At 41.6% G+C, this 144,179-nt stretch overlaps 2 protein-coding genes across 3 annotated transcripts; one reads left to right on the top strand and one right to left on the bottom strand.

Annotated features, from left to right (window-relative positions):
* Positions 1-26,582: 26,582 nt before the first annotated feature.
* On the bottom strand, positions 26,583-30,643 carry LOC148039406 (pentatricopeptide repeat-containing protein At2g03380, mitochondrial-like). Its single transcript, XM_087690395.1, has 2 exons — positions 30,423-30,643; positions 26,583-30,324 (listed from the first exon to the last, which is right to left on the bottom strand). Exons 1-2 carry the CDS (start codon positions 30,519-30,521, stop codon positions 27,913-27,915), a joined length of 2,511 nt encoding a protein of 836 aa, XP_087546521.1. The 5' UTR covers positions 30,522-30,643; the 3' UTR covers positions 26,583-27,912.
* A 43,106-nt stretch (positions 30,644-73,749) lies between these two features.
* On the top strand, positions 73,750-127,145 carry LOC148039405 (uncharacterized). Of its 2 annotated transcripts, none has more exons than XM_087690385.1 (4): positions 73,750-74,282; positions 125,347-125,565; positions 126,209-126,234; positions 126,389-126,512. In XM_087690385.1, the coding sequence occupies exons 1-4, from the start codon at positions 73,800-73,802 to the stop codon at positions 126,396-126,398; spliced, it is 738 nt and encodes a 245-aa protein (XP_087546511.1). In that variant the 5' UTR covers positions 73,750-73,799; the 3' UTR covers positions 126,399-126,512. The 2 variants fall into 2 exon arrangements, with proteins under 2 accessions (XP_087546511.1, XP_087546508.1); XM_087690382.1 differs by having other exon boundaries at positions 73,751-74,282; positions 126,307-127,145.
* The last annotated feature ends 17,034 nt before the right edge of the window (positions 127,146-144,179 follow it).

The raw sequence follows: 144,179 nt of genomic DNA, 5'->3' as shown, positions 1-144,179 counted from the left end.
ATCATTGATGTCTTTGCGAAGCTTGACCAAAGCACATTCCTCTCTTATGCTTATAATGGTCAATAGAGATGAGGCCTCATCTACCACCTTAATGTCTATAACCTGGTTGGCTTGAAAGCTTGCAGCCTCCTGGTCCATTGGCACAAGCACTCCATTGACAATACTATCAAAAGTCTGGGTTGCGATCATGTACTTTGCTACAACTATATCAAGGACAATGCGACAGTGTACATGTCCCACCTGTCTCATGAACCATTGGCTCCGCAATATCTTTTCCAGTAATTTGTTGTCCATTCGAGTGCAAACTAGCATCATCTTGGTAATGTTAACATCAAACTCCAGGAACAATTCCACAAAAATGTTCACATGCATAGATAGCATGATCTTCACTAATTTCGTTGGAATGGTAGCATGTAATGATTATTGTACATCTCTGTATATCTTGCTTCATGTGGACTCTACTCCAAAGCAATCAGGCACTGGCCATGCCAATCTGTTCTTGTTTGCATCTAAAGGGAGTGCTTGGAGGTAACCTTTAATGTGAGACCGGTCTTGAAGTTGGTAAAAATGATCATAAAAGAAGAGGCCTTCATTTGCAAGGCTCCCCTCAGTCCTTCCCTCATACTGTAACTATCCAATATGTCCATGAAGCACATGGATGACTCCTACAGTGCACTAAATGGGCTGCCACTCCTCATAGGATGAAGGATAAATGTATGAAGCAATGACACACAATATGCTCACATAGAATACAATTAATGTTTGAAGCAATGACAATAACGATACATAAAAACCAAGGGGGTAAGCCAAACCTACACTTTGGCCTGTGAGGTGGAAGCCTTGTCTCATATCCACGTGCCATTACAATCTGATGGTGCATGCAGACGTGTTGCATGAGCACCTCCTTCACAGTTGTTTTGCCATGTGGAGTTTTAAAGTCTACCACACGTCCCTTCCATGCACATTTATAGACACTTCCCTCATGCTTGTGCTTTCCTCATCGTGGCTGCATGAGCACACAATATCCCTTAGAGATGAGAACTTCTGTCCATGTATTCCCATGAAGGGTAATGGGAACCAAGATAGAGAAGATAGAAGTTGAAGGTCTGCAAGGCAAGGGAGTAGCATTATTTGCGACCACTATAGAACATCAAGAACTTAGATGATGAGGGTGGGAAGCCATTAGATATTGACAACAAAGAAAGATTGCAGAGAGCTCTAGAAGGAGGAGAAGGTCTCAGTAGCTAGGAGAAGGTGGGGAGTTTTTGAAAAACCTCCCTCCCAAAACCTCCCTCCAAAATCTTTCCAGATCTTCTTCTTGTTTATAGATAGTGACATTTAGAGGGTATTCTCCTTAAACAAAAAAGGTTTTTGGTATTTTTTGCTCTTTTGTGAGTAATTTTTAAGAAAATCCAATGTAATGTTGGCCTTGATCCTATTGGATTTGCTATTCCTTCTCTCTCCTCTTATTTGCCCTCCTTTTGACCACTAAAATTCTCTAATGCCATGAAACAATAACAATAGTGATGGAAACTGAGGAAGAAAATCTCCTTTCAAGAGAAACAATGGTAATTTTCATAATTCAATGGAGCAAGGTGGACAACAAAGGCCTAGAGGACCAATATTTTTCTATCGATGTCAACAAGAAGGTCATATAGCTACCTACTATCCAAACACCTGTAAAAATCAAGACTATACCCCTCTTTGTAGGAGGTGTAGTGGCAAAGGGCATTATGAAGAGAACCATCCTAAGTGAGAGGATAACAAAACTAAAGACAAAAGTAAACAAATCTCTGATTAACCTTCAACATCTGCTGCAAATTTAGTTGAATTAGATATGAAAAAGTAAGAGAGTAATGTTAAGTCAAAATTTTTGCATCGTAGGGTGACCTTTAAGGTCGACCCCATGATTGGTGTCGTTACTAGAGTGCAAAAGCAGCAACAAAATGAGAAAATTGAGACTAATGCTTCTAAAGTAATTGCAAAGGTATCCAAAAATAAAACAACTAAATAAGTAAAAATTGTAGATCTATTTGTGGATCCAGAAGCACTAAACACAATATTAGTGAGTTTGGGAATCTCCCAATTCCCATTTTTTGAATACTAAAAAGGTGGCACTCAGATAACATGACCATAAGTTTCTCAAAATCATATGATGTGACCTTTTGAATACTAAAAAGTGGCACTTAGATAACATGACCATACGTTTCTCAAAACCATATCATTGGAAAGCACGTGAAAAATGGAATCTATTGAGCTATAGAGCGCTCAATTTGGAGTTATAATGTTCAAGTTATGATGAATCCAAAGATTTGACCACGTGTCCCAAACTTATGAAAAATTCCCATATTCCCCAATATGGTGTTACCAGTATTATGGACACTACCATCAATGGACATTTGTTGAATGAAGTACAATTGGATGGTGGTTCAGTAACAGACTAAATGATGCAGGAATTAGGGTTAAAGAATCTAGAACCTACTCATATAGTTTTACGTGCGGCTGATCAAAGAAAAGTGACTCCTTTGGGGTCACTTTTCGCAATGTGAAATCTATAATTACTAGACTAGAATTTCATGTGAATTACCTAGTGGTTCGCTCATTGTCAAATATCTCTTTATATTCTGTGTTGCTAGGTTGACCTTGGTTATACTAAGCAAGAAGCACTCAAGATTGGTATAAAGCTTCAATTGTGATTGGTCCTCAAAATCATAGGGTCAATATATAAGTTATTACAAAAGGGTTTTTAAGGGAGTCAGGAGATGAAGTAGTTAGTGAGATGGATGAAAAATCCAATAGTGAATTCTATGATTCAGAAGTAGAGAGGACCAATAATGAAAGGCCTTATGCTTGGTTATTTAAAGCACAATGACCAACAAGAGCGGAAAAAGTAGGGGTGAATATTGTGCATCAGCATAACAAAGTAGAACAAGTGGGTATTGGTGAATATGATGTTAATTTCTCATCAGATAATGACTCTAATAGCAATATTACTCACTGATTATCCACCTCAAAAGACATAGACTGTTTAATGGTTTTAGCAAAGAAGGATAAAAATCCTGAGGATGTAATCCATGAATTCAATGATTTGAATGATTCATTTTTCAAAGCATGTCCTAGATTTTGTAAAGATGAGGAAGAAGGTGACCTTGGGGATGCATTTTTTGCATATAACAAATCGGAAATCTTTTCCACTAATGACTTGGAAGAGGAGGAGAACGAGGCAAGAACATCAAACTTAGACAAAATTTCAATAAGCTCCTCAATAATTATGGAGGAAGTCGATCCTATTGAGAATGATCATGACGAACATGAGGAGAGTTTAGTTACAACATTTCCTTATGAGGTAGATAATTTGTCTTTTGGGTTCAAACAACTTTTAGTTGTAGCTAAAATATCTTACTGTTGCTAGCTAGAAAAGAAAGAAAAAAAGAGAAGAAACAAGGATAGTTGCAAACCTTTACATCAGTTGATATTACATGATGATAGAGATGACCCATCTTTGGCTTTAAATAGATGTGCACAAACTTTTAATGAATGTCATGGTAATTATGATAGGATAATCAGACAATTAAATGAGGCTTTGGAAATAGAACGTGAGGTAGCAGTGATTGATAGTTGTGAATGAAGTAATGAAGAAAATTGCGGAGTTACAAAAAGAAAAGTCAGAATTTCAATTTAGGGAGAGGCGCTATCTAGAAGAAATTTCACTTCTAGAGATGTATTTAGAAGAGCAAGAATCTAAATTAAATAATTATGTGCAATGAATGGAGCAAATATTGCTGCTTAGTTGAATGTGAGCAAACGAATGAATTTTATAAAAGAAGTAAATCTCTGTCTACTACTAGAATTGGATTGCAAGAGAAAAATTCTACTACTCCTCCTTGGCTATATCATTCCCTTAATCAACCCTATGAGCAATAGGCAAAAGCTGTATCATTATTCTAAAGGGAAGCTAGGGGGATATCATATAAGACAATTGAAATCAAGCAAAGCTTGCCTGCAAAGTATATGTGAGGTAGTATTACCTCATCCCAAAGAAAAAGTAATGGATTTTACTGTTTATGGGGATGGAGTTGAAGAGGGTGAAGCCTATTTTGTATGGCTTGAGAAAAAGACAAGAAAGTTATACTGGTAAGCTATTATCGGATATATTAGATGTCTATACAATCAAAATGACTGAGGGTATTCATGATAATCTAGATATTGTACCTTATAGGGCTTTACCCCTGGTACACTCTGTGAATGGTGGGAAGAAGAACCAAAACCTAGTACTAAGCATAGTCTGGTTGAAAAGGTATCAATAGAAATATCAAAAGATGTGCCTATGGTCAAGCCTCAAAAAATAGCCTCTTTGTTTATTAAAGAGCCTAAAGTGGAATCAGTTAAAATAGAAATGGCAGAAGGAAAATACTTAAACTTAGCGGCCCAATTGGAATCCCAAGATCGAGAGAGGTTTGAAGAAGTATTACGAGCATATGTTGGGGCATTTTCTTGGTCTTATACTAACCTTAAAGGTATTAAAGTTAAACTTTGTCAGCATTATATTGATCTAGAACCAGGCACAAAACCCGTATACCAACATCAACGAAGAACAAATCATGTGTATGCAAAACTAGTTAAAGCTAAGATTACTAAGCTTCTTGATGCGGGCTTTATATATCATGTGGCATCTAGTGAATGGGTTTCTCCTATTGTGGTAGTACCAAAGAAGAATAGTAAGAAAATCCACATCTCTATTTATTATAGGAAGCTTAATAGTAAGATGTAGAAATATCATTTCCCTTTGTCATTTACAGATCAAGTACTGGATAAGGTTGCATGCATGAGCTATATTCTTTTATGGATGGGTTTAGTGGCTACAATCAAGTGTTAATCCATCCTGAAGATCAATCTAAAAATACTTTCACTATGGAATGGGGTACATTTGCTTTAAGGTAATGCATTTTGTCTTGTGCAATGCACTTGCAACATTCCAAAGGGTTATGATTGCAACTTACCAGGACTTTCTTCAATAGTGCATGGAAGTTTTTCTAGATGACTTTTGTGTCTATGGGACAACAAAAGAAATGCATGATCAATTAGCATAAGTGTTTGAACATAGTGATGAGCTAGATATATTGTTAAATCTCAAAAAATGTGTTGGAGTTCCAAAAGGAACATTATTGGGGCATACAGTTTCTAAGGAAGGGATTTCTATGGATTCATCTAAAATTGCCAAGATTTTTGCACTTCCACTACCAACAAATCTTAAACAATTGCATGGATTTTTACGACATCTAAATTACTATCAACGGCTTATTTCGGATTTTGCTAAGGTGGCATCACCTTTAACAAATTTGCTACGAAAGGATACTCCTTTCAATTGGGATGATGTCTGCCAAAAAACATTTGAATTGAAAGACCAGTATTGGCACCCTAGATTGGATGAAGGAATTCCATATCCATGCAGATGCATATATGTATGTTGTGGGAATTATTTTATGTCAAGCAGATGATAATAAGATGGATCATGTGATTTATTACACAAGTTGTAACCAAGGTGATACGGAAAGAAATTATACTACCATTGAGAAAGAATGCTTATCAATGGTTTTTGCGGTGGAGAAATTTTGTCATTATTTATTAGGAAATAAATCTATTATTTATGTTAATCATGAAGTGTTAAAGTACTTGCTTAATAAATTTGAACTTTCAGGATGCATAATTCGTTGGATGTTATTATTTCAAGAGTTTGATTTTCAAATAGTTACTCATCTTGGTAGAACTCATGTTCTAGTAGATCATCTTTCTCGATTATTAACATCAGATGATGAGGAAGGTGTGGAGGATGATTTGTTGGATGCATCACTTTTTACTATGGAGATACAAGTTCCATGGTATACTGATACAGTGCAAAATACATGTTAACCCCAAGCCAAGAAGGCGCAAGAATAAATGGAAAAGCGGGAAGAAGATGGAAGAGGAGCAAAGACACGCAGTCGGCCTCTAAAGATAAGTCGGGGGCCAAAAGCATAATTTTAAATAAAAGACGTCTCAAAAACTCCAAAAACTCTTGTAAAAGAGCGCAAGGCTCCCTCCTATGCCACTTGTAAAAGAATAGATGGGTATAGGCGTAGGGCATAGAAGAAGGAATTAGAAAAAGGGACCTTGCTACAATGGCCGGTCATGTAAAAAGGGATGGCCGCCCACGGGGTTTTAGGGTTTGTATATATAAAGTTCAAAAAGTGAATGGAAGCTCATTCTTTGGTGTGTGGCTAACAAGAGCTCTTCTCTTCTTCTCCTCTTCTTGCTTGTGTGTGCTCTTGAGAGAGGGAGTGTGACAGTGTGAGGGAGTGAGTGTGTGAGAGTGAGAGATCAAGAGGGTGAAGCTCTTCACCATCTCCTCTTCTCTTCTTCTCTTCTCTTCTCTTCTCTTGCGCGCGAGGCTATGGTGGATGGAGCTTGGAGATGGAGGAGGCTTGAGGATGCTTGAGCTAGCATCTAGGATCGTGGAGCTATCGGTGTGTGCAAGAGAGAAGGCAACTCATATCGGCATCAAGGTAAGCTCACTATACTCATGGGATCGATGGCGTGTCGACTATGTGAGAGGTAGCCATTAATGCTCGCTTCGAACGCTTGAAGCAATAAGCGGTCTGTGGGTCTTGGCGGTTGAGCAAAATCTCCCACATTTTGGGTTTCGTTGCCGGGACAATGGATTCAAGCTTGAGCACTTGCGCGCCCCATATCGAGCATTGAAGTAAGGGATTCATCCCCGAAACGGAGCTTGAGATAGGTAGGAAGGTTGGGTGTTTTGATCTTCGAAACAAGTATTTTGGGTTTGTTTGTTTGTTTGATGATTGGAAAATAGGGAGAAATCAATTCAGGCTGTTGCTTTCGATTCTCATTGCATTTAGTGTAAGATAGGATTAGGAAATCGAACCGGGAAAGGGTAGGGTTCACTGTTGCAAAACAAGGCAAAACAAGGCATAAATCATGCAAAAATGGCAAAAAGCTTGCTTGGGATGCTTAATGTTGGCAACTGAGTGATTGGGAGCATTAAAGCCTTGCTCGGGAGGGGGTTTAAGAGCCAAGAGGCCAAGGGAGAGCTCATTTGCAACCATTGTAGTGAGAGAGAGAGAGAGCCCCCGCAAAGATTCGATTCGATCTTGTCATCGGAGAGCCTACCGCTCACCCCAGGTATACCAATCACTTCCCTTAGTGCCTTAGCCGGGATCTGGAAGTTTGTGCTTGGAATGATTGCCTGACTCAGGAGATTCGATCAAAATTGTTGTCGCGCAGAATTCGTCGCGCCGCGTTCGGCCCATCCGAACGGCCTTTGTTAGGCCAAGTCCTAGACTCAGCCCTCGGACCCGACCATTCGGACCTCGACCCGAAAACCCTAATCGGCCCTCGGCCCCCCTCGGCCCTTCTGAGTGACGGCACTCGACCCTTTGACCAACCTGCCACTTGGCCCGAAGTCCACTCGGCCCTCTACCCAACATTTGACTCGGCCCGTCCGAGTCACACCACTCGAACCTCGACCCACGAAAAACTTTTTGTACTCGGACCAGTGCGATTCAGCCCGTTCGAGTCACCCACTCGGCCCCTACAATTCAGACCATTTAGACCGAGTGTGTATTTGCCTCAATTTCTCAAAAATTTGACCTGACTGAGCTAGAGCTTAGCAGCGCAAACTGTCGTAAGCCCTCCTGACGTTCAAAACCTAATTCTGGCACACGGAGTAGACAAAATCATAAGGCGCAGCCGCTTAATAGTTTGAGTGGGTTGTCGTGATACTTAGGAACCCAAAGACCTAGAGGCAACCTGCTAAGCCATAAAACCCTGATTGAACCCAAAAACAGCAAGGAAACGTAACCGAAAAGCCCTAAATCCCGTGTAGACAGCCAGAGAATTGATCGACAAAGCCTATCAGGCCCGAAATGAAGCGAGGGTGCGTAAGACGCTTAGAGGCTATTTGCCGCACTCACCTTGAATTTCCGCACTTGAAGTGCACTTAAGGAAAACTGAAAGCCTGATTGAACACAAGTGCACCAGAAAGAACACATGCACTGAGTGGAGATAAATTGAGGACTGTATTTAATAAGTCAAGGAACTCACTCAGATAAGCCACTCAAAGAACCCACGAATAGGAGAGAACCCACAGACAGAGGCAAACCATCAACACGCAAAGTAGGACCAAGCAAGCGGCACAAATGAAGGGGATTTGACAAACCCACTCAACCTGATCAATAGCTTGGTGAAGCACGAGAACTCAACTATGGCAAAGGAAAGCTCAAACTGCAGGTCCAACGAGGAACTCGACTTAGGCGTCTTCCCAGAGGCTATTCAGCAACTAGTCAGCAGCTACGATGCACACGCCCGGTATGAGCACCGCGGTCGGACAGCAGATGCTATCATCGCAGACTTAGAAGAAGAGAGGAAGCTAGCCCACAAGGTGTTGCAAAGCATAGCCATGTACAATAGAGACCAGTAGGACAGGAGTCAAAGGCAAAGCGTGAGGTATAGCGAGTACTGAACTTAGCCGGCAGAAACCGAACGGATCACGAGAGAGCCCTAGAAGGAGACTTAACGCTGAGCGAGCTTCTTATGAAGCAATTGTGAGACAACACCGCAGCAGAGCAAAGCGCTGCAGCATTGGTGACCTCACTGCTGGCAAGGTTGGGAGCAACCCAAGGCTCTAAGAGCCAGTCTAAAATCCCAAATATCGCAAAGCAGCTCAACAAGTACCAAACCCACGATGACCCATACAGCTTTGTAGAGCAGTTTGAGCAAGTCTGCGAAGCCAACGGCCTCAGCGACCTAACTCGGCGCTCTCAAGAGTTCGGGCTCTGCTTAGGTGACAAGGGCAGGACTTGGTATACAAGCTTAGATGCCGCAAAGCAGGCAAACTTCAACAGCCTCAAGAATCTCTTCATTAAGAGATTTTCCGAGCCTAGATACTCAGACAATCTGCTAGTATGACTGATGAATGTCAAGCAGAAAGAGAAGGAGGACATTCACGATTACGTAACCCACGTAAGGAGCCTCTTCAAGAGAATCCCTACAGGTGAACGACCAACTGAAAGAGCAGTTTCAACTGTGTTCATCAACGGAATTCGAAATGAGGAACTGTATAAGGCTTTGGCAGCCAACTCGAGCTTGCAGCGAGACATGCTAGCTAGGGTTTTTGAGGAAGCTATCACAGTTGATGATCAACTAAAAGAGAGGAGCTCCAGGAGCTCCAACTCAGAAGAAGCCATCTCGCAAAGTTTAGAAAGAGCATTAGCCTCTGGTGAGCGACCAACCCCATCATCCCAAGATAAGAGGAAGGCCACCGAGACGAGACTTGGCTAATGTCAAGATGGAGATAGTCAAGCTGCAAGACCTATGGAGACGACCAATGTGGCCATACGTCCAATGTGTGTACTATGGCGGAAACCATTTGCCAGCCGAGTGTCAAGACCCTCGGTCAAGACCCTGCACTAACTGCGGTAAGTTTGGTCACGACTTTGTGCATTGCAGATTGCTCAGGAAACTTCTGTACTCCCAACCATACAGTCAGCCTTACCTAGTGAATAGATCGTAGCCACTTTTCGGAAGGGGAGTCCCATTGGCCCTTCTTGCACCTAACGACATTAAGCCGACTGCCCCTAGGGTGGACATAAACCCTACGGGTATACCTAGACCGCCTGGCCCCTATGTGACCCATCCACCGAGTGACGCTCCAGTCCACTACGTGGAAGAGTTAAATGAGGAAGAGACTTACTTATGCCCTTATGTCTCTCATGACGATGAGGGCAACGCAATCCTTATGGACTATCAACCAGGGCCAGTGACGGCATTGGGGAGAGGATGAGGTAGAGGCCTAGGAGGGCAGACGCAGGATCCAATCATCTATTGGACTTGTGGTCACCCGGGTCATGTCTCATCACGTTGCCCCGAGAGGGAGCAGCAGAATAGAGACAAAGCTAACCTAAGGTGCGTTGAGTGCAGAATCACCCATCTCTTCGTCGATTGCCCAAAGCGAAAACCTTCTGCAAGTTCAACCAACGTACCCTCTGTTCCAATGGGGCTGTTTGGTGTCAAGAACCTTGATGGGGAGGCCACACCCATCCCGTTGTGGGTCATGACCCGTGCCCAGACAAAGTAGGCCGGCATATCACTACCGAGGCCCAACAACCTCGATGCAGCCTTGATAGGGAAGAAGAGCCACAGGCAAAGGAAGAAGAGGTTGGAGGCTAAGATCGCACTAAAAACTAAGAGTGATACAACTCTGCCTGTTGGAAAGAAAGTCATGGACGCAGAGATAGAAACTTCATCCCCCAAGATGGCCGAAAAGAGAAGTGCCAAGGTGGGGGAGTACCCGCATCCGAAGCACCAACTCGAGGCCATAGAGAAAGTGAAGGACTGGGTAAAAGACGCCCAAGAGCACTTAAGGGGTGCTGAGCCCATCCTAGAAGACGAGATCGATGATCTCACCAGCATGAACATGGCGGTCTCACCCCTTCGACCAAAGTCAGGAGATGCAACCGCACCGCAGACAGTACCCCTTAAGTCAAGCCTTGATGTTGCAGGCCAACAAATCAATCATGGTCGTTGGCCAGGACAATCCGGTGTAGGAGAGGGATGAGCAACCGACAGCCTCCTTACCACGCTAGTGACCACCCCTGTGACATTAAGCCTAGGAGACCTGCTTAAGCACCATCCCACCCTATGGCAAGACCTCAAGTAGTGGGTCAAGGGGTCATGAGAATAAGCTGCGGATCTACATGATCAGGATGCATAAACACAAATACCGAGTCTAATGCTACACTCTGTGCCAAAATCCTTACACATTAATGCTTTCTAGGAAGGCACCGAGATGCATGCAATGTTACCAGTTCTAGCCTTAGGCGACACAACGAGAAAGGGGATCGTAGACACAGGAGCCGGGGTTAGTGTGCTGAGCCACGTAGTACTACAGACTTGGGAAAACCCACCTGTTGAGACCGCTCGGTTTAATGTCACATTAGAAAATGGCATGAGAGTGAAGCCATTTGGGGTACTTAAAAACTGGCCAGTGAAAATCGCAGGTGTCCAGTTCTCTGTCAACTTTATAGTCATGCAGGGGGTGGACTACGATGCATGACGTGCTCTTAGAGGAACACAGTGGGATTGCTGGTGGACACTTTAGTGGCCCGCAAGGTGTTGCAGTCTCAACTATGGTGGCCAACGTTGTTCCGTGATGCCGCACAACTTGTTAAGCATTGTGAAGTATGCCAGCGGACAAAGGTCCCGATTCGCAAGGATCAAATGGAGTTAACTGCAATCATTACACGACAACCCTTCGAAAAATGGAAAATCGACTTCATAGGACCCATCAGCCCCGTTGCACAATATTTTCAAGCCAAATACATCATTGTGGCCATAGACTACCTAATGAAGTGGGTAGAGGCAAGGGCAACACAAAAGAACGATGCTCGAACGACAGCCAAGTTCTTGTGGGAGCAGGTAATCTCACGATTCGGATGCCCCATCGAACTAGTCAGTGACCAAGGGGCACACTTCATCAATGAAGCGATAGCTCATCTCCTATTTACCTTCCTAATTATCTATCGAAAATCCTCCCCATACTACCCTCAAGCAAATGGCCAAGCAAACGGCCAGGCTGAATCCACAAATAAGATTCTTGTCAATGTCCTAACCAAGGTAGTCTCGGCCTCATGCAGCGACTAGGATAACAAGCTGATGGCAACCTTGTGGGCTTACCGCACAGCTTACAAAATGGCTGTCAAACAAGCCCCCTTTAGGTTGACCTACAAAACCGAAGCAATTCTCCCCGTAGAATTCTTCGTGTCTAGCCTGCGAATTGCTCTTCAGGAGCAATGGGAAGGAAAGGAGGCATAGATGCAACGCCTAGTAGAGCTCGAACGCCTCTCGGAGACCCACCTTCTAGCCACTCGTGCACTCATATGTGAGAAGGCATGACGCAAGAGCTGGTTTGATAAGCATGTCAAGCAACATGACTTTGAACAAGGCGCCTTAGTGCTCCTATACTCAGTTAAGGGGCACAAGCAAAAAATGAAGTTTCGAGGTCTTGGACCTTTCAGAGTCCGTGCGATTAGCCGAACACGCAACGTCGAGCTCGAGACTCTAGCCGGTGAGGGAATAGGCTTCTTAAATGGTAGTCGAGTCAAGAAATACTATCCCCCCATACATCCTTTGCATGAGCCACCGATGTTGGAACCCTCTGTCAAGGTACGAGTAGCCACCATCACCGAAATCGATGATGAGGATGAGGAAACTATGGAGCCTGCATACTTGTACATCATGGTCACTGCCAAGCAAACATGCATCTTCAATGCCTTAATTGACGAGGGAGAGGACTTCAATGTCTTGACTCACGATCATTGGACCCAACTTGGCAAACCACCACTACAACCCACTAACGCCAAATTAAACCCATATGGGGGCCGCTCCTACGCACTTCTCGACAAGTGCAGGGCCACCGTTTCTATTGAGTCTGAAATTGTACCAATGATCTTCTACATGCTGCCAGACGCCAAGGATGCAGGTACGGAGACGCTGCTAGGGCAAACCTTCAAGAAGCAAACTCGTTGCAACGTTGATTATGAGTTGCAACGCATTCACCTTGCCATAGGCAACATCTGCATTGATACAGCTTTCAGAAAGGGGGGCTACGCGATAGCACAGTCCTCACGGCCACCGGTAGAATTGTTAGCAGCTAAATCTAAGGAGAAGGGTAGTGCTCAGCCACCACCCCCACCACCTCTCAAGACCCGCTGGTCGTGGTAGCAAAAGCTAAGGCTCAATAGCCTAGTTTTCAATGGAGGCCTAAATAGCCGCAACCACCGCCTAGGAGTCGTTACACACAACCTCATAGCACCCAAAGCCCTAAAACTAGGACACCAAGGCGCAGTTACAAAAATCGGCACATGATAGCAAAGGTGGGTCCCTAATGCCCTCCTGCATGCGCAAGGCTACTATGAGGGGAATGCCAAGATATGGATCCTTAAAGCTCACACGTCCAAGAACACCACTTGTACGCTACCCCCAAGCCTGATCACCCCTAGCCCCATAAAACCTCAAAACCATAAACCACAGTGCTCCCCAGGCCCACATCCATCAAGCTCATCCACACACATGCCCGAGAGAGTCGAACAAGCCTATCGGCCCGAACGACAGACATCGCCTCATGAGCCATCACCCACTATTGCCCATCCAACTACAATGATTTACTCTAAAGGCAGCAGTCCATCACAAGTAGCTGCCGCTTCCCCAGCCCTAAGCCAAGAAGCCCAACTGCAACCTAAGGAACACCCGCAACCACAATTATCCACTGTCAAAGGCTCTAGTGCTATCGAACCCTAACCACCAGCACGTCTTAAACCCTCCTACGAGCGAAAATCATTTTTGACATTGGCCTCAGATCTAGCCGAAGATATAGGGGATGACGTGGTTGATTGCATTAGACGGCTCGATGCCACCTTCAGAGAGCTAGCTCTAAGCTACGACCGCTTGGACTTAGGCTTGTTGCCCGAGCCTTTCGCAACCGAAGTTCGTACAATGCCTTGTTCTTGGAAGACGTTTGAACTTGCCTTCGCAAAGGCAGCAAACTCCGCTGCTGTATTGCTCAACAGCGAGATCTCTAAAGAGCAAGCCCTCAAACAGCGCCTCATCACGTCATATAATCAGCGAACCACTTCTACCATCACTGACCAAGAAATTGCAGAATTATCCAAACTTGCTGAGACTGAATCCCCATTCTTGCAGCATTGGTACACTCTTAGGTTGCAATGGGAAGTAGAGGGATGCCGAGTCATGACAAACGTTGAGCAGTGCCACCGCATAATCAAAACAGCGGAGTACGACCCCACTTATATTGCGCCAATCTTGTATAGAGTGTTAACCACTCTTCGCGACCGCCCCCTAGAAGAGCACATCAAGGGACACCCTTACCTCAATCGCCTACTGACTGAGGAGGAGCTACATACTGCTAGCTGTAGTGCCTCCAGTGACTTCCTAACAGATGTTCTCACTTACATTACACACGCCCCTTTGATCTCGACCGTGCAGCTCACTTAGAGTACAACCCTGATTTCTACACTTGGTTCCTACACCGGTAACTCCTAGGCCCATTACAGAATGTCCTCAACCTCCAAAACCTTCAATCCTAGGAAGGATTCTTCTCAAGCTGGGAGGGGAAGGGGAGTGAGGTGAATCAAGTGAGGAGAATCAATTAAAACCAATGAAAACCAAGCAAAATGCATAAGCACGTAAACAAGAGCAAGGTAGAAAAATGTCAAAAGAACTTTGAAATAAAGGGCAAAAAGTTAAAGCCGGAAGGGAAGACTCCACATTGGATAGGATTTTCATGCTTTCATTCAATAAACACATAGAGTCTTTCTTTTTAGACTATGACTTTTCTTACAAATTGTTAATGTGGAAGCACTAATGGAAACTTGGGATTATGACAGGAACAAAAGATGTTGCAGCAAGACCGTGCCCACCGACTTCCGTTCACGGAAGAGGAAAGAGCGCAGTACATCATCACTCTTGAGAGCCGCGCCTACAACCAGCTTAAGTTTCGAACCATTCACAACATAGAGGGTGTGGTGGCCAAGGAGGAAGCGGCCAGGAGAGTCATTGAATAATGCAACTTCACCAAGTGCCTCAAAAAATTTACGCAAGAACCTGACCACACAAAGTGTGTGGAGTTTCTCAGGTCTTACAACCCTAACAATGAGTGCGGCAACGTCATGGTAGGAAGGGGAGAAAACGCTTAATCCCTGCCTTGGTGGAGAAGGCGTTGGGACTAAAGCCAAAGATAGATAAGAAGCAGAAGAGGGATGTGTACGCCATGCTGAAAATGAGAAAGGAGGACGTGCTAACAAACGACGGCATCAGCATCCACGACATCCCTGATGCGAAAGCCAGATTCCAAGCAAAACTAGTACACGCACTCTTCTCCAGTCAGCGCTACAATGCCTTAATGCATCGAATCAGCGTGCCTGTGCTGGAGAACGTAGCGGTTCACACCCTGCATGAAGTTGACTGGAACGGTTATGTGTGCAAAACTATCGACCAAGTAGCTAAAGCACTAGATTTAGGGAGCACACCCGCAGGAGGAGAGTCCCCAGCTTCCAAAGCCACGGAAAGAAAGAAGGCCTCTTTTATTGCCTATGGAAGCATTTTGACTGTACTCATCCAGGAGGCAGTGAAAGAGACTAGATGCAGAAGAAGGGGAAGGAGAAACGCCCGATAGGTCACCCCCTCACCAAGACTAAGAGAGGTCCAGTGACAGGACCGAGACTGATAAGGAAGGGCAGGGGCAAGAAGAACAATCGGGCAAAAAGCAGGCCAAGGAACCCAAGAAGAAGACAGCACAGAAGAAAAAGAAGCCAGATGAAGGCCGCAAGAAGGAGAAAGAGGATTTGGAAAAGGAAAAAAGACAATCCCTCAAGGAGGCCGAGGAGAGGGAGAAGAAGAAGAAACAAGAAGAAGAAAAAACAAAAGAAGAAGTCAAGAGGGCTAAAAAGGTGTCAAAACACGAGGCCAAGAAGAGAAAAAGAGAAGAGGATGAAGAAAAAGAGAAACTGGAGGAAGAGTACAGGAAAGCTAAAGAAGAAAGACAAAGAAGAGCTACAGAGGAAGAAAAGGAACTAAGAAGGAAGGAAGAGGAGGACTTGGCCAAAGCCACACGACGGTCCATTGAGCAGTAGTGCAAGGCTGATGATCCAGGAGCCTGGAGCCCACTGAGGGAAGAAGGGCCTAGCTCTAGCACGCAGGTACCAGAAGTCACGCCGGCCGCCGTTCCTGAAGGCAAAGGAAAGGCCCTCCTCCATCCTATCCCCACTCTCATGGTGCCCTCCACCGAACCAACCACCCTCACCCCTAGCATCCCCACCAGCATGGAGGTTCCCAACTTTGTGGCCTGGATGCAATATTTTATCAATAAAGAAATAGCCCAGGGAAAGAGCATGAAAACCACGGCCACAGGGCAAAAGAGACCAACCGTAGATGCTGAGTCGAGACAGGACCAGAAGCGTCCGAGAGTGGAAGCCTTAACCACCTCAACCCACACAACAATGACGCCACCAGCCAATTACGACGAGTACATCGGTGAGTGCTCTCCCAATTGGAGAGGGCGAAGGAGGAAAAGAGGGTGGCCGTGGCTAAGTTGGTGACAGAAAAGGAGTCAGTAGCCACTTTCTAGCTTGAAAAAACCCGTACAATAGCCATGCAACAATGACAGATCTTTGACCTCAAGTAGGAATTAAAAGCCAAGGAAGACATGGAAGAAAGCTACAAGCAACGGCTCGAGGATGAGAATCAAAAACTGGTGCAGATGCAGTAGGAATATAAGCTCCTCCTGATGCAACATGGGGAATTGGAGGCAAAAACCGCCAACATCGAGCAAATGATGGAGGAATTAAATGCCAAAGAGGAGAAAAGAAAGCAAGAGAGGGACCAGCAGCAAAAGGAGATCGAGTATATGACCCGATCAACTACACTAGGGAACGAAAGAGCATGAGAATATGAGCAAAGAACTCAAAGCCAAGGAGCAGAAGATCGTAACCCTGGCACAGAAGCAAGGGAGAGTATGGAAGGAATGAACAAAAGAGCAGAGGAATGGGCAGCGTAGAACGAGAAACAGGTGAAGACACTAGCACGGTGCCTCGCTTTGGTGGAGAAAGAAAAAATCCTTGCAGAAAGTAAAGCAGATGCCGCCTAGACAACCTTCAGTGCCCAGCAACAAGCCTTCCTCAGCACATTACTAGACACGACCTACCCAGAGGGAAAGGAGTCATTGGAGATGGTGCAAAAAAAACTGGTCGCACGCAGAGCCCTGCATGCGGGCCTACAGATGCCACCCCAACCTGCGGAGGTTAGGCTGAACTTAGAAGAGCAACGGAAGTACCTACTACTGGCCGGCCTAACCCCCCAGGAATTGGACACACTGGGCTTTGAAGAAGGAGCGCAACTAGAAGACGGGCCGGGGGAGTGTTGAGATTCAGAGACAGAGACAAGAGTGAAGAGCTGAGTGCTCTCTCCTTCTTCCATTATCTAATAGACCACACACATAACATAAGTGTACACAATAGTACTAAGGTCCGTAGGACCATTCACACTAGGTCTAAGACCACCGACTTATTTAATGTTCCATTGCTGATACAGCTGGACACAGCTAATATCGGTCATACAAACTAACAAGAGAATAATGGGAGCTTGATATTCTAACACTCCCCCTCGAGCTCAAATCATCTGATGAACTCCAAGTAGCTGTCTAAAACTACTAAACTTATCTTTACCCAAAGACTTGGTAAAGATATCTGCAACCTATTCATTAGTCTTCACATGCATAAGATCTACTCTTCTTGCAAGAACCATCTCTCTGATAAAATGGTAGTGTACCTCTATGTGCTTTGTCCTAGCATGGTATATTGGATTCGTTGCCAGGAGTACACTACTGAGATTGTCGCATAATAAGGTCACTGGAGCATCCACCTGAATATCCAAATCAGTCATAAGCTTGAGCAACCATGAAATCTCGCATGCTGCCAATGCAGCACCCCTGTACTCTGCCTCAGTACTAGACAATGCAGCCGTTGGTTGCTTCTTGCTGCTCCAGCTGATCATGCCACTTCCAAAGCCAAAAGCATAACCACTCATAGATCTGCGATCATATGAGCATCCTACCCAATCCACATCTATGTATCCAACCAGTTTCAAGGGCATATCTCTCATATAGAACAGCCCATAATCTACAGTGGACTTAACATATCTCATAATCTACCTAACAGCATCCAAATGTGCCTTCCTGGGCTTCTGCATAAACTGACTTATAAGCCCAACTGCATAACTCAAATCTGGCCTAATGATGGTCAAGTAGATCAAACTCCTGCCTGTACATAGTCACATCCTGAATTTTAGCTCCAATGCTAATGTCCAACTTGACATTCTGATCAAGGGGTGTATCCAATGGTTTGCATTCAGCCATGCCATACTTTTTCAACATTTCCATGGCATAATGTTTCTGCATCAGCCATAAACCATTTTCAGCCTTGATTACCTCAATACCCAAAAAGTACTTCAATTCACCAAGATTTTTCATGTCAAATTCAGATTTCAGAATCTTCGTTACATGCTGTATGCCCAAGTCATCATCACCAGTGATTATCAAATCATCAACATATATGACCAGCACTACCAAGCCACTATCAGTCTTCTTTGTAAATAGGCTGTGATCAACCCTACCAACAATAAATTCCAACCTCTGCAAGTAGTTACTGATCCTAGCATGCCAAGCTCTCGGAGCCTGCTTCAGCTCGTACAGTGCCTTTTTCAACTTGCATACATAATGCTGAAAATCAGGGTGAACATACCCTTCTGGCTGAACCATATAGACATCCTCTGCTAAGTCACCATTAAGAAAGGCATTCTTCATGTCCATCTGCTGTAATTTCCAGCCTCTAGCAGCAACCAAAGCAATCACAGTGCGTATGGTTTCCATCTTGGCAACAGGGCTGAATGTTTCCTCATAATCAAGTCCATACTGTTGGGCATACCCCTTAGCAACCAACCTGGCTTTGTACCTTTCCACACTGCCATCCGACTTGCATTTGATTTTGTAGACCCATTTCTAGCCAATGGTCTTTTTTCCTTCAGGCATTGGCACAAGATCCCATGTCTTATTTTCAGCCAAGGCATTCATTTCTTCATCCATGGCTACACACCAGTTCTCATCTTCCACTGCTTCAGCATATGTACCTGGTTCTTTGATCTCCATTACTTTTGTCATGTAAGCATAATGCTTTGCAGTGTAGCCACTATATGTCAACCTATCAACAGGTTATCTGACCCTCTATGAGCATCTAGGCTATGGTGCATTGCTCGATTCCCCTCTCTCATGAGGCGGAATGTACTTGCTCTGCCTTGTGCCAGGCGTATAGACAGTCGGAATACCAAGTTCACTGTCTAAAGTGTCAGCAGACTCATATCCAGAAGTCATTCTACCAGGTGTCATCATACCAAATGCATCCTCAGTAACTTTCTCTTTTCCTTTGCTGTCCAAGACATCATATCTCCCCCTCACTGGCATACTGGTGTCAGTGGACGGTGAGCTCCTCAATCTCCCTGTCCATGGGGATACTATCTGACTACTGGGTCCTGTCATAGCAGTGCTCTGCTGCAAATCAACTGTAGATACATGAGTGGAAGGCATATTCGATGGCACTGTAGCCAGTGATACATACCAAGAACCCATCTCATCAAAAATAACATCCCTGCTCACCAAGGTCTCCCTGGTAGAGGGATCATAGCATTTGTATGCCTTCTTCTCCTACGAATAGCCAATAAAAACACACTTATGTGCTTTTGGATCCAGCTTCTTCCTTTTTTTATCTGGAATATGCACATAAGCAAGACAGCCAAAGACTTTCATGTGACTTACATCTGGCTTATAGCCATACAGCCTCTCAAACGGTGTCATCTCATGAATACCTGCAATGGGAGTCCGATTCAAGATATACATGGTTGTCATAATTGCCTCAGCCCAATAATAGAGCGGTATCTTCTTCTCATTCATCATGGCATGAGCAGCTTCCATCAAGACCCTGTTCTTTCTTTCAGCTATCCCATTCTGTTGAGGAGTGTAGGTGCAGGTAAGCTGCCTGCATATGCCATTTTCAGCCAAAAAGTTGTCAAACTCATTTGACACATACTCCCCACCGCTATCTGATCTCAAGCAAGAGATATAACATTCAGATTCCTTTTCAACCTGCTTTTTAAACCGATGAAAAATAGCAAACACCTCATCCTTTGTCTTCAGAATGTAAACCCAAGTATAGCGATTGTAATCATCAATGAATGTCACATAATACTTCGAGCCTCCCATGGATGCATTATGGGCTAGCCCCCAAACATCAGAGTACACTAACTGCAACGGACGTGTACTCTACCTTACATGCCTGACAAATGGCAACCTTGACTGCTTACTAAACTGGCAAGCATCGCATACATGACCAATATCTGAGTATTCGAACTTGGGTAAACCTGTAACGAGCTTTTTTTTCTGCATAATTTGTAGCCTTCGCAAATTCACATGCCCCACTCTCTTGTGCCAAATTTCCAAATCTTTGATAGTGCCAAAACCATGGGCAAACATAGTTGAATTCAGCTCTGGCAAGGTAGCATCAAGAGTAAAAATTCTGCCATTCTTGTGACCGCGAGCTATCAACTTGCATCCATTGCCAAACTCTTCAGTAAAGCAGCCATGCTTATTGAATCTAACCTGCAAATTCTGCTCCGTCATTTGACCGACAGATAGTAAGTTCTTCGTAATCGAAGGAACATGCAATACATCATGCAAATTTTTCTTTCTGCCATCATGAACCACAAGAGGCACTTTACATTTATGTTCAATGCTATGCTGCGTGTCATCACCTATACAGACATAGCCATGTTTTTCAGCCACCATATCAGTGAACCAATCACCACGAGGAGTCATGTGGTTTGATGCCCCTGAATCAATATACCAAACTACATCATCAGTGGATTTTTCAGTAACTCTGTCTTTTACATACTGCATGGCAAAAAATCTATCTCCTGAAGTATCATCTATCTGACTAGACGTAGCAAAATTTCCATGTTGTTTGCCTTTCTGATTGCCCTGCTTCTTCCAGTAGTCCTTGGCAATATGCCCATACTTCCCGCAGTAATGACAATCCTTATCCTTGTTCGGATTATCAAATGGACGCTGCTGTTTCCAGGAGCCTCTGCCTCTAGGGCTAGATCTCCCCCTGCCTCTAAAGTTTCCACCACCTCTTGCATTCGATACCTGCTAGTTGTTATTGCCATAGGATGCATTCTGTTGGCCTCCTCTGTCAGAACAATAGCCTCTACCACGGTTTCCACGGCTGTGCTGATTGGAATAGAAAACTGCATCCTTGTTTTTAGAACTGCTAGATTCTGTAGCCAAGCCAAGCTTAACCTCTTCATGGATAACCAATGCAGCCAGCTCATTAAAATCAAGCATTTCAGCCCGCATAGACACAGAAGTGTCAAAAGACTTATACTCAGGCCCCAAGCCATTCAAAGTCACAGCAACCATATCTTCATCTTCAACCTATGAACCAACAGATGCCAGCTGATCCGCAATGGTCTTAACCTCCATGACATAATCCTGTATAGATCTGCTCTTTCTCTCCATGTTGCTGAACTTCTACTTCAACTATATCTTCCTGGCACTTGTGGTTGTGCCATAGTACTTGACCAAAATGTCCCATGAATTCTTAGGAGAGCTGCAGTTTATTATCTGCATTACCATGGCATCTAAGATACATAATGAGAGCCAGTGCAAGACTCTACGCGCTCTTTCTGTCCAAGCTCAATGTAATCGTCTCTGATCAGCCGTAGGTCGATCTGGGAGCTCAAGTTCAGCTTCTACTCTAGTCACCAACTCCCAGTAGCCTTTCTCTATTAAGAAGTTCTCCATGCGGAACTTCCATATGACATAATTGTTACTATCAAGCTTTTCCCCCATTATCTGGGTTATGTTGTCAGTCCTCTCTGCATTAGCCATTTTGTACCAGGCACTATTTAGTCACTACCTGACTTCCCACAAGCCAACAAGTATGACTGACCAAGTTCAATCCTCAACTGTTTATGACAATTTTCTACAATTAATTGCAGTAAAAAACCAGGTTATTTTGGCCCAATGACAGCTCAAAACAGTCCACAAACCAGTGATCTAACTCATAAGTATAACAGCCAATACATATGCTATGGAGTTGCTTCAGCTTAAACTCCTGCAACCTCACTGCCAGGGTAAATACATACAGTCTGAAAACTGTAAACTGTGAGTAACCAGCAGCAATTTCAAGGCCAAAATCAATGTGTATACATGTCATACATGTTCCAAACCCCCCAAAATATCTGCTGGTACATGTGGCAGTCCAGTCATAAGCATACGGGTACAAAACAGTGCATATCCAGCAAGTACAAGTGACATAAATCTACTCACAGATTGTATACAACCAATAAACTGTCAAACCAAGATGTATTTCAGCCCAAGAGAACCTCAAACCACTTCATACATATGCCACTGTGTGTACAGGTCAATACATGACCAAACAAGCATCCGCAGACACTCTATCTGTAAGAGGCAATGTCATATAATGCATTCACTGTTTATGACCAGTCAATACCCTGTGAATACATTTGTTTCTAGATTCATACTTCAGTTTTTAAGAGCTTTCAATGCTCTTATCAATGCTTATAGCATTCAACAGTCATATCCCGTACCATACAACTCCCTGTAGGTAACAAAAGGCATGTACTTCTTCAAGGCACTGACTATATGATGATGACAATTTTATGACAGTTTTCAGCCTGTCATTGACTTCCCAAAACTGAGCATTTCAGTCAATAACTTCGGTCCACAACCATGTCAATCAATGCATATGGTTCCCAGAGCATGTATATGCTTCAACAAGTTCTCTTGAGCATGCCAAGAAGCTCAAAGCTCTTGAGTAGAACCAAGTGTATGCTATATACACCCTAATTACAGCAGGTCTTCACTGTTTTCAAATCTATAGTCAACTGTCACAGCTCATAGATGAGCTCTACATCAAGGGTTAGCATTCCAAGACAATAAACCATCTTCCAATGATGATTTAGCAAGAATTTAAGTGCTCCATTCCCTTCCAATGTGCTTATCCAGCCAGCATATGCAGATCAGCAACCTGGCGCAGTTTGCGTGGATAGATCTGGGCTTCTCCTTCTTCACGCTGATGATCACTTCGATGTACATCCCCTCAATGATGATCAACCAAGCCTTTACAAGGCTCCAAACAAGTCACAGGTCCTCCTTCAAGCAATGACAAGTCACAATGATAATGCCTACCTTGTAGCATAGGAAAATGACAATTAGTCCTTTGTTCTCTTCAACCCTGTCAGTTCAATCTTCAAGTCTTCTTCCCGTATGCACTCCACAGAGCCCAGTCATGGGTGCTCTGATACCATGTTGAGATTCAAAGACAGAGACAAGAGTGAAGAGCTGAGTGCTCTCTCCTTCTTCCATTATCTAATAGACCACACACATAACATAAGTGTATACAATAGTACTAAGGTCCGTAGGACCATTCACACTGGGTCTAAGACCACCGACTTATTTAATGTCCCACACTTGCTAATACAGCTGAACACCGCTAATGTTAGTCATACAAACTGACAGGAGAATAATGGGAGCTTGATATTCTAACAGGGAGGAGGCTGACCTTGAGTTCGTTATGGGGAGAATCAAAGAAGAGGTAATCCCACAACCCCCCTCACCGCATGTCTACGAACAGCAACAGACTGATCCCTCCATGGAAAGACAAGTGGCACTAAGGGAGAGACGAAGAAAATTAGTTGAGGAAACCAAGAAGCAGTTAAGGGGCAAACCGGTCGTGCAGCCGTCCGCACCCCTTCCACCGTGCCCCAATGACCTCCCGGCTGGATTCCGCGTGGAGTTGGTGATTTGGGAACGGCAAGAAAAAGAAAAGGACCCATTCACTTTCAACTTCTTCATGCCTAATAGCCTGCGGAGGGTCCTACTGATCAAGGTGATGGAGGAGGTGATCGCAACAACTGGCGGCCGACTGGGACAAAAATGGCTGGAAGAAAGGGAGAGGACCCCCACTCTATGGGGAAGGGAAGAAGCTGAGTTTTGGCAAGACAAGGTGTTCGAAATACCACATACTGTACAGGGCTACAACTGCCAACCCCTATGGAGGAGGCGAGTGTGTGATATTAGCATGCTCGCCTGGATGGCCTTTTGTAACACCCTGCCCTATGAGAGGAACAACCCCACATTCATGGCTTATCCTCGTAGGGTAGGTGTGGATTTTGTTGCCACCCTCCATGGGCGTCATGATACAACTCCAATGCCACCTCCTTCGAACATGCCCTCCTTTTTTACTCGGGAAGCCTAAATGATTCCATGATGTGTTTTCTTGCGGACTTCTCTTCATGCCCCGATCCAGCCTTTATAACTACCTGTAATTATCTTAGGCTACTTAAGTTGCTGCTCAACCAGGACCTGACCCCACAAGAGCGTGGCTTGTCTTCCCTCTTTTTTGACCCTAACGCTATTGACAGCTATGCCATGGCACGTTTAATGATGAGAGCTAGCCTTCTCCCCTCCTTTTGCCTAGCTCTCCTAGAGGATATGAACAACAGCCAGTTCACTAGGTGCAACCATCCCTTCCTCTCCAACACCTCCCTCAACGTCCGCAGCATGAACCTCAAAGGGTACATGCAAAGCCATCAATTTTTGAGCAAATCCATCCGACCCCCTTCTCCGCCTAAATCAAACGAGGAAGATTAGGTACAGGCTGTCGTTCTACTAGTGTAATACTATTTAAAAAAAAGAATAATAATAATAAGAAAAAAAAGCATCCAAGGAAGAGCAAGCGGAACATTACACATGGAATGGACAAACAACTCACTCACTGCAGCACTTAGCACCACATAGAGCACGATCACTGCACCTAGGGGTCCTCAAGTTAGGCGTGCCTAGTGGCTTCAGTCGGCCGGCTCCGCTCCTAACCTCCTAGCCCCTTTTTACTTCCCCATTTCATACTTAGGGCCCATCAAGGGCAGGACATACCTAGGGAGGTCACAGTCGCCTATGGTTAGACCGGTCATCCTAAGCTATTTGCATTGCACCTCTTGCACGAATGAGACCCCCAAGAGTGGGATATCACCTCGGCTGGCCGCGGTTAGACCCAACTCCCCATTCCACCAGCACGACAACAAGGCACTACCCAATAAGGTAGACACTCCCCTTAGGAAGAGCACCGCACCCTTTCTTTCCAAGCATCACAAAGGAGACCACCCACCACCGACTTCGGAGGCCCCGTCAACCACTTGTTATCCGTTCGACTTCTCCAACAAACTTTACTACCAAGCTTCTACGAGCACCAGAGTCTACACATGGCTCTGCCCTTACACGACTACTGCACCAACTGCCCCTTAAACCCCAACAGTCGCCAAGAGTGCCATGGGACTGGCACCCATCTCGAAGGGGGGTAATATTAACCCCAAGCCAAGAAGGCGGAAGAATGAATGGAAAAGCGGGAAGAAGATGGAAGAAGAGCAAAGACACGCAGCCTCTAAACATAAACCGGGGCCAAAAGCATAATTTTAAATAAAAGATGCCTCAAGAACTCCAAAAACTCTTGTAAAAGAGCGCCAGGCTCCCTCCTGTGCCACTTGTAAAAGAATACACAAGTATAGGCTTAGGGCATGAAGCAAGAAGAAGGAATTAGAAAAAGGGAACTTGCCACAATGGCCGGTCATGTAAAAAGGGATGGGCACCCACGGGGTTTTAGGAGTTGTATATATAAAGTTCAAAAAGTGAATGGAAGCTCATTCTTTGGTGTGTGGCTAACAAGAGCTCTTCTCTTCTTCTCCTCTTCTTGCTTGTGTGTACTCTTGAGAGAGGAAGTGTGAGAGTGTGAGGAAGTGAGTGTGTGAGAGTGAGGGATCAAGAGGGTGAAGCTCTTCACCATCTTCTCTTCTCTTGCGCGCGCGGCTATGGTGAATGGAGCTTGGAGATAGAGGAGGCTTGAGGAGGCTTGAGCTAGCATCTAGGATCGTGGAGCTACCGGTGTGTGCAAGAGAGAAGGAAACTCATATCGGCATCAAGGTAAGCTCATTACACTCATGGGATCGATGACGTGTCATCTATGTGAGAGGTAGCCATTAGAGCTTGCTTGGAACACTTGAAGCAATAAGCGGTCCGTGGATCTTGGCAGTTGAGCGAAAGCTCCCACAATACACCATTCAACTTAGTTTATGAAACTAATGTTATATTTCCTATTGAGCAAGAATTGCCTAGTTTGCGAGTAGCTCTATTGTTACAGTTAGGGGAAGCCAAATCGTTGAAGCAAAGGCTTTTAGAATCATTGAAGTTAGATGAGGAATTATTGTTAGCTTTACAAAGCTTAGAAGCCATGCAGAAACGCCGAAAAGCTTGGCATGATCAAAATATCAAAATATGAGAGTTTAAGAAAAATGATTTAGTTTTACTTTATGACAATCATTAGTATAAATTTTCGAGGAAGCTTAAAATTTGCTAGTTAGAACCTTTTAAGGTTGTTAAAGTTTACAAGATATTAATGTTGAAAATGAGATATTTAAGGTCAATGGCCTCCACCTTAAACATTTTTTGACTTAGGCTAGTTAGGTACAGTTAGGTTAGTGGTTAGAATAAACCCTGACTAATCTACATTTGGGTTTCTTTTCTTTTGGGGGGTTTTTAATGGTATGAAGGTATGGCTTTTCTATGGATGGATGCTCTTTACCCTCGTCTTAATGCTGATAGTTCTGATCCAATTCATGCAAGGCCTTATAGTATTCTGTATTTTTAGATGCATGACAAGTTTTTATATATACCGAGGGGAGAGGCCTATTGCAGTTCTTCTTTTATGATCATTTTTTGTTTGCAATACCATCCACCCTTTGGTTGTTGATAGTGTCAGCACACGGCATCTTTATATGCATGTGTAGCTCCTGTGTTGGCAATGTCGCACTTACTTTCGACGTAAATGGCTAAACTAGACCTAAAATACAGAGATGTATAGGTCTAATGGTTATGAGTTCTAAATGTTTACTATTGTGTCTAATATCATTCTTTTCACGGATATCTGTTTGCATAATCAAACATATGTGCAGAGCACAATGAATGCTAAGGGCAGCTCTGCCAGTCTCAGCCATCATCGGTATCAAAGGGAGATCAACAGCTTGGACAGCCCTCATGCAAGAAGTCATAACAATCCACGCCACTAATGAAAGAGAAATGGATATTCTAGTTGGGTGAAGGCATCGAGGGTCATGATGCCATCATGTATCCAACATTGGGTTTAGGTTTTCTGGATTAAATAAATACTTCAGCATTGTGTTGTTAAGCATGATATGGGCAAGTAATCAAGAGAGATTACTGTTATGAACATTACCAATCTGGAGAATATCATGGAGTCTATATGAGGTTAGTGGGTCTGCATCACTCCGCCAATTGGAAACATGCCCTACTTCATGAGGAAGGCAATCTCAATGAGTCTTACAAATTATGGTCAACTGTTAGAGCTTTAATGTGTTGATCCATTTGGAAACATAGGAACGAGCTGCTTTTTGGTAAGTATAACAAAAGCCTGCTGGTATAGCTGGTTTCCTTGTGACCAAGGTCGTCATTCAGGCTTGTGGATTGTGTAATGCGTTTACAAGAAAGAATAGTTTGCTTAGAATTTATCTGTTCCGTCACCAGAATCTTCTTGTTCAGCTTCACCAGCAAGAGCTTCTATACTTGACTAGCTCGCTGAGGTCTGTTCAAACTTATGTGCAAGGGTGCAGTCAAGCTTCATCAGTTACATCATCAAAAGAAGTTACTCCAGCAGGTTTTCTCCTGTCTAATCATGGACAAACTGCTGCATTGATGATGAGGTTGCATCTAAAAGTACCATGGCCATTTTAACAATAAATGACATGTGCCACCGAAGAGATTGATTTGACCGAACCAAGATAAGTACCAATTGGCAGACTCAGGAATCCCGTTGAAATAAAGGAATTCCTGCACAACCAATTTGAAAGCAGTTTAAAGCATTGCAAAATGGTTGTCACCATGTCCTTCATGACATGTATGGGTGTATCTTGAGGTATATTGATGAAGACAGATGCCAAGGTGAACTTCTCACTATGCCTGCATAGCATATTTTTCTTTACATCAGCTCACATAGCATGTGACACACCCAATGCAAAAGTGGGAAACACTCTTCGGGCTGTTTGGCAGATATCTTTCTGCTTTGTTTGCATACAATTGCTCTAGGGATAGCTCTAATCCCCCAAAGCATACGAATGTACATCTCCACCCGCATCAATCCAACAACATCATAGTGTCTTCCATGCTCCATTTTTTGTTCTCAAAGCCTCAACTTTGTCCACTTCTTCCTGCATGCCAGCAGCTGCATATATATTACACATGCAAACATATGCTGCAGAAGACTTTTCATCCGACTGCAATGCCTGCTCAAAGGCCCATCTCCCAAGCTCCACATTTACCCATTTTCGACAACCACCCAACAGAGCCAACCACAAATTAGTATCTGGTACCTTCTGGATCACGTTTATTGCCTTGTCAAAGTGACCTGCACGGCTGAAAAGATCAACAACACCAGCGTAATGTTCTCGACTTGGGATGATGCAATATACAGTGCTCATAATATCAAAGTACATTTGCCCCTCCTCCACGAGACCTGCATGACTGCAAGCAGTGAGCAAAGCACTGAAGGTGACACCATCTGGCTCTAAACTGTCTCCTTTCATTTTGCTGAATAAGTTGAAAACTCTTTTAGGCTTACCAACTCGAGCATATCCAGCCATTAATGTATTCCAAGAAACTGCATCTCGTACTGGAAGCCCATCAAACACTTCTTGTGCTTTGACAAGCGCACCACACTTGGCATACATGTCCACTAATGCAGTGTGAAGGACAATATTGTGACTTTCCAATAAGCCCAACCTGCGCACCTCGGCATATATCGCTTCACCCTTCTCAGTTGCTCCTATGTCACCACAAGCTTTCAAAACACATAAGAAAGTTACATCGTCAGGGGAGGGGCCCTCATCTTGCAGCCGTTTATAGCAGTTTAGAGCTTTCTCAGAGAGACCATATTGAGCATATCCATCAATTAGTGAGTTCCAGGCAACTATATCCCGTACAAGGAGCCCATCAAACACTTTCTGTGCTTCTGCAAGTGCACTGCACTTGGCATACATGTTCACCAATGCATTGCCAAGCACATGGTGACGATTTTCCAGTAACCCCAGCCTATGGACCTCAGCATGCAACTCTTTGCCCTTCTCTGTTGCTCCTATACTGCCACAAGCTGTCAAACTGGAAACAAAGGTAACTGTATCTGGGGAGAAGCCCTCATCTTGCATCCGTTCAAAGCAGTTCAGAGCTTCCTCATTGAGCCCATGCTGGACATATCCAGCAATCAGCGCATTCCAAGACACCACAGTCCGTGATGGAAGCCCACAAAGCACTTCCTCTGCTTTGGCGAGAGCACCGCACTTGGCATACATGTCCACCAAAGCAGTGCCAAGCACAATATCATGATTGTCCAATAACCCCAGCCTGCGGACCTCAGCATGTATCTCTTCACCCTTCTCAATGGCTCCTATGCTGCCACAGGCTTTCAAAATGCATATGAAGGTGATATTGTTTGGAGAGAAACCCTCATTTCGCATCCGTCGAAGGCACTGCAAAGCTTCTTTACCAAGACCACGCTGGGCATATCCCGTAATTAGAGCATTCCAAGAGGCTGCATTCCGTACTGGGAGCCCATCAAGCACTTCTTGTGCTTTGGCAAGTGCTCCACACTTGGCATACATGTCCACCAGAGCAGTGCCAAGTATAGTATCATAATTTTCCAATAAACGTAGCCTGTTGACCTCAGCATGTATCTCTTTGCCCTTCTCGGTTGCTCTTATGCTACTGCAAGCTTTCAAGATGCATATGAATGTGACTGTGTTTGGGGAGAAGCCCTCATCTCGCATCCGATCAAGGCAGTTCAAAGCATCTTGACCAAGCCCATGTTGGGCATATCCAGAAATTAGAGCATTCCAGCAGACTTGATCACGCACTGAGAGCCCATCAAAAACTTCTTGTGCTTTGGTAAGCACGCCACACTTGGCATACATGTCCACTAATGCAGTGCCAAGTATCATATCATGAGTTTCCAATAAACCCAGCCTGCGAACCTCAGCATGTATCTCTTCACCCTTCTTGGTTGCTCCTATGCTGCCACAAGCTTTCAAAACACACAGAAAGGTGACTCTGTCGGGAACGAAGCCTTCATCTCGCATCCGTCCAAAGCAATACAGAGCTTTGTCACCAAACCCATGCTCGGAATATCCAGCAATGATTGCATTCCAGGCAACTGCATCCCGCACCGGAAGCCCATCGAACACTTCTTGTGCTGTTGCAAGTGTGCCGCACTTGGCATACATTCGGACCAGGGCAGCGCCAAGCGTTTTAAGCAACCCTGTTTTGAGAATGTCAGCATGTATCATGGTGCCTTGATGCAGGTCCTTTTGTCTGCTGCAAGCCTTCATCAACTCTATCCACTCTTGTTGTGTCTTCTGTGCGAGGGCACAGAGCTCTCCGCTGGCATTTACGTCTCGGACCCAGGGGGGATTGTTCCAGTCATCCATCCACAGGAGCTGCCTGGTCTGTGTGTGCCTAAAGTCAGGGAACTTGGGGCCTCTCTGTGATGCAAGGTTCGAGATGCCCACCATCTGATGAATGAACAGGAGCAAAATTGCAACGCATTCAGTGGCTTACATTGATTTGAAATTGGGAGGGATCTCTGCTTCAACTGAATGAAGGGTGTTACCTTGCTGTCCGGATTGCCCCAGAATTGAGAGGGTTCTGTGACGTACTCCTTCCATGAGAAGTCGAGGTCCGTGCATGCCATTCCAGTATTGTTGATCATGTGCGGGTGGTGGAAGAGCTCTTCGAGGACAAATGGACTGCATTAAGCAAACTCAGATAGCTAAAGTAATCGGATGCATAGATGTGCATATATCCACCTTGAGATTATTTATGTATGCCGTGTCTTATGAACTGATGTATACCAGGTGATGTAATCACAGGTATAAGACTGCAGATTTTTATTAAAAAATAAAGCTTAATGAAGATGAAAGAATTATCTAGCCTTAGACGGACAGAAATTGTCAGAATTTACAATTAGATCGAAAATTTGCATAAGAATACACTACCGCTTTGCTCTAGGACCCATGCAAACGCAAGTCATTAGGGTGATCGTAAGGCGATGGTGTTTAACCTACCCCCTACCTATACATATATTTAAATGTGTAGACATATGGTTGTTGGATAAATCAAGGTGCTACATGCTTTTACTCAATTAGACAAATAATTGTGAAAACATGGGTATGTTTGTGTGCATATGTGGTTATGCATCTCCTAGTATATGCTTGTTATATTAATTTTCCATATGGGGGGATGTGATGCACCTGCACTCATTACGCACTCAACACGGCACAGAAAGGCAACACGATATGTGAGATCAAGCTATACTCTTGTATTATTCAATCAAAGAAGCGGTACAACATAGGCACATCCCAGGACTACACCCTCGTGATGTCGCACATAAGAGGGTTCACCACTAGGTATAGGGAATCACACGTAGAGTGGAAACAAGGCAGGGCTTTAAGTCACTACTACTCTCTATATAGGTGTTTCCGGTGATAATGGCATAGTATAGCTACAAAGCCCTTACACTCACCCTTGCTTACTGGATTGATGTCCTCAACAATCTAAGGGTAGCGCTTATTTGACTCATCCGCGATCGTAACACAACTTTTTCTATCAAGATATTCAGTGTCTACCGGTCTATATGACCATGGGGTCTTGACACAATCTATACTATCAGACTAGTCAGTGTCTGCCGCACTAGGACTTGGGGGTCTTAACACAGCCGTTTCTAGCAAGCTGGTCAGTGTCTTCCCATCTAGACTTGTTGAGGGCTCCGTTGGATTTATTGGTGTTGGGATTACCATGCCAATTTACCCTCGACTCAATTACATTTGAGGAGTGGAGGCGTTCTGGGCCTATGATTGAGAACCGCTTGTTTGTTGGAGAAGTTCAAGGGGCATTGGAAGGAGTAGTGGGGTTCTACTTGAGCCAAAGGGTGAAGGCGTCTTTGCCGCACTCACGAGCCTCTGCTTTTGAAATCCAAGTGGATTCCTTGAGTGGACGTCCGCGCCACTTGGTGAGATACTCGAGGTATCCTCTTTGTTCCCAGCATCAGAGGAATGCTTCTACTTCAAAGTGACCGTTGGAATGGAGCATTGGTACGCGCCGTCCCCATTGGTTGTCGGGATAGAACCTATGTGGAAGACGAGCATGAAAAGCATTATGGACACATACACTGTCTAGTAGGTCGAGTTTGTAGGTGACTTCATTCAGCACTTAAGTGATTTAGTAGGGTCCACAGTAGCAGTGGTTGAACTTGGGAGTCATGTTCTTGAGAAGTGGCATATTCTTAGAGCTGACTAGGACCATGTCTCCTTGGGTGAATAGTACGGCCTTCCTCTTTTTGTTGGCTTGCTCAGTCATGGTGATTTTTCTTTGTTCTAGGCTCTGCTTAGCCGCCGCATTTTGATCTCTCCATTTCTTCAGGAATTCCTCTGCATCTTGATCTTCCGCTTTGGCCGCTCCTAATGCTAAGGCCATTGGGATAATGACTTCTTTTCTTGTGGCCAATTCAAAGAGTGTGTAACCCATGGCCGAGTGGATGGAGCTGTTGTAGTGGAATTCCAAGACATCAAGGTACAAGGCCCAATCTGTTTGATCCACTCAGGCATAGCTTCTGAGGTAATCTTCAATGCCTTAGTTGACTCGTTTTGCTTGTCCATCTGTTTCAGAGTGGAAGGATGAGGAGAATCTCAACTGGGTTTCCAGGGTTTTGAAGAGTTCCTTCCACATGTCGCTCATGAATCTTCCATCTCTATCTAATACTATAGCCAAGGGTAAGCCGTGGAGTTTGAATACATGTGTGAAGAAGAGACGGGCTACCTCCTTAGTATTCAGTGGTGATTTGGCCGGGATGAAGTGGGCTTGCTTGGAGAAATAGTCCACCAATACAAAGATGATTGTGTACCCATGGGATTCGGGAAGTTCCACAATGAAATCCATATTGATGACATCCCATGGGCGGTTTGGTACGGGCAATGGCTGAAGTAATCCTGTTGGCTTTGAGCATGGTGCTTTTACCAGTTGGCAAGTGGGGCAGGTTTTGATGTAGTCAATGACTTCCTCCTTCATGTTGGGCCAAAAGAATTGCTTCATAAGGGCCTCCAATGTTTTGCTTTGTCCTTTGTGTCCTCCAAGTTTGCCATCATGTATTTCATGGAGGATGAGTTTCTTCAGCTCCAAATTATTGGGGATATACAATCTCTTGCCTACAAATAGGATACTCTCCTCGAGGATGTACATTCCATTCGGGGTTTTGTCAGCTTCCACATCTTGGATAATTTTGTGCATCTCATGGTCCTGTTCCAAGGCCTCCTTTACTAACTCCATAAAGTTGCTGTTGACCACACTGATGGCTTTCAAGTCAACTTTACGGCTCAAGGCATGTGCTATCTTGTTGGTGGAGCCGAGGTTGTGTTTAATCCCCAAGTCGAATTTTGCTAGGAAGTCTAGCCAACGAGCTTGCTTTATTGATAGCTTGGGTTGTGATTGGAAGTATTTGAGGGAGATATTGTCTGTGAAGACTACTGTGTGCTTGTCTTGAATATAGTGCATCCATTTTCTGAGGCATTGGATGACTGCAAGTATCTCTTTTTTATGTGTACTCCACCTTGTTTCAGCATCTGTAAATTTCTTGGACTCATAAGCTATGGAGTGACCTTCTTGCACCAGCACACCTCTGATGCCATAATCGGATGCATTTGTGGAGATCTCGAAGGGTTTGGTGAAATTCGGTACCTTCAAGACATGAGTTTGACTCGTGCATTTCTTCATCTTCTCAAAAGCTTCCTGTTGCGCACTCCCCCATGTAAAAGAGTTATCTTCTTTGGTGAGGTGGGAGAGGGGGGCAATGATGAGACTGTAATCCTTGATGAACCTTTGGCAAAATACTGTGAAGCCGAGGAACTCCCGCACTTCTCTTACAATTTTCAGTACATGCCATCTTTGGACAGCTTCCACTTGTTTAGGATCCACTTTGATACCAGCTGCTCCTACAATGAAGCCTAAAAATTCCAACTCTTTTACTGCAAACTCACATTTTTCAGGTTTGGCATATAACTGATGTTGCCGCAGTTTCTCAAAGACCAAGCATATGTGTTGCTTGTGTTCCTCTAAGGTTTTGCTATAGACTAGTAGATCATCAATATAGATAACGACAAAGACATCTATCTCAGGTCTAAAGACTCCGTCCATGAGGCCGCAAAATGTTCCTGGCCCATTACTTAGGCCGAATCCGAAGACTAACCACTCAAAGCTACCATAGCGGGTGTGAAAGGTTGTTTTAGGGATATCTTCTTCTGTTGTGCAAATCTGATGGTAATCTGATCTATGCGTCTAAAGCACTTAGCTCCATGTAATCTAGCTAAGAGGTCCTCCACTAGGGGCATCAGGTATTTGTTTTTTATGGTGATTTTGTTAAGGGCCCTATAATCTACACAGAGTCTAAGTCCCCCATCCTTCTTCTTGACAAATAACACTAGGGCACCAAAGGGGGATTTACTGGGGTGGATGAAACCTTGTTCCTCTAATTCATACAGTTGCTTCTTCAATTCCATGAGCTCGGTGTGGTTCATGCGGTAGGGTGCTCGGGCCGGTGGGGCAGATCCTAGAATCAATTCAATCTTATGATCCACATCTCATATGGGTGGTAGGCCCTTGGGTGGCTCCACTGGCATTACATCTTTGAATTCTTCAAGTATCTCTGCCACTTCTATGTTGTTGCTCTAATGATTGGGCTTCTTGCTATCTTCTTGCCCAATGAGTCAGATCATACACAAGTAGACCATATGTCCTTGTTTGACTGATTTCTCTACCTGCTTGGCACTGCACGTCATGATGTGTGGCCTGATAATGGTCCCTTGGACCGATGTTGCTTGGGTTGGACCTCTTGGTTGATTTGCACTTGGCTTCATTGTTTGGCATGAGACTCCCGGCTTATTCTCCTTCATTTGCAATTTGAGTGGGGTCCTGCCAGGTAATTGCATTCTTTCTCAAGGTACTCTGACGCCTTCTCCTTGCATATCTAGCATCATCTCATTTATTCCTTTCCCAAACATTGCAATGACATATTTATCATAGAATTCCAAGCCTAGGATCACTTCGAAATCATCCATGGGGATTACTAAGAAGTTGAGTTTTGCTTTCTATTTTCTAGCTTCTACTTGCATTGCAAAGACTTGTTTCACTTCTTTGGCCTCTCCTTGTGTGAATGTTATTGTTAATCCTTCTGAAGCCTTAGATAATTTCAATCCATGTTTGGATGCGCACTCTGGGGTAATGAATTTGTGTGTGGCCCCTATATCCACCATGATGGCTTGATTTCCTTCGCTCACTCTACCTTTGATGTATAGCTAGTGGATTTCTGCTACTTGGGCTGTCATGCATTGGGGTCAAGTGATGACTATCACCACCCTTGGGTGGTCCATGCTTTCATCACTTTCGCTTGGGTTTTGTTGGATACGCGGTGGTTGTGGTTCTTCTCCTCCATATGCGCTAGTTGTGTTTACCCTCGACCCACTTAATGAGGTTGTATCTTTCATGGGACATCTGTTTTGGTAGTGTGGACCCCCGCATCTAAAGCATTTGATCTCGATGGATGGGCCTGGGGGTCTCCACCATGTTGTATTTGATCCTGCGGGTCCATATGATGCACTAGGAGTTGACCTGTAATGGTTGTTTCCCCATCTTCAGGTGGCTCCTCTTGGTACCAATGCGGATTGCGACGCAGCTGTTGTGGTATTGGGGGTTTGGCTCCACGTGTCCATGAATGGCCCTCCAGGGGCATTAGGCCTCGGGGTCCATGAATTGTTGTTGAGGTTGGTGTTGAATCTATTTTGGTTCCCCTGGGCCATTCTCCTGCCTTCCAGGTCCAGTAGTCTTTCAGCCATTCTCATGGCTTCTACTAAGCTTGTTGGCTCATGTCTCTCCACATCCCTTCTAGCCCATTCTTGCATCCCAAACAAAAATCCATGTAATTTGGTGTCAATATCCATGTTTGGTAGTTGTAGCATAATCTGCCTATATTTGCTGACGTATTCCTTCATCTTCCGTTGTGTTTATTTGAGGTTCCTCCATTCGTCTCTCACTTTGAATTTCTCCATCTTTGGAATGAAGTAGTCTTTGAGTTCTTCCTGGAGTTCTTCCCATGAAAAGATGGTGTGGCCCTGCTCTTGCTCCAGCAGGTACCAACTGGCAGTGTCCTCCTCCAAGTAAATGGCTGCCACTTCCGCCTTCCTATCTTCAGTTATTCGGGCATACTTCAAGTATATGTCCACCTCTGCAATCCACTTCTTCAGGACTAGCCCATCTCTCTCTCCTTTGTCCTTGGCAGGTTGGGGCATCTTGAATTTTCCATAGTCATCTTCTGAACTATCATTATCTTCCTCTTCCCTTCGGTTGTGCGTCTTATCCTTCTTCTTGTCCTTCTTCTTGTTTCCTACTTCTACTACCTTCTCCTTTTCTTTCCTCGTATCTTGTGCCCTCCTAAACATCTCCTCTCTACCCATCCTATCCATCTCCTCTTACATTTTGTGTCTTTTCTCCTCTTCTTGTTGCTGTAACACCTAATCTCTATAGCCCTGCTCCACCTCTAGTTTCCTCTTTCTTTCCTCTTCCTCTTCCTTCATCCGCATGTTCCTCCAAATTGACTCCGACATGCCTGACATGCCCTCCAACTGCCTTTCTAATGTGGCTACCTTCTCTTCTTGGGCTACTCTCCATTCTTGCCCTCTACTCTTCTTCCTCTCCTCCATTGTTGGGAGGGTGATATTCTCCCTCTCGTCCTCCATGTGGTCGGTAGTGTTTTCGGTGCGGGGAATCCACGTTGTGGTTGGTGGTGTTGTCGGCGCGGGGAAGCCGTGCCTCGCCTTTGGTGGTGGTGTTCATTCCGCAGGGAAGTTGCGTCACATCTTCAGATGGTGGGTGGTGTCGGGGTCAGGATGTCACGCCAGGGTCGACGCAAGAGGGGCATCGTGACGAGGGTCGACTCGATGCGGGTCGCTGCAACGGGGGTCGATGAGATGCAGGGCGTCACGACGCGTGGTGACGCGACACAGGACGTCACGATGTGGGTCGTTACGACTTCGTTCTCTTCGAGGCACTGGATTTTCTCTACTGCTTCTGTGAGCACTCCTCCACTCCTTCACTCCGAGCAAGAGTTGCTCTAATGCCAAGTGTGTTTCGCCTACACTCGTTACGCACTCAACACAGCACAGAAAGGTAACACGATATGTGAGATCAAGGTACACTCTTGTCTTATTCAATCAAAGAAGTGGTATAACATAGGCACATCCCATGACTACACCCTCGTGACGCCGCACATAAAAGGGTTCACCACTAGGTATAGGAAATCACACGTAGAGTGGAAACAAGGCAGGGCTTTGAGTCACTACTACTCCCTATATAGGTGTTTCTGATTATAACGGCATGGTATAGCTACAAAGCCCTTACAGGGGGGGAGTGGTGGGGTTGGTTGTAGACACACTAGCTGTGTTGTATGTAGGTGTTTTTTTTTTAATATACCAAGCCCACATATGCACAAACATGCACATACACACAAAAAAATGTTTGATGAACCAACATGTGTTATTCGTCAATTGTGCACACAGTATGATGCTTAGTAACTGTCTCCATTGCATATTTGCACTCATGTAATCATCTACCAAAAAGGCTTGAATTAAGCAGTGAAGTATGATATTCCTTTAAGGAATGACAAACCTCTCAATGGGATATCTCCCCCACAAACCATAAAGGTCTTGCTATTTAAATTGTGCTCAATGTCAAACCAAACAAAATGCACCTATAAATACCAAATTACACACATAAGCCACTTCTCCTAGACAACACCTGGAAACTCAAAACATTATCTTAATGTTTATAGGCAACTCTCAAACTTTAACCTCATCTCTTACAAAACACAACGGGCCCCTCCAACACCTTGTCTTTGTTCATGCTATGTTCCTTCCCTCATCACTTCCAAAACACAACCCCTTACACCCCCTCTACACTTTGTTCTTATCTTCCTAAATTCCTTCAATCTCAAGCAATTCTCTCTCTCTCTCTCTCTCTCTCTCTCTCTCTCTCTCTCTCTCTCTCTCTCTCTCTCTCTCTCTCTCTCTCTCTCTCTCTCTCTCTCTCTCTCTCTCTCTCTCTCTCTCTCTCTCTCTCTCTCTCTCTCTCTCTCTCTCTCTCTCTCTCTCTCTCTCTCTCTCTCTCTCTCTTCTACTTTCAATCTCTCACAAAATCCGTCCCAAATCCACTTATCTATCTTGCTAGATTTTATTGTAAGCACACATTATAACAAATGGTATTCATTATGAATCACAATCCATTCCAAATCCACTCATTAAGTGGAGTTCTATTGTGAGTATACATTAAGAGAATGGGGTTTATCATTAGCCTTGTTTTTAATTATGAAGGGTGCAATCATGTCGAATTGCCTAGAAATCATCGCGCCAGTAATCAACATAACAATTAATTATCACATTGACCCCACTATGTGCTCAACTGAACATCTATCATCGTGAAGCTCCATAAGATAGAAGTGAATTCCCATCTTAGAGTGATCAAATATTCTCCTAAAATCCATCTTTATAGTTCTCCCAAAATCCATCTTTATAGTGAAGTTATCTTCAAACTTCTTATTCTCTAGCAAGATGGTGAACTTCAACAAAGACAAAAGTTCTATACTCTCATTACCTAGGATCAATTTGGAGCTAGTGATCAAGTATTACATTAGCAAACTCTCGATCCTAAGATAACATATAGTATCATATCTACACACACACACACACACATGCACTTGTCTAGACTTTCGAAGCTATTGTTCCAGTCAAGACAAAAGATTTGTTCCTCTTTATATAAAATTAGGTTTCAGGCTACATTGTATGGATAAATACTTGTTTTTGACTTTTTTCACAATGATATGTTCCTTCCCTCATCACTTCCAAAACACAACCCCTTACACCCCCTCTACACTTTGTTCTTATCTTCCTAAATTCCTTCAATATCAAGCAATTCTCTCTCTCTCTCTCTCTCTCTCTCTCTCTCTCTCTCTCTCTCTCTCTCCCTCCCTCCCTCCCTCCCTCCCTCCCTCCCTCCCTCCCTCCCTCCCTCCCTCCCTCTCTCTCTCTCTCTCTCTCTCTCTCTCTCTCTCTCTCTCTCTCTCTCTCTCTCTCTCTCTCTCTCTCTCTCTCTCTCTCTCTCTCTCTCTCTCTCTCTCTCTCTCTCTCTCTCTCTCTCTCTCTCTCTCTCTCTCTCTCTCTCTTCTACTTTCAATCTCTCACAAAATCCGTCCCAAATCCACTTATCTATCTTGCTAGATTTTATTGTAAGCACACATTATAACAAATGGTATTCATTATGAATCACAATCCATTCCAAATCCACTCATTAAGTGGAGTTCTATTGTGAGTATACATTAAGAGAATGGGGTTTATCATTAGCCTTGTTTTTAATTATGAAGGGTGCAATCATGTCGAATTGCCTAGAAATCATCGCGCCAGTAATCAACATAACAATTAATTATCACATTGACCCCACTATGTGCTCAACTGAACATCTATCATCGTGAAGCTCCATAAGATAGAAGTGAATTCCCATCTTAGAGTGATCAAATATTCTCCTAAAATCCATCTTTATAGTTCTCCCAAAATCCATCTTTATAGTGAAGTTATCTTCAAACTTCTTATTCTCTAGCAAGATGGTGAACTTCAACAAAGACAAAAGTTCTATACTCTCATTACCTAGGATCAATTTGGAGCTAGTGATCAAGTATTACATTAGCAAACTCTCGATCCTAAGATAACATATAGTATCATATCTACACACACACACACACACATGCACTTGTCTAGACTTTCGAAGCTATTGTTCCAGTCAAGACAAAAGATTTGTTCCTCTTTATATAAAATTAGGTTTCAGGCTACATTGTATGGATAAATACTTGTTTTTGACTTTTTTCACAATGATATGTTCCTTCCCTCATCACTTCCAAAACACAACCCCTTACACCCCCTCTACACTTTGTTCTTATCTTCCTAAATTCCTTCAATATCAAGCAATTCTCTCTCTCTCTCTCTCTCTCTCTCTCTCTCTCTCTCTCTCTCTCTCCCTCCCTCCCTCCCTCCCTCCCTCCCTCCCTCCCTCCCTCCCTCTCTCTCTCTCTCTCTCTCTCTCTCTCTCTCTCTCTCTCTCTCTCTCTCTCTCTCTCTCTCTCTCTCTCTCTCTCTCTCTCTCTCTCTCTCTCTCTCTCTCTCTCTCTCTCTCTCTCTCTCTCTCTCTCTCTCTCTCTCTCTCTCTCTCTTCTACTTTCAATCTCTCACAAAATCCGTCCCAAATCCACTTATCTATCTTGCTAGATTTTATTGTAAGCACACATTATAACAAATGGTATTCATTATGAATCACAATCCATTCCAAATCCACTCATTAAGTGGAGTTCTATTGTGAGTATACATTAACAGAATGGGGTTTATCATTAGCCTTGTTTTTAATTATGAAGGGTGCAATCATGTCGAATTGCCTAGAAATCATCACGCCAGTAATCAACATAACAATTAATTATCACATTGACCCCACTATGTGCTCAACTGAACATCTATCATCGTGAAGCTCCATAAGATAGAAGTGAATTCCCATCTTAGAGTGATCAAATATTCTCCTAAAATCCATCTTTATAGTTCTCCCAAAATCCATCTTTATAGTGAAGTTATCTTCAAACTTCTTATTCTCTAGCAAGATGGTGAACTTCAACAAAGACAAAAGTTCTATACTCTCATTACCTAGGATCAATTTGGAGCTAGTGATCAAGTATTACATTAGCAAACTCTCGATCCTAAGATAACATATAGTATCATATCTACACACACACACACACATGCACTTGTCTAGACTTTCGAAGCTATTGTTCCAGTCAAGACAAAAGATTTGTTCCTCTTTATATAAAATTAGGTTTCAGGCTACATTGTATGGATAAATACTTGTTTTTTACTTTTTTCACAATGAGTTTGTAAGTATGTTTTACACATCATAGGATTTTCTCTAGATATTTAAGTACACACATACACATATAGCATTATATGAAAAATAACTTTTCTCGTTACTATTTTACTCTAACTATCATTTCCATATGACTTATAGAGAAATATCAACACTCTATAATGATTCTGTAGAATTACACATTTTTTTATTTCTTTTGCATGAGAGATTTTGCAAAAGGAAGGATTTAAGCCCTAGTCTTCCATGTATCATGAGGCATGAGGACAAAGATCTAAATGGCGAGCCTAGAGTTTCTCAACAATCATTAGAATTCATTAAAAATATCATCTATTAATGATGAATTGAGTCAAAATTGATTGCAAATGAATAAGGGCCAGGCATCACACAACTAAGTGCAAAGCATCCTCTTGCCTAAAAAAATGTTGATGATGAATTGAGTTAGATTGATTACAAATGAATAGGGGCTAGGCACCCCAACACCAAGTCCAAAGTGTCCTCTCGCCTATAGAAACCTTCATGTAAAATAGGCCCATGGTTGTAGCCTCATACCATGGTTCAAGTACAAATTACAAAATTAGCCCCTCAGAGCACAATCATGGCCACCCTTTTAGGTCATTAGTTATTGCCACAATACCACAAATGTAATAACCTATTGTTGTTAATATGGCCCCTTCCTTGGAAGTCACCTCTAGCACAAAAATGTTGCCCCCTTAGCCTTTGTATAGTCGCTCCTACCTAGGGTAACCATTAATAATTAGGCGGCTTGTTGATTTGTGCTCCATGCTTGTGCTAACCTTGGCATGCCAAATGATCATCTCAGGCTACGTGCTGTAGATGTTTTGAGAATGGATGGTCCTCCTTTTTCAATGGTAGGCCTTATTATGTGTTGTATATAATGATCTTCCCCTCATTAAAATAAGCACATTAGATGGAGTCCTCCTAAAATGCATGCACCTACGTTAATGGTCAAACAAGAGTGCTTTAATGGTAAAATATGATCTCCCCCTCAAAGTAAGCACATCAGATGGAGTCCTCCTAAAATGCATGCATCTACTTTAATGGTCAAACAAGAGTGCTTTAATGGTCAAATATGTGTTGAGTAGCTATCGTAATTTTTGCCAACCAGTAAGATGATGAGGTTGTAGAGGCGCCATCAAACTTCCCTTCTTGAATCTACTTTTCCAAGCACACACATGCACACACATAGAGCAACTCCTCTTGCCACCTATTAACCTTGAAGGTCCTATGCTAGGGGGACTAGGGGGGGGAGAGAGAGAGAGAGAGAGAGAGAGAGAGAGAGAGAGAGAGAGAGAGAGAGAGAGAGAGAGAGAGAGAGAGAGAGAGAAGCTCTTGCTATCACTCATTGGTCTTGAAGGTGCCAAGTGCTATATATACATACAATCCACACACACACACATACACACATATATAGATAGGCACATGCACACACGTGCACATGTGCACACATACACACACATATCTATAGAGAGAGAGAGAGAGGGAGAGAGGGAGGGCAATGCAGCATGCAAGTTATGGAGACAACCCTCTTCAAGAGAGATCCCATGCTCTCACTATTGAGAAAAATCCCTCTTGTTGTCATCCAAGTACTACACTAACTCTATCATGTCAACCAAAAGCTCTATGTTGTTTATGATGATTCCCATCATCACCACATTGTAGAAAGCTGCCCCCATGTTCCTAAGACCTCCCACATACTCTACCAGGTTTGCATATACCATGTTCCATGGGCTTCCATGTCATTGTCATGAAAGCCTAGGAAGTCTTTGATGGCCTTCGATGATGGTGCCAAGAAAAAGATGAAGCTTTGGCTTAAGCACTCCATGATGTCGTCCCACCAACCCTTGCCCAGCCTAACACCCATAAGAACCAACATGTGTGGCCTAATAGGCATCATGTGTTCTATCAATCACATGTGGTCATCACCAATGTAGATGTTGTCCATGTAGAAGTCAGGAGTCAGAAAAAAAAATGCATGCTTAGGCTTCCTAAATATGAAGGTTCAATCGAATATCAAAAGGGGGAGATTGAGTGGGGGGAGAAGCTTACCCAATGTGAGTAGCATTTAGGGATATAGTCCATGCCCATGGGGAGAAAAGTGGTTCTACGTCATGTTGATGATGAAATCTTATGAACAAGACAAACTACAACAGGTCTAGTTAACCAAAGCCAAGGATATTGTAGCCAAACTAGAAAGGATTTGCACTTGAAGGTCGATTGAATTGCCTATGTGGCAATGATTCAACAAAGATGATTGGATCTAAATGTTTAAGTTGTATGTGCCCTCAAAATGTGTCTAGTGGTGGACTATTCATTACCATGGTGAGAGGGAGTAACATGGACTCTCCCTATAGTAATAAGGGAGAGTGCATTTCACTAAGGTGCATTGGAATATCTAGTGCCATGTCAACATGTTAGTCACTATAGTTAACCCACACATGACCACAGTTAGTCATTGTAGTTAGCCCACACATGACCATGGGTTGTGGTCATGTGCACACACATAGAAGGTTCCTCGGTGATTACAATGCTATTAACATGATTACTTCTTGCACTTCAATCATCATTAGGCTCTATGTAAAACAAGAATGTAAAAAAAGGAAGGATAATGTGAGTTTGCATGCTAAAGCAATAATGCAACTCAGAGGGAGAGAGAGAGAGTCCTGGGAGGAGAATAAAGATAGAGACTTGAGCCAAAGAGAGAGAAGCTACAAATGTGATGTCAGCAAGTGCCTATGATGCAACAAGGGACATAATCTAGGTCATGTTCAGTGCTCAGGAAGAGGTCATGACCAGTGCCTAGGCAAAGGCATAGATTCAAGGCATTAATTTAAGTGAAGCTCACAACCTATTTCAAGTTGCGAATTCAAGGTAGATAATGACCTGATTTAGGCAGAAGTTTGAGTAGATTACAACTAGCTTTAGGGTGTTGATTCAAGAGCAGGACACGACCAGATTTGGGGCACAAATTTAAGGGAGGTCTTGACCAAGTTCTTAGACTAAGGTGTAAATCCGTGGCAGGCCACAATTAAATTCAGAGCATAGATTCTGAGAGGTGGTTGATGTGATAGAACGAGAGATACATGTCAAACCTGCACAATCCTAAACAAGTATAGCCAAAAAACCTAATCTATCCCCTATGCATAGAAATCTATGGGACAATGTAGACCCATGTACACCAACCCTTTGATTACAAGTGACTAAGAAAATGGTGGTTGGCTAATCTATGAATTAGTCTAGCACAAATGGAGACCTCGTGTGGCATTGATATGGATTTCCTTAACCAACACTCGTAAGTGGAAGGAAATGATGGTTTGGAATTTGATTAGGAGTCGCAAATAGATGATGTTTACAAAGATACTAAAGGCAATGAAGCTAGCAGCAAGTGCCACAAGATAGTGGTGGATCCCATAGACATGAGCGCTTTGGAAATACTAGGTTGGTTGCCCTCCTTTGCAGGAGAAGGGGGACATGTACCAAGGTATCTTGGCTCGAGATAATAGCTTGATGAGTGAGTACATCCATGCAAATGAGGCTGGCTATGAGGAGTGAGTACATCCATGAAAATGAGTTTAAGCCATCCACCTTACTGGACGGTGTGCATGTGGTAGTAGTGCTAGATAGAGATATTGTGTTGTAGCGAATTGTGGCCTTCCATGAGCAGGCTGCCATCTTCTAATTTAATGGTCACATTCCCTTCATTACTCATTTTTGGGCTTGTCTTGAGGGTATGCTTTCACATGCTAATTTGTTAAAGGAAATTGTACATGGACATGTATAAACCCCTTTGGTGGAGGACATTCATGATGGGCTTTGAGGCTTTCTTTCGCTCCCTACAAAGCTCAAGCTCAAATAATGCAAAGTATCCCTTTGTATTTGGATGGCCAATTAGTTCATGTTGTTTCGTGGCAGCCCTTGGAAGAATTTCAAGATTTACTTAGATAGGAATGTACTATTTGTGTGGAAGTCATCAATTTCCTTTCTCATCTCTAATGGATTTTTCTATTGGTCTTGTGCTCTCTTGGGTAGGTATTGGTGGAACCCCACTTGGCTTGCTGCAATAGAAATCATCCCTATTTGCTTTGCGACATCATTAAATTTTATCTAACTAAAACATATTTTCAAGCTCTCGCATTGTAGCCCTTGTTTTATGAGTTGAGATGGAGGACATCTATATGCCACTACTTTAAATGTGGACAATTGGGGCACTTTATGTTTGAATGTAATGAGGATCCTGAGGGATCACAATATTGTATAAATTCAAAAGAGGAGATGTATATGCAAGTGCAAAAGCCTCAACCTCTATCTCAAGATCAACATCTATCTCCTCTTCCACTCCTGCTAGGCAATTAAGACTTAAAGAATTGTGTGATGAGGGACCTATGGATGAGCCTCGACCCTCCCATCATGACCTTTGGGATGAAATGGAGAGTTTTCAAGCAGATAAAATTGTAGATGTCAAAGGGAAAGCACTGTATCAATAGTTTTCTCTTGCCTATTCTATCATAAGGATAGCCTTATGGAATGTTAAAGGTGTCTTGTCTAGAAGCAAAATGTATAGATTGTAGACAACTATTTTTGCTAGAAACTAGAACATTTTATGCATAATGGAGCACATGCACAATGCAATTATGGATTTTACAATGTTTTTCAATTATCAAGCACCTAGTAGATCTAGGGCCATGCCTGTTGTTTTCTCTTCTTTGTAGCCTTCTTTGATTTGTTTACTTGATGTAGGTTTATGATTGTGGAGATTATGCATGAGGGGAAGACTCTTTGACTAGTGGGGGTGTGTGCTTCTAATACAATTCAGAATCATCGACAACTTTGGGTGGACTTGCAATGTCTCTCTTTAGCCTGCCAAAGGTTTGTGATGGTGGGTGATTTTAATAGTTGTGAGCAAGAAAAGCATGCAACTTTTCCTCATTCCATTATGAATGTTCCAGAACTCCTATTATGGGATGCTTTGACAACCTAGTCATTGAAACAAGATATGTGGACTTGGCTCCATCCTTCAAAGCTAGGGTTTACCTTTTTCTCTCTTCAATATGTTGGAACTTGGGCTAGATTGGACAAGATGTATGTTTGTCAAAGTGATTCTTTCCTCTTGGTAGTGCTTGGTATGTGGGTGGAGAGACATCATGTTCTATCAGACCATTATCTGAAGATCTTGGAAATGATTCATCACACCTTATGGATACCTTCAAGGCCTAACTAATGTGTTTTCCCTTAATGTTCAGTCAATCTTTCTTGTTGCATGATCAGTTCTCAAGATAAATGCTACAATTGATAGTTTTCTTTAGCAAATAGATTCTATCTAAGGGGTTGGAAGCATGGGTAATTGTTCAAAAGAATGCAGGTGCTTTGTTTAGAGCTTATGAGATTCAGCACAAGCATTTACATTTAACACTAAATTGCAATATTTGCAATCCTTGTTGAAACAATCTGTCACCTCCATGATAAGAAATATGCAAAATATAAATTGTTGGCTTATTTGGATGCCTTATATGATTTCAACTACTAAATTCATCAATTTTATGCTCGTGTATTGATGCTATTAGCACCGATGCAGTGGTGCATATCGTGCTTAATGGTGGAGCGACTGATGAGATTGCAATTTCTTGCTTACTTCACTAAGGATGGCCCCTTAGTCCCTTGTTGTTTGCTTTGGTGATATATTGAATGCTCTCTTTGCTAGATAAGTTGTCTATTGATGGTAAGATCATTGGATTGACTCTTCCCAATGGAGAAAAATTTTTGGCATAGTCTTCCAAATGATTCCTTTATGTTCCTTAAGATTGAAAGATGTAACCCATAAAGGGAAATGGTGATATGGAGCCTATTTGGTCTTACTTCAAGCTTGCATATCAATGCATAGAGATCTACTCTAATATGTTGTACAAAGAGTGATTTGCATAATTTGGGTTGGTAGGGGGCATGGTTCTTTGAGATGAGATAACTCGACACATGGGTTGTCTCGTAGGGGTGGATGTGGATCCTCCTGCTATGCTCAAATGGATATCTTCACACATTATGATAAGTTTAGGTATTAAAATTCCCAAGGTTAGCCTTTTGCATGTGCAATTGAAAGTGGCCTAAATAATCATAATCAACATGATTTCTTATTTTTTGTCATTGCTTTCTTTGATGCAAATGTCGTTGCTAGAGCTGGTGCAACATATACATTTTATGCTCTAGAAAAAAGCAAGGCAATCAATCATGATCCATATGGGCTATGACATAAATGACCTACTTAGATGCATTTTGGTGATTTGGTCTATTTGTGCTGGATTCTCACATTTTTTCATGTCCTAGAAGCTAGAACATATCAATTGTATAAAAAATAATATTCTTTTGTAACCTTTTGACTAATGTCAAATAAGCTACAACAATTTTCATGTTGCATAGAGAAGACACACGTTTTAGAGGTTTTTTCACTTGAGATAAGTAGCGAGGAAACATGCAAGAAAAAATCTAAAAAAGAGTGGTATGCATTGAAAAGTCCTTGGGCTATTTTGGTAATACTTTTACCATTGTTTGGCCACTGCAATGAGCACAACTTGTTGGTCTTCTTAGTCTCATGATTAATAGTATTCTGGCTACTTGTTTTGCACACACTGCAATAACTATGGCTTTCTCTTTGACTTCAGAAAATGTATTGTTCAGCATTGAAAAGCTTGATGATATGAACTTTTCGCATTAGAAAGAGCAAATATGTAATGTGTTGGTTAAGAAGAAGAAGGTAAAGCCAATCAATTACAATGGTATTAAGCCTAAGGGCATAGATGTAGATATATGGGAAGAAGTACACAAGTTGGCACATGCCAGTATCATATTGACACTCTCAAAGTCTATGCATTTTAATGCTAAAGACATGGCAAGTGGTGCATTCGGTGTACGGAAGAAGCTATATGACTTCTATGGCAAAGATAAGTGTTGCTTCAAAAGTCTTCATGTCCATATTCGATGCCCTCAATTGTGACTCTCTCTCTCTCTCTCTCTCTCTCTCTCTCTCTCTCTCTCTCTCTCTCTCTCTCTCTCTCTCTCTCTCTCTCTCTCTCTCTCTCTCAAATAATTAACTTCCTTCTCTTTTGCAGATGTTGTGGTCTAACTACTCACATCCCATCCTATGCTAACACATGGCGCTCGGTCATGGTTAATTGTTTTTCTACTTCTTCGCATATTAACCACCACAACTAAGGTCAACGTATTCAAAAGCATATAATATTTACTTTCCATATTCCATTAATCCACTTAATACATTTAGAGAAATAACATAAAGGGAACTACAATCAAGTTCAAATTCAATGCATTATGTGCTTATGCAATAGGGGTTCAAGTCATGCTCAATATAAAGTTCTCGTATTATTTTGAGTGCATCGTTGACAATAGATTACTTCATGGTAATCTATTGTCAAAGCCAAGCAAAGCATTGGCAAACATTATCACAATTTTCATTATCAAGATCTTAATAAGTAATAGCCGTTTAATTAATAAGCTAGCCTTAAGTAGTAGCACTCCTTTAGTTAATAAGCTAGCCTTAGGCAAATTTTAAAAGGGCAACCCTAAAGTTTATAAGTTAGCCTTGCCATTAAAAGATCAATTTCATCTTTTATTATGTAACCACAAACCTATTATCGAGAAATACGGTAACCTATACCAATTTAATATGAAGGTCTTATGGGACATTTTATCAATGAATACCTTTTTTAATACAACATAGCATACAAAATAAATGGCTACTGCCACTAAGAACACAGAATATACAAATAAGTAGGGCAAGAAATTTCTTGATGCACCTTGGTGGGATGATTCACAGTGATGCAAGGTAGAAACAAACAAATAGACAGACATAGAGAGAGAGAGAGAGAGAGAGAGAGAGAGAGAGAGAGAGAGAGAGAGAGAGAGAGAGGAACCATGACAAGTGAAGCTCGTTCCATTTCTCTTAGAGCTCTCTAATCTCCTCATATGTCTTCTCTCCTACATGTGGACCAAGAAGGGATGAGAAACAAAGGGGTATACACTTGGATCATGGAGCTTGTAGCCATTGTGTGGTAGCAAGCTCAATACAAGTCAATCGTCAAGTTCGTTAATTGTGTGAGTGGGTAGGTGAGAGCTCGCCTAAGTATTTCATTGGTCAAAACTCTTGAAATAATACAAGCGTATGCATCGGTCCCAACATTGAGCTTGTATAGCACAATATTTTAGTTCCATTCCCAAAAAACAAGGACTTCAACCATGGAGTTTCTTACATGCTTACCATTGTTGAATAGGAGGGGTGTATAAATACAAACTCCAAAACACAAGCAATTAGTTAGATCCTATTTTATGTTGACTAAGTTGAATAAACGGATTTCATCTTCATTTGAAGCAATGAGATGCTTCAAAATGATGACAATAAACACCATTGTAAGTTAAAGGAATAGGAGGATTCATTTGTATAATTGATATTTACAATGACCAAGAGGGGCCCATAGACTAAAAACCACATGGGAATAATGTGGGTCTGAGAGGAGATTGAGTGAGAGGAGGAAGAAAGTGTCTCAGAGTTCCAAATAGGGACATGGAATAGACTTCTAGTTATCATTACTAATGAGTAATTCATGCTAATGGTGATTAACTCAATAATGCAACTCTAGATAACAAAAGCAAGCATTTGATTTGGAATATTCTCCTCCATCTTCATCAGCCTATGCTCAAGCCTCAATACACTACATCATCATCATTGCCTCCTCCATGTCTTATTGCTACGAGTGAATCAATTCATCTTTTTCATTGTGATCTCCACATCTTGTTGTTGTGTACTCTATAGTCATGCTACTCGCCCTATCCTATGGAGGGTGTAACAGCAGAACCCTTATCGATATCCACCATCATCTTTGTCATGCTTAGGCTGAATTGCTTCCCCTGAAGATTATGCCCTACAACACAATCTTTTCTTCATCCTCAGGTCGGGATAAACAACTTGCGATACATTTTGTCCTGTTTACCACATCGGAGGGCTGACAGAGAAGGGATTGCCATGCTGGTCCGAGGAAGCAGGAGCCACCACACCACTTCTACGTAGGCCTATTTATCAATGAATACCTTTTGTAATACAAGATAGCATACAAAATAAATGGCTACTACCACTAAGAATATAGGATATGCAAATAAGTAGGGCAAGAATTTTATTGATGCACTTTAGTGGGATGATTCACAATTATGCAAAGTAGCCTCTGTTTGTGTCAGGTCCTTGGTTGCCTTTGTTTGATGACTTTTGAATTAGTGTACTTGTACTTAACCCAAAGCTGATAGCAAATGGTAGTGAAGTTAATTGACAATTTTTATAACTATAGCTAGCATCTATTTTTTGCTTTAGGATTGTTAGCATCCAATGCAAAGAGTTTCAAAATAGATAGGAAAATATAACGAGTATCTAAAGAAGCTAAAGCAAGAGCTAGAAAAACCTTTATGGCAAAGATAGCATCCGAGTTTGAAAAATATTCATGCTCGAATAGTCACACACTCACAAGCACACCCAAAAGACCTCTGAAAAGGTTTAGAGACAAAGCAAACTCATTTATTGAGAATGCTCCTCAAAATATACGATTTTACAATCGTATTGAAGGTATCTTCTAATCAAGAGAAAACCTAGAACAATTTAAAAAGGTAGGTGTTGCAAGCTCTACTAAGAAAGACGTAATTGAAAATGTTATAGGAATTCATCCCTCTCTTACTTAGACTTTATATTTACCAAGGAGTGCCAAGATATTGACTTCATTTTCAAAATCAATTCTTGGACACTTCAAGGTAAACTTCAACTCATATATAAGAGATGAATGAGCCCCCCAGAGCGATTCCAATTAGTACTTTCTTAATAATGCTTGCATCACATATTGTTTCCAATTGTTTTGAGATCTACTCTTGATCAAAACCAAAAACCTTTAACATGATTGTAAGATAGTTTATTTTTGGGAGCATTCTCAATATACAATAGTAAAACAATGATGAATAAATGCACCATCATGTCCCTAAACTTCCTTTGACCACTATTGAATACATGATTATGTAGTGCGAGACTTTTTGCAATCCAAATCCTAATGTCTTCATAAGAATTTCTATCTCTTACTTCAGTTTCTTCACCACCTCTATATTGTACTATCTATTTTAAAACTCTCATCACTATACCATCTTATGTCAAGAAATGACATTAGTATGACCCTCATATTGTGCTATTACTACTATGCTAGATTGACTAGCTCCTCTCATTAATTAGATCACTACTCACTAGTATAACAATTACACGTAAAGATCAATTGGATTGAGAGATGGGCTTCCTTTTGTGCAAATTGTATCTAATCTAGTAGCACTAGTTGTCACAACTTGTGTTAAGTCTATCTTTCATCAAGATTAACACTTAAGTGCATGTAAAAAGAGCCATGGTTGGCTAGAAGAACCGTAAAAGGGGCTAGATACGCAAGAGGGATGGGAAAACCCTAAGCCTAAGTTTTATATATAAAAGGATGAGAAAGAATAGAACAAGCTATTCATGTGTGTTTTAACTTGGTGTTCTTGCATTCTTCCTTTTGCTTTTGCATCTTTTGAGAGAGAGAGAGAAACAAACAAACAGATAAATAGACATAGAGAGAGAGAGAGAGGGAGGGACCATGACAAGTAAAGCTTGTTCCATTTCTCTTAGAGCTCTCTAATCTCCTCATATGTCTTCTCTCCTACATGTGGACCAAGAAGGGATGAGAAACAAAGGGGTGTACACTTGAATCATAGAGTTTATAGCCATTGTGTGGTAGTAAGCTCACTACAAGTGAATCATCAAGTTTGTTAATTGTGTGAGTGGGTAGGTGAGAGCTCGTCTAAGTATTTCATTGGTCAAAACTCTTGAAATAATAAAAGTGTATCCATTGGTCCCAACATTGAGCTTGTATAGCACAATATTTTTGTTACATTGCCAAAAACCAAGGACTATAGCCATGGAGTTTATTACATGCTTAGCATTGTGAAATAGGAGGGGTGTATACATACGAATTCCAAAACACGAGTAATTAGTTAGATCCCATTTTTTGTTGACTAAGTTGAATAAATGAATTTCATCTTCATTTGATGCAATGAGATTTATGGTTTTCAAAATGATGACAATAAACACCATTGTAAGTTAAAGGAACAAGAGGATTCATTTGTATAATGGTTATTTACAATCACCAAGGGGGGCCCGCATACTAAAAACCACATGAGAATAATGTGGGTCTGAGAGGAGATTGAGTGAGAGGAGGAATAAAATGTCTCAAAGTTCCAAATAGGGACATGGAATAGACTCTTAATTATCATTACTAATGAGTAATTCATGCTAACAATGGTTACCTCAACCATGCAACTCTAGATAACAAAAGCAAGCGTTTTGATTCAGAATATTTTTCTCCATTTTCATCATCGTGTGCTCGAGTCTCAATACATTGCATCATCATTGTTGCCTCCTCCACACCTTGTTGCTACGAGTGAATTGGTTCGTCTTTTCCATTGTGATCTCCACACCTTGTTGTTTTGTACTCTGCATTCATGCTACTCGCCCTATCCTATGGAGGGTGTAGCAGACAACAGAATCCTTATCGATCTCCACCATCATCTTTGTCATGCTTAGGCTGAATTTCGCCACACTGGATGGCTAATAGAGAAGGGACTGCCATGCTGGCCCAGGGAAGTAGGAGCCACCACACCACTTCTACATAGGCCTATTTATCAATGAATACCTTTCGTAATACAACATAGCATACAAAATAAATGGCTACTACCACTAAGAATATAGGATATGCAAATAAGTAGGGCAAGAAATTTCTTGATGCACCTTGGCAGGATGATTCATAGTGATGCAAGGTAGCTTCTATTTGTGCCAGGTCCTTGGTTGCCTTTGCTTGATGAATTTTGAATTAGTGTACTTGTACTTAACCCAAAGATGATAACAAATAGTAGTGAAGTTAATTAGCAATTATTATAGCAAATGGTAGTGAAGTTAATTAGAAGTTATTATAGCTATAGCTAGCATCCATTTTTTGTTCTCACCCTATCCTATGGAGGGTATAGCAGTAGAACCCTTATCGATCTCCACCATCATCTTTGCCATGCTTAGGCTGAATTGCTTCCCCTAAAGGTAACGGCCTACAACACAATGCTATCTTCATCCTCGGGTCAGGATAAATAACTTGCGATACATTTTGTTGTGTTTGCCACACTAGATGGTCCCATTCAAGAAGGGATTGCCATGCTGGCCCAAGAAAGTGAGAGCCACCACACACTTCTGCATAGGCCTATATTTATATTTATGTTTATATGTATAACGATATCACTATGATAAAAATTTAGGGAAACATTACTTTATTACGCTTGAAACACACTAATTTGACAACACCATTGTATACACAATAATTAAATCCATATGATGTCTACATAGCACCATGAGATAAAACAGATCTACACATGTTAATGCTTGGAAGTTACAGTATTTAGTTAAAATTACTATAATGTCATGCATGGCACATATATAGGGTTAAACATTAATACAAACTTACCTAATATGCAAGATATATATAGAGTGAAAATATCTATTAGCCACTCCACCAAATGGATGGTAAGGAACGTGTTATTTTGATTACTTAATGCCCTATTATGGACACTTTTTGCATCATCTACATCTGTTTGAAATGTGAGAGTCTCCAACTTGCTTGCTACATTGAGGATGTCTCATAGGGTCAAAAATGTATCCCTAATAAGATGAAAGTGATCTTGCATTATTGGACTTTGAGACACCAAAGTAATATAACGAGTCAAAACTTCTGAAGGTGTAAAACCATTGTGTAGCATTTTGGCTATCCAGTTCTTCATGTCAATGAATAACCATGGTGCGAAATATGTTCTCTTACTAGAAAAAGATACACCATGGCATATCTCTTCAACTGTGTCCACGTGCTCATATTGAATATAGCTTATCCAAGTGATATGGGGCCATAGATGTAATTGGTTAATACTAAAGTTACATGTACATTCATATCCATTCATGCCTGATGCACACCATCTCTTACATACCATGAGGGACTGAGATACTTATCCATGTGCATCTTTAGGACCATATGCACACCAATACCTGTGCATTAACATGACAATATTTACATAAAATTCATAAGGCCTTCCTTCTCTAGTAGATAGCACAAAGACACTTATGAAGAACTTATGTAGTCATCTACAAATAGCTCGACTCATTTGGGTTTTGCAAGGATCCCATTACTCTTGAGCTTGTCCAATGTTTTCGAAATTTGTGTGCATAACTTCTCTTTGTTCCTCCCCATTGATGAAGCCTTGAACATGATCCCAAGGTATATAACCAATATGTAGAACATTAACCCTTGAGTGGGGGTCAACTATGTTTTCCCAATGCAAGGAAGAGGTTTGTATAGGACTAGGAGGTGATGTTTGTACTTTATGCATCTCATGTTGGTCATATCAAAAGCATATATGCATCACATGATAGGATAAAATAAAAATAGAATGTATGTTTTGGCACTCTTTTGAGTGCAATTTGTGGACAAAAATACTCTCATTTGTTCACGTTCTTTTGCCCACCCTCTTGGATTAGTTTTGAGGCTATTTTATTGAATTTACCATAGCCCTACTCTTGTCATTTGCAAACATTTGCAATAATGATGGGAGGTTCATCAACCAATAATGCTATTTTTAAGATTAAAAATCTCGATGGCAATAATTTCCAATAATGAAAGACACAGATATAGCAAGACTTGGTGTAGAAAGAGGCAGGCTAAACCTATGAAATTAGAGGCATCAAGCATGAGCTTTACGATGTAGAGGATTGGGAAAAACTTGATGATCTATGCAAGTCTACTATTATCTTATTATTATCAAAGCATGTGCATTTTAATGACATTGACACTAAGGGTGGTGCTTACGCATTATGGAAAAAGATTTGTGATCTTTATGACAAACAAAGTCCTACATCTTAGTTATATTGGTTGAAAAAGCTTATGGACATTCGCATGGAGGGTGGTATGATTATGTCTACGTATTTAATGATTTTCATTCCATTTTTTGCCAACCTATATCACATGGCATTCGGTTTGAAGATAATGTCAAGCCTTTGTTCTTGCTTGTTGCACTACTTGGGTCATGGGACACCTTTCATACTACTATGAGTACTCATCCCCTGGAGGGTGATTTTAAATATGGTGATGCAGAGACTGCTCTACTATGACAAAAGAAGTAAACATAAAGAACATTAATGCAACCCACACTTCTCATGCACTGACTATTAGAGGTAGAAATGCTAGAGACTCTCAGTCCCAATAGGGAAATTTCTCGGTCTCATGGGCAATCTCTCAATAAGTCCCACGAATATGAGTCATCTTTGACATGTCATTATTGTGGGTAGCAAAGTCATACTAGATTACAATGCCATAAAATGTGTAATGATAAGAGCAATAAGAAATGTAAGGGGAAGGTGCAGGATAGTGCCAAGTTTGATGATTGTAGCATTGTCCCTAGTAAGTCTAGTGTGAAAATTGAAGAGATAAATGTAGTGCAGAGTGAGTTTCATAATGACTATATCTTAGTTGCTTTATCTCTTGATGCTACTCAATTGGCTTATGCTTCATGTACTTACTCTCAGTGTTGGCTACTTAATTTGGGGGCTTCTTTTCATGTTACCCCAAATCGAGATTAATTTCATACTTATCTCAACATTGCAGGTTCTATGAGACTAGGAAATGACACTTCATTGGATATCATTAGTATTGGGGATGTTAGATAGTAGTTTGCTTCAAGAAACTCTTTTGTTTTGCATAATATATATCATGTATTGGCTTTTACCAAAAACCTACTTTCTACTGCATAGTTGGATGATGCCGAATATTATGTCTCTTTTGGTGATTCTGCATGGAAGATTACCCATGGTCACCTTGTTTTTTCTCGAGGTGCCAAGGTTGGCAACATCTAGCCTTTGTTTGTATTTGGGCCTACTGACCATGTATTGGTTGTGACTAATTTACCACATGTATCATTATGGCATTGTCACCTTGGGCACATGTCTTTCAAAGGAATAAAAGTACTTACTCATTTGCAATATCTTCCGCCTCTTGATTACTCACATTTTGATTCATGAGATCACTATCTTTATGGCAGGTAGACATGTAATGCTCATAATGAAAGGGATGCAAGAGATGCGGGAGAGAAGAGCACACACAATGTAGGTGTTGTCAACAATGTTATGACAGCCTTATTGTACTTTCATATATATATGAATAAAGAATATGGGCAATCACTGTACACGGGCAGGCGCAAGGGCCTTTTAACCCAACAAACTCCCACTAAAAGGCCGATGGGCCAGGGAGTGAAAAAACAAAATAAAAGAAAAGAGACAAGGTGAGGAATCATGACATCTCACCCAACACCCAATTGGAAAGCAAGCTGTGCAATAAGTGGCAGGAACCTCCTCACAACAAGAAGAGTCAAGCATCCCTGAGTCCATGACATCCAGGAGATAAGCGATCCCATAGCTCTAGACAATAGAACAATCCATGACTGCTTCCCATGAAGCAAGCAACACAACTCATAAGTGCATGGCTATAAAGCATTAGAGTGGCGCATAGCATCAGGGCAGCGCATAAAAGACAGCGGAGAGCATACAGACTCTCCAAGGTCAATCATCGAAAGAGGGCCAGCATCCTGACGGTGTCTCAAGATAGTATGCGGTCTCATCAAAGCGGAAGACTGACATACGACTGTAGAATCAGCCATAAAGCGCACTGAACGTGCATCAAGAGGCCTGAGAGGTGTCTGCGTCTCATAAAAGATAGCATGACGGCTACATAGAACCTGTCGCTAGGCATCTAAATTCCAAAACCTGTAAGCCGTAAAGTCACCATCTCCATAACCAAGAAGTATGCATCTGCGTGACATAGGCTCATGTGGCATACTAACAAATGCCTGGCAGCCAAACATCCTCAAGTGATCATAGGAGGGTCTCATGCCACTCCATGCCTCATGCGGAGTAATAACATCTAAAAAGAAACACGACATCCAATTAACCAAGTAGACTGCCGTCATAAGGGCCTTAGCCCAAAAGCCATAAGACAACCTAGCTATGGTAAGCATAGAAGCAACCTTTGCCTATAAAGTCAGGCACATGGCATGAGCAATCCCATAATAACGTGGGCATAAGAAATCAATGCCATATTGCTGACAAGAGATCCGTATGCTGGGAGAGATAGCATGACTCTCATAATCCATCTGCAAGCATCTAGGCCTGCTACCAGCAGAATCCATAAACCTGTCAAGCATAGTAACAGCATCCTCAATCCGTATCAAAGGGTAAGCCCAAACACGGTGGGTAGCATGATCCATGAAGCTCACAAAATAGGACGCTCCACCAAGTGACTGGGAAGGCATAGTCCATATATTGCAACATGGACTAGATCTAGAGGAGCATGCCTCACACGATCGCCATAAGCCAAAGAGGCTCTGCATGGACCATGAGTACAATGAGGGCAAGTAGCATAGGGAAGAGCAGGCAATAAGCCCACATCACATAAAGCATCCATCTCAATGTGTCATACATGGCCTATGCGACAATGCCATAACAATGTATGTGGTATCTGCATAACTGCAACCATAGAATCTCCCACACGAGAGACATGCACGACATAATCACTCCCATATCTAGCACCTCTGGCCAATACCAAGCAACCACGACAGATTTTCCATGAAGTATCCCCAAGAGAGACATAATATCTTGTACCATGCAACTAACTGACAGAGATCAGGCTCTTACTGAGCGTAGGTATATGCAAAACATCACGGAGCATAAGAGAAGACCCATTTGGCAAAGCCAAGTGTATATCCCCTATACAATAACATGACAATCCTGCTCAAGGCCCAAAGAAATACATCTATCAACCTCCCTGTAAGAAGAGAACCAAGCTCTATGCGGAGTAACATGACAAGATGCCATATTGTTTAAAAGCCAATCAAAGGTACAGGCCATATCACTGAGCAAGTAATCTGCAGGGTTACACGATGCCAGGAGTCGAGGCTTGACTGTATCATTATGGGTAACTACATGCACCATACTACTATCAAAATAGTGGTCTCACCTACTGTATCACTGACTCTGCTCTCTGCTCTCTAATCCACTTGAAGCATTTATGCTTCACATGCCCTATCTTTCCACAATGAAAGCAAACAGAACCTGTAAAACATATAGAAGAGGACAATTGCTTTGTAATAGCATGAGTAGGGCTGTCCAATACATCCAAGGAGCTCAAAGAATCAGGGGAATGCTCATCAGAGAGAATAGGCTCATCAAGAGGACTGTCTGCATGACTAGAAGAGCTAGAAGTTGTCATAGCATATTGCAAAGGAGACTCATCCAAACCATAAGGGGAGAGCACAAAGGCATCAACCACGGATGCCAAAGCTCCCACACGGACAAGCCTACCAGACAAAAGCATGACATATCCAACCACTGTAGCTCACAACCATAAAAGCATGAGCATGCCTCGGAGCCATAAATGCATAAGCATCCCCCGAAACATAGGAGTATACATAACTTTGCAATGTCTCATACCATGTACTGACATACATGTCCAGCCAAGAACGGCAGGTGGCAAATAAACCTGCAAGAATCAAGATCCAATAAAAGCCCAAATATCTATGTAAAAGCATCCAGGTAAGAGGCTCTGTAAAATACATAGCAGTAGACCATGTGCATACACGAGTGGCCATAAAGATCAACTACTCCTTGACATACACAAACAATAGCAGCCCAAATAGCATAGATGCCATACAACAACAGAGAAGCAGGATAGCCATAACTATAAATCCCAAGCACTATCCAAGTCCATTGATAATTAAGTATTCCACATATCAAATGCAAAGGAGCAATCACAGCTCAATAGGCAACTGCCAAAATAAGGGAGCAGTTCACCGTTCAATGCCTGTAAGTGCATCCAAGTAATAGTCAAGATCCATAATCAAAGCATCAAATCCCATATAGCATCCAAGGTTATAATAGAAAAAGCCAAGTCGTAACGGAAAAAGCCAAGTCAATGTCCAATTGCTCAAGGGAATACTCAAATGAATGTCGAGACGAGCTCAAACAACTGCCATCCACAGCCAAAGAATAAAGCATTCACCAAGACATCATAACCCGTACTGGGTAGCCTAGGCATAAACCATGTCATAGATGAAATGCCAGCTGCAAAGAAGTGACAGTCAAACCCAAATCGAGCTCTAATCTCAGCTCAAAAGCATTCTGGAGCATAAACAAGACATGTGGCATAGTCCAAATACATCATGACATCATACCGAGTAGCCAGGAGCACCCCGTGACCAATAGGCATAGCCCAACTATAGCATAAATAGCTTCAGCCTTGAAGTTTCCAACAACAAATAACAATCCAAAACTGAGCAAAATAATCCTCAAACCAAGCTCAAATCAAGTGCCAACTCATAGGCATACATTCCTAGACATGTAGGCACCAACCGAGCATAATCGGGCATCAAATGCCAAGACTTCTAAGCATAAAATTGAAGTAACAGGTGGCTTCCCTGTTTTGGACAGATCTTGGACTATTCAAAATAGTCAATGGCTGAGCTAAATCAGCTCCAAATGTGTCTCACATAAGAGGCATAACATCCACAAGTGATCCAGTATCAATAGACATTAGTAGAAGCATCACATAAGCCATAGGCATACAAATACATGTTGTTTCAGACATGAAATCTATTGTAGAATATTCTATCATCAGAACTTGGAAAACCAAACATCACCATCGCATTCGGAGTGTGCCAAAACCCCAACTTAGACTCTTACCTTTCTTGAATCGGGTTCCGAATGCCCGAGATATGACAAAAAGAGTGATTTTTTAGCCATTTTTGCAAACATGCGCAAATAAAATGTGAGCATGCTGTTGTACTTGAGGGGCCAAATCAGGGTAGGTAGGGGATAAGCAAGAGCCCAATGAAGGCCTACACAAGCTTAGGACAAGTCCAAGCAATAGGTGAAGAGAACAAGCTTCAATGATGGAAGCTATGGTTGCCTCTTCATGAAACCTTGTTGTTCATGTCAAAGAATGGCTGAGAACTAAGTGAGAAGCAAGCTCTCATACCTTGTGTAGATGCTAGGAAGAGCTCACGAAGGAGTGGCTCTGATACCAGTTGAAAGGGATGCAGGAGACACGGGAGAGAAGAGCACACACAATGTTGGTGCTGTCAACAATGTTATGACAGCCTTATTGCACTTTCATATATATATATATATATATGAATAAAGAATATGGGCGGTCACTGTACAAGGGCAGGCCCAAGGGCCTTTTACCCCAACACATAAAAAGTCAGGCTCTATGTGTGTGGATGAGCCTCTAGCTCTTGTGCATTTCAATGTATGTGGTTTCATGCCTTGTCAGTCATTGGTGGGCATGAAGTACTTTGTGACATTTATTGATGATTATTCCCATAAGGTCTAGGCTTATCCCATTAAGCACAAATTAGATGGTCTAGGCTTGATTTCAACACTTTCTTGCTCTTGTTGAGAACCAATCTATGTATAGGCTAAAATTCTTAAGGTCTAACAATGGGGGTGAATATGTCTCTGTTGAGCAATTTTGCAGTGAACAGGGTATTAGGTATCAATTGACAACTCCATACGATGGTATTGCACAATGCATGAATAGGACTATTCAAGAAAGTGTATGTAGTATGGTTACTTAAGCATGCTTACTGTAGTAATTTTGGGTTGAGGTAGTTACTACTGTTATGCATCTCATTATAGTAGTTCCCCATGCACTACTCTTGGTTGTCAGGCTACAGAGGAGGTATGGTCTAGTAAACCTCTATCATATGCTCATTTGAGGGTTTTTAGATATGAGGCTTTCTACCATATTTCCTAATACAAGTGCAATAAGTTGGATCTGAAGTCTGTCAAATATATCTTTCTTGGATATGGGGATGTCGGTGAGATGGGCTATCGCCTTTAAGTGGGAGGCTGTTCCGGTTAAGGTGCCTATGCCTAGCTACCCAGATTTACTAGTTGTATACTATATCTGCACACTTGTACACTACATGTGGTAGGTGCCATCACTGTCATTTTATTATTTATTCTTTTAGTGACTATTGAATAAGGGAAGGCCAGTCACATGTTGTGACTATTGGAGTTTCCGTATACACTATCTCTCTCTCTCTCTTGCTCTATGGCTTCATCTGCCATAGCTCTTGCTTTTCTTTTGCTTCCACTTGTGTGCTTCCACTCATGATCCTTTCACACAATGTGGTGCTCCACATGCTATTATCCTTGTCAATATCTCAATCTACTTCTCAATGTGGCCATGTACTTGCAACAATGTTTGGGATTACAAAAGTTGTTAAAACTCTAGTTTCCTTTGAGCTAGCTTATTTTCAAGGCCTCCTCTCTTGCATGCAAGTCTAATGTTGTATGCCTTACAATGCCAACAACTGCGAATCATCACGGGGTGATTGTTACAATGTGTGCCTATTTATCCTTGGTAGAATGGTGGGTCTTCTTTGATGAGAAGTCCACCATTTGGTCAATTACAAAACGCATATACAACATCTTCAAGAGCTTGGCCAAAAACCTCAAGAGTTGTGCACTCAGTATTTTCCCTGATGCCATCATGAAGGCATTTGCTCATTTTCCACCACTCTTTCTCGATCTCTATGTTTGAGCACAGTCAGGTTGTCTTCACCATTTTGATAATCATGGCCTTATAGACAAGACCAAATTGCCAAGAGTTTCCAAGACTAGCCAAAGAAATCAATTCCAAAGGACTTGAAAGTCAAAGCCCTCGAAAGACTGTCAAAGACTACAACCAAGTAACTGTTACTTGTGAAATAAAGGTAAATGGTGGGTAAGGCTCAAAAGTTCAAGTTGTTCAGATCCAATTCTTCCATTCTGGTAAGAAATATAAAATTGTACAATTTGAATTTTTATTGAAAAATAGCCATGATAAAATCCTTTGCTTGTAGATGGTATCCACAAAAGTACTATTCATTTTAGCCACATAGCACACCCGGCACCGATCAAAGATCCACTAAACAAAGACAAACTGGTTATCTTTGCCCAACAGAGACATGGGCTAAATTTGGAGGTAGGCATATGGAGAGTTGGCCACCTCGAGTTTCAAGTTCTCACCAACCTAGAGAATTAATTTGGTTGAAAAATGCCAAATGGCTAGGGAACTCATAGCCAACTATTGTCTCAAATACTACATAATTGGAGATACTTCCACTCACATCCACTTTTTAACTTGTTCCATATTGATCAAGATTTGTGAACTAGCCATTAGATTTAGCATGTTCAAATACAATATAAAAAAGCAATGAGAACTATGATGAACAATGGTGACCAACTTCAAGTTTACCCCAAAGCTAGTGGAAGAGATAGTGGGTATCAGAAAGGGATCAAGAAAATACATCAAAATATAAAAGATCCCCTCCCCCAAGTATCTCAGAGGTGGGATGAGAGTTCAATGGTTAGAATTGATGGAATTGTAGTGAAAGTAGTGGCCAATAAAGAAGTCCTTCTAAGAGGGATACTAGAAAAATAGTTGAGGGTGATAGTGCACCTCTTTCGTCACCTTCTCACCTACAAAAACACCTCCACTAGCCCAACCAAGTTACCTAAGTACCTCCTAGAAGACATACTGATAGGGAACCTTGTTAAGCAAGACTTGAATGCTTTGTGGTTGGAGCATGTCATAGAATCCCTGGCCAAGGTGCAAAGGGTAGCCCCAAAGAATCCAAAAATAAATCTTAACCACATGGAAGTCATGCACAACATCATTAACTACAGTAGCTTACTTACCTGCATCATTACTATCGTAGTGGGAGTGGCCCTCCAAGAGATCTTGCCATCACATATAAAGATACCCACACTATCTAAGGATTCATATGAATACACCACTACAAGAGAAAATAGGCACAAAGAAGAAGGAAAAGACCCTAGCCATAGTGATGACAAAAACAAGAAGAAGAAGAAGAAGTACATAAAAGAGGAACAAGTGAGCTCATCTTAACAAGACTCTGATGAAGGAACGTAGAAGAAGAGCGACTGATCATTCATGCTACTAAAAGAAGGTCAAGAACGGAATGGAGAAAATTGGAAGCTAGAATGAGGCAATCACAAGAAGAGTATGAAAGGGCTATTAGAGAATTAGTAGAAGAGTCCATGCCTAGCAATAACCAATCCATCACATAGCAAATAGCACACCTTATAGCCCAAAAAGAAAAAAGTAGTTTTAGTAAGGGAAAGGAGAAGGTGATAAAGGAACCAACTTTTGATTATGTGACTCTCCATGAGTTAATGGCTTAACTTGGTACCATGCATGCACAAATTAATGAGTTGGCAAAGGCACAACACATGCCTAAAGTCACCATAACCAATCTAGAAGAGAGCTCTTACCCAATAGATACCACAAAGAATATACAAGACACTTCCAAGGGGCAGAGTGCAGCAGAAGGATAGGAGTCCTTGAGCGAATAACTTGAGAGCTAAAAGAAGACAAAGCCAATGCACTCAAGGCCAATCAGAAGCTCTAGGATGGATTGGAGAGATACATGAAGAGTAAAATAGATGCTTGATAGACTCAAACAAGTACATTGAAGAGCTCCAAGCTCAATTACACAAACGCAACAATGCATTGAAGGAGATTCCATAAAAGCAAGAGTAAAAGTTGCAAAACCACTTGAAGGAGTGTGACTTGGTACTCACAAATCTCCAAAACTAGTTGAAAGAGCATGATAGTCTGCTCAAAGACCTCAAGGAGAAACAAGTACAAGAGCTTTTGAATCACCTAAAGGAGTGTGATGTAGTGCTTTAAAACTCTAGGATCAACTTAAAGAGCAAGAGATCGCCATGAGTGAGCTTCAAGATAGACTCAGGGAGCAAGACTACTTAGTACTCGATTGCAAGCTACAAAATAAAATGGTTCGCTAACCATGCAAATAATGGTAATTAAATGTCAGCTCACCAATGCTAAGATCAAAGTGGCCTAGGAAAAAGAAATGGTAGATCTGCATGAGAGATGGCATTTAGAGCATCAACAACTATAGGGTCAATGTAGTGCCTCATATACATGCTTGCAATAGATTATCTCCAATAGCTTGTGAGGGGCCATGAGCATGGCAGAATATGACATATAGAGGCTCTATGAGACTACCTTGATGAAGTAGCCTTGTATAGTAAAAGACATCATAGAGTCTAGTTAGAGGCCTACAAATTGGTCATGATAAAGCAACAAGAGCTATTTAGGGAAGTTGTGGTACAACATAAGTTGCCCCAATAAACCTCTCCCATTGCCCTAGATCCACCCATAGTCCCCCATGGACCTACCAGACTTACCAAATTTCGATGCAAGGGACTTAGAGGACCAGCCAATATTTGAATAGGAAGACACAGAGAAGGAGACCTACATGCCCATGATCCAAACCATGAGAGCTCAGTCGCAAAGGGTAACAAAGTATCCCATTCCCCCATTATGCACTAAAGAGCTACTCATACAAACATCTAAAAATATTATTGCAAAGTAGTGAGACCCCCTAGACATGGAAGCTTATCAAAAGTCATGGAGCATTCAAGGAAGCCAGGGGAGGTATTTGATATTAAAGCATATGAAAGTATGGCTGCAAAGGCTACCAAAATGGTGATACCACCTTCTGGAAGGCAATAAGATGGCCTAAAAAGCCTTCATCTATTCTTAGAAGGAGGAGTGGGTAGCTCTACTTTTTTGTCTCTACCAAGAAGGCATGGCCAAGATTATTAGGAACAAGAGCATGGTAGATAAAATTTCCCAAGGATCCCCAATATAAGAGCAACCCACGTCATCAAAATTTACATATTCCAACCTATTGAGCTGATTTCGTCCTTTATGTATTTTGCACAAGAGTTTGCTAATTTTCTAGACTCCTCCTTCATCACCACCTATAAACTATCTTTGTCTCATCATCATTAGGGACCCTTATAAAGACATGCTACCCCACTCTTTTTCAACATCAATGATAGAATTGATCCAATGGCAATGGTTTGGCTTTACCTCTACCCCCTATTATTGCCAACCTATTGTACCTAGTTATACTAGAGGACATGGTGGACAATAGATTCAGCATGTTTATGCATCCATTTTGCCTAGAGGCATTGCTGCAGCTACGAGAGAACATCGAGCTATACCTTCTTAGCAAGGGTTGTCTCTAATGCACACTCAAGCCACTACCTGAGTGATATATTCCTCTCTTGTATATATTCATTTATTCAAAAAAAAGAAAGGCACATGCATATTCACCACACCTAGGGCAAAACACTAGCCCCTTCTTCACATCACAGTTTACAAGCACATTAAGGGCGGGAAATTCCATGCTTGCTTGGACAACGTGTCACCTTGAGAATAACACCACACCACATTGTTCCAGCAAGAAGGTCCTCAAGTGTGGGATAGCATTCCAAGTTTCCATGGAATTCGACCTAACTCCCAGTTGCACATGCGCGAGTGCACAAGCAATGCGCATAAGTAGATAGACACATCTCTTAGAAAGAGGGACTCAGTTAGGAGGGCGGATAAATGTTAATAAAAGGATAGTAGAAAGAAAGATAAGAAGATTAGACAAGATGAAGAAAATTAGGCCATATAAATTTTGATACAAATGTTGGAAGTCATCAATTAATTTTTGCAACACTTTGATGCTATTATTTTATATGAGAGTGGAGCTCCCTCCCATGCAAATTGTACTTGAAACTATTGTCCTATATCTAGTTAATTCTTTTAAGCTTACTTGCATATAAATAGGGCCATGACAAGTTGGAAAAGGCCACAAAAGGGGTGGGATAAGACAAGGGGAATGGGAAAATCATAACCCTAATCTTTTTGTATTTAAAGGATAAAGAAGCGTAGAAGAGTCTATTCATGTGTGTGTTAACTTGATGTACTTGAGAGAAAGAGAGTAAGGAAGAGAGTGAGAGGTGGAGGGAGTGAAACTGAGTGAGAGTGAGTGACTAAGTGAGTGAAGCCCTTTATCTTCTCTCCACACTCTCTCTTGCCATATTCATTCTCCCCTCATACACATATAGGCTATAGAGAGTTTAGAACCAAATGATACTTACTTGAATTGTGGAGTTTGCCATGTGCTATCATCATGCTCGATATTTCATAGTGAGCTCACTACAAGTAAATCTTTGTGTTCATAGATTGTGTGAGAGATAATCGGCGTACCTCGTATCGAGCCTCTTGAATGGATAAGAGGGTGTCTAATGTCCCCTTGTTGAGCTCATGGAGCACAATAGGCATTGCAAGGTGCCTCATTCCTTCCTCCAACCCCTTGGTCGACTTTCCCTTGCGAACAGGGTGGGTGTTTAGTGAAAGAGAGAAAAGGAAAGAAGAACCAATTGAGAGCCCTAACTAATTGTAAGCACCTACAATTGTGTCCTTATATGGTGGCATGTAGTGGGGGGTGTGCAAGGTTCAAGTGCACAAAAGTATGCAAGTGTACATACACACGTATACACAATGCATGTGTCAATGTGAGTGCCAATGCATATGCTAATGCACGAGTTTGAGTTAGTGCATAGTGGAGTGCACTATACAGTGAACGCAAAGGCTTAAAAATTCAAACTCATTGAGATTTGAATAATGAAACCAACCAACTTTGACCCTTATTAATTGTAGCATATAATACAAGAAGATGCATACATGTCATTTATAGGCTGACATGTGGCCATTTCCCCCCACGCTCTCTTTCCTAAATGCAGTCACAAGTGCGTGTAATTCAAATCAAAGCATAAACATTCAATAAATTCTACCTACTATCAACATTTGGTTGACTATGCTTGTGGTATCTAGCTTTTCTCTCGATGATTTCCTCCCTTACCAATGACTCTTCCTTTCTTCGAGTGGTATTGCGGTTATGATGAATGAAGCCCAAAAGGGGTGCCAAAGAGAAAGAAGGAAAAGAAGGGCACAATAAAGAAGGAAAGGATGCTAATGATGATGTTAATGATTATGCCTCTTGCTTTGAAGGCTCCTATGTAAATTCTTTTAATGGTGATGAATGCTCTAAGGTAGAAGATGACGATAATGTGGGATATTTGTAGCCTAGAAATGTAGGTAGCAAGTGTAGAAATGTAGACGAGACTTGGCCTACTCGACACAGCAGCATGGACAGCAGCCGGCCATAAGGTGATGTAGAAGATGAATCCTCGTACTAAAAAACTTGTGGTAAGCTCATCGTTTGTGCCAGCATGGCAGTCGAATGGTCTGTGTCCAGTGTGGCAATCAAATCGAACGGAATCACCACCAATCATGCACGGCTGGAATCGGCGCTCTCTTTACTCTCCCACTACACCCCTCATCCTACACTAGCCCTCCTCCTACAAGATGATACACAAGAGCGCCTGCCTCACAAGCTCCAGCCCTGCTTGCGTTAGCATCAAACCCTTATGGCCTACCTTCCGTTTGGTAATGTGAATACTACCCTAGATTGGAAGAAGGTGCATGTCTCCTGGGGAGGGCTGAGAGGGAGGAGCTGAGCAAGCAAAGCTCAATATTTCAAGCATATAACATTTGGGCAACCAAGATACAATATGTATACATCTAGAAGCATGTCATTCAATAAGTTTCAAATCCACAAGTGAATGAGCACTAAAGCAAGTGGCAAGTTTCCAAATACATTCAATGTAACTCAAAGCCATGCCTCAAATGTCACCATAGAAATGTTCCAGCACATATATTAGTGCCAAGCATTCACATAGGCATGTGACATACTCGAGAAGCATATAGGCCTTCAATGCATAGATATTTCCTAGTTAAATGCTTGCTACCCAGACAATGCATAGTAGTAAAGTTTTGCATAAATTGAGCTATTTGAGCTCCAATCAATCAAATAAGCACCTCAATCCATGCTCATGACATTCCCCAATGATTGAATTTTCAAATATGCATCAATTGAATCATACGTGAGCTCCAAAAATGAGTTGTAATGAATGTCAAGCAACATCACCTTTTGAATCTCTATAAAGAGATGGCTTTCAAAGTATATCAATTATGGAAAGTTGAAACAATAAACCTTATCTTTCATAGTTGAAACAATAAATTGTGTCTTTCAAAGTACAAGTTAAATGTGACATTGCAAAGTTATTGCTATAAAAAACTTTAAGTGTCCACATATCAATAATTTATAGCATTTTAAAAAAAATTAAATCAAAGAAAAAGAAGAGGTGAAGCTTCAAAGCTAATCCATTCCACAGCATGATGTTCGAGCTCGATGAATGCTACCTAAAGATCATTGAAGCTTTGGTCTCATCACCATCACAATTATACATCTGCAATGACATACCCTCCTCATAGTCATTGCTCTCAAGAATCCGCAATATCCTATCATTACAAAACATGTATACCAACTTCTCGGTCCTGTTTGCCAACAACTTGTTTCAAATGGTGTTGTGCACATATTTATGTGTGCTCCATGGAATTCCTAGCACATTATACTAGTATACACACAGCGAGGGGTCTCAAATGTGGATAGTCTTGCCTGCATTCATGGTGTTGTGCACATATTTATGTGTGCTCCATGGAATTCCTAGCACATTATACTAGTATACACACAGTGAGGGGTCTCAAATGTGGATAGTCTTGCTTGCATTCATGGTCCACCACTTCCATGCCAATTGCTCCTTGGCCATCTCATGCACAAAGGGATTAGAAAATGGGCCTTCTCTCAACTTGGATCTAGAGATCTCCTTGACACATTCCTTGTATGCTACCTCATCATCCGCATAGAACATGTTGATCACAATGTAGAAGACTACAACCACCTTAGTATTGCTCCATATGTCTAGGGCCCAATACTCAAGATCTAATATGTATGCAACACTATGCAATGGTTTATGGGCTGCAACCCACCTCCTCTGAACATATGTTAACAATATCTTTCTTTGAGATGTGTTAAATGGTTCTTACCATGGCATTGTAATGGAATCTTCAATCTCCTCAAGACTCTAAATTATCTTGCACGATCCACCATATCCATCCATTGCTTTCCCATGTTTGCTACTTTCTCATCCATGCTATGTATAGCATAAGTGATGGGCATCATTACATGATATGCATCAACCATAGATTGCCACCATTTATCCTTGTTTAAACAATTAGAGTGTAACTCAACAACCTTATCCCTCACTCACATAGTTTGCTCAGCCTCCCAATCATACATATCCATGTATGAGAATGTCTCTATCACATCACCCTTGTTTTGAATTAAGGACTCCAAAGTATAAAAATGAGTGCAAATCCATGTCTCTGAAGGAAGCTTTAACATGCATGACATATGAGCTCCTCAACTTCTTTTGAGAACAAACTTGAAAATTCTATTGTAATCATCAATAATGCTATAAAATAAAGTTGTATCCTCCTTTTCATACTAATCTTTTAATACCAAATTTAGTGAATGAGTGTTGCAACTACTACAGGTAATCTTTGGATATTGCTCTTCTATAAGTCTAGCTATGTTTTTATAGTTCTTTGCATTATCCATAAATACTTGCACCACATGATGATGCCTTGTCTCTTCAATAGTCTTGCACCTGCAATGTATTCACGTGACTTAAATTTTCCAATGCTATCTATGGCCTTTAAGAATATCTCCCTCCTTGGTGAAACCAACATGATGTTTATCAATGGTCACCATTCAACATTGGACCAACCATCCGATACAATAGCATATGTAGTCAAGCCCAACTTGCATAGAACAACCCTTTCAATCCACTCCTTCGCCTCTGAGTAATGCTTATTAAGAACACCGTGCCATATTGAGTGCTAAGACAACAGCCCAAACTCCTAGATTTTCTTCCATGCATGTTTCCAATGATCATTATCCACAGTTTTCATTGCATGGTTGAAAAAAAAAGTCCTAACTAGGGCCATCTATGCTTGTTCTAATTGATCACACAAAAACTCTCATGGGGAGAGGCTTGGCAAACACTCTCTTTGTTCTTGGACTAGCAACTTCTCCCCTTAGATGGTACATGAAACTCCCTAGAGTTAGAAGCATGGGGTGTTTGAGATTGAGAGGCATTCAGCTTATTGACAATGTCACTCTGCGAGTCAAACATCTCAACTTCAACACACATAGAAGCTATTTGGCTACATTAACTACTAGAAGACCTTTAAGTACCTTGCAAAGACACCACACTAGGTGAGAATACCTCATCAAAATCAACTCTCTTCTCTTACTTAGAGCCCTTAGCAAAAAAATCTAGCCATATATCAAAATCAACTCCCTTCTCTTGCTTAAAGCCCCCTTAGCAACCAATCTAGCCTTATATGTTGGTTTTGGGCGACTAGGGGCACCCTTCAACTCATACACCCACTTTGTATGGCAATGCATGTTTTCCATTAAGCAAAGAAACCAAATCCCATGTATGATTTCTCTACAGGCTTGGATGGATATTCTAAAGGTCAAATGTTTTCCTTTTAAAGTGTGAACAAAGTGGTGTGGCTAGAAATCACATACATGAACTTATAGATGGTTGTTGATATACATAGCAATTGTTGTGAGTGCTTGATATTGTGCATGGATCCAAATCTATGTATTCTCTTTTTTCGTTGCAAAAATGTTGATTTTGTCCATCATTTATAGGCCAAACAATTGCACTGCATGATGTATATTGCTTTGACCAATCTAATCTAGGGTAGACTCTAGAGGAGCCAATTGTGGAACACGTAACTTGATGAAAGATGCTCTCTCTCCTTCTCTCTCTCTCTCTCTCTCTCTCTCTTTGTGATGAAAAATTTGTAGCATTCTTGCTTCAGATGTCAACATTTTTTTGCTCATGGGATGATGAGTGTTGTTGCATCTATGTCAACATAAGCCAATCACCCCCCCACACATTTTTGTGTCATAAGTGATTGCAAATGGTTCTATAACTAGGCCTTGCTAGCACCAAGAATGTGCTTTGTAATTGGCACCCATTTTGCAATTGGCCCATTTACCCTATATACATCGAAATCTTGCCCTATAATGATCCATTTTTACATGGTCATTTGTTTAAGTCTAAACCTAGCCTAAGGCCTATTAGACACCCATCCAGATGTGTGACAATATTTCTTAAAAATGGCGAGTGCTTAGTTTCACACTTGACCGAACAAATTTTTTTATTGATTTTGAATAATTTAGATGCATCATACAAATTACCATGCACTTCATTCCTATCCGGACATGTATGAATCTACCCTAATTATGGAAACAGATCACTAGCCCTCATGTTTGCAAAATTTTACACCTTGGACATGTCATTAAAAATATACTAGTGCTTTGTGCTAGGATCCACATAGGGTGCCTATAAAGTATGGTATTTAACCCCCCTCTCTTCTCCCGATGTGTGTGTGTGTGTGTGTCTCTCTCTCTCTCTCTCTCTCTCTCTCTCTCTCTCTCTCTCTCTCTCTCCTCTTCTCTCTCTCAACTCCTTCCCTATTAACTATACCCCGAACTCGAAACTTACATTTTGCAAAATATATAAACAACACAACACCCACAAGGTGCTTGTATGGCAAGGATGTGTAACCCTCCTCCCCACACCTCTCCCTCCTTGCCTCCCTCCCTCCCTCTCTCTCAAAACACATTCTGTTCTCACTTGGTTCACACTTTATACTTGCTTCTTGTAATACATAGAGCGCATTGTGTTAGACCCACATAAGTAGATGTATTAAGGTATTTGCATAGCAAGGATGCACACACACATGTGGATACATGCAACCCCCCCCCCCCCCCCCCCCCCCCCCCCCCCCCTCAAAATTGCATGGTCATGAAAAGCATATACACACTAAATTTAATGATCCATTACAATAATCAGTACATTAAATTGATAGCACAACACAAGAAAGTGAGCAACAATTTTCTCCAATAAAATTTGGAAATAAAGGAAAAATTTCATGGAATACAATAAGTGCAAACAAAATTGGTATGAAACATGTAATGCAACATTATGCTCGTGGCTTGTTAATGGGAGGCACAACCAAGGTAATAAATAGAGATATGGATATATATGGCTTAGGATTTCCCTCTCCTTCATCCATTATGATACATACACCTATAGTTGTTTGGACACATTTTCACATTTTCAACCTATTTATTGTTATGAAGCTACCTACATTTTTTCCACATCCATGCAAGCCTACTCGAGGGTTTTGATGGCCTCCTATCGATCCATAATGCTATCAAGGTTAAAGCCTATGTGAAAGAAAATAGAGCGTCAAAAAAAGCACATTTAGATCTTACACTATTGTATCAGACCACCAATGCAGGTTATCATTGAATCACAAGTATAATTTTCGAAGGAAATGATTACAAAAGGCCTACATAGAAAATATAGGGAAAAAAGTATTGTGGCGGATTGACAAATGATCACAACTTATGTCTACACATGAAGTAAATTATTCATGATCACCTTCTCTTCTACTTAATAAAACTATATACCTAGAAAATCTCATGCCATCGTGTGTGTGTGTGTGTGTGTGTGTGTGTGTGTGTGTGTAGAGAGAGAGAGAGAGAGAGAGAGAGAGAGAGAGAGAGAGAGAGAGAGAGAGAGAGAGAGAGAGAGAGAGAGAGAGAGAGAGAGAGAGAGAGAGAGAGAGAGAGAGAGAGAGAGAGAGAGAGAGAGAGAGAGAGAGCGCACTTGCGATCATACATGAATCAATGCACCAACCCACACATCTAGGTCTTGCTTTCGTCATTCATTTATTCTTGCATCAAAGTGTTGAAGTCAAATGAGAATTGCACTAATAAGGTGAGGAAGAAGAGAGGAGTGAATAAGAATAAGAAGACTAAGCAAGTATCATTGACAAAGGGGGACATATATATATATCCTTCCATTGCACCACCATCCAATCCTCAAAAACTTCTTCATCATGAATGCATTGCCTAGACTAGAATGACGCAAAGAGTATACATACATATTTATGCTATTGCTTCATTCCAAAAGATATGCAATAACCACATTGTTGCTTCTATCTCTTCTCTACCGTATCTACACCAAATATTGCAATCATGCCCACCCATTGGAGAAGACAACTTGGTAATGAGAGAGGGCCTAATACTTATGTGTAGGATCACAACATTGCCTATTTAAAGAAGGAAGCTTGGCAATGTTGAGAGAAGGAAGCCTGGTAGTAGGCTCAAATCCTCCAGCAACATGATAGGCCTTGGATTGCATCTAGCCTCTATGTGAGGTAGCCACGATTGTATACCAAAGCCTTTGTCTTGGACTCCATCCCCACCATAGGTAGCAATTTTTTGAATTTCAAATCTTGGAGCTACTATTCATGGTGCTACTTCTGTAGCTTATGATGCTTCTGATCGTTTTGTCGCTTCTACAGCAACTGTCATCTCTATTCATGTTGCTAGAGAAGATATGGAAAAAAGAATTTGATCACCCTTTATAGTTGTGCAATCCACACAAAAAGCAGTGACTATTTTTATTTGAGATAGGGAGAGAACTCATTAAGGTGGAATTCAAAGAATGGTGAGAGAGGCAGAACACTAATGAGCCACATGCAAAAGAGACTCAAGAGAGGAAGATATGTTGACAAATCAATTGCTATTTTGAGAGGTCCTCTACCATGTGGCACTTAACGAGTTCTAATGCAATGTAAGTTGGTGTTTTCTTTAGGCTTTGAGAAAAAATACTTATTGAAAATAAAATCATATGTTTTTCTCATGGGTCTCTAAATTTGTGCCACATCAGATTGTGTCAGGTTTGGTGACAGCTCTGGTATATTAAAAAATATTCAAAAATAAGAGACAACATAGAACATAGAATATATTATATATATAAAAGAATCTGGTTCGTTTGGATAAACGAAAACAATTCGTTTTGGATAACATCGGTTAATGTTATATCTTTGTGTAGGGGGTAAGAGTGTTTTCCTGCATGGGAGCTTCGTCTGTCACACTTTGTGCTCTATCCACACGCTTCCTACTCTCTTCTGCACCAATGTACCACCTGCCATGCCCTAGCAAAGCCAATATGTTAACATCAGGGTGGCCTGCTTCTCCTTCTTCGTTCTCTTCTTGTGTGTCTGCTTCTTCGTCTTCGTTTTCCTTTGCTTCTGCTGCTGCCGCCGCCGCTGGTTCTTCTTCTTCCTTTTCTTCTTCATCTTTGACTCTATCACCTTCGAAATTAGGTTTTTCCGCAGTCGCGAAAGCTGCGTTGCGGCAGGGCCTCCTCGAGATTGAATCTCCAGCGCAGGCCGCACCCGATGATGGGCCTGTGGAGCTTAAAGAGGACCTACAATTGGATAGCCTAGAGGAGATGTCTCCCCTACGAATTGCTGCCAGCGTTGTGCTCACCGGCGCCATCGGATTCTTCTTGTTTCGCTCTCTGAGAAAGCGCGCAAAGTTTGCTAGAGAAACGGTACGGTTCTCCCTCCCTCTCTCTTTCTTTCCGTTTTCTGCAAAATCTCCCAAAATCTCCCAAAATCTCCCTCTCTCTTTCTTAATGGCGTTTCTCTAATGGCATCCCAATATTGCATATATTTCTAAGGGAAGTAGACTCTCCCAAAATCCTTTAATGTTAATCATCACTAGGTAAACAATATATTACATGTTGAAAGACATGAAATAATATCAGCATAGGGAATGATTGGCAAGGGAAATGTCTAGTATAAGGACTAAAAAAAAGGCTATTTTAACAGGCTACAGTGCAAAACCATGTGAGGAATCCCTAAATAAAAGAAGGTGCTAGAATCACGTCTCAAAAGGCATATTGCCTCCTCCTCATATGCTTTGAATCTCCTCGCATTGGCATCTAAAAGTATCTATGGTTGCTACCTTAACGTGAGTGAGTGTTTGAAGTGAAAGTGTATTGCCGGCGGCGGTTAAAGCGGACTTGTTACGTTTATCCAGTCCGGATATACTGGGTAGTAATACTAAATGAGATTCCATGTTTGACAATGTCTTCCAATTCAATCCTTTTAGGTGAAGTGGCCTAAAATATGAATAGAATGCTCCCTTGTAAACCCTCTTATCCAGAGGCCGGTGCTTTTCTATAGTCCACGCCTTTACTTTGAAGATCAATGTTATCTTAGTACCTTGCAAGGCTAGTCTGAGAGCTCTCTTCTAGACCTCTTGTACATTGGGGTAGTCCCAATAGTAGTGCCCTTGAGTCTTCTCAATTGCATTGCATCTTGTTGTGACCTTGCCAAAGTTGATCCAACCTATATTGTGAGGACATGCATTTTTAAAACCTCACTTAACATGTGGATTAATTTTTAACCACATGGTTAAGTAAATGTTGCACATGTGAGACCTAACTGGGGTTAGAGTAAATTTACGAGCTCGCGACCTGAGGAAATCAAGGGATGTTAAAGGCAAAAGTTGCTATAAGTTATGCCGCATAGGTACTTGGTGGTATCTGGTGCCAGTTGTTGGTCTATGCCATTCATTTGGCCATAAGTGTTAGTTGGTGACACTAGAGAATGTAAAAATTACACAGTGCAACGAACAGAATCTAAGAAAGAGATAGAGAGTACACAACAGATAAGAGGAGAATAAAAAAATCTTTTACTCCAAACAACTGATACAAAGATAGCTCTGTCCACGCGTGTGCTTCAACTGTGAAGCTTAGATGGCGATCTAGACAGAAGATAGGTGAAGAGCTTAAGGCTAGTTGGAACAACTCAGAGTGGGTGAAAGATAGATAATCGATGGTTGTGAAGGGGTTTAGCTTTTATAGCCTGCAAAGGTGGTTTGGTTGGCCTGACTGACCTATCATATGAGGCTCTACTAGTTGGCTAGGGAATATTCCCTTTACCATTGGGCCGGGGGTGCTGCCCTCGAACCCCAGCCAGGGAGGCCGTTGGCCCCCTTAGGACCCCACAGCCAAGGGCCACTTCCGTGGCCTCCGGATCCCAAAATAGGGGCCTCTTTTAACTCCCTTACCTCGCAACTCGATGCAATGTGCCTCGAGTTGCTACCAGCTTAACTACTCTGTCTAACCCAAAGATTAGACCCACAACGGCCACCTTTTTGCCATCCAGTCACATAGACCTCATCTGACATACAAGTCAGGACTCAACCAATATCCGGGCTCACATATGGCTTCTTCTCATAATGGGGGCCTTACAACTTTGAGCACCATGGATCATTGGTGGCACCTTATGAGGGTGGGGCATTGAGCGTATCTAACATTCCCCCTCAATGTTCACCCGCAGGTGAACTATCTCCTCGGTCCAATGCCGAGTCTCTGAAGATGAACTTAAAGCATATCCTTCGTAAGTGCTTTGGTGAAGATATTCGCTCCATTCTTCTTTGTCGGACAGTATACGAGTTCCACTATCCCATCCTTAATCAAATCACGCACATAGTGATACTGGATCTCTACATGTTTGGTGCGCGCATGAAACACTAGATTTTTAGCAATGATGATGCAACTTCGATCGTTCCATCTTAGCACACTTAGTTCCTTATCTTGCACTCCTACATGCCATAGGATCCTTCTCAACCATACTGCTTTACATGCAGCAAAACAAGCTGTCTTATACTTTGCTTCGGTGGAAGACAATGCCATTGTTGGTGGCTGCTTTTTACTAATCCAGGAGAAATTTTCTGAACCCAAAGAGAAACAATAACCAGAAACTGACTTCTTGGAATCACTATCTCCTGCTCAATCTGAGTCACAGTTTCCTACAAGAGAAGTTCCGGAACTATATGTGATACCATAGTCAAGAGTTTCCTTCAAGTATTTGAGCACCCGCATCCGAGCTTTCCAATGACTCTTATGAGGTTTGTTTGAGAACTTGCTCAAAACACCAACAACAAAATTGATATCTGGTCTGGTGTTACACAAGTAGATCAGACTGCTGATCAACCTCCTGTATCTCCCAATGTCTGCTAGTGCTGATGTATCCTCAATGGATAACTTTGCATTCACCTCCATAGGTGTAGCTATCTCCTTGCAATCGGTCATGCCAAATGCCTTCAAGATTTCCCATGCATACTTCTTCTGAGAGATGAAGATCTTTCCTCGCTTTTGCCAGACTTCAATCCCCAAACAATAGTGCAACAAGCCGAAGTCTGTCATTTCAAACTCAGAACTCAAAGCCTTTCGAGTTTGGTTGATCATATCTTCATAGTCATTTGTAATAAGAAGGTCGTCCACATATAGGACAATCACTACAGACTTTTCACCATCCCTGTAAACATACAGGTTAGCATTTGAGGCACATCTTTTGAAGTTTAAGCTTAAAAATAACTTATCTATTTGTTGATACTATGCTTTGAGGAATCATCACACTAGAATTTGGTGGGTCGGGGGTAGGTTTGTTGAGATATCGAGCTCCACTCGTGATACGCCAGGGTGACCGTTGTGTATTTATGTCACCGACTTGTCAGTTGCAGACGCGGTTGATACACCGCCCATGAATAATAGCTACATGATAGCTATCCTTATCTACTCTAGTTCGTGGCTCAGTTAGTATGCCACCTTAGTTAGTTGAGTTTGGTTTGAGACCCATATATAGGGTTCTTCTATTTCTTTGTACTTGAGTTCTTTTGGCTTACACAACTAAGAAGAGGAAAACTGTTTTCAGCCTCCACCCTTGTGTGTCTTTCCCCATTGTGCAAGCAAGAAAGCTTCAAGCGAGACTCCTTCCTTCTCTCCCACAATCTTGACATGGTATCAGAGCCTTGTTCGTGGTAAGGAGCTCAAGAAAGCAAGCTAAGCTCGCGATGTTCGGGTAAGAGGAGCAGTGTTGCTTTCATTTTCTGTTTTGGGAGCAGATCTCTGCAGGTAGTACAGCCGGAAATTGCAAGAGTGCATTGTCTCAGGTTGAGACGCCCTTCGCGGTGAAGCAAGAGGGTAGTATATGCTGCGGGAGAGAGCTTTAGCTCCTGGCGACCTTGTTTTTTTGATTTGAGGCCATTTCGGGGCCTGTTTTGGAGGCGGAAGTTTTCTGCACGCACTCAGGAAAAAGCCCTGTTTTATGCTGTGCGACCACTGTTCTACAGGTTGGTGAAAAGTTATTGTAGAAATTGCATCGTATGCTTGTGTGCAGAGACATTGGGAGTTTCAGAATCATCCTTGGTTCCTGTTTATGCAAAATCGTCACTAGGAAGTGACTGTGTGGTCAAATACCACTTTCGCCAGTTTTGCAGATTTGCCCTTGTGAGGGTGAAGCTAAGTTTTTGCAGTGACAGAATTTTTCGCAGTGTTCTGTAATGGCGTCTGATTCTCTTTCACAGATTGTAACTGAAAAGCTTGACAAGAACAACTTCCAGGCATGGAAGTTTAGAATGACGAATTTCCTTATGGGAAAAGGATATTGGGAATTTGTTGCAGGAAATGAAGAAGAACCAGTTCTTCCTGATGTTCCCAATCAACAGCAAATGCAGGCATTCAAAGCATGGCATGAGAGAGCCAGAAAAGTTATGTACTGGCTGTCTATCAGCATTTCAGACTCTATGATTGTGCATATTCAGGATGCAAGTACGCCAAAGGAGGCATGGGATACTTTGTCAAAGATGTATAGCACAAATACGCAAGCCAGGAAAATGCAGCTCAAGCAAGAGTTGCACAATGTGCAAAGAGAAAATATGAGCATCAATGACTACCACATGAAGGTGAAGAAGATTGCAGATGCACTTGCTTCCATCGGGTCGCCAGTGGAAGATGATGATTTAGTTTCTGTGACCTTGAATGGTCTAGGAAAGGATTATGCACAGTTTCGGACATCCATTTCAGTTCGTGAAAGATTTCCTGATTTTGAGGAGCTGATTGCTCTTCTAATTTCTGAGGAGCAAAGAAATGGTGGTGCATCTTCTTCAGGAGGAACTTCAAAAGAAGCTGTCTTCTACTCAAATGCTGGAAGAGGTAGAGGCAGAGGTAGAGGAGGCCGATTTGGAGGCCGTGGTAGAAATCAGAATATGCAGCAAGCTCAAGAAAATCAGTCCTATGGAGGAGGACGTGGTAACTCTAGAGGCAGGGGGAGCCAAAGAGGTCGTGGTGGATGGCAAAGAGGCCAAAATGCAAACAGTAATGTTGAATGCTACTACTGTGGTAAAATGGGTCATATGGCTAAAGATTGCTATAAAAAGCAGAATGACATCATGAATGGAAAACTGCAACAAGGGAATTATGCATCTTCTAGTAGACAGGGTGATGACAGAAATGAGCATTTGTTTATGGTGCAGCACATGAACAATTCTGTGACAAGTGCAGAAGAAAGCAATGATGTATGGTATGTTGACTCAGGTGCATCAAACCACATGACAGGTCATGCAGAATGGATGGAGGATGCAAGGAAAATGGAAAAACCAGGATTTGTGGAGACTGGTGATGATACTGCACATCCTATTGTGCAGATTGGAAAAATTCCCTTGTCTATGCAGGATGGGAAAAAGAAATACCTGTCCGATGTATTTCATGTCCCGAATATCACCAAGAATCTGGTTTCTGTTGGTCAAATGGTTGAGCAGGGCTTGCAGGTCAGATTTAATCCTCATGGATGCTTTGTTGAGGATATGAAAAATAAAGGTCGCTTGATAGCAAAAGGAAAGAAGAAGGGCAGAATGTTTACGTTGGATGCAGACATGTCTGAATTGAGTGCAGCAATGTTTGCACATGGGACCGGTGTAGTTGCAGATATTGATATCTGGCATAAACGCATTGGTCATGTTAATGTACAGCGACTTAAATCAATGCAGGCCCAAAATATTGTTGCAGGATTGCCCAAATTCAAGGTTGCAGAAATGCATAAGGTATGTGAAGCCTGTCAGTTTGGAAAACAGGCAAGGAAACCATTTCCTAGACATGTTCAAGAGAGTGAGAAGCCATTGGAATTAATCCACTCTGATGTGTGGACTACTAAAGCTGCATCTCTTGGAGGCTGTCATTATTTTGTCACTTTTATTGATGACTATAGCAGAAAAGTTTGGGTGTATTTTATGAAAAAGAAAAGTGAAGTTTTTGGGCATTTCAAAACCCTTAAAGCTATGGCTGAAAAAGAAACAGGTCTGCAAATAAAATGCCTAAGGTCAGATGGAGGGGGAGAGTACCTCTCAAATGAGTTTGCAAAGTTCTTGCAGGAGCATGGCATAAAGCAGCAATATTCATGCGGTTATACCCCACAACAAAATGGAATTGCAGAAAGGAAAAACAGGCATATTGGGGAGGTATCTCGTGCCATGCTCAATGAAAAAGACTTGCCAGATTTTTATTGGGCTGAAGCAGTTGCTACAGCAGTCTACATAATGAACAGGACTCCCACTGCAGCAATACATGGAATGACTCCAAGGAGAGGTATACTGGTAGGAAACCAGATATTTCTCATTTGAAGATTTTTGGTTGCATTGCCTATGTTCATGTGCCAGATGAGCTGAGATCCAAGTTGGATCCAAAAGCTGAGAAGTGCATCTTTATTGGTTACTCTCTGCAGCAAAAAGGGTATAGATGCTATAACCCTTCTACTCGTAAGTTTACAGTGAGCAGAGATGTTTTTGATGAGATGAGTAGCTGGTATAAACCAGTAAATGTGATTGATGATGTAGATGCACAAAATGGTAATGCTGCACAGAATTCACAGCAGCAGTCACAAAATATTAGTGGACCTGGAGCGTCCTCTAGCAGTGGTTCACATTCTTCGCCATGGACAGGCAGATTGAGATCAGGAGAATCTTCTCAAAGTAATACAGATAGTGGTATGCAGGTATCACGAAAAGGAAAAGAGAAGGTTGATCAGCCCATGTTTGATGTGAATGCAGGTCACTCTTATGTGGATGGTGAATCCAGTGGCTCAGAACAGAGCATTGATGATGAGTTGGGTATTCCTTCTATTGTTACACCTGGAGTAAGGAAGACCAGGGATGTTTTGATAGCACCTGGGAGTGAACCTACTTTGCGCAGGTCTACGAGAGCTAGGTATCCTGTGGATAGGCTGAAATATGATGGATTTACAGCCATTCACTATGCATATATGGTTAAAGTGATACAGGAACCAGAACCCACTTCTTTTGAGGAAGCCATGGGAAAAGAAAAATGGGAGAAAGCCATGGATGAAGAAATGGATGCCTTGGAAGCAAATGCTACATGGGAATTGGTACCTTTGCCTAAAGGTAAAAATGCAATTGGCTGTAAGTGGGTTTATAAGGTGAAGCACAATGCAGATGGTTCTGTGAACAGATACAAGGCAAGATTAGTAGTCAAGGGGTATGCACAAACATATGGCATTGACTATGAAGAAACATTCAGTCCGGTTGCAAGGATGGCAACCGTAAGAGCAGTCATTGCTATGGCTGCATCAAAGGGATGGTCTTTACATCAGATGGATGTAAAGAATGCCTTCTTGCATGGTGATTTGCAAGAAGAGGTCTATATGGAGCAGCCACCTGGTTATGTGCATGTTGTTCATCCTGAGTTTGTTTGCAGGTTGAAGAAAGCTTTGTATGGATTGAAGCAAGCACCTAGAGCATGGTCTGACAAGATAGGACAGTATCTTGTCACTATTGGCTTTCAGATTTCCAAGGCAGATTTCTCACTTTATGTGAGAAAAACAGAGAAAGGTATTATGCTACTTGTCATTTATGTTGATGATTTGATTATGACAGGTGACAGTGATGAAGATATCCTTCATGTGAAAATGCTATTGAAGCAGAAGTTTGAGATGAAGGATTTGGGAGAGCTGCGTTATTTCTTGGGCATTGAGGTGATTAGATCACCAAGTGGGATACAGCTCTTGCAGAGGCAGTATGGATTGGACATGCTGTCCAAATATGGGATGACAGGCTGTAAGCCTATTTCAGTTCCTTTGGAGCAGAATGTGAAGCTGAGCACAGATGCAGGTGAGCTTCTAGAAGACCCTACTATGTACAGACGCATAGTAGGAAGTTTGATTTATATGACTATTACCAGGCCAGATTTGAGCTATGCTGTTGGATTGGTAAGTCAGTTTATGCAGGCTCCAAGGAAACCACATTTGGATGCGGCTAGACACATACTCAGGTATGTGAAGTCCACATTGCAGTATGGATTATTTTATGAGATTGGGGTTCAGATAAAGTTGCATGGATACACTGATGCTGATTGGGCTGGTAGTATTTCTGATAGACGATCTACCAGTGGATATGTGTTCTCTTTTGGGAGTGCTGCAGTCACTTGGAGCAGCAAGAAACAGCCTACAGTTGCCTTGTCGAGCACAGAGGCTGAGTACAGGGGTGCAGCAATGGCTGCATGTGAGGTAGCTTGGTTGCATAAGCTACTTTATGATATGCATCAGTCTACAGATGGGCCAGTTGTCATTTATTGTGACAACATGAGTAGTATACACTTGGCAAATAACCCAGTCTATCATGCTAGAACAAAGCACATTGAGGTGCATTATCACTATGTGCGAGAGAGGGTTTTACTAGGTCTTATTGATCTAGTTTATGTCAGCACAGAGGATCAGGTAGCTGACATATTCACGAAGGCATTGGGCACAGAGAAGCTGCGCAAGTTCAGAGACCTGCTTGGTGTGCAGGAATCGGGATTGAGCTCGAGGGGGAGTGTTGAGATATCGAGCTCCACTCGTGATACGCCAGGGTGACCGTTGTGTATTTATGTCACCGACTTGTCAGTTGCAGACGCGGTTGGTACACCGCCCATGAATAATAGCTACATGATAGCTATCCTTATCTACTCTAGTTCGTGGCTCAGTTAGTATGCCACCTTAGTTAGTTGAGTTTGGTTTGAGACCCATATATAGGGTTCTTCTATTTCTTTGTACTTGAGTTCTTTTGGCTTACACAACTAAGAAGAGGAAAACTGTTTTCAGCCTCCACCCTTGTGTGTCTTTCCCCATTGTGCAAGCAAGAAAGCTTCAAGCGAGACTCCTTCCTTCTCTCCCACAATCTTGACAAGGTTGTGGTTTTGTGTCAGTCTCTAGCACAATCTCCAAAAGCTCGTAAGAATCAAGTATAGTTGTAATTTTGAACTTCCACAAGGTGTAGTTTGTACCATCTAACTTGCCTTTGCTGAAGGTTGGTGGACGAATTCTCAGTGTTTGAATAGTCGGTACAGCAGCACCACCTCCCACACCGCTTTCTGATGTGCTAGAATTGCTTCTGGAAGACGGCATAGTTTCTCTTTGCTGTTGAAGCCTTTGCCTCTTGCACACTCTTCGATCCCTAGAGCCCCCTAGGCTCTGATACCATGTAAAAATTACACGGTGCAGTGAATAGACATTGAGAAAGAGATAGAGAGTACACAACAGATAAGAGGAGAATAAAAAAATCTTTAGCTCCAAATAACTGATACAAAGATGGCTCTGTCCACTCGTGCGCTTTAACTGTGAAGCTTAGATGGTGATCTAGACAGAAGATAGGTGAAGAGCTTAAGACTAGCTGGAATAACTCTGACTGGGCGAAAGATAGATAATCGATGGCTATGAAGGGGTTTAGCTTTTATAGTCCGTAAAGGCGGTTAGGTCGGCCTGATCGACCTACCATATAAGCCTCCACTAGTTGGCCATGGAATATTCTAGGGAATATTCCCTTTACCATCGGGTTGGGGGCAGTCAGGGGCTGCTTCCACTGCCCCCGGACCCCAAAATAGGGGTCTCTTTTAACTCCTTTGTTCCGCAACTCGAAGCAATGTGCCTCCAGTTGCTACCAGCTTAACTGCTTCGTCTAACCCAAAGATTAGACCCACAACGATCATCTTTTTGCCATCCGGTCACATAGACCTCATCTGACATACAAGTCAGGACTCAACCAATATTCGGGCTCACATATGGCTTCTCCTCATAATGGGAGCCTTACAACTTTGAGCACCATGGATCATTGGTGGCACCTTATGAGGGTGGGGCATTGAGCGTATCTAATAGAGAAGTGGTGTTTAATGGTACCTAATGCCAATCTGATGGTCAAAGATGGCGCAGAGGCACTCAGGAATGGAAGTTGCCTAGCCAATTTAATTATTGTCAAGTCAGATTATTTTTTAGGACACCGAAATAATTATTATATTAATTTTTAATATTTAAAGATTGAAAATTAATATTTAAGTATGGATAATGTTAGAAAAACCATTTGGAAAGGTTGCCACTTGTCAAAAATGCCCATGCAAGACTGAAAAACGTTTTTAGAGGCTGGAGAGAGGCATATTTAGTGTATTCAGCAAGAGAGAGGAAGAAGATGCTGCTGGTCTGATTTGTAGCCATTGGAGGACCTTCTGAGGCAGCCAAGAGCATCTACATGTTGTTGAGACAAGGCAACACAGCAGTAAATGACTGATTTTCTTAAGTTCTTTGCATCTACAAGTTGTTGAGACAGGGCAGCAGCAGTAAATGATAGTTTTTCTTCAGTTATTCGCGAAGAAAGTCTGAATTTTCTCTCTCCTCAGCATTCTCTTTCACCTGCCAGCCTTTCTACAGCCTTGCTCCAAAGATTGCAGCATTGAGATCACCAGAGGTTGAGAAATTCCAGATTTCTCTGTTGTAAACTCTAATTTGCAGCAAAAATTAGGGTTTAGCAGCACCCTCTGGAAGCGTGCCAGAAATTGGAAGCTCCAAGACTTGGATTCAACAGGGTTGAAATTGTTTTTAGCCTACTAAGTGGAGGGACCAGCAAATATTTGAATTTGGGGCATTTTCCATCTTTATCAAAGCGGGTGAATGTCAAATGATTGCCCGAATCAAGGGGCAAATTAGATTAAAGACTTACTGGTCATTTTGAATAGCAAGGGGAGTTGGAATACTGAAAGGGATTGGTAGAATCCCATTGTACATTAACTTCTTCTTCAATTAAGGTAAAAAAAATACCGAAAGGGGTGCCAGTTTTGGGGCCAATAGGGTATCCAATGTCCAAGATTATATGGTAAAGTGTGCATTTCAGTTTTGAGGATTTGTTAATTGCTGTAAATAGTGCTTAATCAGGTTATTTACCACCCTATCCGAGGAGGAAGGCTAGTTTCAACCTAGCACCATCTTTGTAGCTCTACTGTGTAGCCTCAACCAGCAAGGTGCTACCTGACCTATAGCAAATTGTGTTGCCTTCGCCTCTTGGAGCATTGCCAAGAAGAGGCTTGAGAGGTGAGAGAAGAGAGTGTAGAAGAGAGAAAAGAGGAGAGAGAAAGACTACAAAGATAGGAGAGAAGAGAAAGAAGCCATGAAAGTTGTGAAATAAGAAGTAAGATTAAGAGACTGCAATTGTATTATTGCGAATTGATGAAAAATTACATGTCTCGGCACATTTTATACTTGTGCTAATATTAGACGGTATTATTAGTAAAACCATCTCAAATAATACATCTTCCCAACTTCTTATAATCCATCTGTTTCCGAAGGTTTTTACTCACAAAAATAACATTGAAATGGCTGAAAAGGATGGATAGAACTGAGTACTACTCTGTTTACAGCTATAGAAATGATGGAACTGAATAAAAAAAATCAAATCTTTTTACTGATATGAAGACACAAAAAGAAGCCTCTGCTGTATATATAATCAGGATGTCTTCAAAAGAGAATTTGTGGCTTTAAATCTTCAAGAAAAAATCCCTACAGTGAATATATAGCTTGCTGGGAGAATAGGCTCTATTGGACAAAAACTATAACTCTTGATAGAATAATCCAAATGGGGTGTGCCACACGTCGAAACGTAGTTGTTGAAGAATACTTTGATGCTTCATAGTGGTATCTTTTTAAAAATTAGGCAAAGTAAAAGCTGTTTTAAAACAAATTGTTGTCTAGGTCCTGTTTGCATCAAAATTGACTCATTTGGAGCTATGCTTTAGCCACTAATGTATCTTGTAAGTATGAAAACTCATCCATAATAGAATCAAATCCTCAAAAAGCTTCCTATAGTGGCAAACCTTTCCATTCAAGTGATAGATCAAGAGCGAAGGTTCTTCTCATGCTGGCCTATGATCTCCTCAGGGATGTATTGAATAAGACCTTCATCAATGGGTAGCGGCTCATGAACTATATCCACATGGTGCCATAAAACGGTTCGAGTCGACTAACATGGTAGCTTCACTCTACATGCCAAGTCTCCTATATGCTTCAAGATCCTGTAGGGTCCATAAAGCTTGCATGCAAGTTTGTTGTTGGAACCATCTTTTAATGTAGAGTAATGAGACTTAGGTACTTTGAGCAAAACCAACTCTCTTTCTTAAAACTCCAAAGGGCATCTCTTCGCATTAGCATATATTTTCATTTGGTCTTGGGCTTTTCTTAGATTCACCTTGCATTATTGAAGAAGGGTCTGCATCCTTTTTCTAATTCCTCTTTCCCATGAGGGTTTATCTTCTTACTAAAAATGACTGTGGATAAGGGCACTTTGTAGCCATACAAAGCCTCAAAATGTGAAACTCTGATACTAGCATAGGTAGAGTTATAAGAAAACTCAACTAAGTGCAACCAGGAATCCCAGGCATATTGTACATCATGACAGAAATGGCAAAGGTAAGTCTCTAATCACTTATTTACCCTTTCTGTCTAGCCATCAGTCTGCGGATGATAGGTTGTAGAAGGAGCCAACATAGTACCCATGAAGTTGAATACCTCTTGTCAAAAGTTGCTTATGAGCTTTGTATCCCTATCATGCACAATCATCTGCGGTAATTCATATAATTTAAAGACATACTCCATGAAGTGACTAGCCACTTGTAGGGTAGTGAATTGTCTTCATAGGAATAAAATGGACTGCTTTGGTGAGTCTATCCACCACCACACATATATTGTTCCATCCTTTTTAGTTGTAAACAAGCAAGCAATGAAATCCATGGTTATATACATCCATTTTCCTTTAGGGATAGGCAATGGCTTTAATAAATCACTTGGCTTATGAGTGCTATCCTTATTCTGTTGGCATGGAATATATGTCATGACATAAACCTTTACATCTTTCCACAATTTCTCTAGTGAAAGCCTTTGCTAATTTATCATAGGTCTTAAATACTCCAAAATGTCTAGTTGTCGGTGAAGAATGTAACTCTATAAATTTCAACTTGAAGGAAGAAGTAGGCGGAATAACAATCCTGCCATTGAGCTAGATAAGGCCATTATTAAGCTGAAAATGTGAGTTTTCTTCTACTTTTTTTAACTATAATTTCTGAAGTGTATGGTCGAGCTCATAATCCAAAAGGTAGGCTTTCTATAGCTCTTCAATTCAATCACTATGTAGCTCAGCTATGGGTGAAACTTTGCATGCTCACATCCTTGAAAGAAAACCAGCCACTATATTATCCTTGCTCATGTATGAGAGATGTAAAAATCATAATTTTATAGGGTAGCCATCCACTTACGCTCCTTAGGAGTGAGATTTGACTGGATAAGGAAGTGCTTTAGGACCCTGTGATCATCTGGACTCTAAACCATTTGCCATATAAATAGTGATACCACTTCTTTATCGCATGAAGAATAGCCAATATCTCTTGGTCATGGACATTTTTAACCATTTCTTTATCTGTGAGCTTGTCACTCTCAAAGGCAATGACTCCACACTCTTGTAACAATACAACCCTTATGCATCTGCCACTGACATCACACTATATGGTAAACTCTCTAGAGAAGTAGCATACTAACATAGGAGCAGAAGTGAGTAGTTCCTTTAACTGATTGAAGCTTCTATTTGCAAGGTTATCCCAAAAGAAAGCTTTCTTCTTCAACCTGTTAGTTAAAAGAGCTGCCATAGTTGCATAGTGTATTGTGAATCCGCGATAGAATGGTGATAGACCAAGAAATCTTCTAAGAGTAGTAGTGGTAGGTGTTGGTCAATCTCTGGCATACCGCACCTTCTTAGGGTCAGTCTACATCCCTTTCTCATTAACAATGTGGTCTAAGTACTCCATCTCTGTTCGCATAAATGAACAGTTTTATTCCTTAGTAAAGAGTTTGTAGTATCTCAACACATCAAAGACCTTTCTTATATGTGACAAATGGTTCTCCAATGTCTTGCTATAAATCAATATGTCATCGAAGAATACTAGAACATATTTAAAGAGAAAAGGCTTGTAAAATCTTATTCATTAGACTTTGGAAGATAGTTGGGATATTAATAAGCCCCAATGGCATCACTAAGAATAAGCCATGATCAGTCCTAAAGGTTGCTTTAACCTCATCACCCTCTCGCATGCGGATCTGATGATATTTTGATCTCAAGTCAATCTTGGTAAAAAACTTAGCTCCCTTAAGTTTATCAATCAAATTATCCGCTCTAGGAATTGGATACCTATTCTTCATTGTGATCTTGTTTAGATCCTTGCAGTTTATACATATTCTAAAGGATCCATTTTTCTTCTTCACTAATAAGACCAGTGAAGTGTATGGTGAAGAACTAGGCTCAACGAAACCCATCTCTAGAAGCTTCTTGATTTGCTTGGCCGCTTCTTTACGCTCACATTTAGACAATCTACTGGCTTATTGAGTGGCTTGGAGTGTGGCTCTAGGTCTATAAGGTGATCCATTGCTCTCTTAGGAGGTAATGATGTAGGCACCTTAAAATAAATCCTTACACTCCCAAAGTAGAGCTTTTAATACTAGACTATCAATTGAAACCTTGGATTGATATTCAACCTCTTTATTTAGGTGTAAAACAACAATTTGAGAGTGCTTCTTGTACTCTTTTTTGAGTTGCTTAATGGTGATGAGCTGAAAATTTGACTTACTATGGATTCCCTATAGATGGATAGGTTGCCCATCGATGGTAAACTTCATGTAGAATTGTGAAAATTCCATAGCAATCCTCCCTAAGTTCTCAGCCAATCATACCTAAGTATTATCTCTATGGGTCCCATTTCCAAGGTAATCAAGGTTACCTTTGCTTCATAATTTTTAGTGAACTATATGGGAACCTGTGGACACATTTGGGTGTTGATTTGTTCTTCACCATTGGCTACTTGAAGTCTTATGGGCTGCTGTAGACCAGTGGGAAGACAATTCAGCTTGTTAACAATTGACTTATTTACAAAACTCTGTGTATTGCCACTGTCTACTAGGATAAACACATCCTTCCCATGAATGGTACCCTTCATACGGAGTGTATTAGGGCTCCTAGAACCTGTCCAATTATCCATGGAAATAAAACAAAAAGGTAGTGGCAGCGGTATACAAATCTGTCCCACCTGGATCAAAATGGAACATGTCTACCAAGGTTAAATAGGAATCTATCTGCCAGCTCATAAGACCGATCCTGCTCAAGATCCTCATCTTATGATCTTCAAATTCAGCTTGTGTATCCGTAGTGGGGTTTTCAATCACTTCCTCCTCAACATCCTCAAGTACAATCATGTTATAGTTTTTAGCTTTGGCATTCTTGTACATGTACTTAGATGCATGGTTAGTTGTATACTTATCACCGCACTTGAAATATAGACTCTTCTCTTTGCACTCTCTAAAAAGATCCATGGGTATAAATTTTCCATTTGCCAAATTATTTTTGAGTCTACTGTCACCTTGTTTAGGCTCAATTTTATGGTTGACTGCTAGCTTTGAAGCACTTTGCTGCCTTGAAGCATTAAATGTGGGATATGTGGGGACTTTGGGGCTGCCAACGTTGGGTTTGACTCATGCCTACACTCACTGAGGAGTGTCGGTGATCCGCAATAGGACATTGGGGCACTTTTTACTCTCCTTATGAGAGGTTTTTCCCCCTAGTTACATTATCTTCTATTTTATGTGCTTATGTTACACAATTCAGTCACTTATCGTATTTTACACCTTTCGGGTGTGAATGCACATTAACAACCCTAAGGTTCAAGGGTGGTACTTTGTACTTTCTCTCTTGGTAATTTCATTGGGAGTCATGTTGTGTCTTCACACTCTCTCACTCTCTATTGTCAATTGTGTACTCTCAGCTGAGAGCTTCCATCTTCATCCCTCACATTTGGTATCAGAGTTACGGACTCGCACGGTGCATCTCAGCCTCTTGGAGATCTCGATCAGCTCAAGCCACCAGCCGTTGCTGCTCTCGCTACCAGTGACAGCTTTGTTCGTTGGTTGCAGTACCCTCGCCTTGGTCTAGTCTTGCACCACCAACTGCTTGGTCTAGCTGTGCTCTAGTGCCACCAGTCTTTAGTGGCACTGCCTCTTGGACTACCAGCACCATAGGCTGCAGCTCCCCTGCCTCTTGGTCTGTCAACCGCCAGCAGCACAGCAAACACCTGCACCAGCTGCGCCTGCAGGCCCACCACTTGCAGCACCCCCCTGCCGTTGTCACCTGTCAGTTGCTAGTGCCACCAGCAGTGCGGCCTCTGATCTGTCCAGCACTGCCTCCTCTGCCAACGCCTCTTCCAGTTCGTTGGGCTGTATAACAGCTCCACCAAGCTTGAGACAGCCAACATTAGAGGTAAAGAAGGCATTTATTCATTTTTTACTTGAAAATCTGAATTACAGCAAAGGGCTTTACTCGAGCACATTTCTTCTCTTGGACGTGTCTTGGACACACTCACTACAGGAATTTCTTGGGAAGCGGGTTAGAAAAGTTGGGGCTTTTGGCTATTGAGCAAACATTGGCACAAGTACTACAGGTTCAGTCTGAAACAGACTGAAATTGTGCATTTTGGACAGCAAAATTTTGGGGCTTTTGCATTGGTTGTGTTGCTAAGCACTGTTTGCGCATTGAACAGGGTGTACATTGGACAATTTTGATTAAGTGTGACACAGATTTGTTAATTATAGCATGGTGCATGCTGTAATTTCTGGAAGTTTCCAAATTTCCAGGTTGTTCCAGCTTTGGCTTTTGTTTTTGTGCTCTTAGAAACAATAACATTTACCATGGCCAAGCAGGCACAGAACGATGTATTCACATATGTATCCAAGGAGGATAGATTGGATGGCAATAACTATTCTCTCCGGTCCTTCATGATGAAGAATGTGTTGATTGTAAAAAAATCTTTGGGATTATGTTAGTGGTGAGGAAGTCCATTTCGGAGTTGTGGCTTGTACAACACCTCCTCCAAGAGGATGTGGTCACAGACCCACTCTGGTTCAGCCACTTCCCTAAAGATCAGTAGCACAAAGGCTTGGGACACACGGGATGCTCAAGCATTGCCACTGATTGCATTGGCAGTTCAACGGACTAAAATCTCGCATATATAGTCTATAACTTCTTTACGAGAAGCATGGCTCACACTTGAGTAAATCTTTGTTGGAAAAAATGGGACATGCATCGCTTTCTTGAAAAAAGAGCTTGAGAATGTGAAGATGGATAAAGGTGATGCCATGTAGGATCATCTTAACAAAATTCAGGTCTTGCGCGAGGAGTTAATGAATGCAGGTGAGTATTATTCTGATGCACAGATGTTCTCTACTACTTTGAATTCCTTGCTGCCCTCTTATTTGGTCTTTCACATGGCCTTAAATCTTGCTATGGGAATTTGTCCGCAGTCACTTACCTTTCTTTAGTTGGTTAGTTTGCTCTTAGAAGAAGAGCAAACAAGAAAGAAGAGTGGGTTGGATGTTATAGCCTTTGAATAAGCTTTTATGGTGAGATAGAAGGGCAAGGGCAATTAGTGTAGAAATGCTCTGCAGAGTTCTAGAAGTTCAAGTACTTCACAGAGCAACAAGAAACAGGGGGCACGCAAGCTAAGAAGGGCAAGTGTCACTATTATAAGAATCCAGGTCACTATATCACGGAATGCAAGAAGTGCATTGCCATAGAGGAGGAGTTAGGTATGTCTGTTTTTGATGCACCTTCACTGCTGTAGAGTCCATATCTTTTGTTGTAGACTGTGACTATTGATTTTACACTTGTAGTTACGAGTCTTCTTGAGCTGATAGAGCATTTAGCTCTACTGAGGATACTAGCACCTGGTTCTTTGATAGTGTTGTTTCTAAGCACATTACATCCTGTAGGGATTTGTTTCCCTTTGTTATTGTAGCTCGTGTTGGCAAGTCTGTATAATGTGCCAACAATGCATCTTATCTATTAGAGGTGTTAGGGAGATTGTCTTGAAAGCCATTGATGGCTCTACTCTTTGTTTACAGGATGCGTTATATGTGCTAGGGATAAAGAAGAATTTGTTGTCCTTTCTTCTTTAGCAAAGTGTGGTATGCAGGTTGCATTTGATGATGACAAATGCATGGTCAAGGATAAAGAATTTTTGACTTTGGTATTGACTGACACATTATATCATGGACTCTATGAGTTAGATGCTTATTCGATTGTTCAGTCAATTTATTTAGCATCTACTCTTAGTCCTGCTATGTTATAGGCAGAGTTATGGCAATCTATCCTAGGAGCAATAAAGCAAAGATCTATCATGTAGCCCTTCACCTTGAAGACTATGCCCACACTTAGTGGAATAGTCCGAAACCTTTAGTTGGCCACTTACATACTTTTGGATGTCTTGCGTGCTCATATTCCCAAAGTACTAAGAAAGAAGTTGGACAACAAGCTGTCAAATGTATTTTTGTAGAATACATCAGTAACAGCAAAGGATATAGACTATACAATCCTGTTTTAAAGAAAGTCCTTGTTAGTAGGGATATGATTTTTGAAGGAAGTGAGCCTTGAAGTGGAAGTAAGAGCTATGGTGGAAGGAGCAAGAGCAAGACTGAGAGGCACACACAATGTGGGAACTCCAATAGTCACAATGTGTGATTGGCCTTTCCTTTATTCAAATGTTACTAAAAGAATAAAGAATGAAGCGATAGTGACGGGCGCCTGCCACTTGCAATGTACAAGTGTGTGGGTATGTGGATATTACCAGTGTAACCAATACACGGACGGCGAGGTACATGCGCCTTTACCCCCAACCTCCCACTTAAAAATGAATGTATCCCTAGTGAGGAGAGTACAAGAAAAAAGTGACAAAATACAAATGTATATAAGTACAACAAGATGAGGAAAGACGTCATCTCATCTAACACCCATCAACTTCCTAAGGAAGGCAAAACTCTTCGCTGAGAGACTTTAAGTGAGCAGATCTGTAAGATTTTGGTTAGTTGAGATCTTGACAAGCTCAATAGACTTGCTCTCAATGACCTCTCGAATAAAGTGATAACGCACCTTAATGTGCTTCGTCTTTGTATGGAAGATCGGATTCTTGGCCAATTGAATAGCACTTATAGAATCCGAATGCAGTGTAGGGACCTCATTAGGAATGCCAAGGTTTGCTACCAGATGGCCTAAGTAGAGAGTCTCCTTGCAAGCTTTAGTGGCTGCAATATACTTTGCCTGTGTAGTAGCAGATAGGGTTGTGCATTTCTGCACCCTGGATATCCAAGAAACAACACCTTCAGTAAAGGTGAAGACATAGTCAGAGGTGGATTTTCTATTTTTTGCATGTCTTGCATAATCAGAGTCAGTGTATCCCACAACTCCTGTATCTTGGCCACCATAACAGATACACATAGCTGCTGTGCCCTTTAGGTACTTCGTGATATCCTTGACGACATCCCAATGCCGTTAGCTATTAGAGATCACAGCCTGATCAGGAGCAGCAGGGCAGGTGCAGTCGGACAGGAGCAGCAGTGACCAGTCGGACAGGTACAGCAGTGTGTAGTCGGACTGCACAGTCGGACTGCCACGTGGCAGTCCGACCTGTTCAGGCAGTCGGCTGTTTTCTGGCGCCCTGTTTTCGCCCAATTTTCTGGCTATAAATAGCCGACTTCTCCAGCAGTCTCACACACTTCTCTGCTCGCAGATTACTGACCGGTGGCACGCGCAGATTCCATCTCTGTTCGCAGATTTCAGACAGGAGACAGTGCAGACTGCAGCGGACTTCGAGGTGGACAGCAGGTTGCATCGTCGAGGTGGAGACACGCAGTCCAACGCACTGCGCCCGTGTATATATCTGCATATCTTTGTATTCAGCACACTTTATACAGCAGATCTTCATCTTTCACTGTCTTGTTCTCTCTCTTCTCTCTCTGCGTTCTCTCTCTCAGTCCTACGCTTCCGCACCGCTGCACTCTGACATGGTATCAGAGCAGTGTTAGAGGGATGACTGAGCGCAAAACCAGCCTGAAGAGGAGTTTCTATCGCGACACAAATTTGCGTTTTCAGCGTTTGAGGGCAGACAGGAGGGCTGCGCCTTGGAACAAGGCTGAAGCGAGCGTGGGCGCGTAGGAAAGGAGTCCAGGTGGTGGATTTGCTGCTGTTTACTGCTGTTTGACGCCGAGGAAGTTTGAGTTTTCAGCCTACAAGTGTAGGTTTTGCTTTTTCATCGCCTCCGACAGGTGAAGAAGGTTCAGGATGCGGAAGAGCCTTAGCACTCTGAGTTTTCACAGTCAGAGGGGGTTGCTTTTGCGTTTGTGAAGGCATTACAGGTGAAGATGTCTACAGAGATTGACTTGGAGTTCCAGTCGATTATGGACTGGAAGGTGCCTGTCTTACCGGCTCTTCCTGCAGATTAGAAGCTCGACGGCAACAACTACCGCATTTGGCGTGTCATGATGTTGGCCATCCTTGAGTCCTATGATTTGGCGGAGCTTGTACAGGAGGAGAGCGACCGGCCCTCGGTAAGAGATGAGTCCAAACTCTCTTCCGATGCTCGTGCGGAGTTGGCCAAGGCTCAGTCTCATTGGGACAAACTGAATGCCAGGATTCGTTCCTTTCTTTTTCTATCTTGTACTATAGCCGTGATCGCTCACATCGAGCACTTGACGGTGGCTCGGGAGATATGGCTGGAGCTTGATCAGATGTACAATCGGATGACCCTTATGAAGCGGGTTTCTTTGGAGGTACAGATGCGGACCTTGTCCGTAAACAAGTCTTCTTCGCTGCGGGAGCACATCAACAAGCTAAGGCAGCTTCAGATGCAGGTTCAGAATGCGGGGAAGCCGATTTCCTCCGAAGACATGGGGATCACACTATTGTCCCAGTTGCCGCCACGATTCGGTACATTCTACTCTGCCCTTATTGCTTCGGGGCGAGAGTCTACTCTTCGGTGGGAAGAGTTGGTTCCTATGGTCTTGGACCAAGAGGAACAGCTAAAGGGACAAAATGCTTCCAAGTTGGAGGCGCTGACAGGTCAAGCCTCTTAGAAGAAGGGGAAGGACCAAAAGAAGAAGAAGGGGGATAACAAGTCAAAGAAGGACAAGGACAAGGACAAGGACAAAGAATCCACATGTCACATTTGTGGAAAGACTGGCCATTGGAAGAAGGATTGCCTTGACAAAGACAAGAAGGACACCAACAAGGACACAAAGGATTCTGGAGCGGTGGCTGCACCCTCATCAGCTGCATTTCTTCATCTAGCTGTCATAGAGGACTCTTCACCGAATGCTTCTGATGCTGCGATGATGGCTCCCCAGGCTCGAGAGTGGATCGTTGATAGTGGTGCCTCCCGGCACATGACTCCTTCATCAGATGGTGTTGCCTAGTTGCGACCTTTGCATGGGCAGATTCTCATTGGAGATAGCTCTTCAGTCTCTATTGCAGGACGGGGTAAGATGCAGCTTATTCCAGATGGACGAGGTGGTACCCATACCTCCGAGGTTTTGCATGTACCTGGCTTAGGGTATCATCTCCTATCAGTTCATAAGATTTGCTCCCTTGGACTTTTGGTGGAGTTTGACAGTACTACGGTGCGAGTCCTTGATCGTGGGTCGAGGAAGGTTCTATCATCCGGATATGAGGAGAACGGTATTTATAAATTGAAGTCTTCCACCGCCCTTTCTACTCTTCTTCTTACCTCTCAGTCACAGTCAGAGTTATGGTATGCTTGGTTTGGTCACCTCAACTATGATTATCTTCGGCGGGCGTCACGTGGACAGCTTGTTGGAGGGTTGCCGGATATAGTGGTGAGCCAGTAGCCATGTGTCACCTGCATTCGTGGAAAGCAGCATAGGGATGCCATTCCCCACACAGCTTCGCAGCGATCTACTTCACCGATGGAGCTTGTATCTACCGATCTATGTGGCCCTATGAGGAATGAGTCCTTGCGTGGGAGCTCATACTTCATGCTGATCGTAGATGACTACAGCAGGATGACATGGGTCTATTTCTTGGCATTGAAGTCAGAAGCTTTCTTCCACTTCAAGGATTGGCTTCTCTTTGAGGAGAACTGATCGGGCCGGAAGTTGAAGACCTTGCGATCCGACAAGGGTGGTGAATTTGTTTCTAATGAGTTTGCTCGGTTTTGTGCAGATAAAGGTATTCACCAGGAGTTTGCCAATACCAACACTCCTCAAGAAAATGGCATTCTTGAACGGAAAAACCGCAGTGTGATCGAGATGGCGCGCACTATGATGGAGCACCGACAGACCCCTCAGGTTCTGTGGGCCGAGGCTATGGCTACTGCAGTCTACATCCTTAATCGATCCCCCACTTCGGCTGTTGAAGGGATGACCCCGTTTGAGGCTTACTTTGGGACTAAGCCAGATGTTTCTTACTTTAGGGTATTTGGGTGTGATGCCTATGTTCACATTCCCAAGGCTCACCGTGATAAATTTGAAGCAGCTTCCCGAAGACAGGTATTTGTTGGCTACAACTTCCAGTCCCAAGGCTATCGATTGTATGATCCCGTCAAGCGGGATGTGTACAGTAGTCGAGATGTGCGGTTTGTGGAGGTTCCGGCTATATCAACGGGTGAGGAGCATCCCGTTCTTGGAGATCCAGGGGAGAGTTGGGCTCCTGCTACAGTTCCATTGGAGCCCGTGCCTTTTGATTATGATTCTGTTTCTGACATAGAGTCTACTGTTCCACCGGTCACCCCTGAGGCGTTACCACCGGTGGATATGCTAGAGTCTTCCGCTGATGGAGGTTCGGCCTTCTCCTCGCTGGGCCCGTGACACACTCCGTGATTCAGGGATCGAGGGGGTTCTTGCAGAGTGGGGACCGCAGGATGGTCCACGGCGGCACCAGGCACATTCTACAGAGCTTGTTTGCTCTAACTATTGTTTGATGACCCGTGTTATGCAGGATCGCGAGCCCACCTCCGTGAAGGAGGCTTTACAGTCCGCACCATGGAAGAAAGCTATGGAAGCGAAGTTGGAGGCTATTGAGAGGAATGGCACTTGGTCACTCGTGCCCCGCCCTCCGAATAAGAAGGTGATTGGCGTCAAGTGGGTCTTCAAGACCAAATACCTTAGCGATGGTTCTTTGGATAAGCACAAGGCTCGCCTTGTTGCTAAAGGTTTTGGACAACGCCCAGGGATTGATTGTCATGATACTTTTGCCCCCATAGCTCGTATGGCGACCATTAGAGCCGTTCTTGCCTTGGCGGGCCATAGGAGATGGCCTGTTTATCAGTTGGAAGTGAAGTCGGCCTTCCTCAATGGTGATTTGAAGGAGGAGATCTATGTTGAGTAGCCTCCTGGCTTTGGATCCTCCGATGGGAAAGTCTACAAGTTGAAGAAGGCCTTGTATGGCCTCAAGCAGGCTCCGCGTGCATGGAACGAGAAGATTGATTCGTTCCTCCAGTCTCAGTTGGGATATCGGCGTTCCAAGGCCGATCCGCAACTTTATGTTCACACTTCCGAGGATGGTTGTGTGCTTTTTGTGTTGTATGTTGATGATTTGATTGCCACAGGTGATGATGCACAGCAGGTCCAAGAGACGAAGTCAGCTTTACATCGGACGTTCGAGATGACGGACTTGGGTCTACTCCATTTCTTTTTGGGCCATGAGATTTATCAGTCTCAGAGGGGGATCTTCATCTCTCAACAGAGATATGTACAGGAGCTCTTGGTGTCTTTTGAGATGGAGGATTGTCGGACCCTTTCTACTCCTATCGATCCAAACTGGAAGGCCACTTCCCATTCAGCTTCTCCTATGGCGGATGCTTCCCGCTATTGTTAGTTGATTGGGTCCTTGATTTGGCTTCTCAACACTCGGGTTGATCTTTGTTTTGCTGTTGGGCTCTTGGCAGGGTTCATGAATGAACCTAAGACGATGCATTGACAGGCTGCTCAGAGGATCCTTCGGTATTTGAGGGGGACGTCTGATTTAGGGATTCATTATCCCGCAGGGACAGATGGTTCAAATCTTGTACTTGCAGGTTGGAGTGACTCGGATTGGGCCGGTGATGTGGACCACAGGCAGTCTACTACAGGTTACTGTTTTACCTTGGGTGCAGGTGTTATGTCATGGAGTAGCAAGAAGCAGCCCATGGTCGCCCTTTCGTCTACTGAGGCGGAGTATCGGGCCGCGTCTTCCACCACATGTGAGGCTGTGTGGCTTCTGAGATTATTGGAGGAGCTTGGGTGCCCCCAGACTCGTCCTACTTTGCTGCAATGTGACAATGAGAGTTGCATTGCCTTGGCACGGAACCCTGTTTTTCATGCCCGAACGAAGCACATAGAGATCCAGTACCACTTCATCGGAGAAAAGCTTCTGGATGATACCATCACTGTGGAATACTGCAAGACGGAGGACAATCTTGCGGATTTGTTTACGAAGGCACTTCCCCAGACTCTACTTCGGCGACATTCCAGATCCCTCAGGCTTCTGCCCTGCCCAGGCTCTGAGAGGGGGTGTTAGAGATCACAGCCTGATCAGGAGCAGCAGGGCAGGTGCAGTCGGATAGGAGCAGCAGTGACCAGTCGGACAGGTACAGCAGTGTGCAGTCGGACTGCACAGTCGGACTGCCACGTGGCAGTCCGACCTGTTCAGGCAGTCGGCTGTTTTCTGGCGCCCTGTTTTCGCTCAGTTTTCTGGCTATAAATAGCCGACTTCTCCAGCAGTCTCACACACTTCTCTGCTCGCAGATTACTGACCGGTGGCACGCGCAGATTCCGTCTCTGTTTGCAGATTTCAGACAGGAGACAGTGCAGACTGCAGCGGACTTCGAGGTGGACAGCAGGTTGCATCGTCGAGGTGGAGACACGCAGTCCAGCAGATCTTCATCTTCCACTGTCTTGTTCTCTCTCTTCTGTCTCTGCGTTCTCTCTCTCTCAGTCCTACGCTTCCGCACCGCTGCACTCTGACATTAGCCAGGTGTAGCCATATAGCGTGCCACATTTCCCATTGGAAATGCTATGTCAGGATGAGTGGCTATCATGGTATACATCAAGCTGTCCACTGCGGATGTATAAGCTTTCTATTCATTAGATTGCGGATAATTGGCTTGACTAACCTTTACGCAAGAAGGTAAAGAATTGCCAATAGGCTTAACATCTTGCAGATGAAACCGCTCAAAGACCTTTTGGATGTACTCCTAGAACAGAGGAGTCCCTTGGAGCAATCGTGCACAACGCGCATCCCAAGAATATGTGAGCCTTGTTCCATGTCCTTCATCTTAAAGCTCTTCTTGAGCTGACCTTCAAGGCATCCAACTCATTATGAGTACTCCCAGCAATCAACACATCATCCATAGAGAGAATCAAAATCATAAGGCTACCATCATGAGCCTTCTTCTTGTATAGACATAGATCTATATCACTGCGGGAATATCCTTGTGAATGCATAAAAGCATCAAACTTGTGGTACCATTCCCTAGGTGCCTGCTTAAGGCCTTAAAGACTCTTTCTCAATCTGCACATTAGGTGTTTTGTGCCATGTTTTGCAAAGCCCTTAGGTTGCTCCATGTAAATCATATCATGCAAGTTCCCATGAAGAAAAGCCGTCTTGATATCTATTCCTTTAAAGATCTAAGTTAAGCTGAGCAACCAAAGCTAGTACCAAGAGTAGGGTAGTCATCTTCACAACAAGAAAAAAGACTTCATCAAAGTCCATGCCATGTTGCCACTTGAAGCCCTTAGCAACGAATCTGGCCTTGTATCCTGGCTTGGGACATCCAGGGGTACTTTTCAACTTGTACACCCAATTGCATGGCGAAGCACGCTTGCCACTAGGCAAAGGAATTAAATCTCACATACGATTTTTCTCCAGTGAGTTATACTCTGACTGTATGGTCCTCTTCTAAGAGTGACTATCACCTCCGCGCTTGGCCTCATCATAGGTAAGAGGCTCACTAGCATTTGTCACCATAACATAATCCATAAGAGGGCTCAAACCGCACAGGCTAGTGTCTATCTCTAGTAGACCGTCTCAAAGCTGGCTGTGGGGTGTGTACATCCTATGGAGCATTAGGGATCTGGGCCACTGGGGCATCTGCTGTTGTTGTAGGCTATCTAGCTGGTTGTATAGTAATAGAAGGTTTATCTTGAAAGATCACTCTACATACCTCAATGACATACTCAGGGTGCTAATGCATTTTCTCCTCATGAAAAACAACATCATGGCTGTGGATAACCTTCCGAGCTTGTGGATCCCATAGGCGATAGCCCATCTTACCTGTATATGGCGGAAGATACTTATATAGGTGAGATGGGCTATCCATATAAACAATAATCACGAAACTCAAAGCACTTATAGTTAAGGGGTGGAAGATACTGCAAATGAGTAAACATTTTTATTTCTTTCAAGGACATGTGTCTAAGGCGACGATGCCAAAGAGATACATGTGGAACGGCATTCACTGCTAGAATATGGTTAATTGGCCCAAATACAAGCAAGCGGTAGAGAGTATTGGACTTAATACCACGTGCAATTATAAGATTCCCACGGGTAATCTTCCACAAGGAATAACCAAAAGAAACTAGATAACCTACATTATCCAAAATGCGAGTAGAGATAAGGCTCTTCGTGAGAGCCGGTACATGATGTACGTCACGAAGAGTAAACATGCAACTTGAACCAAATTGCAACTGGACGTCACCAATACCAACGATCTCCAATTCCAGGTCATTACCCAAACAGACAGATCCAGTCAAACTATGATAGGAGTGAAACCACTCTCCACGAGGGGTCACATGAAAAGAAGCCCCTGAATCTATCAATCAACGCTCAGTATACCTTGACAAAGCATCAGTTAGCTGGAAGGTATCAAGAGAAGAAGTTGCAAGTATGAAATCATCATCAGATTTGTACAATATTAATCTCTTCAATCTTAACACTGGACTTGCTAGGGACAATGCTGCAATTATCATTTTTGTCTTGTGCTTTACCCTTTTTCTTTTCTTTGTATGCGTTTTCGTGCATTTTATGGCATTGTGGCTGAATATACCTTGCTTTTCCTAGTAATGACAAGGCAATGAGGACTTATAGCCACGGGACTTACTGCGAGACTGTCCACCTGACTGAGAGCGAGACTGCTGAGACTCTTTGCCACGACGATCATTACCATCCCTACCATTATTGCCTCTAACTGTCAAAGCATGAGAGGCGCAGAAAGCATCGATATTCTTCTTGTTAACCTTTTCAATCAAGAGCACACCCTCTGCATCTTACAATTGTAACCCATTAGTATGTATATTGATACACATAGCAGTACGAAATGTATCCCATGATTCAGGCAGTGTAGAAACCTCACTTAACATATGGATTGATTTTTAATCATATGGTTAAGTAAATGTTGCACATGTGAGGGGTAATTGGAGTTAGAGTACATTTACAAGCTCGGGACTCCAGGAAATCATGAGATGTTAAAGGCAAAAGTTGCTATAAGTTATGCTGCACAAGTACTTGGTGGTATGTGGTGCGAGTTGTTAGCCTAGGTCATTCATTTGGCCATAAGCGTTAGTTGGTGACACTAGAGAAGTGGTGTTTAATGGTACCTAACGCCAATCTGATGGTCAAAGATGGCGCATAGACACTCGAGAATGGAAGTTGCCTAGCCAAATTTAATTATTGGTTAGTCAAATTATTTTTTCTGGTCATCGAAATAATTATTAGATTAATTTTTAGTATTTAAAGACTGAAAAGTAATACTTAATAGGCAGAATAATGTCCAAAATGGGATTAGAAGGTTGCCACTTGGCAAAACTTGCCCATGTAAGGAAAAAAACGTTTTTAGGGGCTAGTGGAGTCTATTTCATCCATTGTGAGAGAGAAGGAGGCTCTTAGAGAGCAAGGAGAGGTTGCTGATGTGATTTGCAGCTACCAGGGATCAGTCCTACAGCATGTGATAGTAGTTTGGAGCCCTCCAGAAGCAGGTGATAGCAGCCCAAGGTCCTACTGGTGCAGATGATAGCATATAGGATGGGGTAGCAGTCTGTCTAGTGGTCCTAAGATAGCTTCAATGGCTGTTTGACAAGGCAGCAGTAGTAAATGATTGATTTTCTTTAGTTTTTTGTGAAAAAAGTCTGAATTTTCTGTCTACTCAGCATTCTCTCTCATCTCCCAGCATTTCTATAGCCTTGCTTCGAAGATTACAACATTGAGATTACCAGAGACTAATAAATTTCAGATTTCTCTACTGTAAATCCCAATTTGCAGCATAAATCAGGGTTTAGCAGCATCCTCGCGAAGTGTGCCAGAAATTGGAAGCTCCAAGACTTGGATTCAACAAGGTTGAAGCTGTTTTAAGTCAAATTCAAGTGGAGAGACCAACAAATCAATGAATTTGGGGCATTTTCCATCTCCATCAAACGGGTGACGATCAATTGACTGCCCGAATCAAGGGGCAAATTAGATTGGAAACTTCCCGGTCATTTTGGATAGCAAGGGGAGTTGGAATACTGAAAGGGATTGGGAAAATCCCATTGTACACCCACTTCTTCTTCAATTAAGTTAAAGAAATATTGAAAGGGGTGCCAGTTTTGGGGCCAACAAGGTGTCTATTGTCCAAGATTGTGAGTTAATTTGCATTTCTCAGTTTTGTAATAAATATTGCTGCTGTAACTAAGTTGTAATCAGGGAATTATCACCCATCCATTGAAGGAAGGCTGATTTTAGAGCTTATTCTCTTGTTGCTTTGCATTGGCTATTGTGCATTGAGGACATCACTTTTGGGTCTATTGGAGTTGATTTAGGCTTACATTGAAGCAAATGTACTATTGGGAATCTTTTCCAAGGCGTTTACATGGAGTAGCTGCTGTTGCCATTTGATTGAGGAGATTTACAGCTTTCAATCACTTCACTAGCACATTAGTTTGGCACGACACTAGATAAAATACTTTAACTTGCATTTTTCAATTTCAACATATTTTCTCTCTTTCCATTTCTTCAATTCGAGGATAAAGAAATTTTGTGTCCTCTAACATGATTTAAGGCAGCCAGCAAGTTATTGTGTTCGTGGTTGGTTGCACGTCTTCTAGGGTGATATGTTCTCATTCTTCATCTATTAGCCATCTTTATTTGTCGATCCGTCAGAATGACCGGCCATAATTATCTCTTTGGCATTCTTAGGGCTGATGATAAGCTCCGTGGCACTATCCTTTGTGGACTTATATGATGAGGCATGTCCTCATTGCAAAGAACTCATAGAATATTGTCACAGGTTTGAACAAAGGCTTGCATTTGGAGTCCCCCTTGCATGTGCACTTCTGGCTCTATGTTACAAAGTGATGCTCTTGATGTTGAGTTTGTTAGTAGTCATGTTTGTCATGCTTTGTCATTTCTTGCCTTTGAGCCTCAATTCGAGTTAGACGAGGATATTAGGAGCTTTGACTTGTCTGTCACTTGTTTTGACGGAGGAGATAGCTCATTCTAGAGCACTCAGTTTATTGCCTTTTTGTGCATTTTTTCCTCCAGTCAAGATTTTGTGTGCATTTCATGGGTAGTTTCTACATACATCAATCTACCTCACCTGCTGGACATTGTCTACCCTTTTTGGGATTTTTAAAAGCATTTTTTGCATTTTACCAACATTAAATGCTGGTGGACGAGCATTAAATGCTTGTCGGCTATATTTTTGGCCCCAGATTGTAGTCGAACAGATTTGGGGCTAGTTGGCTATATATAACCTACCCCTCCTACACTTCGCATTCATCTTTCTCCTTCCTTGGCAAGTGCACACTCTGACTCAATCATCTTTCTCCGTCTTTGATGCTGCCGTCATCGTCAGCCTGATCTGGTGGCATTGTGGGCTGCATGTAGGGATTGATTAGTCCTCCTTTTGTATTCAGCATTCTTTCCTTTCTTAGTGCAAATTTATTTCTTCTTTTCTTGCAGTCCCTCTCTGTTCCTTTGTCTCTATATTCATGTTTCTTCTTCTACTGTGTACTCTCACATTGTATCGTGGCCTAAGAGAGAGAGAACTGATTTTTCGTAGAGGAGACCACCCTAGATTGCCATGTGGCCTTCCCACATCAATCTTTTGCTGAAAATGCAGCTTTCTTCTTGACAACTTCTTTGTGTAGGTGACAATATTTCTCCCCTTGGCAAACCCTTAACATTGACTTCCATTTGACCTATAGCCATTTTCTCATGTTTTGGGGCTGTCTACCACCAAAACGCAAATCTCTTGTGGGTGTCTTATATGATTTTGAATATGTCTTACTACTAGTTTCATGGCTTTGATGATACAGATGAAGAGCCTTCTCAACACTCCTTCGAAGGGCGGTGAGATTTCCATGATGACTATTGTGCGGATTGTGAATATGGAGGTCGCCTAGCCCATTTGTTTGGGAGCCTTCTCCTCCCCATTCTCTTCGTATTTCATAGAATGCTCATTCTGCTAGCCTCCATATGCCATCCATGGCACCCTCTATACAGGTGTCTGTACTCCCCTCTTTACTCAAAGAGGACCGGCTAGATGGTTCAAATTACTTTCTTTGGTCGTGTAAGGTGGAGTATATCCTTGATACCTTCGATCTTTGGGAGTTTGTTACCCACCCTATTTTCCGTTCAGTGGAGGATCCCACTATTGGCTCATTGATCGATCGTGTAGCCTTATGGGATCGACTCAACTCTAGAGCCCCCAATCTTTCCTCTTTATGAGCTTATAGAATTCTATCCTAGTGCTTGTGCGTAGATTGCGGAAAGCAACGAAAGTGTGGACAAAGCTTGCTTCTTTGTACCATCAAAATACATTTGCCCACTGGATTACTCTTGAGAAGAAATTACAGATGCTCGTTATTGATGATTCTCCTTCCATGAAGGATCATATTAATAGGTTGGAGGATATGAGGGATAAGCTTGCATCCCTTGGCAGGATGATCCCTTAAGACGATATGGCTACGATTCTTTTGATTCAATTGCCATCTCCCTGGTTTGATGTCTTCTATGCCAGCCTTCTTACATGGAGGATCTCTGAGAAGTTTCTATGGGAGGAGCTTGCCCTGCTTGTTTTGGAGCATGACGAGTGCATCAAAGAGGTTGTGGATCCACCTCCACCTAAGCTTTTGTTGCTTGTTCGGAAGGGGTGAAGAAGAAGAAAGGGAAGTCAAAGGCTAAACGACAACAGAGTTCTTCAAGCTTTGACTGCGATTCGGAGAAGCCTAAATGCCTATATTGTGGGAAGGGGACACATCGAGAGGAGAAATGTTGGAAGTACACTTACCTTTGTTCAAAAAGGATGGAGCTAAAACATCCGAGCCTTGTACCTCTACTCATGTGGTTACCCATGAGTCAATGTTCCTTTATATTGTTGACGTGGAGGAGCCTTCTTCAATGGTTGCGTCATCTTCTAAGAGGCCTTGGTTTTTGATAGTGGAGCTTCTAGTCATATGACTCCACGAGGTGATTTGTTGTAGAATCTACGTCCTTCTGAGTGTCCCGTCATTGTTGGTGACATTGTTTCGGTTCCTATTAGTGGTATTGGCACTTTGCCTTTGTTTCTTGCCCATGCGTCGAGCTCCCTTTCATAGGCCCTTTATGTTTCGGGCTTGGGCTTTTCACCCCTCTCAGTTTATGGCTTTACTAGGCTTGGTACCCAGGTTGTCTTCACCAAGCAGGCCATTTGTATTGAGGATTTTTCTACAGGGGCTGTTATCGTGATGGGTGGGTAGGAGAGTAGGCTTTATAGGCTCCATTCCCCTTCTCTTATGCAGGGTCCTCCAAGGCAGTTGTCTATTACGATACTCATTCCAACTTGTGCACTATCTATTCCACAGACTCCTCTCCATCCCCACTCTCTCCTTTGATGGTTTCCTCGTATCCCCTATCCCTTTTACAGGGGGACGATCTTGGTGATGCGGCTGTGGATTTCCTGGCTCCTAGTGTTTTAGAGGGGATTTCCTAGGATCGTGAGGAGCTTCTTGATCAATAGTCTACATCGGACTTCATGGACATCGGCATTCCTCTTGCCATCCCTAGATCCGTTTCTTTCATGGCCTTATGTCAAATCCGAGATCTTAGAGAGGATGTTAGCAGTCATGTTTGTCATGCTTTGTCATCTCCTGCATGTGAGCCTTAGTTTGAGTTAGACAAGGACTTAGAGCTTTGACGTGTCTGTCACTTGTTTTGATGGAGGAGGTAGCTGTTTCTAGAGCACTTAGTTTATTGCCTTTTAGTGCATTTTCTCCTTCAGTTAGGATTTTGTATCCATTTCTTGGGCAGTTTCTATATACATCAGTCTGCCTCAGGTGTTAGGCATTGTCCACCCTTTTTGAGATTTTTTTGAGCATTTTGGAAAATTTACCAGTATTAAATGCTGTTTGGACCAGCGTTAATGTTTGTTGGCCATATTTTTGGCCCCAAATTGCTGTTGGCGAGATTTGGGGTTAGGTGGCTATATCTCGTTTGCCCCTCCCACACTTGGCATTTATCTTTCTCCTTCCTTGTCAAGTGCACACTTCGACTCAATCATCTTCCTCTATCTCCAGTGCTGCCATCATCATTAGCTTGATTTGATGCCCTTCCTGACATTGTGGGCTGCATGTAGGGATTGTGTTGGCCCGAGCGTGGAGCAGTTATGTGATTAATTTTAATGGAAAATGAATGAGAATAAAAGAATCAATCAATGCACAACGATATTCGATCACCAATGAGAAGCAATGCATTTATGAGTGAAAGAGAGTTCAACGCTCGAGGCGATCACACTGAATAATGCCACACTTGTGCAAATGAGGCATGAAGTGTCTTTAACTAATAAAAAATGAAACCCTAACAGCTTAACCGTCATAGGAAACCCTATAATAAACCCTAACCCTAGTGTCACTTAGTGCTAGGACATTAGGGGCAACAATCGTATTTAATGACAATTTAAATGCCTAGGGAGCCCACAAGATGGCCACAAATCCCCCTCCATGAAATGGGTGGATTGATCTAGGAAAATAAAAAGAAATATAAGGTCAGGGTGGCACAAGTTCATCCAAGTGGATATAGCAACCTATGACAATATAGAGTATGACAAATCATGGAACAAATAGGATCAAGTTTAAAGCTTGCTGAAAAGCCTGGAACTTTGGTCGAGGAAGAGCCTTCGTGAAAAGATCTGCCAAGTTTTCTTCAGTAGGTATATTAGACAACTCTATTTCTCCAACAGACATCCGCTCATGAAACACACTTGTGCAAATGAGGCACAAAGCGTCTTTAAATAATAAAAAATGAAATCCTAACAGATTAACTATCATAGGAAACCCTAAAGTAAACCCTAATCCTGTCACTTAGTGCTAGGACATTAGGGGTAACAACTGCGTTTAATGACAGTTAAAATGCTTAGGGAGCCCAGATCATGGATCAAAGGGCATCAATGTGTAGCTCACAAGATGGCTTACAGATTGATCAGTCCTTCTTCTATATTCAACATTCTTTCCTTGTTTAGTGTAGATTTCTTTATTCTTTTCTTGCAATCTCTCTTTGTTCCTTTGTCTCTGTGTTCAGATTCCTCCTTTTGTTGCGCACTCTCACAGAGTCATCTTGTTTTGCTTCATCCCTTCCTCCTTAGAACTTGATTCATTGGGAAAATTGGGATCATGATGATCTCTCCAAGTGCATGCTCTCTTGCTATATTAGTGAAGAGTAGCTCAATGAGGCAAGTATTTTTTTTGTGAGGCACTCAATGAGAGACATGTGGCTTAGCATCGTAATCAACTTGAAGTCCTTTTATGGATTTTTGCTTTTCGGGGTCGGGGGGAGGGTTAATGTGGGTTCTTGTTTGACAAGTATTGAAGATCTTCAGGAGTAGTTGCGCAACATCGATGAAGTTGCTTCTTACAATTAGCTTGTATGTACTACACTCAATGGTTTGATTGAATCTTATCAAGGTTTTGCCACAACTTCAAAGTTAGTGACAATGGGAAACCTAGTCGACTACACCTTCACTAGCTTGTTTCTTATTATTGCAAGAAGAGACAAGCTATGGCAATCACAATGCAACGATAATGTTTGAGCAAGCCTTTTCCACTCAACACATAGGAAAAGGCAAATCCCAAGGTAAATCTAAGTATGCTGGCCAAAAACCAGCCACTACACATGCTGATCATGGTGCTTCATCCTCTCATTTGCTTCCAAATTCTCATGTTGGTCACTCATCACCTCACTCCCAAATAGGTGCCAAACCAAAAATGAAAAGATGTAATTACTGTAGGAAGCCAAGGCACGACTCATTGAATGTGCAAGCGCCTTGCTATAGAGAAGTTGAAGAGAGAGTTTGTTCATGCAGTCACCTATGAGACTGCCAACTTTACTGGCATAAGGATTATGTATTCTTTATCCAATGCCGATTTAATCCTTCTCTTCATGATGAGTGTTTATTAGTTTCTGCTACTAATGCTTTGTATTTTGATAGTGGTGCTTACAAGCACATCATATCTTGTAGAGAGTTATTTCCATCTCTCTCTCATGTACATGAGGGGTGCACTATTATGTGTATTTATAATGTCTCATTTATCATGGAAGGCATTGATCACATGCAAATTATCATAGTTTTTGGTCCTATGCCTTGCTGTTCTCTATGTGCTAGGTATTAATATCTAATTTAACCATTGCAACTGTTGAGCTAAAAATTCATTACCCATTGATTAGCTCTTTAAAACAGCCCCAAAACAGTAAATTTCCAAATGTTTTGTTAAACAAGGAGCGGTTCTAGAGAGTTTTTGTGTCCCACATGCAAAACCCTAATTTGGTAGGATCCTTCCACGTCTATAAATAGACAGGGTGCCCACCATTCAGTCATATCCTTGTCTTGCAAGTTTCAAAGCATTAGCCCTCTTCCAGTAGTTGTCTAGCTCCTAGCAATTGTTGCAATGTGGTCTACAATTGTCGCCTAACCTTCCACTGCTGCCGATGATCAGCTTTCATAATCTACATTAGGTCATTTTTGTGTTTTCAATACTTTTCTTTATTAGCATCGGCTCTGATTGAGGTTATTGCACTTGGGATCCATCTCCAGTGGATGACACACATCGACACCTCCCTCAGTCTGCTCCTACGAGAGCCACCGACTGTTGAATAGCTTTATCCTTGAGCATTATTCATTTATAACATTCTTTTATTCACTTTAGAGTTCTCTCTCTACTCTGTTTGTGTTTGTGTGTTTTGCGTTTTTAAGTCTTGAGTTTTCCGCTTTGTGTTTTGAGTTTTGCATTTTGCATTTAGGTTTGAGTTTTGTATATCACTATTTGAGTCTATATTTTAGTTGTGTTTGTATTTTCGGTGTTTCGATAGTGCAAACCCTAGCATATCTTCACAACAACTTCATACATTGGAGTTGTTTTTAATGGCCCAAGGTGTGAGGAGAATATTTTAGGATTTGCAAATAAAAATCAAATATGTATAAATTTGACTAAAATAATTGAACTGTTACGAGGACGTGAAATTTTGAGATGCTTTAATCTTGCCCATAACATTTGATTAAGTTACTAATCAAATGTGCAAGTTTATTTAGTACATATGATGTACATGGTATTTATTTCATGGTAATAAGCCAAGGATCCCGAGAATATAGTGGGCGTCAAATGCAAAAGTTGTAATAAGTTATGCTTGATATGTACTAGGTGGTATACGGTGCTAGATTTGGGCCTAGATTAAGCTATTGGCTACTAACAGTGGTGACATTAGAGACTAGGCATTAATTAATTAATTAATGTCAGTTTAAGGGTCAATAACGGCTCAGGGATACTTGGGAGACAAATTGGCCTAGCCAATTTAATTATTGGCTATTGAAATTAAATTTTTGAGCAGTAGAATAATTATTAAATGGATAATGTTGGAAATGGAATTAGAAGGCTGCCACTTGGCAAAACTTGCCCATGTAAGTGGGAAAAACGTTTTTAGGGGCTAGTGGAAGTCTATTCTAGCTATTGTGAGACAGAAGGAGACTGTTAGAGAGTAAGAAGAGGCTGTTGATGTGATTTGCAACCACTAGGGATCAGCCCTATAGCATGTAATGGTAGTTTAGAGCTCTCCTGGAGCAGGTGACATTAGCCCAAGGTCCTTGTGGTGTAGAATACAATATATAGGAAGGGACAACAATCTTTTTAGTGGTCCTAAGTTGTAAGTGACAACTTCCATGGTTGTTTGAGCAGGGTAGCACTAGTTTTTCACCATTTTCCGCGATAGAACTCTAAATTTCTCTCTCTACAGAATTCTCTCTCATTCTCCAACCATCTCTTAAGTTATCTCTGCATTTTTCAATAATTTGAGCCATTAGAGGAAGATATTTTAGTCGATCTTTGTTGTAAACCTTAATTTTACAGTAGAAATTAGGGTTTTGACAACCACCTCAGGATGTGTGCTCAAAATTGAGAGCCTAGGATTTGAATTGCTATGGCTAAAATTGAGGAATTTCAGGGAGATTCAGGAGACTAGCTAGCCAATATCAGATTTGGGGTTGAATTTGTCTTTTAAGGAGTAGGGTGAAGACCAATCCTTAAGCAAACCAAGGGGCGAATTGGTTTGGAAGCTTGCTAGTCAATTTTGACAGAAAGAGACACTTGGATTAGTGGAGGAGATTAGAGGATCTTAGTTGTACTCAATAAAAGTTAAAGAAATACCACAAGGGGCACTAGTTTTTGGGCTAATAGGTTGTCCAATGTCCAAGATTGTGTGGTAAAGTGTTCATTTTTAGTTTATGTGAATTTTATGCTTAGTGTAATTAGTGCTTAATCAGATTATTTACCACCCTATCTAAGGAGAAAAGTTGATTTCATGGTTCCGTGGCCGGGATACCATCAATTCCCTCAAATTAGTGGGTTCGAGGCACGCGATTGAAGGTCAAAAGCTTTGCTCTAGTGCTGAAATTGTATTCAGCTGAGCATTACAACAAGAATATCTTTAGGTAGTAATATGGGATCCAGCGGGGATGATGCTTCTCAATCTGAAAATTCACAAAGTATTGGGAAAAATGCAATGCTTGATCTTAGACAAGGCATGCAACATGGGTAGCAAGGTGAGAATGAGAAAATTGGACAAGAGATGGGTCCTTCCAGGTTTCTTAAAGTTGATGACCAGCAAGAGGACGAGGAATTTGATGACCCGTTCAAAGATTAGTTGAGGACAATAGCTGAAATGCTGATATAATTGGTCAATGATTCTTAGTTCATGTACTTTTTGAACCCTTTAAAATAGGGCAGCAAAGGCAAGAAGAGAAAATTGTCTTCAAGAGCTTTGGGACAACAAGATGCATTGAAGGAGGAGCCAATACAGTAACATGATGTTCCAAATGTGGTTAGTGATGAGCGTATGCAAATGGTGCTAGCAATTGATGCAAATGCAAGGCCAACTTGGAAGTGCTAGTCCAATGCTTTTTGTGTAGCAAGGCATGTATGCAATTATGGGGTAGCCAAGTTACTTTGGTGGTGGCACTAGTTTCCATGCTATGGTGGGTCGAGAACCGCATACAGAGATGTATGGCACAACTCCTTATGGTATGTAGTAACCTTATGGTAGTCCAAGGTCCTTTTGGTGCTGTTGATAACATATAGGAGGGGGCAACGGTCTTTCTAACGGTCCTAAGCTCTAGGTGACAACTTCCATGGCTTTTTGAGCACGCAACACCAGTTTTTCACCATTTCTCGCGATAGAACTCTGAAATTTTTCTCTCTACAGAATTCTTTCTCATTCTCTAGCCATCTATTAAGTTACCTCAGCATTTTCCAGTAGTTTGAGCCATAAGAGAAATAGATTTTATCTCTGAAGTTATCTCAACATTTTCTAGCAGTTTGGGTTATCAAAGGAAGAGATTTCAGTCAATCTTTGTTGTAAACCCTAATTTACAAGAGAAATTAGGGTTTTAACTGTTAGAGTTGGATAACTGGACATTCCTTGGATAGGTAGGAGCAGGTGATACGTAGTAGGCAGCAGCTGATGTAGTAGTCGGACGGGTTGCTCACCAGCCGGCTGCACTTAATGCAACCAACCTGGTATTTTTTACCATTTCTTGCTAGCCTATTTATTGGCTCTGATTTTTATAGTCCTCTATATTTGTGCTCCCAGATTTTAGGCTGTAGACCGTGGAGACTGCCCTCGGGGAACAGTTACCGTCCCATTTCAGTGGTTTTTATTCCGCCTTGATTGCTTCAGGGTAATCTGAGACTCTTCGGTGTGGGAAGAGTTGGCTCCTATGGTCTTGGACCAAGAGGAGCAATTGAAAGGGACCAATGCTTTTAAATCGGAGGCTTTGGGTGGTCAATCCTCTCAGAAGAAGGGGAAGGACAAAAAAAAGGAGGCAAACAAATCAAGAAGGACAAAGAAAAGGAGTCCACATGTCACGTCTGTGGCAAGACTGGTCACTAGAAGAAGGATTGCCTTGACAAGGAGAAGAAAAACAAAGAGAAGGAGATATCTTCAAAGGATTCCAAAGCAATGGTTGCTCCCTCATTAGTTGCTTTCCTCCACTTGGAGGTGGTTGAGGATTCGACCTTGACAGCTTCTGATGTTGCGTTGATAGCCCCCTACACTCGCGAGTGGATTATTGACAGCGGTGCCTCACGGCACATGACTCCTTCTTCAGCAGGTGTTGCTCATTTGCGGCCTTCGCATGACCATATTCTCATTGGTGACAATTCGTATATTCCTATACAGGGACGGGGAGACATGTATCTTATTCCAGATGGGTGCGGTGGTGTCCATATGTCCGAGGTGCTTTATGTGGCAACCTTGGAATACCATCTACTTTCGGTGCACAAGATTTGTGCCCTTGACCTCTTGGTCAAAATTTTGATGTGGATCCTTTTCGGATTCTTGATCATGGATCTAGACAGGTTCTTTCTTTAGGATATGAGGAGAATGGGGTCTATAAGTTGTGATTTTCTTTTGCCTTGACTTCTCTTTTTCTTACCTCACAAACTCAGTTCGAGCTTTGGCATGCTTGGTTTGGCGACCTCAGCTATGATTACCTTCGGAAGGCGTCCAAGGGACAACTTGTTCGATGTTTGCTGGATATTATGGTGAGCCAGCAACCTTGTGTATCGTGCATCCGTGGAAAGTAAACTTGTGATGTTGTTCCCAGCAAGGCTTCGAGGTGATCTTCCGAGCCCTTGGAGCTTGTTTTTACCGATCTTTGTGGACCGATGAGGATGGAGTTTCTTAGAGAAAGCTTGCATTTCATGTTAATTTTGGATGATTACAACAAGATGACATGGGCTTATTTCTTAAGGCTGAAGTCGGAGGCTTTCTTCAACTTTAAGGATTGGTTGCTCTTTGAGGAGAACCGCTCAGGCTGGAAGTTGAAGACCTTACGATCGGATAAGAGCGGAGAATTTGTTTCTAATGTGCTTGCTCGTTTTTGTGCAGATCGTGGTATTCACCAGGAGTTTGCCAATACACACATCCCTCAGGAGAATGACATATTGGAGTGGAAGAATCGCAGTTGGATCGAGATGGTCCGTACCATGATGGAGTATTGTTAGACACATTAGTGTCTATGGGCTGAGATTATGGCTACTGCAGTTCACATTCTTAATCGTTTCCCTACTTTCGCTGTTGTTGGTATGACTTCGTATGAGGCGTACTTTGGGTCTAAGCCTGATGTTTCTTATTTCAGGGTTTTTGGGTGTGATGCTTATATTCACATCCTGAAGACACAACGTGACAAATTTGAAGTGGCCTCCAAAAGACAGGTGTTTGTGGGCTATAGCTCGTAGTCTCAAGGCTATCTATTGTATGATCTCGTTAAGTGGGATGTCTACACGAGCCATGATGTTAGGTTCGTGCAGGTTCCAGCCTTAGAGGGGGGTAAGGAACACCCTGTTCTTGAAGATCCTGGTGATAGTTGGGCACCAACGATTGTTCTTCTAGAGCATTTGCCTCTTTAGAACTCTTCTTTGGATGAGGAGCTTAGTTCTCAGCCCCCAAATTCACCGATTCCTCCCTAGTCGTCGACAGACCTTCCAAAAACTTCAGCAGATGGAGAGTGACGAGGCGAGATCCGGCCTCCTCGTTGGGTTCGTGACACTCTTCGTGATGCAGGGATTGAGGGGGTCCTTGAGGAGTCACAGTCGTAGGGTGGCCCGCGGCGTTCTCGGAAGAACCAAGCATACCATATAGAGCTTGTTTATACTAATCATTGTTTGATGACTTGTGTCATGCAGGATCGGGAGCCCACCTCCATGAAGGAGGCTTTACAGCATGATCATTGGCAGAAAGCGATGGAGCAAGAGCTAGAGTCGATTGAGAGGAATGACACTTGGCATCTTGTGCCGAAGTCTCCTCATAAGAAGATCATTGGAGCCAAATGGGTCTTCAAGACTAGGTACCATAGTGATGGCATGTTGGACAAGCACAAGGCCCGCCTTGTTGCTAAAGGTTTCGCACAGCGCCCAGGCATTGATTTCCATGATACTTTTGCCCCTATAACTCGGATGGCCACTATTCGCATAGTTCTTGCCTTGGCTGGTCATAGGAGATGGCTAGTCTATCAACTAGATGTGAAGTCTGCCTTCTTAAATGGGGAGTTGAAGGAGGAGATCTATGTTGAGTAGCCTCTAGGCTTTTGTTCTTTTGATGGTAAGGTGTACAGGTTGCGGAAGGCCCTCTATGGCCTTAAGTAAGCTCCTTGTGCTTGGAATGAGAAGAGTGACTTATTCCTCTAGGAGAAATTGGGGTATCGGCATTTCAAAGCCCATCCCCAGTTGTATGTACACACCTTAGGTGGAGGTCATGTGTTGTTTGTCCTTTATGTGGATGATTTGATTGTGATAGGTAACCATACTCAAAGGGTCGAGCAAACGAAGGCAGCACTTCATGAGAAGTTTGAGATGACGGATATGGGACTTTTTCACTTCTTTCTCGGTCATGAGATCTATCAGACTTTGAGGGAGATCTTTATTTTCCAGTAGCGGTATGTACAAGAGCTCTTGACTATGTGTGAGATGGAGGGATGCAAGTTTCTTATGACTCCTATGGATCCGAAGTGGAAGGCTACGACTCATTCCGATTCTCCTTTGGCGGATGCTACCTATTATAGGCAGTTAGTTGGCTCCTTGATCTGGCTTCTTAATACTCGTGTTGACTCATGTTATGCTGTAGGCGTGCTGGCCGGGTTCATGAGTCAACCCAAGATGGTGCATTGGCAAGCTGCTCCGAAGATTTTGCGGTTCCTAGGGGGGCCTCCTGAACTTGGGATCTATTATTCCTCTTGTATAGGTGCTATAGACTTGGTACTTATAGGATGGAGTGATTCAAATTGGGCTGGTGATATGGATCATTGGATGTCCATGACAGGTTATTACTTTACCTTGGGTGCTAGTGCTATTTCATGGAGCAACAAGAAGCAACCCATGGTTGCCCTATCTTTGACTGAGGTGGAGTATCGGGCGGCGTCTTCTACTACATTTGAGACAGTATGGCTTCGCAAGCTCTTGGAGGAGCTTGGCTGCCTTCAAAGAGGTCCTACTGTTCTACAATGCGACAATGAGAGTTGCATTGCCTTTGCCAAGAATCTTGTGTTTCATGCTCGGACGAAGCATATTGAGATCTAGTACCATTTCATTCGGGAGAATATTCTGGATGAGACCATTTCCCTGGTTTATTACAAGACAGAGGACAATCTTGTAGACTTGTTTACCAAGGCACTTTCTTAGGCTTTACTTCGACAACACTCCAGATCCCTTAGCCTTCTGTTGTGTCCAAGATCTAAGAGGGGGTGTTAGAGCTAGATAGCTGGACATTCCCTGGACAGGCAGGAGCAGGTGACATGTGGTAGATGCAGCAAGAGCAGGTAACATGTGGCAGGTGGTAGTTGATGTGGCAGTCAGACAGGCTGGTTGGACTTGCTGCTGACCAGTCGACTGCATTTAATGTAGCCGACCGGGTATTTTTTACCATTTCTTGCTGGCCTATTTATTGGCCCTGATTTTTGCAGTCCTCTATAGTTGTGCTCCCAGATTTCAGGTTGCAGACTGTGGAGATTGCCCTTGGGGCTAACGGAGATTGAGATCTTCGAGATGGAGACATATGCAGACATTCTCTTTGCACCCGTGTATGTTTCTGCATCCTTGTATAGCATTCTCCACTGCAAATTTTATGCGTTTCATTGTATTGATAGTTGACTCTCCAGAGGGTCTACAGAGACACTTGTACGCATTACACTCCTATACTTCGGACAGTGGGGTTTCAGTGAACCTTGGTAAAACCAAGGTGATGGTATTTAATACTACACCACAGTGGGTTAGGAGATCAACAGCTAAATTCACATATGGATCTGAGGAACTGGAGTATGTGGATTCTTATACATACCTGGGAGTCTTATTCACAGGGCCCACCTTTTCTATGCGAGAGGCAGCAGACACTAGACTGACTCGCGGATACACAACACTAGGTGGTTTGGAGAGGATGTGCTCACAAGTGCAATTCCAAGAACCGCACATCAAGCTATGGCTCTTTGATACATTGGTCACATCCACACTACTTTGGAGGCCCAGTCTTGACCACCGTAGCAGATCAAGGTGCACTTATGACGGATGGAGGTCAATGGAGAAAACCCTAGTGTCCATGATATCCGGGATGATCTAATGTAAGGCCTCAGTGCCACATGAGATCATTAGAGCCGAGCTAGCAGCTTCACCGATTGTGGTAGAAGCCCTCACCCGATCGGTCGCATACATACATAGCCTATGGGACTTACCCAGACACAGATATGCACAGTTGGTCCTTGAGTCCTCCAGGCAACTTGCCAGAGAGGGTGATACTTCATGTTGGTATGCACAGATGTCGGCCTGGTTTGAGTTGCATGGCTTTAGCATGGAGAAGTTACCCCCCTTCCAGTACTCCCTTGATGCACCATCTCTTGATCTGTGCAGGTTAGAGATTCGCAAGATCATCAGGATGGATCTTACCCAGTTGGATATCAGGCGGACATGGTTGATGCCAGGGCAGGAGCTAGGGACAAAGATGGCTTTCTACCGCGAGCATTTCCTTCACACTATTGACGATGGATTTATTGTTCGCCCAAGATACATGGACACCCACCTTTTCCATGGGATCAGATGTACTATTGGCTAGTTGCACACCTTCTCACATCAGCTAGAGATTGAGACTGGTAGATATAGATCAATCCCACCAGAGGAGTGCATATGCCAGATATGCCAATTAGAGCCAGAGACAAAGGAGCATTATATATGCCGCTGCCTAGCGTATTATGAGGTCAGTGGTCGTTTCCACTGTCTCTTTAGAGATGGATTTAGACCACTATCCAGAGTCGTGGATTTTACCAATCAGCGACGCCTTGGCCTCTTTCTTCTTGAGATATGATGGCTTTGTGACATGCGCCTCAGGAGTACAGCTGCTCCAGGACATTGAGGCCCTTCGCAGAGGCAGCTCACAGACTTCTTTGTAAAGGAGACTCAGAAGACTTCAATACAGTTACAACCACAGTCCACACGAGAGCCTCTTCCACCGCCACAGCCCACACACAGACAAGGAGTATTGATTGATCGAGCCATTCAGCTTAGCCGATCCAGATGTCCTAGGCCTTGACACAGACACTGATGACACCTTCATAGGCGGATACAAGGGATTATTGCTCGGGCTAGGGCTAGGTTCTCCATACCCACATGAGATTGTACCGTTTGAAGCTTATTGTTACTAGATAGAGCTCTATATTTACATATAGCCATAGTTAGTTTCCTTTCTTATTTTGCTTTGTGCTACATATTTTGCCCAAACAGTTGTACCATCATACACATGATTGTAACTCATGGTCTCATAGGTCATTTTGGCCTTTTGTAGACGTTAATATATCATTTCATTTAATTTCTCTCTCCCCCTTCTCTCTCTGTTGACTCTTTGTCTTGGTCATTCGCTTTCATATGGCTTCACTCTGACATAACAACCGCCTCGGGATGTGTGCTCAGAATTGAGGGCCTAAGACTTGAATTCCAATAGTTGGAATTTAGGAATTTTAGGGATATTCAAAAGGCCAGCCAACCCATATTAGATTTGGGGTTGAATTTGTTTTTCAAGGAGCAGGGTGAAGGTCGATCCCCAAGCAAACCAAGGGGCAAATTGGTTTGGAGGTTTGCTGGTTAGTTTTGACAGGGCATGCAACACATAATGCAGGGGGGCACATTTGGCTGATATAACGAAAGTAGATGATTGTGATGAGCATGTGTTTATGAGCTCACTATTGGATGATGATGAGCCTACTTCCTTAGACGAAGCTCAACAAGATATACATTGGATGTAGGCTATGTTCAAACTCAAACGTAAAGCTGATGGTACAATTGATAGGTACAAGGCACAGTTGGTAGCAAAAGGCTATGTGTAGAAGAAAGACAGAGATTATGAGGAAACTTTTGCTTCTACATCCAGAATGAGTACAGTGAGATGTGTGATTGCGATGGCTGCACATTATGGTTGGAAAGTACATCAGGTGGATATTAAAACAACATTTTTGAATGGGGATTTGCATGAGGATGTTTATGTGTCCCAACCTCCAAGGTTTTGAGATTAAAGAAAAAGAGCACATGGTATGCAAGTTGCATAAAGCTCTTTATGGTCTTAAACAGGTTCTACGTGCATGGTACTAAAAAATTGATGCATATTTAACTACCAAAGATTCAAAAATAGTCCAACTACTCCCACTCTATACATTAAGAATAAAGAGGGGAACTTGCTGATTATCATTCTTTTTGTGCATGACATGTTTCTCACTAGATCTACAGAGGTAAAAATTGCAGATTCTAAGGCTAATTTAAAACATGCATTTGCTATGTCAGACATGGGTGGTTTACACTACTATTTGGGGATTCAGCTCACCCAAAATCAGCATGGTATTATCATGTCACAGTCACAATATGTGGATAAGCTGCTACATAGATTTAATATGCAAGATTATAAACCTATGTGCACTCCTATGCATGATATTGCAATTTACAACCAGATTGTTGGTTGTCTTATTTACCTTTGCAACACACATCTTGACATTTAGTATGCAGTATTTTAGGTGAGCAGATATATACACGGCCCATGGACTACACATTGGCAAGTTGTTAAGTGGATCTTCAAATACTTGCAAGGTACTCAGTCACATGCATTACTATTTCACGGGGGGGAGGGGGGAGGAGGGATAGACTTACATTGTCATGAGGACGTGAGATTTTGAGATGCTTTAGTCTTGTCGATAACATTTGATTAAGTTACTAATCAAATGTGCAAGGTTATTTAAGCACATGTGATGCACATAGTAGTTATTTCATGGTAACAGGCCTAGGACTCGAGGAGGCAATGGGTATCAAAGATAAAAGTTGTGATAAGTTATGCCGATTGGGTTTTGGTGGTTAGTTGATATCAGATTCGACCATAGGACGGTTGTTTGGCCAATAAGTGTCAATGGTGACACTAGGGACTAGCATTAATCAATAAATTAATGCTAGTCTAAGGGTCAACAGAGGTTGGAGATACTCCAGGTTGCAAATGGCCTAGTCAATTTAATTATGGATGGGCACATTTAAATTTGGGCAGGGTCAGAAGGGCTGAAACGAATTTTTAGGATTATTTAATTCTGAAAATTAATTAAATAGCTCGATATTGTTGAAAAATGGAATTAGAAGGTTGCCACTAGGCAAAAATGCCCATGCAAACTAAGAAAACGTTTTTGGGGGTTGGATCTTAACCATTGAGTCAATTTACAGCTTGGGAGAGAGAGAGAGAGGGAGCTATTGGTCCATTTTCCAATCAAAGAACAGCAATTTGCTGCAAAAGATAGCCATTTGGGGGCATCGGCAGGCAGGGAATAGTAGGTAGACACCTTGCAGGGGCTAGCAACAACATTGCCAATTAGGTGACAATATTTTGGAGGTGCCTGGCAATAGGTGACTGCATTAAATGCAGACTAGAGTAGGTAGCAGGCAGATTTTAGGATTTTCTTGCGAAGAAAATCAGATTTTTCTCTCATCTTAGCTTTCTCTCACCTTCTCCAACCCCTGCACAAGAGATCTCAGCATTTCTTAGCCATTTTGAGCAGATCTCAGCCATATTTCGTGGACAACAGGAGGATTTCTACTGTAAACCCTAAATTTCTACAGAAATTAGGATTAAGTAGCCACCTTGGGAATTGTGCCAACAAGAGAGGGCATTGTACACCGAAATCAGCACCATGAAATTCATGGAATTGATAGGGATTTTAAATGCGAGGCATCCATTGTGAATTGGGCCAGCATTTGGCTGGTTTGTGGTTCCAATTGTGCAAGTCTTGGGTGAAAATTAAGGGGCAATTGGCTTGAATTGCTTGCTGATTGTTATTACAGCAAGGGGCTTTTGGAGCAGCAGAGGAGATTGTGTGTGACATTAATGTGACATTAAAAGTGATATTTAATGTCACATTAAGGTCATAAGTGTGGAATGTGACATTAAAAGGAATATTTAATGTCACATTAAGGTAAATTTAGGGGAACATGCACGAGAATGACCGTCCGGGCTCTTGGGCGCCCGAACGGGGTTAAGGGGAGCCTAGAGAGTAAGGGAGTCCAGGAATAGTAGGACTCCAGGAAGTTGACGGCTGGCAAAGAGATTAGCTTTGGGGGCCAGCACTTATCTAGGCGTGGCTGGGAGGTGAAGAACACTCGTGCTTCCATCATTTTCAAGAAATCTATCTCCGTCATCTATCATTGGAGGATATGAATAGTATGTTAAAATTTGCTCAAGAAAATATTAAAAAGGCTCAAAATCGAGCTAGAGCATATGCAGATCCTCACCGAAGAGACATCTCCTTTGAAGAAGGAGAATTGGTCTATCTTAAGATGCCTGAACAAACTAAAACTATGAAAAAGGGACATTGTCCAAAGCTTTCACCAAGGTATTGTGGTCCTTTCATAATACTTAAAAGGGTGGGAGAATTGGCTTACAAGCTCCAACTACCTGCTGGTAGTAAAATACATCCAGTTTTTCATGTAAGCAAATTAAGGAAGAAGCTGGGTGATTTGGATAATCTAATCTTAAATGATGATATTGAGGAGTTATTCTATGACCAATCTAATCCACATGAACCAGAAAAAATATTAAATGTTCGTAATAGACGAACGAGGAATACTATTTATCAAGAATGTTTGGTTAAGTGGAAAAATTGTTTAGAAGAAAGCTCAACATGGGAGCGAGTAAGTACTTTAAAGAAAAGGTTTCCCGATTTACAATTAGACCTTCCAAATATCGTTTTCGAGGACGAAAACGATTCTTAAGGGGAAGGAAATGTGACATTAATGTGGCATTAAAAGTGATATTTAATGTCACATTAAGGTCATAAGTGTGGAATGTGACATTAAAAGGAATATTTAATGTCACATTAAGGTAAATTTAGGGGAACATGCACGAGAATGACCGTCCGGGCTCTTGGGCGCCCGAACGGGGTTAAGGGGAGCCTAGAGAGTAAGGGAGTCCAAGAATAGTAGGACTCCAGGAAGTTGACGGCTGGCAAAGAGATTAGCTTTGGGGGCCAGCACTTATCTAGGCGTGGCTGGGAGGTGAAGAATACTCGTGCTTCCATCATTTTCAAGAAATCTGTCTCCGTCATCTATCGTTGTGGAATCTCAGCTTGTACTCAATCCATTAGCAATTAAACTTAAAAGAAATACCAAAAGGGGCACTGGCTTTGGGGCTAACAAGGTTTCTAATATCCAAGATTATTAAGGTAAATTGTGCATTTCAATTTACGTTTATTTGCTGATTGCTATAATTAAGTGCTTAATTAAGGAATTACCACCCTCTTCAAGAAGGAAGGCTGGTTTCATGCACTTATAGGCTTAAAGTGATTTAGATTAGGCTAGTGATGCAAATGCCAGGCAATCTGCTAGTGGACATTGTTTCTTTGTAGGCCATTCATGCATTTCATGGCTAAGTAAGAAACAGCTTACAGTGTTTAACTCGTCTTGTGAGGCTGAGTATAGGGCAGCCTTCACAACAAGAGTGAAATGTGTTTGGTTGCGTAGATTGTTGGCTGATCTACATGTACTGTTTGAGGGTCCTACACCCATTCGTTTTGAAAATTAAGAGTGCTATTGTAGTAGCATGTAATCCTATGTTTCATGCTCACATGAAATACATTGAGATGCATTACCATTATGTTAGAGAGAGATGCTATGTGGGAGAGATCAGCTTGATGCATGTACCCACATAGGAAAATGCTGCAGATATTTTCACCAAAACATTACCACATGAGAAGTTTGAGGCTTTTCGAAAGTTGTTAAGCTTATTATCCTTTGGTGATTGATCTTTCTTGTACTTCATGACATTGGCACTTTAGAGGGGTGTTAGAATTTGGTAATTCTAGGTAGTGCCCAATGTATTTTGTGTGGTGTGGACACTTATTCAAGTGACAATGTAGTGTGTGTACCTAGTGTCTTTAGACGTTAAGTTAGTGACACTAGGAACTAGAGTAAGTTAGCCTAACTCTAGCTAGTTGGTGGAAGGCCAGTTAGGTCAACTCATGACCTAAAGTAGGTTGTACTTTCACTCGTTTAGCTCAGTTCAGCAAGTACACTCTACACTCTTGTTGCAGTTCAATCAATATCGTTGTCTCGTTTCTTTTCCCTCCATTGCTGGTCTTGTTTTCTCAAAAGTTGACCATAGAGAGTCACAACTCGCATGGTTTTTGGAGCCATGTATAACATCTATTTCTCTCACACTTTTCGAAGTGTTGGTTGTTTCAAAACTTCTCACATGGAAAGGCAAACATGAACAAAGGCTGATGTTGAATGGAATGGCATGTCTGGGACCAATCATTGTTGCTAATGGTCTTCTACCTACAAGTATTGCTGTCACGTCTTTCAAATCAGTACAACGTTGCTCTTGTGTTCCTAGAGGCTATCGTCATTTATGGGACTCCATTTTAGCCTCCTTATATGCCCCTTGGCAAGAATGGATGATTAATGGCTGCCTGATTTTGGGCCATGTTTTAGTGAATCAAATATATCACTTGCTTATACATGACAAAGATTGGCTTGCCTAGAAGGGCAACTACACTTGGGATTTTCATAAAGGCAAGACTTGGTGGAAATCCATAGTGATGGTTGGTTGGCTCAACAAAACACCTTTCAAATACAAGGTCTTCATTTGGTGAATGTTGATTGGTGCCCTTCCTCTTGCATCTGCACTCTCCAAATATCGAATTTCCAATGGTTGCTGTTTCTTTTGCAAGATGTGTGGAAACCTCTTGCCATTAGTTCCTTGTTGTGCTAAGAATTGCTCTTAGCCACTTAAACAGCCCCAAAACATGCTTATTTTAGGCTTATTTTAGCCAAAACCGTAAAATGGGGAGCGGATCGAGAGAGTTAAGTGGGAGAGGATCTAGAATCCTAATTTTCTATAAATTGGCAGCCAGCCCTCCACTCTTCCTTCAATCTCGTTTTTCTAGGTTTCAGGTGTTATCAGCTTGCTGCCCACACCCCGTTCGCAGAGGACATCTCAGCCCTTGTTGTCCATCACTGTTCCCTACAGTCTAGCGCCTGTTTCTAATCCTCCACATGCTGATTGCTGCTGTTTCTGCCTGGCGATTGACTGCTGATCATTTGCACTGCTGTCGTGCGGCCTACCACGTCAACAAACTGCTGCGTTTGCAGGCCCCAACTGCCGCCCTGACAGTCTTCTCTCTCCTGCTGTAGTCGCTGCAGTTTTTCTCTCTTGCTGCAGTCGCTGCAGTTTTTCTCTTTTGCTGGCTGTCCTGCCTGCGTTTTTAGTCTTTCTCTCACTTGTTGCCTGCGTTTTTAGTTTTTCTCTCTCCTCACAGTTGTCTGCATCAGATCCAGCTTCTCACTGTTGCATTTGCTGGTGTTCGACATTTGGAGGCTGCCTTGGTGCGATTCGGGATCTGTTCGGAGTACGACACACTCTCCAGCTCATTACCCTTGCCCTGATCTTTGAGATACAGGAGTTCGAGGTTCAGTATTCATTCATTGCATAGTGTGTTTGCTGCATGAGCATCGTATTATTAGTAGTCATATCGTTTCATTTATTCAATGTGTTCATTGTCTTTGAGTTACCCTAACCCTAACCCTAACCGTGTTCTTTTATCAGTCTGTACTTTGTCGTACGGTTTCTGTTTATGCTTTTGTGTTAGGGTATTTTCTTTACATTCCTTTCTTGTTCAACGGCGAGTAAAGTTTGGTTGTTGATGTTAGCCATTTGGTCTTGAGTGGTAAGGCTATGGATGCTTCCAAAGAATTGGGTCTTTGGATATCTCAAGTTCGTGAATCTTGTGCAGCCCGATATGAAAATGCTCTTTCGGTCTTTATGCTTTTGGGGTTGTTGGCACATACGGACCACGAGGAATGCATTCATGGCTGATTCCTCTTTTGGAGTGCAAAGTTATATAGCCTGCTTGAGAGGCCTTCTTCATTGGCAGCTTGACATGATTGAGTTGGCGGATATTCTCCCTCAACAGGTTTTGCTTTCTTGGCACTTTGCAATTTCTTTGGTTCCCCTATAGGCCATCTACTCTTCTAGAGTGCAGAATTATATAGCTTGCTTGAGAGGCCTTCTTCATTGGCAGCTTGAAATGATTGAGCTAGCGGATATTCTCCTTCGATAGGATTTGCTTTCTTGGCACATTGTAGTTTCTTTGGGCCCCCTACAAGCCATCTACTCTTATGGGGTACAGAGTTATATAGCTTGCTTGAGAGGCCTTCTTAATTGGCAGCTTGACATGATTGAGCTAGTGGATATTCTTTCTCGATCGGATTTGCTTTCTTGGCACAATGCGGTAGCTTTGGCCCCCCCTACAAGCCATCTAGCCTCTTTGTACTTTTGGCCATGTTGTATCTTTGTACTCTTGGTCATGCTGCGATTTTGAGATTATGTTTGGTAATTAATACGATTACCCTTTGAGAGAGAGAGAGAGAGAGAGAGAGAGAGAGAGAGAGAGAGTAAATTTATGAAAAAGAGAGAGAGAGAGAGTAATATTATATTTTCTCATACACAAGGGATAAAAGAGCGAGTTGAATTTTATTGCCAAAAAGTTTATTATAATCTGAATCGTCCTTTGAAAGGAGAGTGTTTTCCTTTTGCTGTTTTTCTTTTTTTGATACAATGCCTAAAGCTTCTAGGTTTAGATAAGAAAGGAGTTGTATGCAAAAACAAGGTGTAATTTAGATATTGATGTAGTTCTACCCATGGAACTTCCATTATATTTGAGAGCAGTGACTGATGTAACAAGATAGTCAAGGCTTGTAAGAAAGGTTACTGTAAGTATAGAAACATGCTGACAGGGGAACAAAGAAAAAATTGCAAGCAAACCTTTTGCTCAGGTATCATTTTGTGGAAAGGTGTTTTTGACCAGAGGGGAAAAAAGAAAGGAACTACAATCATTGAAAGGATCAGAAATCAAATCACTACACAGTATGTGGTACCAAATTAAAAGACAATGGATGGCTTGCCACATCGTATGACAGTTTGTCCTGATAGAGCATGCTACTCTCTCATGAAAGTATTGTTTTGTAAATTTATGTAAACAAGCAGATTTTTTTAATCAATTTACAATTTGACTTGGCAAAGGTAGATTAACAAAATTTTCCAGGCATTTTGTGCAGAAACTGCGATCATCAGGTGATCAGAAAGTAAAAAGCAAGGAAATTGAAGCTGCTCTTAATATGCCAAAGCTACCTGAGGTGGGCTCACGCCCTGCTCCAGCAATTTCTCAGACATTGTTGGGGGCTCTTATATCTGGAGCCATAGCACTGGTTTTGTACAAATTTACCACTACTGTGGAAGCAGGCTTTGCTGGGAAACCTGTTTCAGCTGACTATACGGTATGCTTAGACCATAATGATGATGATGTGTGTTTGGCAAAGCCTGAAAGGACAACTGAATTATCCTTCCTTTTGAGTATGTTTTAGTGGAGTCCTTTGTTTTAACTTCAAAGATTTCCTTGTTGCAAGATTACTTACTCTAATGTTGCAAGTGCCATTGTAATCCATCTAAGATATTGACATGAGTAGTTCATTTTAAGTCCGTCGAATCAATGTGGTCATGTTTTAACATATGTGCACTGGGTTAGTGAAAATATCTTATAGTTTATCTTCCTTTTTTCTCATCTTTTATGCTATTGAAGCTATGTCCAAGGTTTCTTCTCGTAGGGTCTCTTGGAATTAGGTTTTTCTTTTTGTCCTTTTGTTTATGTCATGATTACTCATTATCCTGTTATATTCAATGGCACACGATTTCTTGTGACCTACTTATCTTGATCTGAATCCGAGTCCTTTCGATGTCTTTTATTTTGGAATCATGTTCTTTTTGCTCTAGTTCAATCATTATCCTGCCATGTCGAATGACACAACATTTCTTGTGATCTACTTGCCTTCATGGAAATACAAGTCCTGTCAATGTTATAATAGAAATTGTAATCATTTTCATTTAATTCGTATATTGACTGGTGATGTTGGGTGGGTGCAGGTCCGCCAATTGACGATAACGATCAGGTAACAGCCTTTGCAAAGATATCTAATCGTGATTAGATCTATATTATTTCTTACACCCTCCTACATGTGCAGGACAATTGTGAACGGATTGTGCTATCTTGCAACATTTGTCTTCACAGCTAACTTCATTGGGTTGACTCTGTATTCTCTTCAGTTGGCACTAAATTTAGGCCCAAGTGAGCCTGAGCCTCCTAAAGGAGGGGAAGACAAAGCTTTGGAAACAACAGATGAGATTACCGAGGAATCTCTTGTCAAATCTTTGGAAACAACCCCAGATGAGATTCCTGAGGAAAAATAGGGTTTACAGGTGCGCCTTAGGTGTTCTTACCACATAAAATTATGACACATGGAGGGAGGAAGGCTATCTCAACTCCATCAATGGGATGTCCCACTGCATCATCACTCATTCAGAGCCCACATCCGAAGACAAGGCAACGGAGCATTCCAAATTTGAACTTTATGCAAAGTAGCAAACTACATTGGTATGTACTGGTAACATCGAAATCTCATGAGCAGTGTGTCAGTACAAATTAGTTGGTAATATTGAAAAATATTTCAATGGAGAGGAGCAATTAGTCACCATGGTTTGGTGACAGTCACCACGGTTTGGCCTACTGCCGGGTTGCCAATACCGTGGAGTGTTCAATGGGCTCTGATTTTTCTGAGAGGAGAGTTTATGAACAATGCTAGAACTGTAAACAAGAACATTGCCCCTTGGACTATGTTGTTGTAACCTGAATTGTTGCTGTACATGATACATAAAATGAAACTTGATATGGACTAGCTGTGCACGGTTAGCCGTTAGCACATGTATTGAAATTGGATGTTGGTGCCCTTAAGACGAATTGAAAATTCGAAGGGTAAGGAACAAGTGCATTGTAAAATTGAGATTTTTCTTAAACTTATGACTATTTGCAATGTTGATGTTTCTTGCTTGATGTTATTGCAAACGACATCACTATGAACAAAAGTGTTAACAGTTAGATTGGTTGGGAAGATGAATGGAAAAAGGATAAATTTCTATAAAACGTGTAGTGCACAAAGTTGCAGAAGTAATATGGTGGAGAGTTAGCGCTATGCTTTTTGAAATCTGTAAGGCCATGCACTCCCTTGTCCACCCAAATGCATCCTCTCCTAATATATATGCTTGGAGGTCTAAATAGTAGTTAGTTGGTTTCATGCTGCACTTGTTAATGTACAGAAATCTTTCCTCCTTTCTTCTTGCTTGGAACCAATTAGTGCATGTTGTCCTACTATGCACTTCTAGTCTAAGAATTAGGTCACAAATGGTGGAACTATCACAAACTAGGGGACCCTAGCACCTTTGACATGCCCTATCCTTTTTTGCCTCTTCCAAATACCTTCTTGTGTCAACTAAAAGATGATGTCAGGAGGGTTCTATTTGGCCTATTATAGATTGCATCCCAAATGACGTGCATATTCATGTATATTGCATTGGGTTGTTGATGAAGCCATCCTCAAAAAGCTAAGGAGTTGGTCCTTATAGAAGGCTATCTTCATGCCAAGTGATGAATTTGGAGTAATCTATGTCCACTCAATGTCTATTTGCATAATGTTCATCTTGACATGGTTCAACTCAGTTGCTAACTTCAAGTTCCATGATGTAATATTCCAAAAAATGGAAAAGATGTGCATTCCTCTACATCCCCCAAGTGAGTTGTACTCCTATAATTCACATGCATGTAATTGGATGCTTTTGGGAATCTACACATGGTAAACATACTAAACATTCCATTTGTGTAATTTAAGTTGAAGATTATTAGTCTCTTCTACCTCTATGCTTTGGATGAGGATTGATTACTTCCTATTGGCAATGGGACATTACCTTAAACCTTGTGGGCAAAAGGTAACATAGTTTTGAAGAAAAGAGTTGCCATCATTCCAAGGAACCATCTTACAAGAACTAGAGGTTGGGGATACTTGGAAGTACCCAGCATTACATTTCTTTGCCGTCCCTTTTGTGAAGTTATGATCCAAGTTAAAGATTTTAGATAGATATTGTAAGTATACTTTGTGAGATTACTAATGGGTTAAAGTTTTTGTAAATAAACTAGTTGAATTGATGCAAATTATTGAGGATATCTTTTCAATGACTTGTAAGGTGTGACTGGTTAAGGAAAATTTTCCAAGTGCTTTAAGTTTATTACGATAGGTAAGTTCCAAAGTCTACCGTATGCGGTTGATATTCAAAATTTTATAAGCAACAACTTGCTAATCACTTATATTAGAATTATGGAAAATTTTCATGCCATTCTAGAGAGTAGATGATATCTACTTATCTTTGTTTGTGAAGAGGCCAAGGCTGGAGTGTGACACGGTTTAGAAGTAACCCGCATTTCTACTTGAATGCAAGTCTTCATAAAGACATGAAGTCTCACCTCAAGCTACTTTAATAGATTGAGGAACTCAAGTTGTTTGGGCTTCACAAGTTTGATTATCTACAATGGGATAAAACTAAATACAAGGGTGAAAAAATCTTTTTAAGAAACAAATAGACCTATGAGCCATATGGTACTACCATTCTTGCTAATAGGACTGCTCTTTTTGGTAAAACAAAGTCCAAGAAATACTAGCTCTGAACTATCCTAATCTTCTGATCCACTATTGATCCTTGGAAGATACCCTCATATGCTCAAACTCATGGTATGAGAAATCTCCAAGAGTAACTAAACAAATAGTGGCACGAAGAACCATCATGGAAGGAACTACAATGGTTGTGCTACCCAAGTACATTTGGAAAAGCAAACAAATAGGCATTTGGAAAAGCAAACAAATAGGTATTTGCAAGTGTTCAAGGACAAAGAGGTGTGCATAAACATTGAGTAGTGTTTCCACTGTGGGGAGATTGGACACCTCATTGACAAGGCAAATTGTCTAGACTACCCCAAGGAAGGTAAACTTTAAGAAATCAATAATGAGAGGTAGAGGAAATGGGAATAACCCAAGAGGAAGAAATCTAGGAGTTCGAGTTAGTTTTATGTTAGGACAATAATTTGAAGAAGAGTTTCCTTAGGCAGAGGTAGATTGAGGATCCATTCTAGCAGCCATTAAGAATAAGGGAGTTGATCATTAATGCATAGTCATTTTGATATCAACAACGTACTTATGTAAGTCCTTCAGGTTTTGATTGATTGTGGAAGCATTCACTCTTTTCAATCTCCAAAAATTGTAAAAATGTTGCATTTAGACACTAGAAGTGTAAGGAAAATGGTTGTAGAAGTTGCCAGTGGGAAGGAACTAACATCCATTGAAACTATAATATAATATTCAATTTGAAATAGACAAGGAGACAAAAGTAGATAACTCTCTAGTATTACCTCTATGATGTTACAATTGTATATTGGGCATGGATTGATTTAAAAGGAATAAATCCCAAATCCTATGTGTTGAAGACGAGGTTATTTTCTAGAATCTCAATTGTGATACCATAAAAAATCATGGAAAAGCTAACAGGACAAGGGTCCAATTTTCCAAGGCTAGTTGACTCTAAAAAGTATTGAGAAAAGAAAAGATCAACTAGCGTGCTTGATAAGGTTAAACAAAATGAAAAAGCCTATGGAAGGAAAGACACCTTCCTAGATAAATGATTTTGATGATATATTTCTAGGACTAACAAACTTACACTCTAATGGGGAAGTTGATCACAAAATACAACTAACCCCAAGAGTAGAGCTGATTTCCAAAAGGCCTTATGAAATGTCCTTTCCTAAAACCATCAAGCTTAAGGAGTATCTAAGGCAATTCCTCTACCCAAGCAACTCATCTTGGGAAGTACTTATTCTCTTCTAAAAGGAGAAGGATGGTTTTGTGAAAATTTCTATGGATTTTAGAGACCTAAACCAAGGAATTATTAAAAACAACTATTCCATTCTTTAGATTGATGACCTTCTCGATTGACTGCATGGAGCTAAAGTTTTCTCCAAAATAGATCAATGATCGAAATAAACCCATGACAACCTTTAGCACTTGCTATAGTCATTATAAGGACTTGATCATGCCATTGGAATTAACCAATATACCAACAACATTCAATCACTTAATGCATGATATATCTTGTCCCTATTTGGGTGATTTTGTGCTAACATTATTTATTGACACTATTTAAACCGAATGCCCAAATAATGATGAAATAGCTCCAAATTCGACATGTCAAAAGCTAAATTCAACAATATGTGTCTCATTACGACTAGCATAGTAGCATATTAGCAAGATAAACCACAATGATCAGAGGCACATCACCCTCATGTCTAATATATAATGTGCTATTAGTGGGATTGTTTTGAAAACCATGCACAATCAAATATGCACATATCTTCTCATACCTAGCATGAGGTGCCTGCTTCAAACAACACAAAGCCATTTTCAATTTTCAACTTTGTTTTCTTGCCCCTTTTGTGAAAAACCACATGGTTGAAAAACATACACTTCCTCAAGTAAATCACCATTAAAAAATGCAGTTTTGATATCCAAATGACATACATTCCGACCACTATGAGCTGCTAATGCATAAATGATACGAATAGTTGACATGCAACAAGTGGGAGCAAATGTCTCATTAAAATCAATATCTTTCTGTACTGATCATGACCCCTTTGCCACAAGTCTAGATTTGTAGTGAACACCACTACCATTTGGCTCGCACTTTACAATGCAAATCCACTTGGTACTAATAACCTTCTTGCTAGGGGGCAAATCACATAAGAATCAAATACCATTTTTGATAACATCATCATACTTAGATTGCATGGCAGCTATCCAATTTTTGACTTCTTTGCCTCTTCAAAATCATAGCCTCATTCTCATCACATAAAAAAAAAATAGCCAATGCATAACAATGAGATGCATAAGAGGCAATGTGAGAGCCCGAATGAGTACGATTAGTCACCAATGTATTTATTTTACTATCACAAAATGTTTGCACTAGTCATTTTGGCATAGTCCTAAATTGCTCAATCTCTACTCTTCATCAAGAAGTGCATCATTCACATTTGCATTAGAAATAGTTTGATCTATGTTATCATGAGAAGCTTGTGTAGGTTGAAAACTATCTCATTTGGCAGCACTGCATGTGATTGTGCACCATAGAAAAGAAGCAATAATTTTTCATAGATATTCTATAAGCATATATTTGTCTCTTTCATACATGAAAGTAGGGGCTGAACAATATCTTCCATAAAGACATTATCACAGCTGACCAAGATATGCTTACTTTGTGGATGGTACAACTTATAACCTTTTCTTTCATTACTGTACCCAACAAAAATACATTTTACAGCATTGACATCCAACTTCTTGTATTGTTACATTGGAACCAAAGCAACCAAAAACATGCAAGTGACCCACAAATGGTTTTTTTTTACCACGCCAAGCCTCATACAGAGTGATAGACTACAAAGCCTTAATGGAACACCTGTTAAGTACATAGGCTACACATAAAATAGCTTCATGCTAGGAACTATGTGGTAAAGCTTGACTCTTAATTATATATCATGCTATCTCTACGAGTGTCCTAAGACATATATGCCCCCCCTCGATTATTTTAGCCATGTTAACAAATTTCATGAAGCAGAAAAGCACTTTGGACTTAGCTTTTAAACCATATACCATGCATGCAGAGAGTAGTTTCATCAATGAAAGTCACAAAGTACATCTGGTTTGTTTGCATTGCATTGCACTAGAAACATCATTATAGTTTGTGAATAACTCTCATTGAACCATCTTTAGGAAATGAAGCACTTTGGAATTTTACCTAGTATGTAGCCTTCCCAAATGTGTTTTCTAGGTGTCTTAAGAGTAGTATGAAGACGCAATATCATATTTCTACAAACACATTGAACTAGTAAAATTAAGATGACCAAAATGCATATGCCAAAGTTTTGCATTTGAAACTACTTGTGAATATGCAACATCATGTATCATGTATTCCGCATATTTCCCATATTTATGGATCTTATACAACCCATGACATAATAAACTAGATGCAATAATCATATCAACGTAAGAGAGATCATGAGCTGTACATCTATCATCGACAAACCTCACAATCAAGCCAATCTTGGCAAGTGTAGAAACTGACAATAAATTCTTTTTTATCTTTGGTACATATAAAGTATCCATAAGTGTGAAAGCACTTTCACAGTCATCACACAATTTTCAACTCCTTTGAGAGGATAAGAGGAGTTATTGACACATGTCACAGTATTATCCTTAGGGAAAGGCTCTGGAGAAGTAAATAGACTGTGCAGAGAAGTAATATGCTTCATGGAACCACTATCAAAGTACCATACATCTTAACCCACAATAGACATGCAAGAATCATGTAAATAAGGGTCATAACTGCATTATGTACTAATGCCCATTTTGTATCTTGCACAGCATTTGCAGATTTGACTTAGAAGGAGAGGCATATGTAATAGCCATACTAGCCTCTTTCATAGCCACTTTTGGACACAGTCCTTTATGACATGATTTTTTACTTTACAATATCTACCAAAACATCTAACTCTCTTTTTTCTCCTCATCCTTATAATCCTTCTTTGTCTAAGTAGCATTTGTAGATTTTGGCTTATTAGCAAAAGAAGAAGCCTTTTCTTTATCTTTCTAACTAGCCACAAAAGCTTGGTCTACAACATGCAGAATGTACATGTTTTGTCTACATTGTTCTTCTTGCAACAAAAAAGAAAACAACTCATCAAATGACAAAGCATTCATATTTCCTTTCATCAACAAAAGAAGAGTAGATGCAAAACTCTAATAAGAATCAAGAAGACAATCGAGAACAATATGAATAAGTGAACCATATAGCAAAATCTCATCCACAGCAATCAACTGCTCCTTAGGTTCTTTGATCCTTGTCAAAAAACAATCCATGGAGTCACCTTCATCCATATGTTCACTTTCTAACTACTTATGCATGTAAGCAATATGGGCTTCATTTCTTCCTTCATACAAATGTGCAAGAGTATCCCAAGCGTCCTTAGTTGTCTTACATTATTGAATATGTGGAATCATGGTATATTTAATGGACAATGCAATCAAAGCATTAGCATATGCTTTTTGTCCCATCCCAATGAATTTGCTTAGGAGGTGGTGGTGGTGGCGCTCTAGTATCAAGTTGGAGCAAAACTTAAACATGTACTGTCCTCAACATCACATGTTTCTATTGCTTCTACATCACCCTTAGCTTCTAAAACACCATCAAGATGTCTTTCAATTCCATGTACAATGTTGCAAAGCCCCTTGCAATATTGTACATCTAAAATACCACTGGGACATCTTTTGATTCCATATATAATTTTGTAAACCCCCTTTCAATTCTATGTACAATGTTGCAAAGCCCCTTTGTAACCAACACGTGACACATCATAGAAGCCCACAATAGATAGTTGGTTCCATCCAACTTAACCTCAATAGCGAGCATATGGAATACATCATTGTTTCCAACCATGGTCATTGATTGTAGTTGATCCAAAAGCTACATGCATAGAGGAAAATCTACACAAAATCAACATGTGCTATATAGCACATTATAAAGGAGAATGTAAGGGCTATTATTTAGAAATGATTGATGTCAAAAATTTTGCACAAAGGACAAAATAGATTGCACACTGCTAGGATTAGTGTAAATGGATGCACCTAAATAAAAAAATCTAATGATGTCAAGCCTAGGGCTTATCGGCACTATTTGTTGACTTGTGAATGCTCATCAAATCTTGTTCAAATATGGGGAAATCAAGTGGAGGGTGTTGACCTCCTAAAGAGGGAAAAAAGTGCTATGGTGGTCCTAATTGTATTCACATAAATCACTAACAAAATATAGTAACAAGGTTTGGATCATTATTGCAACATGGATTGGATAGTTGTTGTTGTATTTCTTGATGAAACTATTGAAGAATGGTTTTACATCCCTTGGTAGAACACACAAATGTTACTATATTCACATTAGGGATCTTAGGAAAGTTATACCATGCATGGCTTTGTAGTCTAGGCCTTAGTGTCAAGGATATGGATAATAAAGGACACCAACCTGGTCATGTGGTGGTGGAGTAGCAAAAAGTAAATAAAGCATGCTCATCTGCATCAAGGACAATGTATCTCCATTCAAGTTGTATCTTCCATGCATCTCTAGGATTTATTGCAAGACATACTTTTTAATTGTTGTTGTCTTGGAGTTTGCAAGTGTCATTATAAGTGTTAATATCCTATTGGTCTAACAGTTTCCTTACTTTTCTTTCCTGTACCTTGATAAGCATTTGCATTGTGTTCAAGGATAAAGCTTTTATGAATTAGGATTCTTGGTAGTTATTGAAAATCAAAGGCCAAAGCCATCTCAGATTTTTGTTTCTCTTGACAAGGTCATACAATCTCTTTTGGATATTCTTCCTGTTCTTATAATACTTGGAATTGAAGTGGATGATCTAGCACCTTTAAGTGGAAGCCTATATAACTTGATTCATGAGATTATGCTTATTATGAGCTCTAAGAATCTTCTTTGGACCCTTCTCTTGGTTCATCAAAGTCTATTGGATTGATATAATCTAAATCAAATACCATAATCTCATGTGCTTTTATAATGATGATTGATGTTCCTTCTATTGATGGAAATAGCAAGTTGTTGGGCTCTGAAGACATTGGTGTCCAAAGTCCCATTTCCCTCAATCTAGGATCACTATAATATGTGTGGCATTGCTGCTCTATCAACCTCTCCCTTATAGGATCATAGGTTAAAGTTTTGAATTCCCTATCACTGTCCAACTTCTCAATGGAAGTGGTCACAAGGCGTGTGACTGTGCCTTCAATTTCTCCATATCACATGCTCTAGTCAAAGCTATCATGATGGCATTTTGATATAGGTCTTGCTATAAAGCGATTGCATGTTAATAAATTCCACTTGCACTTTGAAATTACTTTCTCGATGTAATGATTTTTCCAAGGGCTAGTCTTTGAATGATCTCCTTCTTTTAGTTTGGTAATTGCTCAAGTTAGACTTGTTCCAATAGTAGTCTGGAAACATGCAAAGGCTCGCTACCTATGCTCTAGTTGTATCCTTTTGATCGTGTACTATCTCCATATCTTGCAATTTTAACTTCATTCATCTACTTATTTGTTTCTCTTCTCAAGTTGCAGTTGAAGATCTTGGAGTTGTTGAGCTAATTGCCACAAGAACTCTTGATGTGTGTCCATGGCCTAATCTAATTTGAATTATAATTCCCATATTTCCTTGATTATTTGATCCTTGTCCTTCTTAATCTCCTCAAATATACACTCTAGATTACTTAGACTCCCTACTATGTGGGTCACTTTAGTGATGCGATTGATGAGCCAATGGGGCTAACTTAGTAGGCCATTGCTTGTCTCCTTGCAAGATCTAGTGATCAATTAAAAAATGCTTCCAACAAAAAATAATTCAAGTTTTTCTTAGCTATCTTGAATATCAAAATGTCTTCCTTCATGTGGCTCTTGGGAAGCTTGTCTATGTAACAGCTTTCCTTGTTGTAAGTAAACATAGGATTAAAGACTTGTGTAGTGACACTAAGGTCCTCCTTTGGGATGATTGAGAACAATATTTCATCTTGATTGACTTCAAGCTTATCATCCCATCTTATTGTTACATGGAGAGTTCTTGCTAACTTGTCATATTTCCTAGTCCCTTGCCTAATACCTAATGTATGCTCTACTAGCTATGGTTTTGACTCATTTTGCATTCATAACCCAAACTTGAGTAGACTTGATCTAGTATTAGGATTATAGTTTTGAATAAAACCTACACAAGTTGATATGTGGGTAGGTCTACAGATCACCTTAGCATAGGTTTGAATTTTGCAGCACTAATCCACCAACTTCTTTGTCATATTATATTTTTATATAAGCTTCTTGAGATTGGTCTTTCGATTGTTGATGCCCCATATAGATGGTAAAAGTTCAAATTCTTTGCACTACTGGATTATGAACACAATCTTATCCTTATTATAGGGGTCTTATATGTGGGTAGGTCTATCGATTACCTTAGCATAGGTTTGAAGTCTGTGGCACTAATCCACCAACTTCTTTGTCATGTTACATTTTTCTATAAGCTTCTTGAAGTTGGTCTTTAGATTGTTGATGGTCCACATAGATGGTTGAAGTTCAAATTATTTACACTATTGGATTATGAACACAATCTTATCCTCATTATAGGGTTATTTTATGGAAGCTAGTTTTTGTGATTCAAATGCCTTTGCTTGTGGGATTTGAGAATTTGCCATCTACACATAACAAAGGGATCTTCCACGAGAATTATAAACGAGTTAAAGGGAAAATAATGACAATGGAGATCATGTATTACCTTCCAAAAGAGATTATCATATATTCCTCACCTTCCAAAACCATATGCATTCCCCCCATTAGAGAGACATGTAATGCTTCATGGCTTGTAAGAGTTGAATGTGAAGGATAAGTAATCTATGTGTTTGCACAATCCTTGAGAAAAAGAGTAAAATATTATGTACACTAAACTACTTTAGGTTGGAACTAACATAGGAGTTAATGGAAAATGGGGCTTAATGAGCTACTAGTTGTAGAAGTTTGAATCATACTTTAGTTTGGAAAAGGTGTCCAAGTCAAAGGGTTGGATTGCTAGTCCACAAAGGTAAGGAGGGAAAGGAAGGTCCTCCAAGGCAATTGTTAATGTGCAATTCTTCCCTAATTAGGATTTGATCCAAGGGAATGATGTTGCAACTTTGGTCATGAGTCAAAGTGATTCTTAGTGTGCAATTCTAAAGTGATTTTCAATGTGTAATTCTTCCTCAATTAGGATTTTATCCAAGAGGGAATGATGTAAATTTTGTGGCGAGTCAATATATTTGAGAAATACTTATGACTAAAGAGAGTCATGTTGAAGTATACTAACATGCAATGCTCAATCATCATTAATGCAATTGTCAAAGGAGGAAATCTTGATGATTGAAGAGAGGAGGTCTTGCAGTACTACATAAGGCCATGTTGAAGTATACTAACATCGAATGCTAAGCCATCATCATAAGGCCACTGTCAAAGGAGGAAATCTTGACCTTATGTACAAACCATTTTTTAGGAAAGGATTTGGTGATTCACATCTTTATTTAAGTTCATCAATCTCTAATGGATCCTTGCTTTTAGAGATGGATGCGTAGGATGGTATAAATCAATGTGATTATAGTTATTTTTCTAGGAAACCCTTAGATGATTCATCTTGATTTGGAATGCTCTTATGAAAAGATGCTCATCTTCATTTCACATGGGATGCCACTTGGAAAAAAATGGCATTATGAGACCCAAATCAATCATTGTAAATACCCTATTGGTAAACATTTCAAATGTTGAGTCCAATTGGGTGAAGCATTCCTTTTTAGACCCACTGGTCTACTTAGTCAAGGTTGTGACTATCTTATAAATAGATTGTCAAGAGTATGTAGGTTTCAAACTACTAGGAGGAAATGGCTCGGTGGTTTGGAGGTGGGTCTAGGTAATTTCCTTACGACTATGCTAGAGTTTGTCTTGCTTGACTTAGTCAAATTGGTGCATAAGTTTGGTAGTGGTCATTAGCACCACTCAAGGTTTTGAAGCTCTCAAGTGGTGAAGACTTTAGCACTGTGGTCTTGGGCTTAGAGTTGATTGTGGAAGCATTTTGCTTCTTAGCCTTAAATGATAGTTTAGGATGAGTGGAAGTACAAGTAGAAGAGGGATGAGTGCACTTAATTTTGGGTACAATAGGCGGCATGATGGCTTTATGCTTTTGAGACTGTGCATGGGTGTTGAGCCCACATATGAGCTCTTTGAGTCATTGAATGATTCTCTACTTTTTGCGACTAATGAGTTGCTTTGAGAAATAGTAGGAGGTTGGTGATAGTGTGCTTTCCACTTCTATTGTATATTAGGTGTTGAGGTTTTCTTTGTAATTGTAGGATGCTCCGAGGAAATATATTTGGGGATAGGTTTGGAATGCTTGGGAATCAATAGATAATGACTATTTTGGAAATATCCTTGCACCTCAGGAGAGATTTCGATACACATTTGTGTGAAATACAAGGCCTCAAGGGATTCCCCCTTCATGGGATTGGCTTTCTACATGCATGTGTTGGATAGCCTTAGGAGGATATATCTTTGTGGGGGTCCTGGCCTTTGGTTGCCATTGAAAGGGAGTAGTTTTCTTTGGTTAAGAAAGCATTCATGGCTCACTAATAGGTTGGATATTTTGAACTTGTGCATTCATTAGTTGTTTGAGTAGATTGCCGTCCTGCCTTGCCAATTGGAGGTTTAGGTGTGGTGGGGTAGGAATGTCGATCTGAGTGTGTCCTATAGCAAGTCCCCTGAGCTAAAGCTAGAAATAATTTGAGTGCATGGAGACTATAATTGAATGCACTTGTGAACATAGTCAACATCGCACTTAACTTGATACTCCAAAGGTCACCCTAGGAGAATTTTTGTCCCAAATTAGTAGGAGTTTGAGGTCACTTTTAGCCATTTAGCATGTAGAGAGAGAGTGCACTCAACCAATGAGAAGGCTTCGATGATGGAACTTTTTTTCTGAAAATCATTTTTGTATTATTGAAAAATAAATTTGGAATTTTTTATTTTGTTAGTTTTATTGAAATGAGTAGAGTAATTGTTACTTTCCAACAGTAAAGCGGAGAACTTCCATTTTCCAATAGCAATGTTTTGCCGTCATATTTCAACTGTTTCTCTTACCGAGGGAAAAAAAGGTGGCAGAAGCCTCTCCTCATTTGTAATATTTGAGGGGTCAATGCTCATTCCCTTTCATTTGCCTCCACTTTGCACCTTTTGAGTTTTTGTTTGTTTTCTCTCCACTCAGCCGCATGTTTTTGCCCTCCATCTTCTTACTCCATGGAGGTATCTTCTTGTGGGAGCTGTCACTCAACCGCCAAGACCCACGGACCGCTTATTGTTTCAAGCGTTCCAAGCCGAGCACTAATGGCTACCTCTCACATAACCGACATGCCATCCATATCTACGGGTATAGTGAGCTTACCTCCGAGCCGTTCGAGTTACCTCCTCTCTCTCGCACTCCGGTAGCTCCACAATCCAAGTGCAAGCTTCAAGCAAGGTCGATCCTCCCGCTCCAAGCTCCAAGCTCCATTGCCGCGAGCAAGACAAGAGAAGAGAAGAGAAGAGAAGAAGAGAGGAGAAGATGGAGAGCTTCTCCACCCCACGGTCCCTCACCCTCACACACTCACTCCCTCACACTCTCACACTCCCTCTCTCAAGCACAAGCTCAAGCAAGCAAGAAGAAGAAGAAGAAGAAGAAGAAGAAGAAGAAGAGAACCACTTTTGGCCACACACAAGAATGAGCTTCTCATTCACTTTTCAACTTTATATACAAAACCCTAAATCCCTTTTGGGCGGTCATCCCCTTTTTCCCTTTTTTACATGGCCGGCCGTAGCCTAGGCCCTTTTTCCCATTGTCCTTCTATCTTCCTAGCTTCCTTTCCACCGCCCGTCTACATTTACAAATTGCACAGGTGAGAGCCCGGCGCTCTTTTACAAGATTTCAAGGTGCGCCTTTTTATTTTAAAATGTGCCTTTCCCCTTTTGCATTTGCCTTGGACTTTTAAGGTTGCCCTTGCGCCTTTGGCCTTTCCTCCTCTTCTTTCTTCAGTCGAGCTACCTTTTTTCCGCCTTTGCCATGCGTCTTTTTTATTTCCTTTTGCTTTCTTCGTGTTGGGGTTAACACTTCTCGGTGCATAAGACCTAGTGCTTTCATTGAGTCCATAGTCACTTTCAATATGATCTTGATGAGCAGAACAAGTGGGTTCCCTTGACCATAAAGATGGGTAATCATGCAGTGAAGAAAGAAAAAGATATCTTCAACAAGCCAACCCTTTTTTATCATGTTGAAAGTGTAGGGTAATTGATTTTAGGCTTGGTGGCTCCAAGAAGACAATCAAAGAAGTGCATATGTAGTATGTTTTCATGCATAAGGAGCTTCATCTTGAGCTCACTACCTCTAATCTTCCTCTCCATAGACTCGAATGTTGGTGCATTTTAGTTGCATCTACTTTCTAGTATGAATGAAGGTCCGTGTTTCTTATTCACTTGTAACTAACAAGACCATTTGATGTTAACAGACTTATATCCATCAAGTGTCCAGGAGAGGTAGCAGTAGAATGTGTGGTAGATGGTTTAGATGTCATCCAACTACTCTGTTGGCAAAGAGCTTTACAAGGGGAGGACCAAAGTGGCATTGGCTGAGAGGGGCATATTCTTTCAAAACCTTTTTTACATACCACCTCCCTCTAGTGGGCAATGACAAGCCTTGTCCAACCTTTCCCTTCCAGATTTCAAGAGCAAGGAGGAGTAGCCGTTACCAATTTCTAGAATAAGCGAGAGTTCCAGGTAAAAATATTTCATGAGGTGCATAAATGCCTAAAGCCCAACATTTCAAGTAGTCAAATAAAAATATCTACTTTTATGCCTATAGCCATTTTCATGGGATTCTTCTTTAGCACTGAAGTCCAGACCTCAAGAACCATATTCCTAGTGAAGCATCTAGATGTAGATAGTATCCTAGAGTTTGCGAATGCAGGATGGGATACAAAAGGTAGAAGATGGAATCACCTGCACGGTGCAACTAGATTATGTTATTTGCAAGTACATGATTGCCACTCAAAACTTCATCATGGCATTTTTGTATAGAAGATGGCACCATTTTTGTGGAAAACTAGTGCCACTAGACTAAGACTGAGGGAATTTTTTGGAAATTCATTACAAGATATTGATGTTTGGCTAGATGGTGAGAACTTTTGATCATTATGAAGGTAGGGTCAATGTGCATGTTACGACAATTGAGGATGGACTTGCACAATGAAGACATCCAACTTACTTTGTTTAGCTTATATGTTGATGATAAAAAGATGCATTGCTATTTGCATTGTTTATCTTGCTTTACATTCACATGATCAAAGGCATTGTTTGCATCACTTTATCTCTAACTACTCTCTTGATGTCTGTGTGTAAAGAGATTGAAAACAATGCCATGCATCTGCATTGCCATTAGTAGCTTAGCATAGCTACCTTTGAAGACTGCATAGTTACAGGACAACATGCACTTAGTTGCAAGATTCAAGGAGATATACCTAAGATCAAGGCTTGTATTGTGAAAGAAAGATACATGTCATCATCACCTAAGAAGTCCATCTACACTCAAGAATCACAAAATGGAGCTAGTTTCACTCCTATAAAGAGGTACAACTACTATTGCAATGACAATTGAGAGAGATAGACAGAGGCAAAGAGTGAGAACATAGAAATAGAACAGAAGTTGTACATGCATAAAGTAGAATAGGCTGAAGTTTAAGGATCACAATCCAAATTTGGACAACACATTCCCTAGCTTTCAACACTTATTTTGTATTTGGAATCATTCTATACTTCTATCTAGGACTGGGCTACTCCAAGTACCCTTGAATGATGTTGTCCACATCTATTTGAAATACTAGTACCAGTGAAGGGTTTTCCTAAAGAAATAGTTCATCATCATCATCCTCAACTTCATCCAAAAAGTTGATTGTTTGAGGCACTGAAGGTTAGCATGACCTATTCTTTAGAATTACTTTATTTTTTGACAATTTGATCTCCTTAAGTCCTCTAGGTTTGCATGCATAATCTACCCCCAATGCTACCTCAACTTTGTTAATTTAAACCATGGCTGGCCTAAAACAAGCTTTGACATCCTTAGCAGTACAAAACTAACTTTAAACTAGTTCAGGCCAACCACTTTATTTTTCCGGTTCTTCAAAATACCAAGTGCTTGTAATTTTCTTTGCTATGCCATCTTGACCTAAAATGGTGCAAGTAATAGCTCACCCTGCTTAGTAGCCAAGTATGTCTCTTTCAGAAGGATATTAACTCTCAAACCTCCATGTAAAAGAACATCATCATACTTTTTTCATATTCAACTTGAATGGTAGGGACTTGATAGTCCACCATCTCTCTTTGAGTAGCTATAATTGGTTGGCATTCAGGAACTTCTTGAACTTGTAAGGTTTTCCCCTAAGAACATCCTACTACTATGCCTAATCTTCAAGAGGAGCTTTTCCTTGAACATAGAAATCAAGCCCAATATTTGATCCAATGTTAATTGCAAAGAACATCTTGCTAATTCTTGAAACAACTCATTAGAACCTCCCGCTTGCAATTTTCCTGAACCTTTTCTTCATGTTGGCACTTTCCTCGATTAGGATTCAAGCTTTCATGCCATTCTTGATCATCAACATTTGCAAGTAATGCCTTTCTTTTGTATCCCATTAACTTTCTTAGTAGTCAATCTCCTGGATTTTTCTTGCTTCTCCCAATCCACTTTCTTATGAGCTTGGCTTCTAATGATTGCTAACACTAATGGTTCTTCAAGACAATCTTTGACTTTAATATAGTTAGAGCAATCACACTACACATGCATACTAGCCACATTCAAATGACCTGACATCTTTTCCTCCATTCCTTGCTCTTGAACTTGATGGCTAATCTCTCCTAGGTCAATCATTGCATCTTCACAAGATGTTGCCTTTCTTCATTTTGGTCAAGGAACTTTATCAAGACTATTACTACTAGGGTAGGTGGATGTTGTAGAGGAGGTGGCATGTCTTCTATAATAATGTATGATCCTGTTTGTGCATTCTATTGATATCCTTGAAAATTATTCCATTGCCATCTTGTTGGAGTACTTCTTGATCCCCTAAAGGATCTTTAAGGTATGGTGTCAGGAGGAATGACCTGATTTACTCTAGCTAGTTGTGCCATCCTCACCTTAGGTTGTATAACTAGTACTTGCTATGCCATTCAAAAATTAGGGTTGTACCAACAATCTCTTATTTCATGCCCATTCCTCTAACATATTTCACAATAATTTTTTTTTGTTTGCATTTCAACCTAAATCCTTTAGCTTCAACTTGATCTTCTTCTCGAGCTTGCGGTCCTCAATTTCTTCTTGTCCTTATCCTTCTCTTTCTTCTTCCTGCTTTTTCATAAACCTTCTTTCCTCTTCTTCTTATGTCTTTCATTGCTGATTTTGTCAAAATTTGAGTCACTTGACTCATCCTCTTAATCTGATCTTGAATCCCTATCATCTTCCTCACTATCACTTTCCAAATTCAACTGTTCCTTTGAGTTGGAAGAATCTTCATATTTGTGATGTTTGACCAAAAGCCTTCTTTCCACTCTCATAGAAGCTCTCACCAAGGTCCAATGTACCATTAGGTGTTAGTTCCACATTTTCTATAAGGCCTCTAATCCTATTCTTCAGGCCCTTGATAAAGTAAGAAATCTATATCTCTTGAGATGGTGATTTGTCTACAATTGTAAGTCAATTCAACAAGTTCCTAAACTTTTGAGCATAGTCCACTACTGACATGTCTTTTTATCTATATTTTCAATCTTCCCCATGATATCTCTTGGAGTTTGTCTTTCCTAAATCTCCCAAAAAATGCAATCTTGAATGTATCACATGTATGAAAATGACCCATACCATAATTGTTGAACCAATACATAGCTTTCTCTTGCAAGGTGGTTGCAAATTGTTGCTTTTTAACTTGATTGTCATATAACTAATTGAATCCACTTGTTGTCCACCTCATAAAACTAACTTGATTGCCATACAACTAATTGAATCCACTTGTTGTCCACCTCATTTTGAATTGGGAAACATGCTAGCGGGGATCTTCTTTCTTTCCACCTAAAAATTTTGATGCTCAAACATTAGAGATCTGAGGTGGTTGTGGCCTGAGTCATCATCCTTGTTGGTCTAGTACCAAGTCCTAATGGATTAAATACTAACTATATTTGTGCTGTTGGTGGGTCAAAGAGGGCTTCCTACCAACAAAATATCCCATATTCTTCTCCTAAAATCACTAAGAGGGGTTTGTATATCCACAATTGATTTAGGATTGACTTTT

This window comes from Lygodium microphyllum, chromosome 2 (genome assembly GCF_053477565.2).
Source record: "Lygodium microphyllum isolate KBCC chromosome 2, Lygodium_microphyllum_v1.1.10, whole genome shotgun sequence".
Taxonomy (NCBI): domain Eukaryota; kingdom Viridiplantae; phylum Streptophyta; class Polypodiopsida; order Schizaeales; family Lygodiaceae; genus Lygodium; species Lygodium microphyllum.
Note: the sequence above shows the minus strand (reverse complement) of the source record. Positions and strands in the feature narration are given on the sequence as shown.

What these genes read in the sequence shown, in the direction of transcription:
- LOC148039405 (XM_087690382.1), top strand. Translation starts at nt 73,800, where the DNA reads ATGGGAGCTTCGTCTGTCACACTTTGTGCTCTATCCACACGCTTCCTA. An exon ending in CAAAGTTTGCTAGAGAAACG is followed by an intron (nt 74,283 to 125,346) that starts GTACGGTTCTCC and finishes CATTTTGTGCAG; the next exon opens with AAACTGCGATCATCAGGTGA. An exon ending in CTGTTTCAGCTGACTATACG is followed by an intron (nt 125,566 to 126,208) that starts GTATGCTTAGAC and finishes GGGTGGGTGCAG; the next exon opens with GTCCGCCAATTGACGATAAC.
- LOC148039406 (XM_087690395.1), bottom strand. Translation starts at nt 30,521, where the DNA reads ATGATCAACAATACTGGAATGGCATGCACGGACCTCGACTTCTCATGG. An exon ending in GGGGCAATCCGGACAGCAAG is followed by an intron (nt 30,325 to 30,422) that starts GTAACACCCTTC and finishes TTCATTCATCAG; the next exon opens with ATGGTGGGCATCTCGAACCT.